At 40.0% G+C, this 126,443-nt stretch overlaps 4 protein-coding genes across 4 annotated transcripts; 3 read left to right on the forward strand and 1 right to left on the reverse strand.

The window, feature by feature from the left end:
- The first annotated feature begins 1,092 nt into the window (after positions 1–1,092).
- Positions 1,093–3,821, forward strand: LOC124267243. Its single transcript, XM_046702157.1, has 4 exons — positions 1,093–1,297; positions 1,624–1,762; positions 2,147–2,316; positions 3,559–3,821. The coding sequence occupies exons 1-4, from the start codon at positions 1,180–1,182 to the stop codon at positions 3,768–3,770; spliced, it is 639 nt and encodes a 212-aa protein (XP_046558113.1). The 5' UTR covers positions 1,093–1,179; the 3' UTR covers positions 3,771–3,821.
- A 4,460-nt stretch (positions 3,822–8,281) lies between these two features.
- On the forward strand, positions 8,282–11,817 carry LOC124267105. Its single transcript, XM_046701959.1, has 4 exons — positions 8,282–8,377; positions 10,414–10,540; positions 10,832–10,998; positions 11,567–11,817. Exons 3-4 carry the CDS (start codon positions 10,908–10,910, stop codon positions 11,776–11,778), a joined length of 303 nt encoding a protein of 100 aa, XP_046557915.1. The 5' UTR covers positions 8,282–8,377; positions 10,414–10,540; positions 10,832–10,907; the 3' UTR covers positions 11,779–11,817.
- A 3,411-nt stretch (positions 11,818–15,228) lies between these two features.
- LOC124267217 (beta-1,4-galactosyltransferase 4-like) lies at positions 15,229–80,223 on the reverse strand. Its single transcript, XM_046702134.1, has 7 exons — positions 80,050–80,223; positions 29,500–29,942; positions 27,619–27,860; positions 27,201–27,388; positions 26,427–26,597; positions 19,799–19,891; positions 15,229–16,146 (listed from the first exon to the last, which is right to left on the reverse strand). The coding sequence occupies exons 2-7, from the start codon at positions 29,753–29,755 to the stop codon at positions 15,972–15,974; spliced, it is 1,125 nt and encodes a 374-aa protein (XP_046558090.1). The 5' UTR covers positions 29,756–29,942; positions 80,050–80,223; the 3' UTR covers positions 15,229–15,971.
- On the forward strand, positions 73,258–76,830 carry LOC124267218. Its single transcript, XM_046702135.1, is given in 6 exon segments — positions 73,258–73,366; positions 73,844–73,861; positions 73,864–74,576; positions 75,090–75,229; positions 75,457–75,638; positions 76,787–76,830. Coding segments are annotated over 6 exon segments (1,206 nt in total).
- Positions 80,224–126,443: the final 46,220 nt, after the last annotated feature.

The raw sequence follows: 126,443 nt of genomic DNA on the forward strand, positions 1-126,443 counted from the left end.
CAGAAATCAGATTAAAGCTGATCACCTGCTGTCGTACACGAAGAGGCTAACATGATCCCACCTTGTAGTTTTGCCATTCTTTTGTTAAGTATTCATTTGGGGTATGTTGAACGTTGTATAAGTGATCATGATGTGTTTTATCGCATTTTCGTTCATTCTAGTAGGTAATCATGCTCATTTGACTGAGGTATTGTTTGTGGGTTACTGGAGAGGGTTAGTAGATAGAACGTAAAGGAGTGGATAGGTGAAGAGTGGGTGTCACAAGATGGAAGATTTGCTGTGAGGAAGGGGTTAGGAGTTTGGCTGGGGTTTCTTGATGGAGAGGATGGAAGGGGCATAGAATACGATTAACTTAGTTGAACAAGCTGCTGAACTTTGCTGTCACTCTGATGAGTTGTCTTGCCCAGCTAACTGAGAGTGTTAGTTTAATTCCTGTTTTTTTAAAACTATTTCCATTGTTGTAGATGTCTTATTTTGATAAACCAAGTGAGTAAGTGAGTGAGTGATTTAAAATTTAAAGTCCCATCGGCAGTATTTCAGTCATATGGTGACTATGAAAGTTGTAAATGTGTATATGTAACCATGAAATATAAACAAACTTATATGCTTACTTGTCTGCGAAGGACAGTAAAATAACTATAGGCTATAGCAGATTTATACTTAAAACTAGCATATAACCATAAAACACTGTTTCTCAGTTTAACGGTACAATATTAAAATGGGTTATAGATTGCCAACAACTGAAGGTAGATCACCATAATAGGGACCATGGGGACTTAGAGTACATATGCTTCCTGCATTGACTCTTGCTGGATTTACACCATCCCTTCAGTTGTCAGAAGATAAAGCAAGAGTGGATATGGTGCAGGCAACCAGAGGAACTAAAAATCGGAGCAATATTGGATTCTATCTTGATCATTAGATTTTGCCACGAGTAAGGGGCGCAACTGTCCATAGCGAATACTGAAACCTTTATCTCCAATCAATCACTCACTTTAGAAGTCTTTAGTAGAACAGACATCTCTTGTACATCTGTTTCACCTAGTAGATGTGTGTCTGCCTGGGCGCCCAAGCTCTTAAATCCCGGGGGAGTTCCTTGACTATTACACCAACGCCGCAGCTCTCAGCTACTTCGTGAACATCAAGCAATGTACCAAAGACATCTACAGCAACATTACAATGTATTCGTATGGGGACGTCATCACCAATGGCTACGTGATCAGTTACCCCACGGGGAAGTTCATCCTGACGTACAGCTCAGACAGAGAGGTAGATGGGAGGCACCTGAACCTATCTGGTTAGTTCTAACATACACCATAGACAAGAACCCTAAAACAATCTGAACACGCGTACACACGTCTCAGTCCTCATAACAACTAATGAGTGAGTGAGTTTAGTTTTACGCCTCCTTTGGGTAGCAATGTGCCAGCAATATCACGGCGGAGAGCACCAGAACTGTGCTTTACACATTGTACCCATTTGGCGAATCGAATGCGAGTCTTCGGTGTGACTAGCAAACGCTTTAACCCCTAGGCTACCCCATCGCCCCAAACAACTACTAACTTAACGTGGACTGTGTGGTAATATGTATGTGAAATCGAATTTACATTTGGTTCTTTTCAGGTCCTGCTATCAGATCAACAGGCATTGCTCTTGGAGACTCAAGAGATGTGATTGTTGATATGAACGACCTCAACCCCGCTACCGGAAGTGTAATGGACCAATCAGAAGTTATCTGCAAAAACGACGGAAACGCCCAAGGGTGCTTATAAGTAACTATAGAGTAACTGTTCTGCGGATGGTACATGGATAGACATAACTATTACATACCTACATGTACCCGCGTAGATCCGGATCTTCAACAACCCATGATTATAGTAAGAGGCGACTAACGGGATTAGGTGGTAAGGCTGACTTTATTCATCGTATCCAGATTGCGTAACTAGATGTTCATGCTGTTGCTCACGGGAGTGTCTGGTCCAGGCACGAATATTTACAGACAACCGCCAAATAGCTGGAATATTGCTGAGTAGCGCGTTAAAAACAACAACAAAAAAGACATACATATATGTGTATGGACATTTGTTTCAACTAAAGCTGAATTTGGTAAAAACAGAATGCATAACTCTTCCTACCTATTCTTCAGTGGTTTCCAGTTGTTTGCTCAGACGCCCAAAGGAACTCTACTGACGACCTTGAACGATGTCCAAATGTCGCTTATGACTGGGGAGATTGTATATTACGTCTTTGATATCTACCATTGCTTACCTGTCGAACCGTTAGATGCTAAACAGTACTACGCTGGAAGAATCGTTGGTACGCAGAATAATTTAACCACATTTACATAAACACATGCAGACGTGTTTCCAAATACTTAACGGACTATTATGCATAAAAATACATTTTAATGGGTGGAAATTATTAACATAAATAACCAATGCTGTATGACCCTTCGTACATCATTATATTGTCGATATAGTTATCTTGCCCAGCTAATTGAGGAAGTGATAACAGAATATTCAGAATAGTTTCCGATGTCATCTATATATGTTTTCATTTAATTTGTGGACAGATACGTCTACTTCATAACCTATTACCGTGAACAGATATGACCAGTTACCCGTGCAGATCTGGGTTAGAATTAGTCTTCGGCAAACAATGCTTGTCATAAGATGCGATCAGGTGGTTAGGCTGGATGACTTCAGTAGATCGATGCTCATGATGTCGATCACTGGATTGTCTGGTCTCGATTATTTACAGACCGCCGCCATGTAGCTAGAATATTGCGGAATGCGGCGTTACGCAACAGCCGATACTGCACACTCAGAGTGAGTGAGTGAGTTAAAATTTTACGTCACATCGGCAATGTTTCGGCCATATAGTGACGAGAAACATTTGGTTTACCTATCAGAAATATCTGTCGCAAAGGACAGTAAAACATAAGCAAGATTGCACACTCAGAACGTATATAGATACTGGCTCCTGCAGGAATCCCTACAGTCGAGCGGGTAGCTGCTTCAGCCATTAAGGGAAGATATAATCACCTTATGTCCAGACGTAGTAATTAAACAATTACCGGATAAATCTGTGATTAAAACAGACGAGTACCGTGTTGAAATAGGCCTTTGCCTTGCTGAATATCACAATGTGGATGCTTTAAATAACAGTGCGACAAGACATCCTTCTTTGGAAGTATTTCAGAGAACTTCACGCGATATCATGGCTCCATATTGCAAAAATACCGCAATCATATCCTGTCGTGTGTGCCATGGTTATCCGAAACTGTGTCGCTTTCCTTCCGCAATAATCCTGTGTTAATTCAGTCATAGTATTTCCGCAGCATTTCAACACTAATTCCGCAACAACTGTGATTCTGCAGAAGTAAAGTGATAATTCCGGAATCATGTCTACCGTACTGAAACGGGGGCCGTAGTCTTGATAATACTGTTGGATTTGTATGGACCTTTACAGAAGTTAAGTAATGATATATTAGGTAGTTTTGAACAGTAGGTTATGGCATTTAATGATATTTAAGTTATTCAGTCGTTATATTTTCAGATTTCCGAATCAACAAGAAAGGTGCTATGGTGTTTTCTGATCGTCTCCTTGGTCTCGGTTTTATTACAGTCTTCAATGTTGAGCTGACGTCCGAATCTGACATCACGATTGACATGTACATGTACTCCAGGCAAACATCGGAGTCAACCCATTTGGCCAACAAAACGTGCACATATGGCGATACCTTCAAAATCTACAAACACTCTTTATAAATATAGTGTTGACACAAAGCCAATGGATTAATAAAATTACTCGTTTCCCTATTAGTTTATTCCAACTTTTTTGTTACTTTGACTGTACTTGTGTTTCGATTATTGTCATTCGTTATTTTGAGAATTTGATTCAATTGCAAGAAGTACGTTTTGTTCCTTCCTTTAGGGCGAGTAAGTGAGTTTAGTTTTACTCCAATTTTACCAATATTCCACCAGAAATGCGCTTCACACATTGCATCCATTGGGGAATCGAACCCAGGTCTTCGGCGTGACTAGCGAACGCTTTAACCACTAGATTACCCCCACCGCTCCACCTCCTTAGATTAGGGTAATGTCCTGTGTACAAACCTCGGGGTTATTACACGCCCAATGTACCTATGTACCGTACGTATAATTGTATGAAACAACAACATGCCTTCATTTGAACATGCCTTCTTTTGGACGTGGATCGCACTCCCTTTTTGGAACTGGCAACTATGTTAAAACAGCAATAACTCCAGACCATAGGATTTGCCTTCATTGTGTCAGTTGCTTATAACGAGAACATTCGACTGTATTACATATATTGACAGTGTATTGGTTTTCAATATTCACCAACCACAATGCAATGCTATGAAATGTCACCGTATGGTCAAAGTTACCCTGTACACAAACAATGATCCATATTAACCTTTGGACATATCAAATCGTCTTCTCATGACGAGTCACGAGTCACAGCAGGTTGTATAGAGTTCTCGATATAAACAACTCACTGCTCGAGAGGTCAAAGATACGACTGGTGTATACAGAAGCGGCTCATTATATCGGGTTGTCTGACACAAAGGACATTAAGGAAAAGTGTTGACATGAAAACCTTCCTGTTGGTGATCACCATTGGGCTGATGTATGTACAGAGTTGAGCATTAGACAATGTTGTATAATAGAAATATGTTTACTGAATTAGGAGCCATTGTTATTGACCAGGGCCTAGATTTTCGAAGCTCTCTTAGCGCTAAGATAGCTGTAAGTTAATGTTAATGTATGGCACTTACAACCTTTCTTAGCGCTAAGAGAGCTTCGAAAATCAAGGCCAAGTGTTGTATTCGCACTGATTCTGCATCTGGGCACCATACCTGTGCCCGTAGGTTTCACAAAGTGGTGAACGACTGAGTCATGCTATCATGCTTTCGTCCCACATAGAGCTGATACACCGTTACATAACTGTAATATTGTTCTAAGCGGCATTCAAACTTCAGTCCGTTTGATTTCATTTGAGACCGATGAATTGCTCACTAACACAAAATCTAATAAATACAACAAAACCAAATTGTGCACAGTCAAATGAAATCGACAGACCAACTCTGATATTTTGTCTCATAATTTTGGTCACAGGAATAATAAAAGTTGTTCAACAAACGATCATTATTTTGTTGTCACTTTTCGCTATTTCTTACGAGGGGGGGACCACTTCCTGGTTGAACAGCCAGGTAATCAACAAGTATGTGTAGTGAAATTTCAATTTCACATGTGGTACTCGCACCTTTAGCTGTTCTACCAGCAAGTGGTCCCCCTTCGTAAGAAGAGTTGGGCTGTCGATGTCATGTTACTGTGCAATATTTGGTTTTGTTGTATTTATTAGATTTTGTGTTAGTGAGCTGTTCATCGGTCTCAAATGAAATCAATTCATTTAACCACACTTGTTAAAACTTTGAAAAATTCTTTCTCTATATATTACTACACATTTCCCTATATGTTATTAACCTGAAGTCCAAGGGTACTTAGTTAGTGAGTGAGTGAGTTAAAATATAACGTCACAACGGCAATATTTCAGCCATATAGTGACGAGAACAAAGTTAGTATATATGATAAATACCTGTCACGAAGGACAGTACAACTTTAGCAACGTATCACAGAAGTCTAAAAAGTAAATCATTCAAAAAAAATGCAACTCGATATGACATATATTAACATTAAAACACGGTCTATGTACCACCAACAACCAAAGCTAGGCCACCTTGCCGGGCTTCATTGGAAGAAGGGTATTTAGTGTTATAACGCTTTCATTTATAAGAACCTTATTGTAAGGTTAGTGTCGGTTGCTGTAGGGAGGGCAGATTATGTTTACCTTTGTCCCGAACGCATTGTGTCATTCTTTTGAAATATTTCCCATCAATATTTGTTCCAACGGCTGGATAGTATTATCTTTAACATTAAATCGAAACTGTTTGTTCTCTGGCGTTATATATACTCCTCACAAAAAGTTAAGCAACAAGTATTTTTTTCCACATATTTTCTTCATGGGTATATGAAGTTATTACTTGGCATATAAGCCATGCAGGAGAACCCTTTACGATTGATGAACTTAAAGCATTTCCCATATTGTTTTTCTGATAACATTGTTAGCACCGCCTGAACGCAACCACCCTCAAAACTCACATGCAAAATGCATGGAAAAACATGTGCTATACACGTCGCACATGCGTTCTGATTGCGTTAAAACTGCCAGCAACGACAAATTGTTGACAGTAACATTTGAGAAATGGCTAGGCGTCACTTGACACCAATTGAAGTTGCTCAAATTGTTGGAATGGTGCAGGGGGGTCAGACCCAGAGTGCTGTTGCCAACCATTTCAATGTTCATCGAAGCGTCATCTCCAGAGCGATCACTCGTCACCAACATACCGGATTGATGACTGAGAGACCACGCTCAGGTCGTCCAAGGGTGACAACTCCCAGAGAGGACCGATACTTGGCCACCCTAGCCCGGCGGAACAGGTTCACCACAGCCAGATCTCTCCAGAATGACCTCCAGAGAGTTGCTGGGAACAGAATCTCCACACAGACAGTGAGGAACAGACTCCATGCTGAAGGTCTCAGGTCCCGAAGACCAGTGCAACGTATCCCACTGCCTGCACACCATCGTCAACAGAGACTGAATTGGGCTAACCAACGACGTAACTGGAGAGTCAATCGCTGGCGTAATGTTCTCTTCACAGATGAGTCAAAATTCTGTCTGGACTTCAATGATGGTAGGGCTCGTGTGTGGAGAAACCGTAACGAACGATACGCCAACTGTACGATTGCTGAACATGATCAGTATGGAGGTGGGAGTTTGATGATCTGGGCAGGAATCCAAGTTGGACGACGAACTGATCTTGTGGTCATCAGACGAGGTACCATGACAGGTGTGAGGTACCGAGACGAAATTGTCACACCTGTGATCATTCCGTGGGCTCAGCAAGCAGGTCCTAACTTCATCTTCATGGATGACAATGCCCGTCCACATCGAGCAAGAGTTGTCACTGATGTTCTTCAGACCAACAACATCACCCATATGGACTGGCCTGCAAGGTCTCCTGACCTGAATCCTATTGAACATGCTTGGGACATCCTCGGAAGGCGTGTGTACGGCCTCCACGTTCGTCCTCAGACTCTGGATCAGCTTGAACAGGCATTGCGGAGAGAATGGCAGAACATTCCACAACAGACTCTAGACAGACTCATCTGGTCAATGCCTAGACGTCTTGAAGCGTGTATTCAGGTCAATGGTGGCCATACACGTTATTAAACTTTGGATCAGTGCTCAAAACTGACAGTAAAAGTGTTTTCAGACATTTTCATACCCTGATGCAACACATTTTGCACGGCTTTTTTCAGTGACACTGTTTTTGATGATTTGCAAGTCAGTTATTGTTCAATGAATTTTGATTTCTTTGTTGGAAAAGTGTGTGGATATGCTTTATCTTTGTTATGTTTGATTCAGTTGTAATGATCATGAGTAAAGGCATATGTACTGACCAAAAATACACTTGTTGCTTAATTTTTTGTGAGGAGTATATGTACCACATTTCGTATTACACACATGTAATAAAGTTAGATCGTCGTAAATCATACGTAACAACATGAAATAGTTCGGGATAACGAGATTTCAGTTTATGATTTTTGAAAGAAGGAAACTTTCTCAACTAGCATTGCCTTAGCAGTAGATATATTTCACGCAGTTGATACAGACACACGAGCCCTATAGAACGCTGCGGTGTCGTTGTGCTAGCGACAGCGTTGGCGTGAACCTCCATGTATTTACTCACTCGGGGCGGTGGTGTAGCATCACTCGTCACGCAGTTCGACCCGGGTTTGAATTGTAATTATGTGTTAGGCTAAATCTGGTGATCTCGGCAAGATACTGCTGAAATATTGCTATGTGCTCAATTCCCAAATTACCCACATTGCTCCATGACTTTTGGAGAAAATTTAGGATCGGTGTGAATAGTTTCACATCGATCTTCTATGGATGAATCGCTGATTTTATGGCTATTTGAACGATATATGCTAATGAAAGATACAAACGGTTGATACGCTTTTTTCTTTTTTTAACAAGATTAGCCGGGTGCTCCTGCAAACCATCACAGCTATCATTTGGAGATGCTGTCAAGTTTCTCAAAGTCGGGGGTCAGATATCCTACGACTTGAATATCAGCAAATGCAGCAACAATCTTCCCAAGGATATCCCATCCTTCTCGTGGGGGGGGACAGGGTAGACGACGTCATCATCTTGGATGAGGGGACCGACTTCTCGGTAGAATTCTCTATCACCAGGAAGGTCAACGGCATAAGGTATAACCTGACAGGTAGGTCATTCAACAAATGTCGGACTTGTCCCGTTGAACCATGTCATCCTGCATGTGGGATTTAATCCAGAATTCAATCACACGTGATAAAGTCCAGTTTAGTCTGAAGTGAGTGAGTGAGTTAGTTTTACGCCGCACTCAGCAATATTCCAGCTTTATGGCGGCGGTCTGTAAATAATCGAGTCTGGACCAGACAATCCAGTGTTCAACAGCATGAGCATCGATCTACGCAATTGGGAATCGATGACATGTGTCAACCAATCCTGACCATCCAATCCCGTTAGTCGCATCTTCCGACAAGCATGGGTTACTGAATATTCTAACCCGGATCTTCACGGGTCTTAAGGCTAAAGCATACAGATATATATATATATATGTAGGGCCAATGCACTGGGGTACACCGGCAGGCCCAGAGACAATACACTAATTATTGTCAACTACAAGAGATCATACGGATCTGGTCATACAGGCATATACATGTACATGTGTCTTACATGCTGATATTCTCTCCGCAATATTCTGTAAATAACCAAGTCTAGATCAATGCATACATATTCGGGTGGGTTGAATGCAAGCCAAATGAAATACTGTACATACACGTGTATGAGCCAATAACTGTTTTGTAGGTTGAATACAAAACCCACACACCCAACATATGTCTATCAAATCATATAAGAGCCATTCTCACAAGATATTGTTGAAATGTATAACGATTTGCAGTTTACTCGGGGTCGACAGTAAATGACGATTTAGACACAACGCTGGTTTACTCAGAAATTGTCAGTATCAAAAGAACACATCGAAACATGTCCCGATTTGTAGTGAGTGAGTGAGTTTAGTTTTACGCCGCTTTTAGCAATATACCAGCAATGTCATTGCGGGGGACACCAGAAATGGGCTTCACACATTGTATCCATGTGGGGAATCGAACCCGGGTCTTCAGCTTGACGAGCGAACGCTTGAACCACTAGGCTACTCCACCGTCCCTTTGTCAGATGAAAGGGAAAGTAAACTTAACATAGCATATTTTAATACCTCAAATACAACCACGACACACGACACCACTATTAACTATAAATCATATAGTATGATTTGGAATTACAGACCAGGCCCTGATTTCTCAAAACAAACTTAAGTCTGAGTTTAGACTTAAGTTAGAGTTTTTCCTCAAAATTGAGAAAATGCATTTCCCAGAATGAACTGAAATTGATATTAAACTCAAACATAATAGACAATTTGAGTTTGGTGGATAGATTACCTAAGTTGTTTGTGGATTTTTAATTTAAAAATGCAGTTGAATAAAAACTCAGTTTGAAATTTGAGTAAAAACTTAAGTTTGTTTCGAGAAATCGGGGCTTGAAAAGTGTCGCAGATTGAGATAAACCACTCAGCTCAATATTATCCAAAACTTGCGTCAGCTTCATAAAACGATTTAACTTCATTTTATTTACCATTTCACTTCCGATCTTTTCTATTTTAACACGTTACCATTTATACGTTGACTTATATTGTATACATTTTACAGATTAACATGACTCTTTTATCAGTGTCATTAATGTTTTGAATGGCATGTAGAAGTCATTAACATAACCAGTGACAATGTATTGATGTCGACTTCTGTATTAAAAGGAACACAACGTTTCGGAGTGTCTCCCTTCTTTTTCATCGTGTAATAAAGTAGAAGTCATCCAGAAACTTCCCTCACTTACCAATATAATTGCTCGCTACATTAGCTGTGTTTGTGTTCGGTTGTTCACCGACACACACTGTTATGGTTGACCTCTCCAGCGCGCAACCATCTCGTCAGAAAACAATGCCGCTATATAGAAAGGAAAGTGTTGGTGTTCAGAATAGACAGACGCTGGAATACTTCGAGTTTAAGAATGTTTTACCGGGACAGAAAACATAGGATTTTTTTAGAGAGTGGCACGGCACACAGGTGCCAGTTAAGACAGGGTACAGCAATACAGAAATATGACCATCTTTCTTTTTTGTAAAATGAAATGACAGTTTTTCTCTTTTCCACCTGTGATCAGATCGCCCTGTACGGTTCACTCAGGTATCCATCAGTAACGACCAGGTTTTTGTGGAGATCACGGACGTCAATGAAGATGTTCCCGACTTTCTTTCAACAGGCTCTATTCAGTGTGCAAATAAAGATGGGTGAGGCCTTTATTTTGAAAAGTATCACATGCTTGCTTGAGTCCCTTGAACATTCTGGAGATTCCCAGCAAGCGATGTCACAGAGAGCCCCAAAACACTCGGTATCAAATGATTTCATTACATTGTACTTGGATAGGTAGGCCATCGGAGAGGCCTGATCTCCATCATTGCCTCTCTCTCTCTCTCACTCTCTCATTCTGAGAGGATTTAATCACGTGTCCATTAATTTTTTTTAAATCTACACCATGGTTTGCAGTTACCTGCTCATTGTGTAACAAATACTGTTTCCAGCGGTGTTGTTGTCAACAAGTTGTCCACACCAGGGGGAGAGGTGACCACCCAGGAGGACCTCATCAACCACCTCCGCATGGGCTACGACTTGACCTACGTGCTTCAGTGGGATAAGTGCTCCCCGGGTAACACTACGACCAACAAGTGGTGGTCAGGGAGAATATCGGGTGAGGGAAGGGGATGTAAGCAGCAAGTATATGAATGCCAGGTTGGTTGGTTGGTTGTTGAACGCTGCATTCACCAATATTCTAGCTCTGTGGCGCCGCCCTGTAAATAATCGAGTCGGGACCAGACATTCCAGTGATCAACAGCATGAGGATCGATCTGCACAATTGGGATACGATGACATGTGTCAACCAAGTCGGCGAGCCTACTCGATCCTCTTATGGCAAGCATTTGGTTGCTGAGGTCCAATTCTAACCCGGATTTTCACGAGTGACAGGTAAATGAGAGCATCAAGATTGAATACAGGAAACGTGCGTACATGAGTGAACGAGGGAATTAAGGCGTTGTGAGTGAGTGAATGAGGGATAAGTGAGAACCAAGGAGTGTCTGAAGATTGAGTGAGTGGTACATGAGTGTGAGGGGAAACTGAGGAGAAAGTGGAGAAAGGAGACCGAGGAGAACGTGAACAATTGTGAATAAGGTGGTGGGTTTTGAAGAGTAAGAGATCATATTATGGATGACCATCAGTAATATGTGTTTTTCCTGGAACGTGTACATATTTCTTTCCAGGTTATCGGTTTGGCCACAACGGTGGCGTCAGCTTCACCCAAATTGTAGACAGTGCCCAAAAGGAATTCTTCATTGAAGTCAGTGTCATGAAGTCCAGTGTCAAGGTCCAGATGTTCAACATTGAAAGGTTACAAAGACAGCAGGGGTCGACGGAAACAAGGATGTGTGCATTAGGCCAGAGCTATCGTGTCTTTACACACCAAGACGCATAGTGCCCTTCAAACGATCAATAAATCCTGCCTGTATTTAGTTCTTGCTTCAGTTGTGTTATATATGATACACTTAATGAATGTGATGGTGGCTGATCTTCAGGGACCGAGCAGTAAATATTCCAACTGTGGAGGTGTTTTGGTTGCACATCTAGCACATGTTTGGGGAGCATTTGAGTCAATTCAATTTCCAGTATTTTAATTCTCTTTTCCCCAAACTAATGTCGAACAATGATGAAGTACAGCATGTGAAGCCCGCCCTTTGAATACATCACTACACACGATATAAAGCCAGATTCATTCACTCACTCAAGGAGGAAAACGCTTGGTGGTGATTAGGATTTTTGGTAGTAACTATTCATGCTGCCGATCGCGACCATTTCTGGAACAGATAAACCATAAGTAGATATGACAGTTATGAGAAAAGGCCTAACACATTACTGAATGAGTGAGTTTAATTTTACGCCGCTTTTAGCAATATTCCAGCAATATCACGGCGGGGAATACCAAAAATGGACTCCACACATTGTACAAATGTGGGGAATCGAACACGCCGATCTCCTTAACCTTTAGGCTACATCACCGCCCCAATTAGTGAATGACCACACGCTTAATTCAGCATACTCATTTATTTTGCCCATTCCTTCCAATATTTGGGGCGGTAGGGTAGCCTAATGGTTAAAGCGTTTGCTCGTCACGCCGAAGGCCCGGGTTCGAATCCCCACATGGGTACAATGTGTGAAGCCCATTTCTGGTGTCCCACGTCGTGATGTTGCTGGAATATTGCTAAAAGCGGCGTAAAACCAACACTCAGTCAGTCAGTCAGTCAAAGCATATACAGTGAAGCGCTCATAAAATTATGGACATGTCAGGTGTATATTTATATCTGTAATACATTGTTCAGAGGTTTCCATTTGGAATTAAATTCCGTGATATTGCTGGAATATTGCTAAAAGCGGCGTAACGCCATACTCAATCACTCCTTCCATTATTTAAGGGATGTATTACGTTTTTGTGCACTTGTGAGTGAGTGAGTTAAGATTTTAAATCACATCGGCAGTATTTCAGCCATATAGTGACTAAATCAAGTTATAAATATATAAAACAATTTAAAGTAAATTATAAAATTCTGTCAACGAAGGACAGTAAAACAACTAGATTTGCACTTATCAAAGGATAACAGTCACACAGAACGGGTTAATGCGAATTAATACGAAATTTGTGACCGTTATGAAACGCATCAGAGATGTTTTTCTTTGGTCTGCATAAAATGCATTTGAATCAGGATGTCGGTGCTGAATCATTTTTAATCGATTCAGCCGGACAATGTTTTCACACTGTGGCATACACTATTCTTCCCTGTATATTTGTATTGCCATGTGTCGCGTGATAAATGTGCGTATTCGCGACCGGCACCATCTGAACAAACTCAAACACGTAGGTGATAGTGAAATTCAAGGTTCCTGCTTTCAAAATGAATGGCCATGCGGAACCACATTTCTTTACGGATTTTAGGAATATCGGAAGCAGCTAGGTCTTTTGTCAAAGGGAACTACAAGAGCAAACACAAATGTGTTATGAAAATAGATTTATTATATTATCAGAAAATTGCCCAAAATACGTGCAGGTCATGTGCCAATTGTCAAGGGCACAGTCAAGCTGTTCCCGTACAATGTTTTATTTTGTGATTCTCCTTATAAACGTACACAGAAGTAGTCTCATCCCTCTTCGACTTCCTGCAGTTATGGAAAAATAACATTCAGTTTTGATTTTGAAGTTGCATCGATTACTGAAGACTTTATGCAGATAGTTTGATACAGATTATGGCGCGGCGTTTAATCCGCAGCCACTATATATTTTTAAAGATTTCAAGTAACGAACTTACAAGGCACTGGTTTGAAGGTTCTCCACGATACAGCTAAATTGGCCCCGTAAATGTTGAAACATGTTTCATGGAAATCACTATGAAACTGTTTAATAATACACTAGATCGGTACATGTTTGTAAACGAACGAACTTTCATTGAGACGAAATAACACAATCTGCACTCAGTCTGGTAGTTTCCATAAATTCACATGGACACCATGCATAACAATTATCATGTAAGGGAGAAATTGTTAGGATCTGTTGATCAGAATGAACATATTCGTTATGTTTGATGCATAATATATCAATATTTGTCATATTGACCTCTTGTTGCGCTAATTGTATCTCTTTCAAACAGCCAGTGAATTTCCAGTTCAGAATCAACTGCAGCAAGAACATAGCATCATCACAATGGTTTATTTTGGATGTATTGACTTTCTTATAGTCAAGGTTGTCCAGGCCCCGGTTTCTCGAAACAAACTTGATCTCAGTTTTGACTTAAGTTAGAGTTTTTGCGTAAATTTGAGAAAACGCAGGAAAATGCATTTCAGAGAATGAACTTGAAATCGATATTAAATTCAAACATAGTAGACAATTTGAGTTTGGTGGATAGATTACTTAACTTGTTTGGGTTTTTTATTTTTTTAAATATAGTTGAGTTAAAAATTCAGGTGTTTCAAATTGTCAGTTTGGAATTGGAGTAAAAACTTAAGTCTGTTTCGAGAAATCGGCGCCTGACCTCGGATTTAGCATCATTTCTTAAAATTACAAATCTATTGTCCTCTCTCTCAGTCCCTGCTGTTTCATTTCGATGTGTTGCCGAGTTGCAAATGAGACTAAAGATGAGCTAAGCGAAATTAAATGACATACTTTGCTCAAGTTAAAGTGAATTTGGTTTTACGCCACTTTGACCAACATTCCAGTTCTATGAAGGCGTGTCAGCTTCATGTAGTAGGACTGTCTAAGTAATGCAGGTCTCAGACTTCCATGGTCATCGCGCTATTAAAACAATAAGCATAACCACGGGCAGCGTGGGATTTGAATCCACGATGTTTCTGGCGTGTAAAGGGGACGTGACTCTGTACAGCGAATTGCTATGCTTTATACCAGTGGTGCACCCGAACCCCGTTGAGGAATGAAAAGCTCAAATATGTTTTATAATATACAGATTCAGAAGCAACGCCCACCAGTTATTAATTGTAATGTAACCTTTACTAACCATTATTGGCCATTATTAACTATATAGCATACTGCTTTGCCTAAATTTAATTCCAAATGGAAACCTCTGAACAATGTATTACAGATATAATTATACACCTGACATGTCCATAATTTTATGAGCGCTTCACTGTATATGCTTTGACTGACTGACTGACTGAGTTTTGGTTTTACGCCGCTTTTAGCAATATTCCAGCAACATCACGACGTGGGACACCAGAAATGGGCTTCACACATTGTACCCATGTGGGGATTCGAACCCGGGTCTTCGGCGTGACGAGCCAACGCTTTAACCATTAGGCTACCCCACCGCCCCTGTATATGCTTTGAAAAACAATGATATGATATATGTATCTACACCTGCTGAAGTGAAATGAATAAAAAGAATGTGAAAACAAACAAACAATCTATATAGCATACTAAATCGTATCGATTCATCGTTTCGTCATAACGAAGCGACGTCATAACGAAGTTCTCTTTATTCACAAGTTTCAGAATTCCTCTTACCAGTGAGCACCTGGACCCTGCTGGACTACGGAAGCGCGTGTAAAATATTGATTAGATATCCGATTATTTTTTGGTGTTGGTGCAAGAACCACGCGATGGTTTATATGGTATTACAACTATCTCCGAAGTAAGGTTGTACACATTGTTCCGTATCTTATATGGGAGTATTAAACTTTATTTGGCGCACTTTATCGGGTTTCATTTAGAGACTCGTGAAGGACTGAATTTCGACCGTAAAGAGTTGATCTAATGCAAATAATTAGTGGCATTTTACTCATGTCATCAGCACCTGAATGCTTACCTCTATGCACATAAACCGTAGACACTTTCTGTGCGAAACACGAAACGAGATCCAATTTGTTCTGAATTTCATCAAATTACTTTGGATTAATTCGTTAAAGGACATTGTTAACCAACTGCCAAACCAAAGTGATCTTAACAGGTTAGCTGATCGGAATGAGGTGACATGAACTAAGAATAGAGTTAGGCGCAATAAACCCTAACCCGAACACAATAAACACGAACAAGCGAGACGAAAACAGTAACCCTAACTGCGTCCAGTACACAGCATTATTGTTCAGTAAAATATACAAATTTTGAAGCATTCATAATTCGATGCCAAAATGCTTCACCCGAGTAAGTACTTCCGTTTGATTGACAGAAACATATATTCGGGTGTATAGAGGACGTTTTTCCACAGATATTAACCGATATAGCCGTTCCATACTGTTGAGACCGTCCTTGTCAAATCGTTCACGGCTTGTTCTATAGAGAGCCATTCTGAAAATAAAACGTATGAAACATTATTACCTGACACAAAATATAATCCAGTACATTTACATTCATTAGTTGTGTTTTACTAAGTACTGTTTATATAAATTCTTTTTGTAAGAAAGGATATTTGAAAATGATGGGCATATTTACACATCTTCCATTTTCAGGAAATGATCCATATGAGAGTGTTTTAATCAACATACAAATATAATCCAAACCCCGACATCCGCCACCCCCAGAATATCACCCTCCATTTAAAAGTTTATTGATGGCTTTAATTTCCACTATAGACGAACAAATAGTCTTTAGTCCTACTCGGTCTTTACATTGAAAATTCAAGGTCATAGTGATCTGTTGCAATTAAATCTGGAATTCACCATGAAGGATACAATAACATCCAAGCTTTCTTTCTGGTTACGTGTTGTTATTTATAACACAACTTATAAATGTGTGTAAACGTCAGTGCTTATATTCAATTGAGTGTTTTAACATACCTACATTTTTATTCCACGAGTTCCACAGATAAAGAAACCGGGACACACAGAGATTTGGTCATTCCAAAGGGAACTGCATGTATTCCCAAAAGGAGGATATTTCCATGAGAGCGAATTTGTAAGCTGTGCCTCACCATAAGAATAGCAACCAAGGATGTGAGAAGCAAATACAGATACAAGTGAAGACATCTGTACTTGAATGTGTGTACACATATTGAAAATGTAACTGCATATTTTAAATGTAATTTGTTAGCAAAGAAACCTACTGCTTGTCTGTATTGTTCACTGTCAACAATTTCCTAATACTGTGAGTGAGTCAGTTTAGTTTTACGCGGCACTCAGCAACATTCCAGCTATCATTACGGCGGTCTGTAAGTAATTGAGTCTGGACCAGACAATCCAGTCATCAACAGCATGAAGATCGATCTACGCAATTGGGATACGGCGGAATGTGTCAACAAAGTCAGCGAGCCTGACCACCCGATCCCGTTAGTCGCCTCGTACGACAAGCATGGGTTACTGAAGACCAAATCTAACCCGGATCTTCACGGGTCCCGGGTCTATATGGAACGAAAGTGGGTTCCAGTAGCTGAACGCAAATGAAATGTAAATAAATACAAACATGTTTTCTCATTTTGTTTGTATGAATATAAGCTAATTATCTTAGCAAAATGCCCACATTGGTCCTAAACACCATTTCATAAAGGCTTGACAATGCGCCTTGATACAAAGGACTGTTTACTTTGAATGAGATTGGGTAGAAAGCGGAAAGGTTCTTTGTCTTTCAGTAACCATGACAAGTCTCGAATGACGTTATATGCTGTAATGAAGCAGGCGTCTCCCAGTCGGGGGTTACTTGGGCTCTATTTCTTAATGGCAATATGACGCATTTTCTAAATGTTCAGTTATTTATTTAGCATTGTATCAGTAAGAGCAAGAATAAGCACTCATGCACAGGACGATGGAGTCGACTATGGACTATCATTTTTACTTTGATTTCATCGATCGAATTCGCCCGAGTGTGTTAGTATATGATGAAAGTCCCTTCTATGCCTTTTGGATCCTTTGACCTAACTAGGAAAATCGCTATTAGAGTTTGCCTAGCGAAATTTAAAATTGCCCCTTCATTGTTAACATGTAATTTCATGACAGGGATGACTATATACAGTGAAGAAACAGACTATGGCCAATACGAATCTATTCACAGGACCAGTACAAGATAAATGAAAACTATGTGTATGTATCTTTACCAGGACAATTAGAAACAGATACAGAAAAGAATTAACAATTACATCTGCAGAAATGAACAAGTTGAAAATTGACACAAAACAAATTCCGTCATTGTGTTGTAAAACTCACGTCGTTGAACTTCTCATGTTGGATGATTCATGTAATATTGAGATCGACCCGATTAAACCACCAGTCATAAATCCTCCCCCCAAAAGCGATAATTGCTCCCCCAAGAGAGAAATTAAAGACCTCTTTAGCTGATATGGGTAGTCCAGATGTCATCATGAAAGTGGACAAGCCCACAGACTGGGTCAGTTCATTGGTGAAAATTGAAAAATCAATTGATCCTAAACATCTAAATAAGGTCATAGAACGTGAACACTTACACCTACTAACTATATCGCGGAAATTACAATCAGGATATCGGGACGAAAACGTACTCTAAGATTGAGGCAAACTCGGAAAGTGAAGCTGGACGAACTGCTCGCACTATTGTTTACACGGTTTTGCAGATTCTGTTTCCTCAGAATGCCGTTTGGGATCAAATCCGGTCAAGAGGTATTGCAGAAACAAATTTATCAGATATTTTAGGATCTTAAGTTTGAGAATGACACAGATGACATGTCGATATGGGACATCACACCGGAAGGGCATGACCAAAGGCTCTAAGAACAGTATTTCTGCAATGTAAGGAAATCAACCTTACACAAAAGCAAGTGCAAGATTCCAGTACAAGAAATTATCAACCTGGGCCATAAAAAAATAAGCAATCAGCAAAATGCTGCCACAAGGAAAACAATGAGTGGAACAACTGTTTGGATTTGTCAGCTTCATTGCAAAAGATATTCGTAATCTGTACTGAGGTAAGAGAACCAATGACACCACCGTTGAAGAAAGAATATGAATTCCTCTGGTCTTTGGACCTGAAATCGCAATTTCTCGCGGAGGACCTGTTCCATTGTTGAAGTTGCATGACATCACCAAACCGTTGGTAGTACCATGTGATGCATTCATGTTTGGCCTGGGAGCTGTCCTTCATCAACCAATGTATTGCACATGCATCAAAGTTCAAGGACTGAAGCACAATAGCGATGTGCACAGATAGCTAAAAAGCACTACGGGCAGGTGTGTTCAGCTTAGAACAATTTCACCAGTACACCTGTGGTAGAGATATCAATGTAACATCAGACCACAAACCATCGGGATCCATACTGAAGAAGCCTCTGACCAAGACCACCTAGATTACTGAGGATCTTACTCAGGTTAGAGAAGTATATATATTGGTTCAACTTGATGCACAGACCAGGAAAGGAGATGGTACTGGGTGGCACACTCTCAAGGCCGCACATGCAGTGATGGTGAAAACCAAGAAGATTACATTACGTACTATGCACATACTCTCACTTGAAACCTGTCGGTTACAGATGCAAAATTAGCAAAGATGAGGATATGAACTTTCTGAAGTCAATCATTCGATATGGATAGCCTGATAACAAACCATCTGTTCTCAGTAGAGTTTTGACTCGTACACAATTTTAATGACCTTCCAGTATCTGTGCAGTGCATTAGTTAAGCACGTTGATTGGAGGGGACTTTTTTTTAAGTTCTACATGGTTTTGGACGTCACGGTTATTTGAGGGGCTCTTTCTTGGTCTAACGGTCTGAAACCAACCCTGCAAAATATGCAAAAATATTCGCGACTTGTCCTACACATGAACAGGACTGTCACAATTTGTTGCCTAACACGTTTTTGTCCCACGTACATGACCTGGACAGTTTGTTTTGTCGAAGTGTATTCAATGTAGCATATCGCCTTAAATATCTTTTTCAATGAATAGAACATTGCGTATACCAATGTCATTTTTCTTGCTTTGAAGAGTATATCAATATCATATCTATTGTTGTGCAAAGTGGACAGCGCCAACTCTACTTACTCTTGGCTTGTGTGATGGGGATCTTTCTTATGCGTCAAAGTAGTGTAACGAGGATATTTGCTGTGTTCATACGGCATTTTCTTCTTCGACAATCTGTAAATGATTATATATACATACAAAATAAGTATTCATACCATAGTGTGTTCGATATTGCAACTGATTTATTTCTTCTCAAGCACTGTTTTGTACATGGGTATGATTTAATAACGTATTCCTTTATGCAACAGCTCTACCTTCAACCGTTGCATACAAAGTCAATGATATAACTGCAAGACCTTTATAATATACGATTATATCTCATTACATATGTTTATTAAATTCTTAGATTCACAAATGCCATGAACAATTCAATCTGATGTTGACAAAGACCAAATAGAGGTATCCTTTACGAGCTGGATTCAACAAATTTGCTTGCCCGACAGAAAACAACACTGGACTCAGACGTCGGGAAATGGGTTATTTCCACCCCTGAATAGGCATGCTCCAGGCTTGCCAGTCTACTGTGGCTGTTGCACGTGCCATGAGATGCAGTATACGGACAAATCACAACCTGAAGACACGTGAACATCAAACGGGTACGACAGGTCAGGACGGCCATGTGTGACGTCATATGCCGAGGACAATCAAATTTGGCTAAGTCATTTGCGTAATCATTTTACGACCAGAAAGTTATTCAGAATCACGCTGTATAGGGGTCGCGCAACTGCCCAGACAATACGAAACAGCTTGCGCGCTGCTTATCTTCGAATTTGTGCCAAGAGTACACAGGTAAACCGTAATGAACGTCTACGCTCTTCACAATTGCACACGAAATGTCCGTACTTCACCGTAATACCAAATCCTGACCTAGTGTACACTCATCGCGTCAATAAACCACCAGATGTATCCACCCGCAACACATTTGTTTTCTACAGTACAACCAGAATTATTGAGAATTTAAAGATTGTATTATTTTTTTCACTCATTACTCACGTATTAAATGTGATTATTAGCAGAACATAACTTCAGATTCAAAGACAGGTGAACAGTTAGTATTTTGTCAAGTCACCATGGGCAGCAATGCATGCCTTAATGCGGCGGGGCATACTACTGATCAAAGAAGTTAGAAAGTCGTGGTCCACACTGTCCCAATATCGGACCACCTCTTCTTTCATTTCAGCAATATTTGTCAGATTTTTCTTATTGACACTTTCCTTCATAAGTCCCCAAACATTTTCTATTGGATTAAGGTCAGGGCTATAGCTTGGCCAATCTAATAATGTCATATTTTGGGTCCGAAACCAGGCCTGTGAATGCTTTGAACGATGTTTTGGGTCGTTGTCCGGCTGGAAAATCCAAAAATGTCCATAGAACACATGAGCAGATGGAAGTAAATGTCCTTCGAGAATATCTGTGTACCGCTCACTGTTCATATTCCCTTCAAATACACAGAGGGGCGTTGCCCCTAACACAGATATGCCACCCCACACGTTAAATTTCGGACTGTACTTTGGGCGTTGATACAAAGGTTTCTCAGCTTGTTTGGTCCAGAATTTCAGTGTATTAGGAAACAGCCACACAGAACTTTCATCTGAGAAAATCACATTGTCCCAGTTAAAATTTCTATGCTGTAAGCACCAGTTCAACCTTCGCTCCTTTTGTTCAGGTTTCATGATCGGTGATGGAATTCCTCGACTTTTCTGCCAACCCATTGCATGCAGCTCAGTTCTAATTGTCTCCTTACAGACAGCCACAGTTCCTCTATCAATCATATCCAGCCTTAAGTTTTCTAAACTCCTTCGTTTGTTTTTAGAAAGAAGAATACTAAGCCGCCTCCTGTCACTGACAGTCAATTTTCTGGGCCTACCTGCGCCTCCCTGGTGCTCAATGCCATATCCATTTGCAATATTTTTCAAAACACGATAAACAGTAGACAAAGGGATGCCTGTTCTACTTGAAATCACCTTAGCTGATCTGACGTCCTTGTTATAATACTCTAAAATCAACTTCCTCTTCTCTAAATCATCCATACTGAGGATCACTGAAAATGTCGTCTGCTAGCAAGTAAACAAAGGGGTATAACTCTTCACAAACTAATGAAAACGGATTAACGGAGTTGTCTCTCTTGAATGAAACCAATGAAAACGGATAGTCGGAGTTCTAGTAGTATATACAATGATGGTATGGGAAACCCCAAGGACTCAATTTACAAAACTGAGCCCTTGGGGAGGCAACCATCATTGTATACACTACTATTGAGTTGCATGCAAAATTCGACGAAAATCGGTCGAATAGTTTCTGAAATATTGACTTTTAAGTGAGCATGGGGTCGGTCGGGAAAAATCAAGGGCTTTTATAAGAATCTCATTTTCGCTTGGGCTACCCATTTTTTCAGCAACCACAAACCCCATATTCGACCCGATACCAAGACAGGTATGCAAAAAACTGGCACCACACAGACTGTTTCCATAGCCGACAGCAAATAGTCTAGTCTTACCCCAATTGTATAGTTTTCTAGACAGACCCTCCGACAGCTCGCCTAGTATTTTTGCAGATGCACAGTCGCGGGTTTGGGGTTGCAAAAGACGAATGGAGTCGTAGACTTATCTAGGCCCGTTTCCGTATTCCAACTGCCGGAAAGTAAGGTGCACGCCCGGATGAAAAAAAACCCCGCATGGTTCGTATACCCTACTACAATACTTTTTTCCGAATAGGCTGCATTCCAAACATTGACTTCTCAATAGTATGGAAAGTCGTTCTTTCCTGTTTAGTTTATGTAACTAGACATACTGATAGTACACTTATGGGATAGGATTGGGTTTCCATATAGACATATAGGAAGTATATATAGGAAAAATTTCAACATGCCTCCGAAAAAAGAACTGTCGCAAGACCAAGTCCAAGAAACACGTGCACTTCCAGGTGTGCTGTCGGCAGCCGAGACCAAAAAGCATTTCGTGAAATGACTAAACATTCACGAAATGACTAAGAAGTTTTTCCATTTCCCAGGCAGAAAGAATGGTGAAGAGAATCCGAGTTGAACTGAAGGCAGGACAGGTGGGTGACAATGTTGTTGTGCCCATCCCACTGGTGGACCGTGGAAGGGGAGATCCAACAGACAGAGTAGTAGACAGAGATGACAATGACATGTATTCGAAGACTGCAATCCTCAAGGGAAAATATTCCCGTTGCCAGTTCGATCTCTGTACCCAGAAGCTGCTGACAGAGACAGATGTGGACACAGAGTAACATGTTTCTCTGAGAGAATCTGTGACCCAGTCATCTATGTGTGATGGACAGGCGTTTGTGACGTCTGGCTGCTGTGGACAAAGCAAGTGTCAAAACAAACAAGTGTAAATGCTTCAAAGCCAAGCTGAAGTGCAATAGTCGCTGCAACAACAGTTTTAACTGTTCAACGAAGAAGTGGTTTGAAATTGTGATCCAAGTGATGTTCAAGTTATGGTCCCATTAGTTATATGTGACATAACATCTAATTTCGTGAATTATATGTCAATATAGCTTGTTATCAAAACTTTCTTGTCTGTTATTAGTCACTTGTATCTTCACAACATCATTTCATTCATTTCGTGAAATGACTAAACCTCTAAATCTGGAAATTTTAGTTATTTTGCAAAATGACTGATTTCACAATAAGTGGAGCTGACTGTAACATATATACTGAGAGTACACCATGTTCCAGTAAAAATATCAAATCTATATCATGTCCTTGGTATCTTTACAGATTAAAATATTTTATGCAGCAAAGAGAATTCGGGTGATCATAGCACAGTCAGACTGGTTAAGTTCGTCGTCATTTCGGGGTCATTTCCCCATTTACACGCAGCCCAGATAGTGAATGGGACTTCTCACAGGAAGAACTGCCTACGAGCGTGTCATGAGGGCTGTGCTACGGATGGAGAACCTGGCATTCTCCTGATCAGCAGCAAGAGATCAGGAGGTACCAAACAATGGCTAGTCGGACAACAATATGCTTGGCATGCAAGCGAGACATTTCAAAGGCGAGATACGCATATTTGCCATGTTTTTCCTGAATCTTGTCAATCACATTGCTGTCAAAAGGGACAGAAAAATCTGTGATATAAATAATTCTATGGCTTGTATAAAAAGGACTTGGATGTGTCCGAAGCTGTATATGGGGATATTCCCAAGAATTTTATCATTGTCATTTTCCATGACACACCCTACATAATCTGGTTTGTACTGTGGATGGACTTCAGAGTTAAAGCTACAAGCATGGCGAAGACGGTAATAAAAGGACCGAGCAACGTCATCATGTTGCATAAGATTCTGTGTCTGTGCCAATGCTTGGCATCCACTTAGAAGATGCTGGACGGTCTCATTAAATTCATTACACAATCAACATTTCATATTTACATTTTGAGGTAACATCACACGTTGACGGTTATGAGTGGGACGTGACTGGTCCTGAGCAACAAATAGAAAGTCTTCTGTTTCACTTTTCGGGTAAGCCAACTTCATCCACGCTGTTGCTCAGTCTTTTCTACGACGTACACTCGGTGCAGCGGTCGTTCAGCGAGTCTTCCCTTCAAACACTGAGCCTGTCCTTCACTTGGTTGACACTCATTTCTGTACCGTCCAGCAGTACAGAACCGTCAACAAAATCAATATTGACGTTGAAATTTTGTCCAACAGCCTTGGCTCTTATTAGATAGCTGTGGGATGCTTTGTTTTCATCAAGAGTTTTGATATGCTTCACAAGGATCATTAGACAAATAAATGTGTGCAAAAGTGCACAATAAAATTATGTAATGTATAAATGCGAAGAGTCTCCACGTTTATCGAACCACACCCTCCCTATTAGAGTTAATAAACATAAACGATATAGGGAAGAGAGAGGTTGGTAGGCTTTATTGTCTGACATTTTTCATCTTGTGGGGGTGTCAGTACTCTTGATTCGCCCAATCAACAATTCCAAAAGAATATGTGAGGACACATTCTCTTACCACAGAGGTTCGTAGGAAGATATGACAAGTAAGAGAATGTGGGAAGAGAATGGTGAGGACAGGGACAACATGAGTATTTGTGGCTTTGACTTTGTTACGAGCACTGAGCTCCGAACTGCATCTGTATTCAGCCTGAAGTGAGTGAGTTGAGATTTTAAGTCACACCAGTCTGAATATGATATTTTTTTAATTGTGATTTATTAATAATGTGTGTTTTCTAGTACAAGGCACAACGCGTTATTACCCCGGATTACCCATGCCGTCTGTTGGGCGCTAGAAGGTTAATAGTCAGACTTATCTTCTCTGGTACCAATTTTCTGCTGGGTGAACAGAGCAAGTTTGAACAAACTCACTTGCCTGAGGGGAGACCACATGTAACACATGTGCTTCGTTATGGGAACTGAAGTCCTGAAACTCTCAGGAGTCAAGCTGCCAAACACGGTCACCCATCCAAGTACTCTCCGTGCCCAACGTTGTTTAACATCAACTGATTTCAGATTTCAGATGAAGAGTATTGTATTTGTCGAATCCGAGGGACATATTGTCAATGTGATAAAAGCTTTACTGAAATAAATATTAGGTTCAGTTTTAACTGAAACCTGACAGATGGAGAAAATGATTGTCAAGCTGATAGCTGTCTATAAGTCAAATAGACATAATGACCTTTGTCTCTGCTTATAAGGCACTGTCTATCATAGCAAGAAATAAATTAAAATGGTATTTTATCGTGTATATTGATGTAGTTGTTTTCCAATTTCTCATTGTCATTGACCACGTTTGCTATCGCGACAAAAGATGTTCATACAAAAACATTTCTGACGATGTACGAAATAGCAAATACAGCAAAGTGTGCGATGTACACAGCATTTGGATTAGTGTCGGCAAATGACATAACCAGTTCTAATCGTACCCAGTGTGAACGTTTCGGAAGGTAGTAAAAAACCTGAACGATTCTTTTCAAGGAGTGACCACCTCCGTGGCGTAGTGGTTAGAGCGTCCGCCCGGAGAGCGGAAGGTCGCGGGTTCGATCCCCGGCCGCGTCATACCAAAAGACGTTAAAATATGGTACGTGTTGGTCCCTGCCTGGCGCTCGGCATTAATGGGTACAACAAGGACTGGTCGGCTCGGAGTCAGTATAATGTGTCTGAGTGGGGTATTCATGCTTCACTGCGGCATGGTATCTCAGTGGGCTAGCACTATAAAACCAGCTTCAGTCTGGACTAGTACAAGCAGCCGCACATACGCATACACACGCATGCACGTCGTCATATGAGCGAAATATTCTCAAGCACGACGTAAACCCAATTTCACCCCACCTCACCTTTTTAAGGAGTACTGCAGTGTTCACAGCGATTCATATACTGGACAACAACAGTTAGGGATATATGTAAATTTTGAAATTATGAATAATGATCTATTTATTCATTGACACTCTGATAAAATATCAATCATTAAAATACCAATATCCCTAGCTTATTTTGTCCAGTATATTAATGGTGAAACAACTGTGATTTGTCAGTCAACCTAAACTTGGTGACACAGATAGGAAAACTACTGAACAGGTCCCTTACTGACATGTTTAAAAATAGTATATTCCTGAATTGCACTTGTCGCATGGTGTTTAAAAACAGATACAGATACATATTATTGGTGAAAAGTCCTACCTGTTAAACAAGTCATCATCTTCACCTCCCCACATGAAGAACAAGTTAGAGTAGCCGTTGATGGTCGAGAAATATGTCTTGTTGAAAGTGACCACACCACCAAAGTGATTTCCGTACAATGTCCTGGAATTATATATGTGAGTAATGCTTAAAGCACTCCATGCGAGTAATCTAGTCACATGGCAGTATATCAGCTTGTAGTTGGGGTGAGTGACCTGACTTGGAATACTCAGTTCAGGTTCAGACAGTTAAACCGTGGCCTTATACATAAGATTACCCAACCACCGAAACACGTTAGATACAAGAACATTTTGCTTTTTCAATATTTGAAAGTTTCATTCTGGCTAGGCTCAAAATGTATCTGTCCTATCAATATAATGTATGAAAGATGAAATGCATCAAACACCAACGCATAAACATACCAATCAATCACGAAAGTACACTGTCACCATTACAATATTCGCTCATCTTAATTATCATTTCTGGCTTATCCTTGCAACCAAACGTTGCCTGCTGTATAATGGGCATATGTTCTCTATACTTAATAAAATCTGTCCGTCTGTAATGCTGTAATGTTTTCTCCGTGTAAAAACCTTGTAACAAATGTTATGTGTGATACCAACAACACTGGATGATAGTTATGACAACGAATGGTCGACCCCCCTGATCCTGTCTTGAAAGTGACAAGATGAACAGTGATCCTACAAAATTTTCCTGATTCAATTTAATTGGGCACTATATTTTTTGCAGAAAGGATGGCAAAGAGTTGACTACCTGTAATTCTTAAAGGCAAGTTTTTGAGAGTGATGCAAAGCCTTCTCCCCACAGAAGTAGGTATTCCGCTCACTCTCAGGCACCAAGTCGACATCATGGAAGGTGAAACAGTCAAAATGACACAGAGCCTTGGCTTCAAGGTAACCAATGTTTTTAATCATTCCTCTGTTAAAAGGAGTACCATTTTCCTGAAAATATAACACATATTTTTCGTTGCTTGTCAGTAGAGTACCTCATAACAACAACAAAAAGATCAGAATCATTCAGCTCTATTCCCCCGCCACATATTTCATTTCTAAATATCTTAAAACGGAAAATTGAGTAGTGGGATTCATTATGAAGTCGAACATTGTTTGTGGTATATGACAGTGGGTTAGCGAGCACATGTCGTTAGCTGTGAGGTTTGCAGTCAACTCACCTGCTCCACCACAAAAATGGCATACTCCGCTTGTTGCTTCTGAAGCACTCTGTGGAGGTTGTTGAGGAGGATCTTCAGGTTCACCTCTCTGTCTCTATATGGAATTATTATGGCAAGTCGCTGTGGGAAAGCACATCCGGCGGGCTGGTGGTATCCCCCAGGGGAAAGTGTTGCGGGTGCATTCAAGGTTCTCTCAAGATCAAGCCATGGAAGTGATTCGTTTATTATTCGTCGTGTCTCTCCTGAAGTATGAAAAGTATTGTAACATTCTTTGATCAGAGGTAGCCATGGCTCGTATCTTAACCCAAAATATTAGTGACCCAAATACATGAAGACTATCACACATCAGACAGATCTCGTACATTTGGAAATATAGATGTTTCAGAAATGATTATTGATCTAATATATATTTTAATTCATATAATGATATAGGCAATCTCACCCGAGTGTCCTTTGATATCAAATATATCACCACGAGTTGATAAAGTAACAAATATCCGAGGTTTGCCGGGGATAGTTTTACTTTTATCAACGAGTGTTGATATATTTGATATCAGAAGACACGAGGGTGAGATTCTATTTATCATAAGAAAAAACTCTTCATAGTTTTCAATGAAAAAATGTACATCTCTGAACACAGTACTGCCATTAGACTGCAATGCAGCGATGTCATAGCATTGTGACGTCATCGTACACGTGTTACACCTGCTATCAACCTGATAAATATAATCCTACACATGTTACACCTGCTATCAACCTGATAAATATAATCCTACACGGGTTACATCTGCCATCAACCTGATAAATATAATCCTACACATGTTACATCTGCTATCAACCTGATAAATATAATCCTACACATGTTACACCTGCTACCAACCTGATAAATATAATCCTACACGTGTTACACCTGCTACCAACCTGATAAATATAATCCTACACGTGTTACACCTGCTATCAACCTGATAAATATAATCCTACACGTGTTACACCTGCTACCAACCTGATAAATATAATCCTACACGTGTTACACCTGCTATCAACCTGATAAATATAATCCTACACATGTTACTACACCTACACGTGTTACACCTGCTACCAACCTGATAAATATAATCCTACATGTGTTACATCTGCTATCAACCTGATAAATATAATCCTACACGTGTTACATCTGCTATCAACCTGACAAAGAGGAATGCGATAATCCCGAAAATGTGGTTCCAGAAATGTCATCTACCTGAATCTTCTGTATATGTGTCAAGACAAATGTCGGCACATATTGGTAACACAGAAGCCCTTATGATCAGTACATATTACATTGTCTTTTGTAAGAAACGCCCGCGTTTCTGTGGTACCATCCTTTCTATTAAATGGAATAAGTGAATCCTGTTTGAAATGGATGATATAGCACAGTCAGCTAATTCAAGTATAAATAAACGATTTTTGTCCTGGTAAAGGAACAATTCAAAGATTCAATCAAAGATTCAATGCATGATGAAAAATAAAATTCCTTAGGATTGGGTGTGAAAAGATCTGACATACAAAATTCTGACATCTATAATACCACCGTTTTGTTATATGAATCCTAGTTCACAAGGATACCAAACTCTAGTGGTGAGGCAGAGCTTACGAGTATGACGCTATCATTTCATTCAGCTCATTTTCTGGGTAAAATGTGACGATAACAGCTTGTTACAAAGGATGGCAGAGGTGGGGTTATGATAATAAACAGTCATCGGGGTTACAAATGAGCTGACTCTTATGCCAGCTCTAACAGGGTTCACCACAATTCTCTTGGTATAATGGTGAATAATCATTCCAAGTTTGCACCTTTGAAAAGAAATTGAAATTAAAGTAAGAAACAAAAAGACAACTCACTAAGGTTGTTCTGCTGACATGGAAGAAGACTTTGAGAATGAACAGGGAAAACGCATGACTGCTCAGTTTCTCGTCTCAGGTCTCCCTCCGAAATACTTCTTTCCTTTCCAAAACGGTTGAAACATGCTTGTTCGTCGCCCCTTGTCTTGTGGCTGACAAAGTTGTGATTCTTTAAATGCTGGTAGTGGTATACAGCAAAAACCAGAAGGTTCATAAAACATACAACCAAAAGACCTTTGAATTGTCTCTTCATCATTGTCAACAATCTTCTCAATTTCAAGCCGCCCAACTTGTTGAAAGGTGTTCTCAAACAGCCTATACAGATGATATTTGACGTACGATTATTTATCGAGTTTCCGCATATCTACTCACAGCTACTGGTATTTTCTTGACACACATATGGTCGTCAGGATGGTGTTTCTCTGTTTGTAGTCGTCCTTTGTCTGTAACCAAACGTGTAAGTGCAAGAAGATGTTTAGTGCACAGGACCAATTACAGTAAATAGCATTTGTTTGAAACGTCTATGGGCCGGTGGTATGTATCTTTGCAAAAAACAGGTCTCAAAAGCTGCAGCCATGGCAAATGTGTGGCAGTTCAATCGAACAGAAGCAAACATTGAACTAAAACAGTAGGTTGTGAACGAACGAGGTCTGAGATCTTGCAAAGGTCTATTTCTGATCAGAACTGCCAAAGGGGTGGGGGTGGGGAGGTAATAAAAGCCAGTGTGGAGAGATGATATCAAAATCAATATTAGCAATATCAATATCTGAGTTCATGTGCAGGAACAATCTTGGGTTTCGTATAAAACAGTTCAGCTCAAAGTGGCTAAAACATTGGGAGTCATTAGTAGGATTCGAAGCATTGGAACTTAATTTAGTGATGTATTGAAGAGACAATATAATGTGGCGTTGTTTTATAGATGATTCATTTGCCTCCACAAAGAATTTATCAACAGGAGAAGTCCGAAAAGCATTAAGGCATAACATGAGTCCTTGGTGGTGTATTGTGTCCAGATTACTCTTGCAGGCTCCTGCAGAGGCAGTGGAACCATAGTCCAATTTAGAACGTATCAGCGACCTATACAAGTGGAGAAGTGTTGTTTAAAAAATATCCCAAAAGTTTGGCTTTGTTACAAATCTCAACTCGATTGCCATCTATAAACGGTCCTTTTGATGTTTAAATTTTCGACAAACATAGGAGAAAGTGTCCTGTTGTCTAAATATGATCAAAAATATTGGTGTCTGTGAGTGTGTGTGCGTGCGTGTGTGCGTGTGTGTGTGTGTGTGCGTGCGCACAACAAACACACTCACTCATAAGCATGTTGTCCCATGCCATTCCCCCTTTTGACTTGGACAGCATTTACGGGTGAATGTCGTTTCTGGTCAATGACTTGTCATTGAATGAGTGAATAAGTGAGCGAGTTTACATGTATCGGCAATATCTCAGCCATATCATGACTAACAATTTAAAAAATAGAGATGAATACATTTTGAAAATCTGTCGAGGATGGACAGTAAAACTACCAAAGTATCACAGATTGTAGGTATTAACTAATGAATAAGTGGGACAAATCTTTCCCATCCACTAGAGTTCAACAAGAGTATGAAAAAAGCAACGGAAATGGAAAATTGACAAGTATATCCAAAAAGACATTAAAACATTAAAAATGTGGCTATGTAGCCATTTGGCGTTACCGACACATTATCTTCTAAACTCATGTTCTTTATCTTCATAGCGAAATATATCCCATGTTAAAAAATTTATTAGGCGTGATATAACATCAACATTTATATGAAAACTGGGAAATATGGTTAATAGCGCCATTTCAAAATCTGCGTGAGTTGGAAGCAGCTTTTCACACAGAATGGCGATAGTTTCCTCTGCCACAGTACGCGGACTGATGGGGGCTATCCGACGTAGAGTACAGGCAGTTATCCAAGCACCAGCTGCAGGAGGGAACACTAAATGTTGATTGTCAGGGGTGGAAATAACCCATTGCCCGACGCCCAAGTCCAGTGTATTTTTCTGTCGGGCAAGCAAATTTGTATATCACACTGTACCGGTGTCCAGTTGATATTCCAATGTTAATTATGTTGTTTATTTTAAAAAATCAACAAGAAAACGGCCGGTATAGTGGAAAAATGATCAGGGCAAGTGATTTTACATGTGCCACTGTACCGGAGTACACTAGCAATTTTAAAGTTATTTCCACCCCTGATTGTGCATCAGTCCTAGGTTACAAATATACGTTTTTGTCTCATCACATACACGCCATGTAACCAAAAGGTGTTTGCATAGAATCAGTATGGGTAAAAGTTACTTGTAGAAATCATCATACCTTGATGATGAGAGTAATCGTTACTGGGATCTTATTGATATGTCAATTGGAAACGCATCTGATTTAGACATAGATATGGTAATTACGGGGGATTTTAATATTGATTATCTTAGTAATAAAAAACAGTGTCGCTTAAATGTTGTTTGGTTTAAACCAAAAGATATGTATTAGGTAAGATATGTATTAGGTAAGTATCGTCATTCAACATTCAACTACACAGACCAGAAGAGAAATAGAAGAAAACACTTACATCTCCTACACACAGTATTTCGCAATCAAAACAACTCACCACTTCCTAATTAACATTCACAACAACTCAGTGAAACCTGTTAATCCACATTCACAACAACTCAGTGAAACCTGTTAATCCACATTCACAACAACTCAGTGAAACCTGTTAATCCACTCACAACAATGAAAACAGTCGGGAAATTATGATGAGTAGACACATTTTGTCTGATCCGCCGACAATGTTTACCTGTACAAACACTTATGGTATATAAATCTCAAGAAGGTAAGAAGAAATCATTCAGCATCAACCATGGCTCTAGTTGTACAAAATCACCGTCTATGAACCAGTCTGGGCTACGAATCCACCGGGTCTACGAACTGGTTCAGTCTACGAAATCACCGTTGTGAGACTCCCAGTTATGAGACAGTGGAGAAGGAGAAGAAAACACACCATACTCCCCTGTCTGATAGAATGGATTCACCCTAGCTAATTCCTGATTTGCTATGTAACTGAATCTTGTGGAGGCTACTTAATGAAACTTTATAAGATAAATTGATTAACATACTCATGTAAATGTCTTTAATAATTAAACACTTTGTGTAGGTAACTTCGTGATCAAAGAGAAATTAATTTACCTACTCAGATTTACTCCGTCTCCGAAACTACAAGCTATAGTTTAAGAAATAACTCTGAAATACAAGAAATTTCCAGTCGAACTGCCTCTCATGCCAAACCCTTTCTACCTGACACAATAAATTTATAGAATGCCCTGCCAAATTCCAAAGAGTCATGCAGTCTCAAAGAAGTTTAAAACCTAATTACAAAAACCGAAAAAAGATTTATATTGATCTTAATTATGGCTCTTGTTTTTGTCAAATCGTTCACTGCCGCCTCAGGCTCGGATCTAGCGACCCAATCGCCAATAAGTATAACAGATATTTAATAGACAGTGCACGTTGCTCTTGTGGATATCAACTACCCGTTATAACCTGGATAATATTTTGAACGGAAACAAAGAATTTACTCCTTGTGTAAACCAGAATATATTTGAATCCGTCCACGGTTATATCATCAAGACACAGCGCTTCAAATTTTCTCAGGGAAATGCTTAAATTAACTCAACAACTTTCTCGTGATTGATTTATATTCCTAAAATAGCTTGTTAGACACACACAACTGTAAGTCTCTAATTATGACTACTTAGAGAATAGTTGCATTTGATGTAATCTGTATATATTTATATGTATTTAAAAATATACTTATGCAATAGTCAATATCGATGACGTCACATCCTCCATTTCGTTTTATATTTTATGTTGCATGGGAGCATGTGTTAACATGAGCAGTAATACTTCACCAATCCCAATTCATTTTCATAAATAATAATAAAATATGTTCAAACTAAAATTACTTTCAAACTTCATAGTAGTCAATAAATATGTGTTATTCTTCTGAATCAATAAAATATTTATTGAACTATTTCTTCTGTGTAAATGTAATCTTTGAAAATCTATTTCATTAGTCAACTCATCAATGGACTATGCCTCCTGTGGGTACTGGGCTGGGCTGGGCTGATCCCACTTTCATTGTAGGTATTTGGAAACACCACCTATGTGCACTGAACCATTAATTAATGTGTCTCACAACTGGGAGTTCTCACAAATGGGAGGACACCGAACAAGGTTACCATCAGGAAGAATATATTCTTCTGACAAGCTGTTTAGATCTATAGTCTGTTTGCTGTGAAAACGTATCGATGAATTTCACTCTAAACAAAACGTTGTTTAAATGGATAAAAGTTGTTTAACAAACGACCATAGTTTCAAATCGCTATTATGGGCCTACCTTTAGAATACAGCACCAAAAAAGTTATAAATACGTCTAGCTCTGCGAGTGCGTATAAGCTCCGCTCACTGGTGGTTCATCTCTTCAAGCTACTTCAAGCTACTGTAAACGTAGTATATTTCGCGCAGGTTTTATTTTCGCGCTTTTCGCGCAAAACATTTTAGCGCGAAAATTTATACACCGCGAATAAACCATAACACATGAAGACAGAAATCTACGGGAATCTTAAAATGACGACTGATAGTAGCATAAACAATCATACTTAACTGTCGCTGTAATGGATTTCCCAAAACATAATTAAATAATTGGTCACATGACAGATGGTTTGATACAAAACAGATTACCATGAAACGACTCGGAAAGAAATAATACAGCAGTATTTTATTTATTCATTTAGATACAAACGTATCATCATGAAGCGAATAGTCACTTAACACTCAATCATCTCATTCACAACAACCCGGCTTGTTTGAAATCACAAAAAGCTTCATATACAGTATAAGTTAATTCGTCAGATCGTCAGAATTCGGAACATAAGACTGATGTGTTTTTCATCTCTTCCGGGAGTAAACGGGTTACTGTGTACTAGTATATCGCACAGATAGGGATTTCCTGTGAGTATGCAATAAACGCCGCCTGACAGATTAGCCACTCTGTTTGTTTTCATTGCTATTAGTGGCGGCCAAAGAGACAGCTGGCAGTTCCGGCAATTACTGATTGCGCGAATAATTGACCGCGCGAAGTAGTCTAAACTGTCAATTCCGCGAAAATTGCACCACGCGAAAATAAGTACGTTTACATGTCATTGAATAAGCCCAACGATGTTGAGAGTTTCCAGTAGTTGTATACCTGCGGATGAGCAATTTTGTGCAAGCACCAGTTTGAAATATTTTTCTTGTTTCACTATTAATACGCTCATTTATTTGTATTACGGGGTGCTGAGGTGTTATGTTTTGTGTATTATTGTATTTTGTATGCGTTACATCGGTCTATATTATATATATTCGATTATTCGCAATTTTGGTCGCATGCAACGTAAAACACAACTTTGCAGATTCTGATACCTTTCGGTATGGACTTACCGAAACAATCGTCAAAAATGCAAATTCAACTTATAAAGTTGAAAAATAATGCGATGAAAAAAACCGCGCGAAATCGGAGTTCAAACGTTTCACTAATTTTTCCCCGACTTTTCTGGGGAAAACGGGTTTCAACAGCTGGGCTGCGCTCATAGCACGTGCGCAGTGAAATAGTTCCGCGCAACTTGGAAACGGGTTGTCCGGTGAATACTCGCACCCTCCGGCACAGCGATGACTTAACATAACAGGGATGGCCTAAAAGTCGGGCCGGGCCGGGCCAAGGGGTAACCTCCCATTACCCCTACATGCCACTACCCCTACAGCTTATAACAACATAGTTTATGGTCTGTTGCATAACTAATCTCCTGCCTGTTACCTATTCCATACAGTGGACTGGTCCACTTAAGATGCACAACATGACACAAGACAGATTTTAAAAGTGACTTTAATACATGTGTTATCACAAAGTACCACATCATTGAGATCAATTGTCAAGTTTTTCAGTCTATTTACATTCAGTGTTTTAATCATCTCATCTCATATCACATCAGGATAAGAGAAAAACCAAATTATTACATTATCAAAAGTGTGACCTTAATACATCACACATTGAGATCAATAATTGTCAAGTTTTTCAGTCTATTTACATTCAGTGTTTTCATATCATCATATAAGGATGAACAAAAGATCACATTATCACAAGTGTTTCATATCAACATATCAGGATGAGAGAAAGACCACATTATTACATTATCACAAGTGTTCAAGTGTCAGTGTTACAGTCTATCCAAGCTTGAGCAGGTAGCCGACGGCGTCAAGAAACTGAAGAGGGGATTTCTGTCCACGCTGAAGCTGTTCCTTGAGTCTGCACAGACGGTTGTCGATCTCTGTACACTCTCGTTTTCTGTTTGTTGGCGCAGCACCAAAGTCAATCTGAGCAATCCTCACTCTCTCGGCGTGTTCGACTCTCCTGATGACTTCTACAAATCTGTAGATGTTCGGGTGCCTATGTGGAATTTCTCGATTCAGACGGTTGTGGAATCCTTCCAGGTTGTTGTTTGTCCTCGGCCCAGCTGTCAAGTTGTGGTTCCACAGGTGAAGAAAAAATCTGGCAGTGTCGTCGACCCATGTTGTCACGATGTAGTCGTTGAAGTCGCCAGCTCTTGGGACGTCAGGAGTGTCATCCATGGCTTCAATCCAAGTGTCTTGGACCTCGGCTTGAGGAAGTAGAGGTAGTCCAGCTGCTCTCCTGATCCACTTGGTGACTTCGGGGTTTTCCTTGTAGGCAACAGCTAGTCCAAGATCCTGAACCTTCCTCCAGATGGCTTGACAGAAATGGAAGAAACAGCCCTTCACGTCTATTATTGGCTAATAAACCAATTAACGAAAACCATGCCTACAATTAACCAATGCAACATACACTCATGATAATAATGATCAATCGGAAGCCACAAACGCGTACCATAATTACTTTATCACGAGTAAATCGGCTAAAACCCAGGAAGAGAAGCCTGTGAACTGGCTGACCGAGGTTACGTCTAAAAGTGGAATCGTTAAACGAGACGGGATTTAATACGTATAAATACTTCAGGCAATTCCGATACACATTTCCGTCGGCCCGAAAATGTTTTAACATCTATATCCAATCACATTCCACCCAATAAATTACTAAATTCATCGTATTTAAAGCATGCCCACATTTCAATGATACGATCTCTTCCCCACACTCTCGGCCACAAGCAGTCAAAACCAACTTAAACGTAACGCACATATCTTGAATTGTGTTTAAATACATAGACTGGTATTATATCTACCTGAATATCGCTTTGTAATGTTATAAAATGCAACATGTAAAGAAAACTGCTCCGTTAAAGTGAAGCCCTTGTCACTCCCCAAACACAACATAGCCTCAATCAAAAGTGTTTAGTCGCTGTTCAGCCCGACTTGGCCCGTGCTGTAAAAAACAACCTAAACCTTACACATGTATCCTGATTTCTGTCTATATCTCTAGAATAGAGTTATATCTACCTAAGTACGTCTTTATAGAGTCTCAAAGCGTTGTATTTGAAGCAAACACGTTGCTTAAAGGGAAGCCCTATTTTCTATACATTCTCAACAACCACACAGTATCACAGTCATGCTTTCGGTCCGGCTTGGCCCGGGCTCTCAAACGCACCTTATACCTCACAGATGTATCTTGAAATGTGTTTAAATCAACAGATTGGTATTATATCTACCTGAATATCACTTTGTAATGTTATCAAATGCAACATGTAAAGATAACTGGTTCGTTAAAGTGAAGCCCTTTTCTCTCTACATTCACAATATAGTCTCAATCAAAAGTGTTTAGTCTCTGTTCAGCCCGGTTTCCCCCATGATGTCAAAAACAACTTAAACCTCACACATGTATCCTGATGTTAGTTTAAATCCATAGAATAGTGTTATATCTACCTACATATCACTTCACAGAGTCTCAAAGCGTAGTATTTGAAGCAAACACCTTGCTGAAAGTGAAGCTATGTTTTCTACATATTCTCAACAAAGACACTGTATCACAAGCGTTCGGTCAGTCTTGGCTCGGGCTTTCAAAAACAACCTTAACTCAACACATATGTCCTGATTTCTGTTTAATTCCATGGATTAGTATTATATCAACCTAAATATTACTGTGTGATGTTACAAAATGATACATGTAAAGGAGGTTATAAGGAAGTATAGCGTAGTGGGGCATGTAGGTGAATGCAGGTAAGCTGCATAATTAGTATAAGGGGATTTTATAAAGAAAGAAAAATGGGTTACGTTGGTGGGGGTGGGGTTGGGGGTAAGGGAGCGAAGAAGGCTGTGGGTAAGGGGCCGTGGCTGCTTGGTGAAGATTGCAGGTAAGCTGGCGGAGGTGGGTGGCCTTGACCTTGTGTTAGAGAGGTTGGACTGCTGTGTTTACAAATTTAGTGGAGTATGATTGATTGGGGTTGGGCGCCGACCTCGTAGCGGATTTAGAGCACTATGGATGAATGAAATTGACTCCCAGGTCTAAATGTATAGGCATGTGCTGGTGATAGAATGATAGTATGGATAAGTGAAATTTTGACGCCTGATCTAAATATGTAAGCTAGAAGTTAGTGGTAATGAGAGGGTTTGTTTGGGAGGTTCTAAATTGTGTAGGAAAGTGGCTATGGCATGGAAGATATTGGGCTGCTACTGAACCGGTTCGGCCAGTTTTACATGGATGCATTTGGAGAAAGCTAGGCGAGACACTGTGGATTTAATGAAAACATACTTCTCCCACTGCTCTCTCTAATACTTCTATTGTCTGTATGCGTGTTCAGGAAAACAGGATTATCTGAAACGCTTGAAATTTACAACATCCGGAAAAGGCATCTCCGAGTAACCTTTGGCAAAGCTCTCACAGTGAAAACAATGTTCTCCCGAGCCTGAGCTGGGCAACACAGTGTCATTGCCGTGGATGTGTTTTCATACTTTCGTATGTTTAAATTATATAACGACAAATGTCTCATTTTTAGCATTTCTAATTTAGTCAGTGATTACATGCCCCTCTGTGATAAACGTTATGAAGAAACGGTGGAGTAATAATCAATAGGGTGTCCTCCCATTACGCAGACAGCCAGTTCGCAGACACCTTAAAACAACATTTACGGTTCAATGAACAGATGAGCAACTACCTGTTACCTACACATCATAATGGAATAGTCCAAATAAAAACACACAAAAAAAATCTAATATTTATTTGATAACAAGAATACAATACTTTTCAAATAACAATGCATAATAGTAGCACAGTAGCTTTAAGTAGATATATCTTTGACATAGCAATACTTTTCTGTATTTATAGATCTAATTAAAGCTTAGTTATAGCAAGTCCAGTAAAGTTCATGTCTTGTTAGCCAAGTTTTATGAGGTTTGCCACCGCATCTAGGAACTGAAGGAGTTTTCTCGCCGCGACTCAGTTTGTCTTTGAGCCTCAGGATCCTGTTGTCGATCTCTCTGTAGACACGCTTGCGACTTGGAGGAGCAGCCCCAAAGTCGAATTGTCTCAGCTTGGCTCTGTCAGCCATCTCGATCCTCCGAATTACTTCCACAAAACGAAATATGTTGGGGTGGCGGTGTGGAAGAGATCTGTTCATCCGACTGTGGAAACCTTCCAAGTTGTTGTTGGTCCTTGGTCCTACAGTGTTGTGATGGTTCTCTAGCTCGCTTGCGCAGTTCACTGACAAATCTTTGCTTGGGGCAGTCATCTGGTGCATGGTTGTGCTCTGTCTGTGTTCGAAGGAAGTCTCCGACAGTTGAACACCTCCCCGTGCAGGTCTTGACGATGCATCTCCAGTGGGTGCAGGTCTGTCTGACCTTATTTCTGGTGTAAACATAACCATCCAGAACAATTTGAGGGCCCCCTCTCTGTGACATCAGATACTCCACTCTCCGAACTCCAGCCATACTGATATAAAACATATATACTTTTCACCATTTTATATATGTGTTGAGTCAAAATTAAAATTAGTCTATTGATAAAATTAATTAATTAATCCTTGTTTTTAAAAAACAGATGTAAAACTCTCTTAAGATCTTTCCTCATACAAAGATCAATTGATACTAAAAACAAAGTGAGGAGAGAAGACAGATTATCATTAATCGGCGACCATGTTTTGTGTAAACACAGTGACAAACCTCTATTCGATAGTAATTGATAGTAAAAACAACTTCGAGAAGAAAAAAACAGATTATCATTTACTCACAACAAAGTTTTATTTACACTCAACCAAACCAAGCTTCTCAATAACGAACCTCAGCCTCCTCCACTCACTAGACTGTGGACTGTTCCATTATACCCATAGGTGTTACCCTAATTAACCTTCTTGCTCAGTGTCTGCCAACTGGGTGTCTGCCAACTGGGTGTCTGTCAAATGGGAGATAACCATCAATAACACTGAAGGCCCCTGAACGGTAATTAAGGGCAACAATGGAGTAAGTTAATTGATTCACAACACCTAGCTGATGGCAATTAGACAAGTGGCAATTAAGCAAGCTGGATACAGGTATAATTAACAGGTGTATTAATTTCATTAGCACGCACAGAGACAGATTGAACACCGGGCTTCACTTTAAGCAACGTGTTAGATTCAAATACATGTACAAAGCTTTGAGCCTCAATAAAGAGGTATTTAGGTAGATATAATGCCAATCTATGGATTTAAACACATTTCAAGATGTATCTGTGAGGTTTAAGGTGCGTTGAGCGCCCGGGCCAAGCCGGACCGAAAGCTTGTGATACTGTGTCTTTGTTGAGAATGTATAGAAAATAGGGCTTCACTTTAAGCAAGGTGTTTGCTTCAAACACAACGCTATGGAATTAAACACAAATCAAGACACATGTGTGGGGTTTAAGGTGTTTTTGAGAGTCCAGGCTACCGGACCGAACGCTTGTGATACAGTGTCTTTGTTGAGAATATGTAGATAAGACAGCTTCACTTTGAGCACGGTGTCTGCTTCAAATACTACGCTTTGAGACTCTGTGAAGTGATATGTAGGTAGAAATAATTATATAAACTATGTGTTAAAACACAAATCAGGATACATGTGTGAGGTTTAAGTTGTTTTTGAGAGCCCGGGCCAAGTCGGGCTGAACAGAGACTAAACACTTTTGATTGAGATTATATTGTGAATGGAGAGAGAAAAGGGCTTCACTTTAACGGAGCAGTTATCTTTACATGTATCATTTTGTAACATCACACAGTGATATTTAGGTAGATATACTACTAATCTATGGATTTAACTACAAATGAGGATACATGTGTGGGGTTTAACTTGTTGTTGAGAGCCCGGGCCAACCGGACCGAACGCTGTGATACAGTGTCTTTGTTGAGAATATGTAGAAAATAGAGCTTCAATTTCAGCAACGTTTTTGCTTCTTATACTACGCTTTGAGACACTGTGAAGTGATATGTAGGTAGATATAATACAAATCTATGGATATAAACACATTTCAAAATACATGTGTGAGGATTAAGGTGTTTTGACAGCACGGGCCAAGTGGGGCTGAACAGCGACTAAACACTTTTGATTGAGGCTATGTTATGAATGGAGAGAGAAATGTGCTTCACTTTGACGGAGCAGTTTTCTTTACATGTGGCATTTTGCAACATCACACAGTAATATTTAGGTAGATATAATACTAATCTATTGAATTAAATACAAATCAGGACATATGTGTGAGGATTAAGGTGATTTTGAGAGCCCGGGCCAAGTCGGGCTGAACGGAGACTAAACACTTTTGATTGAGGCTATGTTGAGAATGGAGCGAGAAAAGGGATTCACTTTAACGAACCAGGTGTCTTTACATGTGGCATTTGATAACATTACAAAGTGATATTTAGGTAGATATAATACCAATCTATGGATTTAAACACATTTCAAGATACATCTGTGAGATATAAGGTGCGTTTGAGAGCCCGGGCCAAGCCGGACCGAAAGCTTGTTATACTGTGTCTTTCATGAGAATGTATAGAAAAGAGAGCTTCACTTTGAGCAAGGTGTTTGCTTTAAATACTACGCTTTGAGACTCCGTGAAGTGATATGTAGGTAGATATAATACAAATCTATGGATATAAACACATTTCAAAATACATGTGTGAGGATTAAGGTGTTTTTGACAGCACGGGCCAAGTCGGGCTGAACAGCGACTAAACACTTTTGATTGAGGCTATGTTGAGAATGGAGAGAGAAAAGGGCTTCACTTTGGCGGAGCAGTTATCTTTACATGTGGCATTTTGTAACATCACACATTGATATTTAGGTAGATATTATACTAATCTATGGAATTAAACAGAAATCAGGACATATGTGTTGGGTTAAGGTTGTTTTTGAACGCCGAGCCAAGGCTGACCGAACGCTTGTGATACAGTGTCTTTGTTGAGAATATGTAGAAAAGAGAGCTTCACTTTGAGCAACGTGTTTGCTTCAAATACTACGCTTTGAGACTCTGTGAAGTGATATGTAGGTAGATTTAATACAAATCTATGGATATAAACACATTTCAAAATACATGTGTGAGGATTAAGGTGTTTTTGACGGCACGGGCCAAGTCGGGCTGAACAGCGACTAAACACTTTTGATTGAGGCTATGTTATGAATGGAGAGAGAAAAGGGCTTCACTTTGACGCAGCAGTTTTCTTTACATGTGGCATTTTGCAACATCACTCAGTAATATTTAGGTAGATATAATACTAATCTATTGAATTAAATACAAATCAGGACATATGTGTGGGGTAAAGGTTGTGTTTTAGAGCCCGAGCCAAGGCTGACCGAACGCTTGTGATACAGTGTCTTTGTTGAGAATGTATAGAAAATGGGGCTTCCCTTTAAGCAACGTGTTTGCTTCAGATACAACGCTTTGAGACTCTATAAAGACGTACTTAGGTAGATATAACTCTATTCTAGAGATATAGACTGAAATCAGGATACATATGTAAGGTTTAGGTTGTTTTTTACAGCACGGGCCAAGTCGGGCTGAACAGCGACTAAACACTTTTGATTGAGGCTATGTTGAGAATGGAGAGAGAAAGGGCTTCACTTTGACGGAGCAGTTATCTTTACATGTGGCATTTTGTAACATCACACATTGATATTTAGGTAGATATAATACTAATCTATGGAATTAAACAGAAATCAGGACATATGTGTTGGGTTAAGGTTGCTTTTGAACGCCCGAGCCAAGGCTGACCGAACGCTTGTGATACAGTGTCTTTGTTGAGAATATGTAGAAAAGAGAGCTTCACTTTGAGCAACGTGTTTGCTTCAAATACAACGCTTTGAGACTCTGTGAAGTGATATGTAGGTAGATATAACACTAGTCTATGGATATAAACACATTTCAAAGTACATGTGTGAGGTTTAAGTTGTTTTTGAGAGCCCGGGTCAAGTCGGGCTGAACAGAGACTAAACACTTTTGATTGAGGCTATGTTGAGAATGGAGAGAGAAAAGGGCTTCACTTTGACGGAGCAGTTTTCTTTACATGTGGCATTTTGCACCATCACACATTGATATTTAGGTAGATATAATTCCAATTTATGGATTTAAACACATTTCAAGATACATGTGTGAGGTATAAGGTGCGTTTGAGAGCCCGGGCCAAGCCGGACCGAAAGCTTGTGATACTGTGTCGTTGTTGAGAATGTATAGAAAATAGGGATTCACTTTGAGCAACGTTTTTGCTTCAGATACAACGCTTTGAGACTCTATAAAGTGATATGTAGGTACATATATTACTAATCTATGGGTATAAACACATTTCAAGATACATGTGTGAGGTTTAGGTTGTTTTTGACAGCACGGGCAAAGTCGGGCCGAACAGAGACTAAACACTTTTGATTGCGGATTTTTGCCCTAAATCGTTGGGAATGGAGAGAAAGGGGCTTCACTTTTACTTTACTTTATGAAGTGGTATTTAGGTAGATATAATACAATTTTGTTTTTCATGTGTATTAGTAAATATAAGCATATGCATACGCGCTGGCTATCTGATTTGGACTGGTATTGTTTACAATGAAAACACATAAGAATTTTTGTGTTTGTGAATGCATACTTTATTTGATCCTTTATAACATATTACAAAATGTTGTGATTTCAAATATTTCTTTTAATATACATAATCATGTCATATTTGCCCACTGACAGTCTCCGATATCCACGTCTCTTTAACATAAACATCCTGTGCTCATTCAGCATGAGACAATAAAGGTTAATTATGGAATCCCAATATCTTAATTAGGAAAGAAAAGCAGTCAAAACACTGTCACTTCCTGCCCAGGACCCCAAGATGTCTCACGCTAAGAGAAGTAAGCAACCTTCCCTCATAGACATATCAAGGAAAAAACATAACAAGACGGTGTGTTTTCTACGGGAATCTCGGTATGTAGTCATTGTTGTTTTTGTGGGGTTTTTTTCACCATTAACTATACATTTTCAATCAAACTATGCATTTGTGAAGGCAGGAAGAGTATCGACCCAAATGTGCAGGTTTCGTTTTAATATTCTGCAATCCATTTTTAGTATTACCCGGTGGCCCGGCCCGGCCCGACTTTTCTTGGCCCGACTTTTAGGCCATCCCAACATAACATACGCGCTGGCTACCCGCATGGAACTCTGGGAAGGAGATTGGAATACTCGGTGAAGGCTTCGGTTTTTCTAATGTTTTGTTGATATCTCACAGGCGCGAGCTTTTTATATGTTATGACAGTAATTTAAATGTTTATATAATTTCATTTGTCTATTTCACCACACGTTCTTCTTACCGAGTCACTTTCTCAGTTCGATACTTAAAAGCAATGTCATTGTATAATCATGTGTCATGATGTTTAATTTGCATAACTACCGGAAGTTTCTGTCTTGTTCTCTGCCACGCATGCGTCCTCTCCTTTCCGTCCCGCCTGCCATGCTTGTACGACGTCAACTTTCATCTTTTAAGTTTTGGTATAATCAACTTTGGACTCATGTCATCGAAACGTAAGTGTCCCACTTGTAAAGAAGCTTTATCTGGACACGACGGGCCTTCCGGACGCTTATGCAAACAGAATGAAGACAACTTTTACCTCGTAGACGAACGTTCCTTTGCTGCAGCGGCAGGCGGGACGGGTGTGCGACCGAAGACACCGGCTTCCGTGAAACGAGAACTTCAGGATAGTCTCCCTTTGCCTCAGGACGGGCAGAAATCTGCACTGGTCTCGGACTTACCCCCTGGATGCCACAGGGACATATATGTCCTTCCCCTTCAACCCTCAATTTGAAGTCGAATAAAAATCAAAATATCCCACGCACACAAATACACTTCACAGTTTCGAATTCTGCGGGAAATTTCCTGTTTCTTGATACCATCCACTATTATTTTAGACAAAGCTCAAGTGCTGAAAATGACCTTTCAAAATAGGCTTCATCGAAAATGGCGACATTTTTGACACAGTATGAAATCGCGATTCACAGCGGTATTTGCTGTATGTTTTGAAATGTGAAAATCGGATAATTCCTGGGAGTACTGAATTTCAAAACTAACCTATTCATGATCACTGATATCAGTTTTACATGAAATGGCTAATTATAATTCTGAAACGTTGCCGATGAATCTAGAATCGGTTGGGATGTTTTCGAAAATGCACTTACACGAACGCCGTAGAGAGCTTTCCGCCATATTGGATAGTGTTATAGGGCCCGTAAGTAGGTCACGGCACTTCGCGAGAGATTACGTTGTTTAGTACTTCCGGTGACAAACAACGCTTTTCGGCAATGGCGATAACACTGTTACATGGGGCATGCCGTGGATAATCACACTCGACACTAGCTGTGTGAATCAGAAACCTATGCCATGTAACAGACTATGGCACTAAGGCAATGTTGCATGAATAGCACGTGAATATTTGCCAAACAGATGCAGAGTTGTCACAGCGTCGTCTTCAGGCTGGCCCAGTGATTAGTCGAGGTAAGTTTGTTACATGGATTTCTTTGTTTTCATTTAAAGGCTGGTATTGTTTAAGCATGGCACGCACAGTAAGGGTGGAGTTGACATGTGTGCAGATTGGTGAATCGTTTGATTGCATTTGATATTGTACAGTGGGATTTTATTGTCCCCCGGAGAGGGGACCTAATAAAATATGGCAGGCAGGTATCCGGTATAATCCATGTGTACCCAAAAAACTGTGTTAATAAATACAGTATCTTGCAGTTGGAATTATCCAGAAGATAACTTAATGTGCAATGGAAATCCAGGTTTAATTCTAAAAAAATAAATGTAGTGAATTAAATAATAATTTAATAGCGCGTAAACAATGATGATTATATCCACACTTTGTAGGTCTGAATAGGTGTCTCTCACAAATGTATTCTGTAATATGAGCTTGATTAATATATTATTACAACCCCATTTAGCATTTGGCTATGGTGCAGCATGTTCAGTTAAACATAACATCCACATGCTTAATTTATCAATAATATCTTGATGTCAACATTGTAAGGAACTGTTTACATTTTGTTAACTAATCATACTTGGTCTCACGTGTGTTATGTATTTTTTTTAGTTGAAACAGATGCACATCTTTAAGAGGAGAAAGAAGGAGGAAAAGATTTCTTTATCACCACAATTACCATTGACATCAAGAGCAACACAAACTGAAACAGATCTTCAGATTTCTGTTAACATCTGGTGGTCAAGCAATATGCATTGCAAATGAAGAAACAGCATGTCATTGAAGTGTTGTATATACAGTTATAAAACATATTAAAGCCCTACACATCATCCTTTGGACACTTGTTGGAACAGGAAATGCTTGTAACCAGCAAGGTGTTGTGGAAAGTCTTGTGACATCTTGGGACTCTCAGATAATTCAGTGAGAATTTAGATGAGTGACCATGAAAGAACATTTGTATTCCAGTTCATACTGTTACAGTATATTTTCAGGTTTGGCATCTGGGAAATGCAAAGAATGTTATGAGTACTTATGTCTTTGGAATAAAATTGCAGAATAGTTCTAAAACTTGTTTATTGTTTTTTAAGTGTAGATAAAGTAAACACAAATTGAATGGTTTGGAAGGTTTCTGCTTTTAGCCATGATATTGATTTGACAGTAAATATATAACGATGGATGTAGGAGATTAGATTTTCAGTGTATATAGCAAAGGTTTCCAAGTGAGAGAGTTGGGTGTTACACCACTTTTAGCAATATTTCAGCAACATCATGCTGGGGAGAGCAGCAATGGGCTTCACACTTTGCACACATGTGGGGAATCAAACCCGAGCCTTCAGTGTGACAAGTGGCAACAGTTTAACCACTAGGTTAACCTACTACTCCAGTTTCCATGAAAAAACATGCTTACCAATGAAAAGTTAAACTTAATCAATGGCATAGGCATGTGATTCTACATGACATGGAATTTTGTTGAAATATGAAATTCTTTGTTTTTATTTGCTGTAAGATTACACAACTGGTTCATAGCACAATAACCAGTACACATTATTCTTTTCCATTATTTTAAAACGTATTGGTCTAACTGTGTAGCTGAAAATATGGAATGCCAGTTACCAACCTTGGCCTCATTGGCAGAATATTTGGAATATATAAGTTACTAAAAATGGGTGAAAAACACTATATTACATGACAAGTAATCATACTCATGCTAATATCAGCCAGTGTCTGCAGAATCTACAGTCATGACATAGTATATATGCCCATTTAGTTTCCCCATGTATTAATCAGTATATTTTACAATACAGGAAATGTCTTTGAGTGATTACTCCATATTTTGAGTGTATTTGGTCTTGCATTTTTGCCAGTTGTGACTTGAAGGTGCTGTGTGCTGCTTCATATTTTGCTTACAGCATAGCAGAACCTCACCCCTGCATAACCAAGAACTAAGTAACACTCATGTACTTTAGATCATAGTACATAGTTCACACACTCCAAGACATCTAGTACAAAGCGTAATAAATATTGTCCAACAACCAGTTGTTATATATCACCTCTAAAATAATGTTTACATAATTTGATAAATAATTGTTTCATGATGAATATTCATATGGCTGAGGGTTTTCACATTTTGTTTTGAATATCTGACAGTAGTAAACGAAATAATTGTAACCATGCCATCAAGGTTATTTTGTCGTGCTGTTGATTGATTTGTGACACTATGATTTCTTGTGTGAATAAAAACGTCACCATAAATGGGAAAGTTCATATATTTATAAAAAAAATTATAATGTTACAAGAACTGCTATTTATTCCAGGCATTGGGAAAGACAGGGGCCATTTTACACATTAGAATAAAAATGCCCCATTAAAATTTTGAAGTTTACTATTGATACAAGGGCAGTGGCCCATTCTAAATTCAGAAAATGGCTAATAATCCTGAAATTGTCGAAGGTCTCCATCCCAATCCCTGTATTCAATATATCATTATCAGTATATTTACAGCATGGCAAAGAAACAATTTGACACATGCAGATCCCTGTCATCTATCCAAAGTAAAATTTACAATGTATTTTCTTTCACATTTGCAAAACAACAAACAATTTATTTCTTGTATCTTTGAGTCATTCTGTCACCTGAACTGGCATACAGTCATCCCTTGGATTTGGAAGAGAGTAAAAGTATTAAGCCTATCAATTAGTTTACATAGTGTTTATATTAGTACCTCAAGTATTTATACACATGAATTTTACATTGCATAAAGCCAATTGTCTCTATTGAATATTTTGTAACTATTCCAAATTAAAAACTATTTGTTATATATCAATATTGATATCTGTTAGGAACTATTTGATCTCAAATAGTTGCTAACAAATATAAATATATTGAATATGTAAAAAATAGTTTTTAATTTGGAATAATTACAAAATATTGCAGCAGCATAACAAATGTATTTAGAAAATAAATAACAAATTAAACAAACAAAAATATTCTTATTTGGAATTACTTACTTTAATTGAAAAGGGAAATGACAGAGTCAATGTGGCCAAATATGAATAGAACATCAACTTGATAAAGTTGGTAACACATGGCTGTTTTATGAATAGCAACATATTAATTAATAGTTTTATTAATTCAATATAAATACAGATTACTCAAATGCATTTTACGTTAACCATGTCATTGATTCCCGAAATATGTTTTGTGACCAACACTGTCCGCGATACTGAAAAGAAACACGTTTAGCGATAGAACTGCACTGGTTGTCAAAAATATATTATAGCTAATGAAAGGTACTCATATGGTTTCGAATTGACTCATGGTTGTCGGTTGTCAGTAAAGAACCGATAATCCTTGAAGGAATAATAATTTTTCGATCTTATCGTCCCCAAATGATCCAATTATTATGACTGTCACCAGCTGTGACAGCCAATCATGGTAGTACACTTGGTCCGGTCTAGTAAGGTCATATTAGGCGGTCGCGCAATTTGGCACCACAACTGGTTCTTGCGTATTCGCTTGTCACCGGAAATCTAGTAGCGGAAGTAGTGCCTCGCGAGACTTACGGGCCCTATTGTAAATCGTGCTACAGTGACAAAGCGCCACCGAGTACCACGGCTATGATGGTGTGACACTTGCGGGATATCGAGTAATACCGCAAAATGCGTAACACGAGTTACAACAGACCTTCTTGGTTCAGTTACATAGTCAGCACACCCGGATGTAGGTCGACCCTCGCGGAAGCCGCCGAGGGTTTCCGGAGATAGCCGATGTAACGACATCGACATTCACTACACTCTCCCTAGTTTTATAAAGACCCTCAATATATTTATTTTAATAGGAAGGGTGCCACACCACTTCTTAAACCAAGCTTAAACTAAATTTTACAATAACACCAATAACTAAGCACACTCACCCTATCACTACACTGTTTACAAAATCACGTTTCGCGAAGGCCGGTATTGAGACGCCTATTACATCATATACGTAATAGGAATTTATAAATAGATACAATGCAATGATTTGATAATTCATAAGAAATTGTCAAAGTTTCCGTGCAGCGTGACGCCATGTAAGAAATAGGTCATCGGCAGTGATGTCATACGTCAACACTGTTGTACATATTAGGCAATATCTTTGAGGTGAAGGTCGGTTGAACAAGAGTAAACACAATCGCCCAATCCTTCCGATTACACTGTCAGTATTATAATGTATATTTTGCGGATAGTTCAGATACTTTTTCATGAAACTGACCTCAGTATGTACATTTAGCCTTGTCAAATATCATATCATACTTACGGTGTTTTATTCTTTGAATGGTTTTGATTGTTTGAATAATATTTACATAAGAAGTTGACACATTTAGTGCAGTTACACAAGTGCTAGAAGATGAAACGTAGCCATAACTGCAATATTACTTTAGTTCCTATGATGTACAATATTCAATGCATTTGAACTAATATTGCAGTTTCACATGAACAGGTTAATGAATGGCGATTTGATTAAACCTTATAAGTAAAACTGATAATGAAAATGATTTATGTATGTTATGAAATGTATATGCACACACATTTAAAGGAAATGTCTTGTTCATTGCACATTTTTGTGTCGTTTTATAGAGAAAACAATGATGTAAATTGATTGGCCAGGTGCGCGTTTGTCGGAAACGTTTTATGATTCACTATCATTGTTTTTGATAATATAATCAATTCATATTCGATTTAAAAATATTGTGATGACAGGATATATCAAGCTCTAACTATATTTATACGAAAATTGTTTAAAAATGTATAAAGCATGTCATGTCTTAATTTGGACAAATCTTACATCCATATTCTAATATATAGTACGTACTAGTTCCATATATATAAAGCTATCTTTTTTGCATCTTCCATTGCATACGTATGAAGAGAAATAGCTGCATAATCATAAATAAAGTAAATTCCTATCCTAAACAAAATATTCAGGTGTTGTGAAATGTTATTTTTCATTTACGTTAAATTGATGCCAAACAGGTGCGCGTGTTGCTCATGATAAGATACACAGTCAAACTGTCTAATTGTTGATATATTCAGGACACTATTTAAAATGGAAAAAACAGTCATTTTATGTTTTGTCTAAAGAGTGTTAATTCTGAAAATGAAGCCGAGACCTTTCATACAATTAATGGAAAATAGGTGAGATATATACTAATCAGAATACCAATGTCGTCACTTTCCGACGTCGCAAAATGCATAAAACAAGCAATGACGTCAACTAAAATGTTGTATTATTTTCAGCAATTTCAATACATTTGAAGATATGGCTAGTATTCTGGTAATAACGATGCAAAATTAGTCAAAATACATCTACCCAAACAGGAGAATATGGGAATCTAAGAACTAACTTATATATCGGATAGCGCCATCCAAATCGCTATTACGTGCTTTCAAATGTAGTACGTTGTCATCTTTTCTTATAAATTGTGAAACTACCAAAGCGTATCCGCTCACATTGGGAACCTTGAATTGGAATAGTTTGGTTCACCGTGAACAAAAAATAACGAAAATATAGCGTCCGTATCCACAACAAATACTCTCCATGTGATTAGAGTTACATTGACCTCGTGTTAAGAATAACGGAGTTATGCCGCCTTATTATTATACGTGTATGACCTCTCTGTCGTCGTTTGACGTCGTAGAAGAAAATCCATTTTTGACATTTATTGCGAGTCATTTTTAATGTTGAGCGTAAAATGTTATGCATAAGCACATAAATCCAATTCATATACACTTATGTCGTTCAGATATCAGGCTGTATTTTCTTCGCTCACACTTTCCGTAAAGATGCCAAAATAAAAAAAATCGTAGCACAGTGCTTTTATGGGTGCGCGATAAAAAGCGGAGAAATTTATTGTTTTTTAACGCATAACAAAAATTGGACAATATTTACCAAGGTCTATTTTTCAAACGGCCGTGGTAGTTGCACTTATATTTATACCAACGGATAGGAAATTCAATATTCTACATTTCTATGTAATTTTATAGCCGTACGCAGATCCAGGACCACGCGAGCCTAATTCTCGCACAACGTTCACTTTTCAAAGCGTATGAAAATGTGCGCCTGAAAAAAAACTCGGCAGCCAGTTAAGCGAAACGATCCAGGCTTTAGAACGTCAAAACAGGGAGTTAGTGTCACAAATCTCAGCAGTGCGGCTGACGGGGGAAATGGTCTAGAAGCCAGACCCCCAAAATGGTGAAAATGTGGTGCAGTTCTGGCGACCAAACGGGATGTGTTTTTTCACAATCAGGAATGATTTAGCTTTGATTTAAAGCCGGTTGTCATCAGCTACCGTGCGTGACTACCGTGCAGGGGCCCTTTTTGAGGTGCAATATGTCATGTCAGTTATGGCAATATTTTAACCGATAACTGGATGGTTTAATTTAATAACTCTGGTTTGGTTTGACCGATTTTCATCAAAATAGTAGTTTTGGAATGCACTGATCATGATTGAAAATTGTGGACAATAATATTACATGTATGTTCATCGCAAAAATATTTTGGTAAGGTCAAAGGTCAGTTTTAATAGAAAGGGCATGTGATGAGAAAATATGAGTTGAACTTTACAAATCAAACGTAATTGTTTCCAAAATTATGTTTTTCTAATTCAGCTATATCATTTGAAGATCATATATACCATTGGTTTGCACTGTATGCATGAAAAAAACATTACAAGGAAACAAAAGTTGGTACTTTGTATTGAGATCAGCAAAATATTATATAATGTCTGTTCAACAGTAACAGCTCCATGCTTTACATAGTCAACGATACCATGTACATGTATGTCGATGATACTGTTGGACTATCTCCATGCTTTAAATTGACATGTTAGCCAATGACAACAATGTCAAGATCACGGGAACATGTTTCAAGTCCACATACACATGCTGAAGTACACAACAGGTTCAACCTCTTTGACACCTTCCTGTACATAGACTTTTACATGCACAGTTATGAAGCTGAAGAAGGTCCACGGAAACCATTTAGTCTTAACCTATTTGCAACTTTATCAATTTTACAAATTTAAGGTAATTTTACCAAAATTATGTTTTTATAATTCAGCTATATCATTTGAAGATCATACATATCTTTGGTTGGCCCTGCTTGCATGAAACACAATAATTCAACTGGTGTCAGAAGGAGATATGTTTTGATAAGTGTCAATATTGTTTATATATGTGTCACTTCACGCTCCAGCTGCAATGACATGCCTTGAAACCCTTAAAGTTGATGGATAATAATACATACATGTATGACATCTTAATGAAAGGTTTACAAGTGACATTATGGTGTTCCATTGTTTCTGTTTACAATGTGAAATATTACGACTTTGGTTTTCTTTCTATATTTTACACCGGCAAAAGATATGACACACTGATCAGAAAGGCGTAATGGTATCTTACCACCAAATATACACACCCGTCATATACCTCTGAAATACACAGTATTCCCAATACATTCCTTTTGATTGTAATATAGGTGATGTAATTTCCGACTCTTTTCTAAGTTTACTTGGGTTCGAAATATAAATATTTCCTTAGGTGGGAAAACATTTGTAAATTTGCAAGTTTTCAAATGTTTGCATGGCTGAAAACCTTGTGCATCATTCCGGATATCAAGGGTATGTATTTGAACACATTGTATATGCTCATGTTACCAGTACTAAAACAAAATGGTCACAGAAAATCTGGGTTCACATTGTGTTATTCACATTGAGGTTTGATAGTTGGTAAGGCTATGCAATATGTTGTTACTCTCTCCTGGTTTATTGGGTGGTCACTGACAAAACATTACAGTTTGCAACATGTTTCGCATCCATGCATTATACAGCGCAGTTCTTGATTCATGATTCATGCATTCAATCAAAAACAAAACATCTGTAAAAATACTTGTGATCGGAACCTGCTTAAAAGTTCTTTTAGGTAAGTTTATTTTCAAATGTGTTGATTTAGTATTTCAAGCAACGCTGCAGGTTATCTGGAGGTCTGGACGTATCAACGCATTAACGCCTTGAACAGATACCACCCATCTTTCCTCTATTTCCACTACCCCATGGATAATTGAAGAAAATAATCATCCTGATTAAGAGATCGCACAAGCAATCGTACATACAATGTACTTGGATTAACCTTTCCATATTCCATAAAATATCAAGCAAATATTCATTATCATAAATACACAACGTTTCTGGGCTACTAAGAAGCAGCCTAGAAACGTTGTGTTGTAAATAATAAAGAAGTTGTAAATCCATTCCATACGTTGTTATGTTATCTTCCAACTTCTAAATGCCCATCAAGCATCTACATGTTGATCAGTTTACAGTGTAAACATTATGAAAATTTACCCATGAATAAATATAGTGATTAGGATGTAGTTGTGTGGCATTTCACCAATAAGCACACACACACACACACACACACACACACACACACACACACACACTGACGTAACCAGGAAAAACTGGGAGCTTATGGTACAAACAAAAAGTAAGTCTCTTCATTCGCTACTCACTGTGTTAGTGAGAAAATAATCAATTGATCCTGCTTAGGTGGATTTCATCTTGAATAGCCCCAGCCCATGCAAATGCAACAAAGATAATAATAAACAAACGCACGCACAAAACCCAACGCCATAAAAAGGCTACACAGCATGCAAGTTTAATATTGGATCTAACAACAGTTGTTTAATGTGGGAGAAATTCAGAAACATAGATATGGTCCATAATTACAGGATCCTGGCACGTTATACCAAGTGGAAGCCTCTGAAATAGGAAATTTTGATAGCAATATATAACTCCGTATATACTGAATTAGCCCCAGTGAGTTATGAGATTCAGAACTAGACTGGCTTCATTTTGGACAATTGCATTACAGAAGGGGCTGGGCCGAAAGTTTGGAGTATGAGACAGGCTACTGGCATGTGTAAGGTCCCAGCGATACAGAGCGAATGTGGTTCTTACAAGGAGGGAAACGCATTTAAAAACCTTAATCCTAGTAATATTAGTATTCGTATTTCGGAAACTAAATATATAGATCTGGGCAAGCAGGAGATGTCCTTCATTTGAAACACACTCTGCTGATCACAGCTGGTGGCTTCGTTATATCTTTTGGAACAATGCAGTTGACTACAGCTGACTTGGTAATGTTCATCTAGGTGAGGTCTGTCAATATGTTAGAGCTGACGTCGTACTGTCGACGTGCATCAGCTGATGAAGATAGTGATTCACGTGAGCCAATTCCATGATGCGATAACTAATGTCAGTTCATTCACTCCCTGCTTGAAGGACAACGTAGTCATGCGACATATGGAAATCGGGAAAGGAACGACAGGTGGCCTTTTAGTATCCATCTAGACGAGGTCACTCAATACTGTCAATATGTATAGAAGATTCAAGGTTTTCCGCGCAAAATATAATTCTAAAGCGTCTGTCAACGTATATACCAATTTCTGTGCGTGTACGGAATAGCTGATATTAATTAAATGCATCTTGACAATTGGCTCTCTGAGGTACGACTTATGCAGAGACCAGAAAAGATATTGGCGACACACATTCTGTTGTCAGTAATAACATTTGGAATGATCTACAATAGATATCATGAGACTGACTATGCATTTGTTCATTAACCATTCTGGCAGGTTCACAAATATGTTAATTGGGTCCAAATTGATCTTCAGCAACCCATGTTGTAAGAGCGAACTAATGTGATCGGGTGATCGTCCTCACTTACTTGTTTTATGCTTGCCATCGTATCCCACTTGTGAAGATCGATGCTCATAGTGTCATGACCATGCTATGTGTAACTGTTTTGTGTATATCATTACATATTACTAAAACCGAGGTATGCATATTTTTATGAACGTTGCAGTAGAAGCAAGATGTTTATATGAATATTGTCTAGGAATTTAGTTTTGAGTTATCCACAAAACTAGGCACTTAACTAAAGCAGTACGTTTCTTTCGTAATAGATCTTCATCAAATATTCCTCTGTTCCTCTGTGATAAGGTTGCAAATAAGTTAAGACTAAATCGTTTCCGTGGAACTTCTTCAACATATCTGGGCATGTAAATGCCAATGTACAGGAAGGTGTAGCTGCAAGAGGTTGAACCTGTTGCGTGCTTCCGCATGTGGATGTGGACATGAAACATGTTCCCGTGATCTTGACAATGTTGACATTGACTAACATGTCAACTGGGAATACACTATGACTATTAAGAACAATAAATACGAATTGATATGAAGGTAATGTTGCTTGTGTTATGATGACATGACTGTGTGTATATTTGGTGGTAAGATACCATAACGCCTTTCTGATCAGTGTGTCATATCTTTTACAATGTATCAATGATTGCCGGTGTAAAATAAAGAAAGAAAACCAAAGTCGTAATATTTCACATTGTAAACAGAAACAATGGAACACCATAATGTCAATTGTAAACCTTCCATTAGGATGTCATATTATTATCCATCAGCTTTAAGGGTTTCACGGCATGTCAGCGCAATACTGACACTTATCAAAACATATCTCCTTCTGACATCAGCTGAATTGTTGTTTCTGCTAGAATGTCAATAAACGCACATTTGTATGATAGTTCAACAGTATCTTCGACATATTTAGTATTGTTGATACTTTGTAAAGCATGGAGCTGAAATTATCTTATGTTTTGCTGATCTCAATACAAAGTACCAACCTTTATTTCCTTGTAATGGTTTTTCATGCATACAGTGCAAACCAAAGGTATATATGATCTTCAAATGATATAGCTGAATCAGAAACACATAATCTTGGAAAAATTACCTTTAATTTGTAAAGTTCAACTCACATTTTCTCATCAAATGCCCTTTCTATTAAAACTGACCTTTGACCTTACCAAAATATTTTTGCGATGAACATATATGTAATATTATAGTCCACAATTTTACATTATGGTCTGAGCATTCCAAAACTACTATTTTGATGAAAATCGGTCAAACCAAACCAGAGTTATTAAATTAAACCATCCAGTTATCGGTTAAAATATTGCCATAACTGACATGACATGTTGCACCTTAAAAGGGCCCCTGCACGGTAGTCACGCACGGTAGCTGATGACAACCGGCTTTAAATCAAAGCTAAATCATTCCTGATTGTGAAAAATCACATTCCATTCGGTCGCCAGAACTGCACCACATTTTCACCATTTGGGGGTCTGGCTTCTAGACCAAAAAGCAGTCAACCGTTCCCTTATCATCGTTGAGGAAGGACAAGACTGCCGTCAGCAGAGCTCGTCAACTACATGTATTAGATTTAGACAGAACTACTGATTCGTCCTCCGACGACACCAGCTCAGAGCCAAACTCAACAGCCAAACAACCAGGTACGTCTGGATATTCTATACTGAAACGAATAAAAGGGAAGAAGCCTAAATCAGGTTTCACTAATCCAATATGTTGAACTTTCATGCTACAAAGACAGTAGAGCTAACCACCTCATACAGTGCATGTTTTATGTTGAGAAATTCCTGTGGGCAAATGTTTTGCGTTTCCATCAAGATGTACTGCATGAGATTGAAAGTGGTCGTGCCACTTGGAGTGATAGTTTTGAACATATAAAGGCCAGGAGACTTTTGGACCCCTTACCTGCCCTCTACTGTGGCCCTTTCCAGAGGGGAGCATGCAGCAAAAAAGACAGGGAGCACAAGAATGCTCTTGGGCATCTGGAACAACACATTTACAGCCAATGCCTCACACGTCGCCGGGTTTCTGCGAATCATCCAGCTAAAGACTGCAAGCAGGTTAACACACCTTATAACAGGAATGCTCAGGCCAATCAGTTCAGAAGAAACTCTGATCATCAATCATCAAGTAATGCTCAGATGGCATGACCTTTCAAGGACACCCCAATGTTTGCTCATAATTACTTCATTCAGTTACATGCTAAAATTTTCAACTCATGACTTCCAAATTGCAAAGGCAAGCGGCTCCCTGTGGCCTCCAGTATTAATATAAACTTTCTCCGAAGAGAGCTTTTTAATTACAGGGATACCGAAGTTTTAGATTGTATGACTTTTGGATGGCCAGTGGGCTACACGAACTTGTCTCCTCCTTTACCAAAGGCTAGTCATCAGAATCATAGGTCAGCTATTAATTTCAAGGCACATATAGAAGATTTTATTGTGAAGGAACTTAACTACGGAGCCATTATGGGCCCTTTTGCCTCACAACCTCTATGTTGTGAAATGATGTTGTCCCCTCTTATGTCAGTCCCTAAGAAAGACTCTCTGGAGAGAAGAACAGTCATGGACTTGTCTTTTCCTGGCAACTCTTCTGTCAATGATGGTATTCCTCAAGACAGTTTCCTAGGGGACCCTTTCAAACTACATTATCCATCCACTGATCATCTGATTCGCCTGATCAACAAGCAGGGTAGAGGCTGCTTGCTATACAAGGTTGATATCAAACGGTGTTATCGTTGGATACCAGTAGACCCAGGAGATTATCACCTGCTAGGTTTCACATGGAACGGAAGTTATATTTCGACACAAAGGTGCCCTTTGGAATCCGGACAGGCGCTACGGCAGCTCAGAGAACTACAAATGCCCTCATGTACATATTTGAACAAAGAGGTTATGAAGGAGTCAACTACATTGATGACATAGCAAGCACAGATACCACAAAAGCTGAGGAGGGTTTTACAGTCTTGCAAAATCTCATCATTGACATGGGGATGCTGCCAGCAGTGGAAAAATGCTCCTTCCCAAGCACTCAGTTGGTATTTTTGGGCAAGAAATTCGACACTATGGCTATGACAGTAGCTATTCCTCCTCAAAAATTAGAGGAAATCAAACAAGTGCTTCATAAAATGTTGTACAAGAAAACATGTACCAGACGGCATTACAGTCTCTGATTGGCAAGCTGGCTTACATATCAGACATAATCAGATCATCCAGGCTATTTATCGGTCGTCTCCTGGCTTTATTGCGTAGTGTGAAGAGTAACTTCCACCACATCAACATATCTCACGAGGCCAAGAAGGACATGCGATGGTTCTTAATATTCATGGAGGACTTCAATGGAGTATCAATAATTCCAGACCATTCATGGAGTGAGTGTGACCACGTCATTGCCACGGATGCCACTTTGGGTGGTATAGGTGGTATCATGAACATCGACGACCAAGTGCATTTCTTTCATGCCCGTTTCCCTGACAGACTGTTAGGCCAACATATATGTGTTTGCGAAATGTGGGCAGTGTACATAGCCATTAAGTGCTGGTCTGATCAACTGCAGCGGAAACGCTTATTGATACATTGTGACAATTCTGCTTCAGTGGATCTGCTAAGCTCAGGAAAATGCAAAGATACAGTTATGCTTGCGATAGCTCGTAACATATGGTTTACTTGTGCCAACCAGAACATACAAATCAAGGCAATACACCTCCCTGGAAAAGAAAACCGTGGCCCTGATTGTTTATCTCGATGGACTGATGATATCTCTTTCCAAACGTCATTTTTTGACATGTTCAAGGATTGTGCTTTAGTAGAATCTGGAATTACAGACGCTCATTTTTCACTTGATCACTCTTTCTGACTTCAGGTTCACAGTGGAAAACACTAGGTACAGCAGTGAAGGCAGCTCAGCATGCTGCTTTCAGACCAGGTACACACAAGAACCTGCACTGCCAGTTGAGAACCTATCTTCTTTTCTGTGGCGAAGTAAACTGTAAGGATTTTCCAACCACTGCTGAAGTTTTGAGTCGTTATGCATGCTTTCTAGCAGAGAATTTCAAGAGTGTTCAGTCAGTCAAAACTACATTTCCGGAGTCAGGACCTGGTCTACCATCCTTGGCATAGACACTACAGATTTTTATGCGCCTAGTGTCAAACTCACACTAACCGGTCTGGAGAAAACGAGTACACACTTGGTCAATCAGCGCTTACCTTTATGGCCTTGGCACTTGGAAGCCATGTTCCATCATATTGATCCCCACAACAATGAAGACTTATCCTTATTATGGGCGATGATTTTACTTGGATATTTTGCTATGCACAGAAAATCACAGTTCATTAGCTCCACTGGAAACTCGTTTGACCATTCCAAGCAGTTTACAAGAGATGACATTTCTTTGGGTGTGTCAGGATTAACAATTCAGATTAAATGGACTAAATCTCTACAGTCCCGCAGATCAGTGAATTATGTGCCTATAAAAAGAATGCCTCATTCATTATGTTGCCCTGTGCGTGCCTATTGTCGTATGGTGAACGCCATACCAGCCAGACCCTCTGATCCAGCATTCGTTCAGTGCTACAAGGGACAGCTACGTTCTTGGTCTCGACAGCAATTAGACCAAACGTTTAGCTTCCTTTTGCACAAATGTGGCCTTGACTCTCAGTCATACTCGTTCCACAGCTTAAGAAGGGGTGGCGCTTCGCTGGCTGCAGCTACAGGCTCAAGTGACAGTGACATTTGTGCAATCGGCCTTTGGTCATCGTCGTCTTATAAGGACTATATCAAACTCTCGCCACTCATTCTGTCCAGAGTTTCTGGCAGAATGGCACAAACATTTAAATAACTTGGTCAGAGTACAGAACTTTCCCATGTAGTCAGTCATACTTGTATTCTTAATCAGGCTGTCATAACTTGTCACAACTATGTTCACACATTACCAGTTTTTCTATTTCCTTTGTTTTCTCAAAGGCTAAATGTCAAAAATATTTCCTTCATTTATTAGTATATATTGATGACTGTTCATCGGTAAATGATTTCATTGTAATGTTGGTTCTGCAGCTGTTTGAACCTATATTTTCAATACATGTCAATCATATTTGTATCCTTAATCAGGTTGTCATAACTTGTCACAACTATGTTCACACATTACCAGTTTTTCTATTTCCTTGATTTTCCCAAAGGCTAAATGTCAAAGCCATTTCCTTCATTTATTAGTATATATTTATGACTGCTTTCCGAAACTGTTTTTATTATAATGTTGAATCTGCATAGCTGTTTGAACCTCTATTTTCAACATGGCTTCCTTTTGGTTTAGATGTGATGTTATGTTACATATTTACTTTAAGACTGTCTGGAGAAATTGACATATTGACAGGATGGTGCTTGCCTACTTCAAGTGGGTTACCTTTTTGGATCTCTCTGTGCAGATTGCCTTTGTCAACAATCTAGTTTCCCCCTCAATGTTACTAGTAATTCATGCCTTCAGTTATATGGTTAATATTACAATTGTGAACTGATGTTTGGTAGACATTCTACTGTTCAGCTCTTGGATGCTCTCTCTCTTGTTTGGCGGGCTTTGCCTTGGTGTCTGTGGTGTTTATAGTATTTTAGGTCAGTCTTTGGCTGTGTGATATTTTTCACCTCAGCGACTTGTTTACCTATATTATTAAACTCCACCTTAACCGCCAAACAAGTGTTTGTTTATTTCCTTCATAGTGTGGATGGAGGTCTAGCAAATTGTATAATCATGTGTCATGATGTTTAATTTGCATAACTACCGGAAGTTTCTGTCATTTTCTCTGCCACGCATGCGTCCTCTCCTTTCCGTCCCGCCTGCCATGCTTGTACGGCGTCAATCATAACTTTCATCTTTTAAGTTTTGGTATAATCACCCTCCCTCCCTGCCCTCTTTCATATTTTCTTTCGTTTTCTTACTCAGCCTCATGACACATTGTTCTGCCTAAACACCTTCAATATTTTATCTGATCTTTTTGCTTATAACTTACAGCTCTGTTGATAGTGTTATTACTTTGAGACATGCCATGATTATGGTGTCTGTGGTGTTTATAGTATTTTAGGTCAGTCTTGGGCTGTGTGATATTTTTCACCTCAGCGACTTGTTTACCTATATTATTAAACTCCACCTTAACCGCCAAACAAGTGTTTGTTTATTTCCTTCATAGTGTGGATGGAGGTCTAGCAAATTATTTAGTGTTGACAGAATTCCTAACTGTGATATAGATATGTCGTTGTCACAGACAAAACTCAATGTCTTGTTTTATTGACACCTGTGTGTGTGTCTGCCTGCCTGTCTGCTAATGACAATATTCAATACACAGCTGCTACCACTGACCACATGCAATTTGAACTTAGCACCAATCAGGCTATACACCATAAACAAAATGCATTGATTTATGGCCCGAGTTCGGTCTCTGTCACATTATGTAATTACACAGACAGGCAGGTGTGATACTTGAACACATGACATGTTATGATGTCTGTTGATTGCAAATTGTTATACACAAAAATGAGCATGTATTTACAAAACCCAACATCTCTCTATATACACACACAATAAGCCGTGAGGGCATCTGCAAATGAACCAGCCGGTACACTTGAGTGCACACCCACCCGCTCTGACTGGGTTCGTTATCCCGGCTGCTTCGTTTCTTGGGAAGTAAACCGAAGTACACAATATTGCACTTTTGATTTGCGATTGTACGCTTATAATTTTGTTTATATGTTTCAGTGTTGATTCGAGGGGGCGGGATTGCGGCATTTCCGCACATTTTTTCATTATGCCGCAAAAACTGTAAACGATTGCGTACATGTGTCCGCAGGAAGTTAATAAAAGCCGCAATTTGAAACTACACCTGCGTACCTGAATACTTTCCTGTTTATTTATAGAATACAACCATTAACTCGATCGGGATGCACTCGGTCTAATGTTTCCAAATTTACTTCCTGGTTGCGAGCTGTGATCGTTTTCATAGCGATCATCTGATTGGTTACTTCAATGACACTCAAGCAATGACAGTTGTCGATGCATTGTCTAGTGCTCAATCCAATGTGAACTGACATGCATAGTATATTTTTTTTTTCATTCAGTAATTTGCACCATTACATAGAAACGTTTTTTATTAGTATTTTAGTTTTCGAAGTGGTAAAATGCATTACACTGGACACGTCAGTCATGTTTGTGCATTCGGTCAATGCATTCTATTGATTAGGATTATTTCAAGGGGTTAGAGTTAGGGCTGAGGGTTTAGGGTTAGGGACCTAATCCAATATAGTAGGTACATATCCGGTGTAATACGTGAGTACCATTTGTTGTTTTTCATTTTGAATTTTAATACTGCCGGTTCGGTCAATGCATTCTATTTATTAGGATTATTTCAAGGGGTTAGGGTTAGGGCTGAGGGTTTAGGGTTAGGGACCTAATCCAATATAGTTGGTCCGCTGTAATATCCCAACACGAGCTGAATTCGACGTTCTGGTGATTTCGACGATTGCATTGCTCGCGCTATATCGGGTGAGTATGTGTGCGATCGGAGGGCACAAACAGTTTCACTGGTAGGGCGGGTGCCCAGTCGCTGTCGTGAGAAGTTTTATTGACAATGGAAATCGGAAAGTAAAGTTATATAAAAAGCAAACAAACATCAATATTATTTACCCGAGATCGTTAATACCACTTTAGATGCAAAATCAGTTGCCTTTATAACAAAAAATAGCAAGCGAAAATTCAGTAAGGTCAGTCTTCTGCTGGTGACAGGCAATATATAAATAGGAAGCCACGTGATCACAACACTCCCTCGCAGTGCGGAGCAAAAGTATGGCTCATCGTCAAAAACCCATACAAAATACCCGCATGTTACGAGCGGCCACTTTTTCGCCGATTCGATGTCATCTACGCTACGCTGCGCTCGGGGCAACACACCACTCGTCCGTGGCGGTTGACGTCACGCTCCAGATGACGTCACGATCTCTATAAATATGAGCGCTAACCATGCACCTTACTCAATGTCTAAACCATAACCTGTAACCCTACCACTCCTAGAGGCCCGTCCATGTTAGAACGTTGCTCAACACTCGGAAAATAAGTTTCCCAATGTGGGGAAGGAGGGTGGGAATTATGATATTACTCGTAAGTATTTCATAAAAACAGGAATTACTAGGGAATTCCCCCTTTTTATTACAATACTTACTCCTAATATCATGAGACTTTGTCATAGCGGACGGCGGGAACCGAGCCTCGTCCTGACAAGTCGCCGATATTAGGAGAGGTATTGTAAAGCGAAGGAAAATCCCTGCGGTCATGCCGACCTAGGTCAGGTCAACTCGACCTTGACATTGCCACCCACGCGGGGGCGGGTCAGCCCGACCTGCAGCTGGTAGGAGTTGCCTCCCCTAGAACATAGGGAACTTCAGTGCACAATAATAGAGAAAGAACATTCACTCACCTTTGGCTTGTAAATCTTCAATATGGTCGGTCTGGCCGTTACCATGACTTCCACCCCGTGAAGTGTATACAGAAGTTTTTTCTCCAATCCCTGTTAAGGGAAAATGACATATGGCACTAAGGAGCACAATGTTATTGGTACCCATAAAAGCAGCCCATATAACATTACTATAAACACACTAACTCTGCAACCACAGCGCAATATACTCAGTATTGCGGGAAGACAAATATTCCAAACTCACAGAAATATTGACATTGTCATTAACAGAGCGATAGATTCTGTGCTACTGCGAGGGGAAGACGTTTACACCCGTTTCGCTGTGTAGCAACGTTTCTGATATAAAATCTTGCAAAAGTGGAAGGTTGTCTCCAGTAAGCCGCCCTCATAATAGCATCTAAAGAGACTGAGGAGGCGAATGCTAGTGAGGCCGAGAAAGCCCTTAATTCGTGTGATTTCACACTACTAGAGGTCAGCAGGTCGGATTTACCTGCCTGATCATAGGCTACCCTGACAGTGCCCGTAATCCACTTAGAGAAAAGGCTACCGTAATTTCTCTACCTTCCGTTGTGTAGGAAATAAACAACCTTCTCTGTGTAGTCCGTAGGGGTTTAACCCTGTGGATATACCACTTAAGGGCGCGTACAGGACAAAGTAAGCGATTCGAATCCTCTTTCTGCAAGGTATTGGAGAGAGAAGGGATTGTAATCGGAGCTAAACACTCGTGTGGTTTCTGAGTCTTAGCCCTGAACTCTGGAAGAGTTTGTAAGCTTACTAAGTCATCCTGCCAACGTAAACTTTGGAAATCAACAGCGTGTAACTCACTTCAGCGACACGTTGTAGCCAAAGCCGTGAGAAAGGCTGTTTTGTAAGAAACGAGCCGTAACTCTGCTGTCTCCATTGGCTCGAACGGGGCTTTCTTCAAAGCTTCGAGGACTAAGAATACATCCCATTCGGGAGTCAACTGTCTCGACACCGCAGACGCAGACATTGACGTCATTAGATCTCTCAGGACTGCATCCCCCGAGAAGTCGGGACCCCGCTTTGGCGTATTGTGGTACAAATCGCAGAGCGGTAAGACTTAATAGTGCGAGCTTTAAGGTGTGAATTCACCTGTAGGTGATTTAGAAACTTGGCTAAATCTTTCACCATTGGACGTAAGGTATCCACCTGTTGCGACTTCGTCCAACCCACCCAGCACTGCCAGTGTGACTGATATAGTCTCTCAGTTGATGAGCGCCTGGACTGAGCGATGCGTTCGGCAACTGCTTTAGAAAAACCCGCATCTGGAGGGAGTCTTTGACAATTTCCAGGCGTGTAGGTCTAACACTGCCGGGTTCTCGTGGCATATCCTCGACTGAGGTTGCACTAACAGATCGAACCGGCGTGGAAGCGCTATCGGTGGGGCCACTAGGAGCTCGAGCAGCGTGGGAAACCACGGTTGAGCCGGCCATCTCGGAGCTATGAGAGTGAGATCTGAACTTTCCTTTCACGCTTTCCTTATCACCCGATCCAGTATCGGGGTGGAGGAAAGGCATAGGCGACCAGACCCGTCCAATCTAACGTGAGAGCATCGTGTGCCCACGCTAGGGGGTCCGGAACCGGGGACACAAACAGGGGGAGTCTGTGATTCAACCGTGTGGCAAACAGATCCACATGGGGAGTCTCCCAAGCAGAGAATATCCCTTTCACCACCGAATGGTGTAGTGTCCATTCTGTCTGAACCACCATGCCCCTTCTGCTCAGGGCGTCGGCCAGTACATTTATCTTCCCCTGAATGCATTGAGATATTAAGTGACCCTTCAGCTCTCTCAGTTTGTTGAGAACTATGAGTGTTCTCTGACAGAGATCGGGAGAGTGTGTCCCCCTCATTGTTTATGTACGCAGCAACCGTTGTGTTGTCGGTACGAAGGAGAGTCACTTTGTTCGCCAAGTGGGGCTTGAACACCTCCACTGCCCGAATGACCGCTTCCATCTCCAGGACATTGATGTGGAGATTGCAAAGGTGCGGTTCCCACTGACCGTCAGCCTGTAGGGTGCCCAGATGCGCCCCCCAGCCCGTCTTGCAGGCGTCTGTGAACAGCGACTGTGACGGTGTCGGTGGGTGTAACGGCATGGTCTGAGACAGGAAGTCTCGCGCTAACCAATGACTTATGGACGAGTTGAACCACGTCCCGAGGGGAACGGGTGTGTCCCAGCTCAGATGGTCCCACTTGGAGGCTAGCATCAGCTGTAGCTCTCTTTTTGACAGTTTCGCCCAGGGTAGAATTTTTTAAATGATTCCATCTGAACTAGGAGAGAGTGAATCTCTCTCAGCATGGCGAAAGTCTTGCACAACTTGTGTGCTAGCGTGACAAAGGCGTTCAGACGGTGATCGGCGGGAGACACAGTGGCTTCCGCTAGGTCGAATGTCACCCCGAGAAAAGTAAATCTCTGAGAAGGGGCTAGTTCCGATTTCTCGAGATTTATTACAAACCCTAGTTTCACAAATAGTTCCTGAATCTGCTGACTCTGTGAAGCACAGAGGAGATTCGACCTGGCAGGACTCAGGGAATCGTCCAGGTAAGCATGAAACCGGAGACCCAGGCAATGGAGCCTTGCTACCACTGCTTTCATGACTCGGGTGAATACGTAGGGGGCTGAGGCTAGACCGAACGGAAGAGCATGGAACTCATACACGCGATCCTCGAACACAAACCGGAGGTATTTTCTCGACATTTTGTGAATAGGAATGTGAAGATAGGCGTCGTTTAAGTCTATTGAAATAGCCCAGTCGCCTTGATTTAGAGAGGTTCTTATGGAAGTGAGAGTTTTCATTTTGAACGCCTCTACTAGCGTGTACTTGTTCAGGTGAGACAGGTCTAATACTGGCCTCCAGTCTCCGTTTCTTTTGTGGACTAGGAACAGTTGGGAGTAAAATCCCAGCCCGGGATTCTGGAGGGGAACGATCGCCCCTTTTTCGAGAAACTCCCTTATCATTTGACGCAATGACGACAATTGATTTTTGTCCCGGGGGAGGGCAGACAGGGGAGTGTGGCATGTTAGTGGCGGGTACGGTATGCCGTGAAACTGAATGCAGTATCCGACCCTTAGTACGGAATGTACCCAAGGGTTGAGCATCTCCTCTTCCCATGCTGGTAGGAAGTGTGACAACCTGCCAGCTATAGGGAATTCTGCCCCTGATACGGAGGCATGACTGGGTACCGGGTCCCGAGTAGACACCGGTATCGGAGGCTCCCTGTGGAGCTCCGACGACCTGTCTCTTTGGGGGAAGGAGTCAGGAACGACCTGTGGCCTTCCATGCCGGCCCCGGACTCTTAGGCATGCCGAACTTGAGTTGCCGGCTCTCAATGGGGACCGCCTAAACCGCCCTTGGGTTGCTCTGTTGGAGGACTGCTTGTCTCCCCCTTTAGCAGGAGACCTGCGGTCGGCGTGTTGCGTGACAGATGTGACAACCAGTCAGAGCCGATGTCATCCACAGTTTGGGGAGGAGGTACAATCAACTTCCCCACGGAATGAGACGGAGGCTGACAGGTGTACAGAAGAGATGTGAAATCACCCCAAAAGAGTGGCGGCACATCTCCTCCCAGCTCCTCAGGTTTTCCGAAGCTATCAGCAAGTTTGCTGGGTTTGCAGCGGGAAAACGTGAGAGGAAATCAGGGGGCACGGGGGGAGCTGCCAGGGAGAACGGCTCCGACCTGTCCGGCCAAAGCAAGAGTATGTGCCCGGACCGTAAGTACGAGGGGATGTACGGGTGGGCACTTTACCCATCTTCATGGATCTACCGTCCTCCGGCAGGTCTGAATTTCCCGATCCTCGGATCAGGTCATTTAGCTCCGTCCATATCTCATCTAAGTCCCTAGAGAAGGGTAGGGAGAGGGAGGATGTAGGCGCACGCCTTCCCCTACTCACCTGAACGGGAGTCAGGAAAGGCATGGCCTCCTGCCGTGGGGGGTCCAAGTTCCTGAAGGATTTGCCGTCTGATCGCACTGACCGGAGGAAATCCTTCAGGGAGAGGATGGATTCGGTGAAGGAATAATCCCCCACTGCGCTTCCCTCCCCCACCTCCGAGGGGTGGATGGACCCCTAGGGACAGTCAGGTTAGGCCCAGTGGGTCCTTCCCGACTGCCCTGGACGGTAGAGGAGGGTCCCGCCCTAGGGTGAGACTCCCCCTCGTACAGGATGCTCGAGTCCACAGACGAGGAGTCATCCGGGTCTGAGTCCACGTCCATGGGACGCTGCCCGTCCCCTTGGGGCAAACCTAGCGGGACTGTCGGTGCCTGCACGGTCGTCGCACGTGTGTCTCGCCCTGAGGGCCCCTACACCCGCCACCACGTCGAAGAAAGACCGGTGGGCCGTCGCCGACGACGAAGAGCTCCCGTTGGAGAGACGGTGTTCGGAAAGTCGCTTGGAACAAAGCTCCCGTTTCTGCGAAGCCTTTCGAACGCGCCTCTCCAACTGGGTCCACTGCTCCAGTGTCCAATCCTTGCACACAGCACAAGGTGACGACCGAGAGCAGTGGCGGCATGCCAAACATAAGGGGTGCGGATCATCTGCCTTCAGATTGATCCCGCACCCCCGAGCTTCCATACCAAAACACTTTAAAAAAGTACGTGACATGATTCTTTGACTACAAGAGCAAACTGGGCTGCTAGGGTACTATACCAGGGGTGTGCTCCGTAGCAGCCAAAATTGAAAAGAGGAAGTTGCATGGTTAGCGCTCGTATTTATAGAAATCGTGACGTCATCTGGAGCGTGACGTCACCCGCCACGGACGAGTGGTGTGTTGCCCCGAGCGCAGCGTAGCGTAGCGCTAGAACCATATGGCTGGAAAAATCTTTACGTTTGTTTCCCGGTTTCGGGGTAACAAATTTTGTGTATTTTGTAAGTTTGGCTAGTATAGGCAAATTGAAAAGAACTCCTGATATTAGGAGTAAGTATTGTAATAAAAATATCCTTTATCACTCCATGTTAGTAAAATAAAAACTTTTAATGATATTACAGATAAAAATTACGTTTTTGTCTTACATAGTCGAAAACCCCTGACACCGGGATACGTGAGTACCATTTGTTGTTTTTCCTTTTTGCATGTCAACAACCCTTTCAGTTTGAGGCATATCGGCTCATTCCACGCCACACGTTATCTTGCAGATTATGCCAAGTTGACGAGTGTGCCAAAGTTCGTGGATAAAAATCACGAGACACCAAGTCTACCCGTAACCTTTGTAATTGTCCGTGACCTATTCGATTCTTTCCGTTCATTTCCGTGACGTCACTGGAATGACTCGATATTTCAGGGGCGGATACAGGATTTTCGTTTGGTTGTGTGTGTGTGTGTGTGTGTGTGTGTGTGTGTGTGTGTGTGTGTGTGTGTGTGTGTGTGTGTGTGTGTGTGTGTGTGTGTGTGTGTGTGTGTGTGTGTGTGTGTGTGTGTGTGTGTGTGTGTGTGTGTGTGTGTGTGTGTGTGTGTGTGTGTGTGTGTGTGTGTGTGTGTGTGTGTGTGTGTGTGCCCCAATCCTCGGAACCCTGGGCATATATTATAGACTATACCTATTCCATGACACATGATCGGAGGCAGCGGAAATATATACAATACCCTCGGTTCTGAGGATGGTGCACTTAACTTATGTGTCTTACATCTCGTTTATATGTACTGAAATGGTCACTTTGGATTGAGGAACGTTTGTACAGAAGCGTTCAAGCAGTCAGCGGGTACCATGTGGGCCATGCGTGATATCGTTACATGGAGAACATTTATCTACTCAGAAAGGAACTGATTAATCTTAAATACTCCAGTTTTATTTTCAAAGTTGTATACAAAACACGTTTGGTTATAACTGGATTTAAAGAAATGACCTTAGAATTATGGGTTCAAATCCTAACTTGAAGGTTACTTGTTGAGCTTAGACCATATATGATCCTAAGGTTTTCAAACAAAGCATGAATGAACAGTAGTCAGTGAATGTGACTTGTCTACATAACCTGTGGACAATCTTTCAATCTACTGATATAGGATGCACCGATGAAACAGACGCCGTCTGTGTTTCTGAATGTACATCTGAGCAACATTTTTAAGATCAACATCACATGTTTGCATTTTCAACAGTGTGAGTCCAGCTAATCTTTCTTGACCCATAGTAGGTCGCAGGTGTGACTTGACCTGCCTTAAAGAGGAAAATGTTCTCTCTGCCTCTACACTCGTGCCTAGCAGTGTTGCAGCAACTCTCAATAGCTGTCTGATGTTCGGGTAGACATCAATATCAGCTGAAACAAAGCAGCCCATGATAGTCTCAGGGCGCACCGTGTGCTTTTCCCAGTACGCTTTCCACTCTCTTAGCTCTGATGATAGAGCAACTGGCATAGGCAGATCATCCTCCCAGAACATCAGTTTGAATTTCAAGCTCTCCATATCTACCCCGTCTACTATGACAGGAAGAAGAGACAGGAGATCAGCCCCATATCTTTTTCAGGTTTAAACCGCTGGTGCAGTTCAGTGTTCAAATGATCAATAAAAGGGATGATGATGGTCCTTTTATAGTACACTTCAGGGGTGTCTGATGGGGTGTTGTCTCGGTGTGTCATTCTCTTTGTCACCCTGGGAGTCTGTATCTCAGAACCAACAACTTCAGCAATGTCACTTGCTTCTTTCATCCAAGTTGTTGCTAAGTCATCAACTGACTTTCTCATGTCTTGGGCCATTGCCTTTCTCTCATCAATCATTCTGTATGCACAGAAAATATCCAAACCTCTCTTCTGAAGATTTTCGATGCCAATGGTCTAACAGTTTCCAATGCATTTTTTGAAACAACAAAAGCAATAATATGTGTGGGGTCTTTGAGAACTTTGGCAAGTCCATTGGCTTTTGTTCTTATCTCTCTATCAAAGTTCCAGTGTTCACCTTTATAAACATCCTCATACTTGGATGGGTCTGTGATAGCCTCAAGGGCCGTGCATACATAAGGATACAGTTCTGAGAAAACCTCAAAACAGGTATGCCGTTCAATCCACCGTGTTTTACAAAAGCCTAATAAACGGGTGCTTTTTATTCGCGTGTCTCATCCAAATATAATACACGCTCAAGTAATCTCTAGCGCTTGGGTGATTTATCAAAGAATATGAACACTTGGTTTGTACTGTCCATCATGTTCCTAACAGCAGGAAGTCTACATGATGCAGCAATGCTTAGGTTCAACACATGGCTGGCACAATGTGTGTACAATGCCTTTGGACATATTTCTTTGATTTGACCCTGTACACCAACAGCCTCTGATGACATACATGCAGCCCCATCATAACTTTGACCACGACAGCGTAATATATCTATTCCGTTGTCTTTCAGGGATTTCAGAATAGCATTAGAAATGTGTTCACCGGTGGTACGTTCAAGCTGAACATAGTCAAAGAAAGACTCTTCGATCTGCATGTCTCTTATATCAACATATCTCAAACACAAAGCTAACAGTTCTACATTGGCATACTCCTCGGTGACTTCATCAGCTATGATTGAGAACACAGCATGACCAGTCTCAATTTGTGCTACAACGTCTTTTCGGATGTATTCAGCCAAAGTGCCGATGAGTTAGTTTTGGACGGTTTTACTTGTATACTTTGCATTTTTCATGCCAAACTCTAAATGGGTATTCAGTTTTGAGTCATGATTTGCAATGACAGATAAACTTGAATGGGAATTGCCCTTGTTTGGTCCTTTTGACGTACTGTCATCACGGTGTCCACAAGGAGATATCCCTTGTCTCCCACAACACACAATTGCCTCTGTAATACATTCTAAAATGTGACAGTTGTCGTCATACAGTTCCTGTTTTAAGCGGGATATTTTGTAAGGAAGTAATTATTCCGGGGCTTTTTGTAGTTCTAAAACGTCAGTTACAGTCTCCACAGCTTGCTGTGATATGAACTGTTGTGATGAGTCTCTAAAAAGCCTTCTTTTCCAAGTGCTTTGGAAAGATTTGTCATTGGTATTTTGATAAATGTGTTAACTGCTTTGTGCTTATCACCCTTCTGATACTGTGGAAATAAAATGCACATTTTGCACAAACCTCCTCTCAGGGAAGGACTGTAGACTAGCCACTTGTATCTGTCAAGCCACGATATCTGAAACACAAGGGTTGTGGATCTGTTTTGTCCAGGTCTTTTCTTTACCTGTGTAATGACTTCATAGTCGGGACCTGGAGTAAAATGTTCCTTCAGGTACTTCAGTTTCTCAGTATCACTCATCGATGATAATTTTACTTTCCCTGATACAATGTCACTGACATCATATATGTCTATCCCGGTAGATGCTTTAAACTTTTTAGATTCCGGCTCTGTGTTAGGGGTGTCCATGTCGCCGAGACATGTTTGAACATCAGGCTTGTCATCAAAGATGCTGGCTGATTCATCAGCTAACCTGTCGGATATTGGAATTTCAGAATCTTCACTGGGACTCTCTTTCCAGGGATGATCTGAATCAGAACTGTCAATTTGTTCGGTGAGATTACAGGCATTTGTCATATGTGTCCACATAATGTGCATGTCTAATGCTTCATCAAATGTCCCCGACACTGGAGTTAATGTCTGGTGCATGACACTCCTATTGACCGCCACATTTTCCCTTTGGGGATAGATGGAAATCAATCTCCTTTGAAAACAATTGCAGGCAGCATACAGATGCAATAAAGAGCTGTATATACCAGAATTAACGCTTTTCAAAACCTCATTTTGGTAAGTGACGGCTCAATTTGATCTTGAAATAATATCATCTGATGCTGAGGTATAAATTACATATTCTGCTAGGTTTGTCGTCTTCTGAACAGACGATCCAGACATAAGTTTCCGTTTGTGATCCGAAATATAAAACTTGTCACGTGTTACCAGTTCATATACAACCCTAGTTCTACATTCAATGTGCTGATTTTCATCACCAAAAACCTGCTGTGACAAGGATCTAAAAAACAGTTCCCGTCACCTACACACGACACTGGTCTAAAATTGGTTTGTGCATCATCTGGATATAACTCACATGAAATTCTGTCAGTAATGAAGTTGGAGCGACTCATAGGTTTCAATGGTAAACTGTACTGTTTCAGCACACTTTGAGTTCTGAAAGACATTTGGAATTTCAATGCTGGCCATACTTTCTTAGCAGCGCTTGAAAACGCACGTAATACTGCGCTATAATGTCTATTCCGTTCATCCATTATGATGACAGCATTGCCATTCTAACATACTTTCGGTTTCAGCTCGTTACAGCGCTTGTGACATCACTGAATTATCTGACATGTATGTTACCAGTTGCAAGGAGTTGCGTTTTGCATTGCATCATTGCTATATTTATACACAGTCTACACGACAGTGAAAAGTTTTGCGACCCTTTTTTAACCATAATGGCATTCATTTGAGGGACACAGTAGTTATGATATTGAAGACCAATAACACTTTTAAATTCAATAAACATCATAATGGAATTCATTTTGGTTCTTTCAATTCATATACTTCGTAACCTGTGTTTGACAAAATCGTTGCCACTAGTCGAAACTTTCAGAGCAGGCAAAACATGTAGTACATTTGGAACACTCTTGGGCACAAGAAATTGCGACATCATGGTTTTTTCCCTCTTCTTCAGTTCTCCCTGCAGCCAAAGAATCTGTGTGAGTGTTGATGCAGGATGGCAGAAGCGGGGCAGTGGAAAAAGCTATGACAGCCTGTCTGGTAATTCATTCTAATTCTAGTTGCTTGTTCATACTTATGCATAATACAAGATTTTAGGTATATCTCTCTGTGTAATGATGTAAATGTATCAATATTTTTTTCTTGAAAGTGATAAGTGGTACCTTCTCTGGCATCATTTCAGATGAAAAAGGTTTTGAGATCTGGGTTTTGTGTTTATGTGTTTTCAATTAGTTAGATTTCAATAGTACAAATGTTCACAGCATGATTAAAGTAACCATTCTCACATTATTTTGTATGTTTGTGATTTATTAAACTCTCAGTTATATTAGTTCTATTTCCTTGTTTTACTTTATCCTTCATACCAGTATGTTGACTGCTACAAGACATGTAACAGTGTTATTGATGGGTTTGTTTTGGTCAGATAATATCAAGACACTAGAGCTAAACTTGTTAAAATAAATATATCATATTCAAGCAGAAAATTGAAATAAATAAACAGACATTCATATGTTTCAGGACACTGCTCAATGATCGGGAACAAACTGGCAAAGTTCTTGGCTATTCGATCCGCTCAAAGAGTTGCCGAATCTGTCATCAAGCAAATAAAGCTAACGGGACTCCTGAAGAGCATGGCTGCAGAAAGAAATGGGACGGTTCCAGTAAAGGTATGGAACCTGACGTGGTATCTGAGATGGTAGTTAAAGCTAAGGAAGAGGATGTACATGTGACCTCAATAAATGTAGACAAGGACATTGTTAAACAGTCTGACAAAAATCATGTGAGGAAAGGCTTAGGTAATAAACTGTATCAGCTGCAGAAAAACCACAAGACACTGAGCACCAAAGTAATCAGGTATCTACAAAAATGTTTCAACTACATGATCAGCCAAAACAAAGGAAACCAAGATGGAATAAGCAGAGGATTAACTGCACTATCATGTCACCCATTTGGTGATCACAGTAAGTGTGATGACACTTGGTGCAGATTTATGAAGTTGTCAAGTTCAAGCTTCAGGTCTCTTCCTTATGGTAAAGCTCTGTCAGATTTGACTTTACAAGCGGACCTAAAAGCTTTGTTTGACAACTATGCTATACACAGTCTTGGAAGCACACAATCCAATGAAAGTTTTAACAAGAATGTGTCTAGCAAGGCACCAAAATCTAGACATTATTCTGGCTCCTCAAGTCTTCACTTCAGGGTCGCTGCTTCCGTTGCACAAACGAATGTGGGCCACAGCTACATTATAGCTGTAAGAAATATGTATTCTGTTCTATGGTTCCATTTCAGTTGATTTGAAATCATATAGAAGTTGAATTAGAAATGTATTCTGTTCTACAGTTCCAGTTCAGTTTTGTTAAAATCATTTAGAAGTTGAATTTGAAATGTGTCTTGTTCTATAGTTCCAGTTCAGTTTATTTGAAGTCCTTAAGAAGGGGAATGTGGCTAAAGATTAAAGATAAAGTAAAGCTGATTTAAGTTTGAATTGAAAAGTTATGGCCCATGATTGTTGACAATATACTATTAATTCTTTAATGGTTACAGGGATGATGAGTTCCCTCTTAAATTACTTTGTTCTGTTTTATGCTATTTTATCCTGGTCTCAGATATGCAAAAATATATATAAAAAATCATTCTTATTCTTTAGTGGCTTAAAAGAATTCTTATGTTAATCAATGGTGTAATGTGTAACACTCTAAGTGCCTTAAAGTTATAAAGAAAATTTCATGACCATTTATTCATAATTGATAATCCACCTCTACAGGTTAACAGGACTCTTGGACTGTCACCTGGGACCTATGCCAGACAGCATTTCACACTGAAAGATCTTCAGCATCGCAAACGAAAGGCTATTGCATCAACAATTAAATCTAAACAGCGTAGATTACATCTCAAGATTATGAGGTATGTCAGCTTTTAACTTTGACCTCTAGTAGAAAATTATATATATCATATTCTACCATGATAGAGAAGGATACAAGAACTTGGTCAGTCTTGAAATACATTGTTAATGATGTAATGCTCTGAGGCCCTATATTCCGTAATGAAGAACGAAGTAGTCTACAGATATGTAACCATCATACTCATTGGACTATTGACCAACATAATAGTTTTTCATAAATCTGTTTCAGAAGTCAGAAGCGAACAGTTCAAGAAGTCAGAGAAGGTACGACATACTCTGCCATGGTTGACATGTCTGAGGACACCGATGACCTTGTTAGTATTCCTCCACCACTTCCTGTACCTGTCCAGGAGCCTCTTCAGCTTAACAACACCACAGAGATATTCTTTGATCTTGAAACTACTGGCTTAGGTATGTAAAAATAAAAGTGAAATGGAAATAGAGATTATCACACCAATCAGGTTTGGGATGGTAAATACCTAGCATTAGGAATAAATACTATTTACTATCCCAAAATATACTTGTGCGATAACAACTTTATCGTACCATGTCGTTCTTCTTTTCTATTACCACTAAATGACCTGCAACTTTATGTAGCTGATAGAAAATTCCCTGAAATGTGCACATTAATGCATTTCAGAGAAACACAGGTGAATGATAGATTATAGAAGCAGGAACCCATTTGGAGATATTACGAATGTTTTTAAATTTTAATAGATGCTATGTTTTACCATGTTTAATAATTTTGATACACTTTGCTTGGCGTTTCAAATATTCAATAGAGTGACTTCATAATGATTTTGAAAAGAAGTTGAGGCATTTGATCTTTCTATTTGCATCGATACCTGCATATGACCCCAACGGATATCAAAAATATCTGTTGACTTTTATCCTGACGAGGACACTATGCATTGTAAGATATATTTGAATATTAAGATCTTGAATTTACTACCCTGCAAAAGTTAAGACTCACAATGCATTTATACATGAATGTTTAAAATCGTGCGCTATAAATATATATATTTGATCTAAATATCTAATATAAGTGTTCTGGCATTATTTGTGTAATCAATAATACAATGATAATACAGGTGTGTGTGTGTGTGTGTGTGTGTGTGTGTGTGTGTGTGTGTGTGTGTGTGTGTGTGTGTGTGTGTGTGTGTGTGTGTGTGTGTGTGTGTGTGTGTGTGTGTGTGTGTGTGTGTGTGTGTGTGTGTGTGTGTGTGTGTGTGTGTGTGTGTGTGTGTGTGTGTGTGTGTGTGTGTGCAACAAACACTCTCACTCATAAGCATGTTGTCCCATGCCATTCCCCCTTTTGACTTGGACAGCATTTCCGGGTGAATGTCGTTTCTGGTCAATGACTTGTCATTGAATGAGTGAGTGAGTGAGCGAGTTAGTATGTATCGGCAATATTTCAGCCATATCATGACGAACAATTTAAAAATAGAGATGAATACATTTTGAAAATCTGTCGAGGATGGACAGTAAAACTACCAAAGTATCACAGATGGTAGGTATTAACTAATGAATAAGTGGGACAAATCTTTCCCATCCACTAGAGTTCAACAAGAGTATGAAAAAAGCAACGGAAATGGAAAATTGACAAGTATATCCAAAAAGACATTAAAACATTAAAAATGTGGCTATGTAGCCATTTGGCGTTACCGACACATTATCTTTTAAACTCATGTTCTATATCTACATAGCGAAATATATCCCATGTTAAAAAATTTATTAGGCGTGATATAACATCAACATTTTTAAGAAAACTGGGAAATATGGTTAATAGCGCCATTTCAAAATCTGCGTGAGTTGGAAGCAGCTTTTCACAAAGAATGGCGACAGTTTCCTCTGCCACAGTACGCCGACTGATGGGGGCTATCAGACGTAGGGTACAGGCAGTTATCCAAGCACCAGCTGCAGGAGGGAACACTAAATGTTGATTGTGCATCAGTCCTAGGTTACAAATATACGTTTTTGTCTCATCACATACACGCCATGTTGCCTGGTCGTCTCTCAAGCACCATTCGTGTAACAGGTATCATTTTCAGCCTAAACAGATGCTTATTGTAGTGCCTTATCCATTATTAAAACGTTGAAGGAAACTATCCTTTTTGTGGTTTTTGTAGTCATGACGTGATCTTACAGAACAAAACATGCAGCTTTACCAACGTACTGTGCGTGCACACCAGCCGAAACATACAGCTTACCTCTGGTGCTTAACGTGTTTCTAGATGTATAGCATGCCGTAGCACATATATAAACACAAAAAACCACACGAGTGGTTCTTCGACATGTTCCCTCTAATGTGAACAAGGTTAACATCAGGAAGAATATATTCTTCTGACAAGCTGTTTATAGTCCTAAGCCTGACAACTGCAGGTGGAATTTTGCGAAATCCTTTGAAAGAAAGTGGCCACAGTGCGGAGAGTTTCTGGAATTTTGGGTATCCAGAATCAAATTGTGACGTGTTAACTTCATGAAAGTACACGATCTGTTTTTGGTGAATTTATGAAATCCTAGACATTTTATAGATTGCCTAAGTGAATCATTTTTCTCACGCACGCGCGCACGTACATAAGTGCGACAAATTGCATGTTGTCTGTCTCGAAGAACTGGATGAAGATAAAATGATAATTTTGTTGAATGCCACAACAAACATAAAAATATGACATTTGAAAGCGACTAAAGTTATAGCAATGATATCAGACCTTGTTCGAGAAATGTATCCATCAATATCCACACAAAGAAACGATATGTGCATAACCTTTCAGAATTAGAATACTTTTCTAGTTCGCTGACTCGTCATGCTGTATATTGCATCACATCCCTTGTATCTCATTGTCTATTGCATCACATCTGATCTATCATATTGTATAATGCACCACAACCAACATATCATGTTGTATATTGCAAACACCTCAGACATACTATGTCGTATATAGCGCCACATCCAACATACCATGTTGTACATGACTGACTGACTGAGTGAGTTTGGTTTTACGCCGCTTTGAGCAATATTCCAGCAACATCACGGTCGGGGACACCAGAAATGGGCTTCACACATTGTGCCCATGTGGGGATTCGAACCCGGGTCTTCGGCGTGACGAGCCAACGCTTTAACCATTAGGCTACCCCACCGCCCCTGTTGTACATAGACCCACACCCAACATATCATGTTGTATATAGAGCAACATCCGACATACCATGTTGTATACAGAGTCACGTCCGTCTCTTGTTGTACATAGTGTCTTATCTGACATATATTGTATATAGGTCTTATTGTTCGAGGAATGTATCCTTCAATATCCACACAAAGGAACGATATGTGCATCTGCAGTTGACAAAGAAACCTTTCAGAATTAGAATACTTTTTTAGTTCGTTGACTCGTCACTGTACCCTTTACACTTGAGGAAAATAGGATAATATCATCTGCACATAATATCAATTACAATTGTGTACCATGGGTACAATTCTTCCTAATTTGGATGGCTTATTCAATTATGAAGATTGTCTAACTCCCAAATGGAGTCGATTCTGTGGATATGTTAATCTTAAGTTTAAGTTCTTATTTCTTTTTCGCAACTGCTGTATTCTATATGAGTCTAGTAAAACTGTTTGATGTTATGAGCGACTATGGTGGTACAGTGGCATACATTCAGGTAGCTGCACGCAACACCATGGCCGCCATGTTATTCTGTTCACACAACAAACATTTGGGTACATGATACCAACACTGTTCAGTATCGTAAATTCATTTACTGTTAACCTCTTTTAATATAATGGTTGGGTTCCAATGTTAAGTGATGGAACTACTATCACAGTTTTCTTTTCACTGTTCAGATTCTGAAGTGGGGCGGTGGGGTAGCCTAATGGTTAAAGCGTTGGCTCGTCACGCCGAAGACCCGGGTTCGAATCCCCACATGGGTACATTGTGTGAAGCTCATTTCTGGTGTCCCCCACCGTGATATTGCTGGAATATTGCTAAAAGCAGCGTAAAACCAAACTCACTAACTCACTCCGATTCTGAAGTTAACATGACTATGACACCATGCTTCTTACGACAGCTACTTGAAACAGGCAATGCCCTCAATGGTTCAACCATTCATAAGGTTGTATGAAACAATCACCGCGGACAGGAGACTAAATATAAACTGTCGATACCTAACTACCGAAAGGAGCAACCATTTGAAACCTCCCTGGTGGTACACTGACACGAGCTTGCTGTACATTATCACGATATTGTTTTGTACCATTTGCCAGGATGTCAGTGTGTTAAACACTGAGGTGTTTTGACGCATGTCTCGCAGTTTCAAAAGACGAACGCAGCTTTCATTCATTTTCACAGACTGTTCGTCATGGTGTAACCATGTGTTTCGTCACATACGTGTTCACGAAGGAATAAGAAAAGATTTTTGACCATCTTGTTGTAACAATGCTATCAGCTCCAGGGCGATCGCTGTTGGCCTGAGATAGACAGTACACAGCAATGAATACAGAGTGCCACAGCAAATACACAACAAGTTAGCTATTCCCAGTTGTCCCTCAGTGGATCATATCTGAATAAAATAATGAACACTTTATGCCCTATATCAGCTTACCAACTGGCGGCATTTACAGTCTGATTTACTCAACATCAAAGTCAAATCTTGTAAGAAGGCCAATGTTCAATATACAGAGAAAGTGCCTATGTGCATAAAACTGTGTAATGTGTACACGTATCATCTATTTTCTGTGCGTCTCCAGGCGACATTAGGTGAATTTCGCTAACGTTATCAATAATCACATATGCAAGTCATATAATATTATCAAATCATTTACCTCAAACTTCCAATCCTGGTTTGTATGTGCGCATACTCTCTATCCGTTGTAAACATTCGAATTGTTCAGCAGCATCTGTGAGAACTGGGTGCTGAAGCTTTGAATCAACGACGTTCCCTAAACACACCTGCACATCTTAGAGACAACCCTCTAAAAGCCTTATGCATACTGACGCTTGGGACTATTTCTCAGCCTTTTCATCACAGGGTAATGCTTGTGTTGTGATGCTGAACCGCTATGAATAGGACCGCCATAATAGCCAGCAAAATACAATCAGATGGTGATGCTCTACATCACATAGGTTTGAAACTCTGCATGGTTGGTTGGCCATGGCATTATGACATGGCCGTGCTGAGAAGCTATAGTTGAATACATTCAGTGACTGGAAAATATATCTCCTTCTCCATCCTGACGAGGACACTATGCATTGTAAGATATATTTGAATATTAAGATCTTGAATTTACTACCCTGCAAAAGTTAAGACTCACAATGCATTTATACATGAATGTTTAAAATTGTGCGCTATAAATATATATATTTGATCTAAATATCTAATATAAGTGTTCTGGCATTATTTGTGTAATCAATAATACAATGGTAATACAGGGGTGTGTGTGTGTGTGTGTGTGTGTGTGTGTGTGTGCGTGCGTGCGTGCGTGCGTGCGTGCGTGCGTGTGTGTGTGCGCGCGCGCAACAACAAACACACTCACTCATAAGCATGTTGTCCCATGCCATTCCCCCTTTTGACTTGGACAGCATTTCCGGGTGAATGTCGTTTCTGGTCAATGACTTGTCATTGAATGAGTGAGTGAGTGAGCGAGTTAGTATGTATCGGCAATATTTCAGCCATATCATGACGGACAATTTAAAAATAGAGATGAATACATTTTGAAAATATGTCGAGTATGGACAGTAAAACTACCAAAGTATCACAGATGGTAGGTATTAACTAATGTATAAGTGGGACAAATCTTTCCCATCCACTAGAGTTCAACAAGAGTATGAAAAAAGCAACGGAAATGGAAAATTGACAAGTATATCCAAAAAGACATTAAAACATTAAAAATGTGGCTATGTAGCCATTTGGCGTTACCGACACATTATCTTTTAAACTCATGTTCTATATCTACATAGCGAAATATATCCCATGTTAAAAAATTTATTAGGCGTGATATAATATCAACATTTTTAAGAAAACTGGGAAATATGGTTAATAGTGCCATTTCAAAATCTGCGTGAGTTGGAAGCAGCTTTTCACAAAGAATGGCGACAGTTTCCTCTGCCACAGTACGCCGACTGATGGGGGCTATCCGACGTAGGGTACAGGCAGTTATCCAAGCACCAGGTGCAGGAGGGAACACTAAATGTTGATTGTACATCAGTCCTAGGTTACAAATATACGTTTTTGTCTCATCACATACACGCCATGTTGCCTGGTCGTCTCTCAAGCACCATTCGTGTAACAGGTATCATTTTCAGCCTAAACAGATGCTTATTGTAGTGCCTTATCCATTATTAAAACGTTGAAGGAAACTATCCTTTTTGTGGTTTTTGTAATCATGACGTGATCTTACAGAACAAAACATGCAGCTTTACCAACGTACTGTGCGTGCACACCAGCCGAAACATACAGCTTACCGTGGGTGCTTAACGTGTTTCTAGATGTATAGCGTGCCGTAGCACATATATAAACACAAAAACCACACGAGTGATTCTTCGACATGTTCCCTCTAATGTGAACAAGGTTAACATCAGGAAGAATATATTCTTCTGACAAGCTGTTTATAGTCCTAAGCCTGACTACTGCAGGTGGAATTTTGCGAAATCCTTTGAAAGAAAGTGGCCACAGTGCGGAGAGTTTCTGGAATTTTGGGTATCCAGAATCAAATTGTGACGTGTTAACTTCATGAAAGTACACGATCTGTTTTTGGTGAATTTATGAAATCCTAGACATTTTATAGATTGCCTAAGTGAATCATATTTCGCACGCACGCACGCACGCACGCACGCACGCACGCCCTAAGTGCGACAAATTGCATGTTGTCTGTCTCGAAGAACTTGATGACGATAAAATGATGTGGAACGATTTTGTTGAATGCCACAACAAACATAAAAATATGAAATTTGAAAGCGACTAAAGTTATAGCAATGATATCAGACCTTGTTCGAGAAATGTATCCATCAATATCCACACAAAGAAACGATATGTGCATCTGCAGTTGACAAAGAAACCTTTCAGAATTAGAATACTTTTCTAGTTCGTTGACTCGTCATGCTGTATATTGCATCACATCCCTTGTATCTCATTGTCTATTGCATCACATCTGATCTATCATATTGTATAATGCACCACAACCAACATATCATGTTGTATATTGCATACACCTCAGACATACTATGTCGTATATAGCGCCACATCCAACATACCATGTTGTACATGACTGACTGACTGACTGACTGAGTGAGTTTGGTTTTACGCCGCTTTTAGCAATATTCCAGCAACATCACGGCGTGGGACACCAGAAATGGGCTTCACACATTGTGCCAATGTGGGGATTCGAACCCGGGTCTTCGGCGTGACGAGCCAACGCTTTAACCATTAGGCTACCCCACCGCCCCTGTTGTACATAGACCCACACCCAACATATCATGTTGTATATAGAGCAACATCCGACATACCATGTTGTATATAGAGTCACGTCCGTCACTTGTTGTACATAGTGTCTTATCTGACATATATTGTATATAGGTCTTATTGTTCGAGGAATGTATCCTTCAATATCCACACAAAGGAACGATATGTGCATCTGCAGTTGACAAAGAAACCTTTCAGAATTAGAATACTTTTTTAGTTCGTTGACTCGTCGCTGTACCCTTTACACTTGAGGAAAATAGGATAATATCATCTGCACATAATATCAATTACAATTGTGTACCATGGGTACAATTCTTCCTAATTTGGATGGCTTATTCAATTATGAAGATTGTCTAACTCCCAAATGGAGTCGATTCTGTGGATATGTTAATCTTAAGTTTAAGTTCTTATTTCTTTTTCGCAACTGCTGTATTCTATATGAGTCTAGTAAAACTGTTTGATGTTATGAGTGACTATGGTGGTACAGTGGCATACATTCAGGTAGCTGCACGCAACACCATGGCCGCCATGTTATTCTGTTCACACAACAAACATTTGGGTACATGATACCAACACTGTTCAGTATCGTAAATTCATTTACTGTTAACCTCTTTTAATATAATGGTTGGGTTCCAATGTTAAGTGATGGAACTACTATCACAGTTTTCTTTTCACTGTTCAGATTCTGAAGTGGGGCGGTGGGGTAGCCTAATGGTTAAAGCGTTGGCTCGTCACGCCGAAGACCCGGGTTCGAATCCCCACATGGGTACATTGTGTGAAGCTCATTTCTGGTGTCCCCCACCGTGATATTGCTGGAATATTGCTAAAAGAGGCGTAAAACCAAACTCACTAACTCACTCCGATTCTGAAGTTAACATGACTATGACACCATGCTTCTTACGACAGCTACTTGAAACAGGCAATGCCCTCAATGGTTCAACCATTCATAAGGTTGTATGAAACAATCACCGCGGACAGGAGACTAAATATAAACTGTCGATACCTAACTACCGAAAGGAGCAACCATTTGAAACCTCCCTGGTGGTACACTGACACGAGCTTGCCGTACATTATCACGATATTGTTTTGTACCATTTGCCAGGATGTCAGTGTGTTAAACACTGAGGTGTTTTGACGCATGTCTCGCAGTTTCAAAAGACGAACGCAGCTTTCATTCATTTTCACAGACTGTTCGTCATGGTGTAACCATGTGTTTCGTCACATACGTGTTCACGAAGGAATAAGAAAAGATTTTTGACCATCTTGTTGTAACAATGCTATCAGCTCCAGGGCGATCGCTGTTGGCCTGAGATAGACAGTACACAGCAATGAATACAGAGTGCCACAGCAAATACACAACAAGTTAGCTATTCCCAGTTGTCCCTCAGTGGATCATATCTGAATAAAATAATGAACACTTTATGCCCTATATCAGCTTACCAACTGGCGGCATTTACAGTCTGATTTACTCAACATCAAAGTCAAATCTTGTAAGAAGGCCAATGTCCAATATACAGAGAAAGTGCCTATGTGCATAAAACTGTGTAATATGTACACGTATCATCTATTTTCTGTGCGTCTCGAGGCGACATTAGGTGAATTTCGCTAACGTTATCAATAATCACATATGCAAGTCATATAATATTATCAAATCATTTACCTCAAACTTCCAATCCTGGTTTGTATGTGCGCATACTCTCTATCCGTTGTAAACATTCGAATTGTTCAGCAGCATCTGTGAGAACTGGGTGCTGAAGCTTTGAATCAACGACGTTCCCTAAACACACCTGCACATCTTAGAGACAACCCTCTAAAAGCCTTATGCATACTGATAACTTGTTTGAGTGGCATTTTAGAAGTTGAGACGTACAATATATAACAAGTTTTATGGATAACAACTTCTTTATTTTCGTGAGTGCGACGTTTCGATACAGATTCTTGTACCGTTGTCAAGCAAGAGTGATACATGAAGTGTAGGAGCTGCATATATATACTGTATATAACAATGAAACAACATAATAGACAAAGGAAACAACATAATTGCCATGATTGGCTAAGCAGTAAGCTGATGAAGCCAGTAAGTACATAAAGGATAGTGAGTGGAAGCCAGAGATGTAGTTACAATGAGATGTTTATACAATGGATGCGATGTTTATACAATAGACTGGGCTTGGTGGAGGAGTGGATCATAAGCAGATGGAATGAAGTATCCTTGGTCACGGTTGATGGTAGGCTTGTGGCGTTTGATGTGAATGGCTTCTGTGAGCTTGCGTTTAGTGAAGTCCGTTTGGTTGTTGGCGAGAATGGTGATGTCGGACCACTCTATTTGATGATTGGGGTTGGCTTTGATGTGGTCAGAGATAGCTGATTTGGTGTCGGAATTAGCAACAGAGGTGCGATGTTCTTTGACTCGGGTGTTGATGGGTCGGGATGTTTCACCTATGTAGCATTGTCCACAATCACAGTCTATTTTGTAAATAACACATTTCGGGTTGTTGTTGTTGACGGTGGGTTGTTTTCTTCCGTTGGCATGGAGGAGGTTGTTGAGGCTGGAGGACGCTGAGAAGGTAGTGTCTATTCCCGCCTGTTGTTTCAGGAGTCGGCTGATTTGGTGTGATGGTTTACCAATGTAGGGAATGGATATCTTGATGGGGGCTGATTCTGGTTTAGACCTTTGGCAGGAGGTGAAAGCGTTGCTTCGATGGTTCTGTTGACTATTTCAGGTGGGTAGTGGTTGCGTTCCACAAAGACTTTCCTCAGGTGTTCAATTTCTTCCTGTAGGTTTGTTGAGCAGATGTTTTGGCTCTTCTGGTCAATGTAGAGATGACGCCGGTCTTGACTTTAGGTGGGTGGTTGGAGTTGTAGTGGATGTATTGATCCGTATGAGTTGGTTTTCTGTACACGGAGGTCTGGAGTTGGTTGCAGGAGGTGCGGGACACAAGGACATCAAGGAAAGGTAGTTGGTTGTTCTGCTCTGTTTCAATGGTGAATTTGATGCGGGATGTTGGCTGTTGAGATGGGCGAGGAGCTGCTTTGGATCTTGCTGAGGTTGGAGGACGACGAAGGTGTCATCCACTTTGCGGTACCAGCAGGACGGTTTGAAGGGTGCAGTTTCTAGGGCCTTCTCTTCCAGGTCGGCCATGTAAATTTCTGTTAGGATGGGGATAGTGGGGAGCCCATGGGAAGTCCGTGGATTTGCTCATAGATGGCATCGCCCCAGGTGAAGTAGGTGGAGTTGATGCAGGCGGAGGTGAGGCTGATGATAGAGTCGGTAGAGAGGCTGGTGTTGAGGGGTTGTTGGAGGTTGTCAATTCTGTGACGTAGTGCTTGAAGGGCTTCATCCCGTGGTACATTGGTGAATAGGTCCACAACGTCGTAGCTGATGATTGGACCTGGGTTGGTGATGTCACGGATCTTGGAGCAGAAGTCAGTTGAATCATTGATGAAGGAGTTGGCAGATTTACCTAATGGGGAGAGTACTTGGGTAAGGTGCTGGGCAGTACTGTAGAATACAGTGTCGCGGGAACAGACTAGTAGACGAGTTTTAACGGGGTTCTTGTGGATTTTGACTGTTGCTCTGGCATAAGGTGGCTGGGGTGAGATACTGTGAGTTTACGATACAGGTCTGTTGAGAGTTCATATTTATCATGCAGCGTTTTTAGCGTGGCCTTATGCTGACGGTTGAGCTTTGTAGTCGGATCCCTCTTCATCATTTGGTAGGTTGAGGTGTCATCTAGGAGGTTATCCACCATAGAGTGGAAGTGGTCCTTGTCTAAGACAACAGTGGCTCTGCCCTTGTCGGCTGGGGCGATGACAATATCAGGATGTTGTTTAAGTTGTCTGATGGCTTGTTTCTCAGCTGGTGTGATGTTTGGTTTCTGAGGCTGGGCTTTGTGGAGAATACTGGTGATCTGGTGTCGGAGGAAGTCAACCTTTCCACCGGGTGCAAGTTGTTGGAGACCCTTTTCAATGTTGGCGATAAACATGTCCGAGTTGATTTTGGGTGGTGCAGGGGCAACCACCCACCTAAATTCAAGACCGGCGTCATCTCTACATTGACCAGAAGAGCCAAAAACATCTGCTCAACAAACCTACAGGAAGAAATTGAACACCTGAGGAAAGTCTTTGTGGAACGCAACCACTACCCACCTGAAATAGTCAACAGAACCATCGAAGCAACGCTTTCACCTCCTGCCAAAAGGTCTAAACCAGAATCAGCCCCCATCAAGATATCCATTCCCTACATTGGTAAACCATCACACCAAATCAGCCGACTCCTGAAACAACAGGCAGGAATAGACACTACCTTCTCAGCGTCCTCCAGCCTCAACAACCTCCTCCATGCCAACGGAAGAAAACAACCCACCGTCAACAACAACAACCCGAAATGTGTTATTTACAAAATAGACTGTGATTGTGGACAATGCTACATAGGTGAAACATCCCGACCCATCAACACCCGAGTCAAAGAACATCGCACCTCTGTTGCTAATTCCGACACCAAATCAGCTATCTCTGACCACATCAAAGCCAACCCCAATCATCAAATAGAGTGGTCCGACATCACCATTCTCGCCAACAACCAAACGGACTTCACTAAACGCAAGCTCACAGAAGCCATTCACATCAAACGCCACAAGCCTACCATCAACCGTGACCAAGGATACTTCATTCCATCTGCTTATGATCCACTCCTCCACCAAGCCCAGTCTATTGTATAAACATCGCATCCATTGTATAAACATCTCATTGTAACTACATCTCTGGCTTCCACTCACTATCCTTTATGTACTTACTGGCTTCATCAGCTTACTGCTTAGCCAATCATGGCAATTATGTTGTTTCCTTCGTCTATTATGTTGTTTCATTGTTATATACAGTATATATATGCAGCTCCTACACTTCATGTATCACTCTTGCTTGACAACGGTACAAGAATCTGTATCGAAACGTCGCACTCACGAAAATAAAGAAGTTGTTATCCATAAAACTTGTTATATATTATAGTTGTATACATTCAGTGACTGGAAAATATATCTCCTTCTCCATCCTGACGAGGACACTATGCATTGTAAGATATATTTGAATATTAAGATCTTGAATTTACTACCCTGCAAAAGTTAAGACTCACAATGCATTTATACATGAATGTTTAAAATTGTGCGCTATAAATATATATATTTGATCTAAATATCTAATATAAGTGTTCTGGCATTATTTGTGTAATCAATAATACAATGGTAATACAGGTGTGTGTGTGTGTGTGTGTGTGTGTGTGTGTGTGTGTGCGTGCGTGCGTGCGTGCGCGCGTGTGTGTGTGTGTGTGTGTGTGTGTGTGTGTGTGTGTGTGTGTGTGTGTGTGTGTGTGTGTGTGTGTGTGTGTGTGTGTGTGTGTGTGTGTGTGTGTGTGTGTGTGCAAACACACTCACTCATAAGCATAAAGTTGTCCCATGCCATTCCCCTTTGACTTGGACAGCATTTCCGGGTGAATGTCGTTTCTGGTCAATGACTTGTCATTGAATGAGTGAGTGAGTGAGCGAGTTAGTATGTATCGGCAATATTTCAGCCATATCATGACGGACAATTTAAAAATAGAGATGAATACATTTTGAAAATATGTCGAGTATGGACAGTAAAACTACCAAAGTATCACAGATGGTAGGTATTAACTAATGTATAAGTGGGACAAATCTTTCCCATCCACTAGAGTTCAACAAGAGTATGAAAAAAGCAACGGAAATGGAAAATTGACAAGTATATCCAAAAAGACATTAAAACATTAAAAATGTGGCTATGTAGCCATTTGGCGTTACCGACACATTATCTTTTAAACTCATGTTCTATATCTACATAGCGAAATATATCCCATGTTAAAAAAATTTATTAGGCGTGATATAATATCAACATTTTTAAGAAAACTGGGAAATATGGTTAATAGTGCCATTTCAAAATCTGCGTGAGTTGGAAGCAGCTTTTCACAAAGAATGGCGACAGTTTCCTCTGCCACAGTACGCCGACTGATGGGGGCTATCCGACGTAGGGTACAGGCAGTTATCCAAGCACCAGGTGCAGGAGGGAACACTAAATGTTGATTGTACATCAGTCCTAGGTTACAAATATACGTTTTTGTCTCATCACATACACGCCATGTTGCCTGGTCGTCTCTCAAGCACCATTCGTGTAACAGGTATCATTTTCAGCCTAAACAGATGCTTATTGTAGTGCCTTATCCATTATTAAAACGTTGAAGGAAACTATCCTTTTTGTGGTTTTTTGTAATCATGACGTGATCTTACAGAACAAAACATGCAGCTTTACCAACGTACTGTGCGTGCACACCAGCCGAAACATACAGCTTACCGTGGGTGCTTAACGTGTTTCTAGATGTATGGCGTGCCGTAGCACATATATAAACACAAAAACCACACGAGTGGTTCTTCGACATGTTCCCTCTAATGTGAACAAGGTTAACATCAGGAAGAATATATTCTTCTGACAAGCTGTTTATAGTCCTAAGCCTGACTACTGCAGGTGGAATTTTGCGAAATCCTTTGAAAGAAAGTGGCCACAGTGCGGAGAGTTTCTGGAATTTTGGGTATCCAGAATCAAATTGTGACGTGTTAACTTCATGAAAGTACACGATCTGTTTTTGGTGAATTTATGAAATCCTAGACATTTTATAGATTGCCTAAGTGAATCATATTTCTCACGCACGCACGCACGCACGCACGCACGCACGCACTCACATACACGCCCTAAGTGCGACAAATTGCATGTTGTCTGTCTCGAAGAACTTGATGACGATAAAATGATGTGGAACGATTTTGTTGAATGCCACAACAAACATAAAAATATGAAATTTGAAAGCGACTAAAGTTATAGCAATGATATCAGACCTTGTTCGAGAAATGTATCCATCAATATCCACACAAAGAAACGATATGTGCATCTGCAGTTGACAAAGAAACCTTTCAGAATTAGAATACTTTTCTAGTTCGTTGACTCGTCATGCTGTATATTGCATCACATCCCTTGTATCTCATTGTCTATTGCATCACATCTGATCTATCATATTGTATAATGCACCACAACCAACATATCATGTTGTATATTGCATACACCTCAGACATACTATGTCGTATATAGCGCCACATCCAACATACCATGTTGTACATGACTGACTGACTGACTGACTGAGTGAGTTTGGTTTTACGCCGCTTTTAGCAATATTCCAGCAACATCACGGCGTGGGACACCAGAAATGGGCTTCACACATTGTGCCCATGTGGGGATTCGAACCCGGGTCTTCGGCGTGACGAGCCAACGCTTTAACCATTAGGCTACCCCACCGCCCCTGTTGTACATAGACCCACACCCAACATATCATGTTGTATATAGAGCAACATCCGACATACCATGTTGTATATAGAGTCACGTCCGTCACTTGTTGTACATAGTGTCTTATCTGACATATATTGTATATAGGTCTTATTGTTCGAGGAATGTATCCATCAATATCCACACAAAGGAACGATATGTGCATCTGCAGTTGACAAAGAAACCTTTCAGAATTAGAATACTTTTCTAGTTCGTTGACTCGTTAATGTACCCTTTACACTTGAGGAAAATAGGATAATATCATCTGCACATAATATCAATTACAATTGTGTACCATGGGTACAATTCTTCCTAATTTGGATGGCTTATTCAATTATGAAGATTGTCTAACTCCCAAATGGAGTCGATTCTGTGGATATGTTAATCTTAAGTTTAAGTTCTTATTTCTTTTTCGCAACTGCTGTATTCTATATGAGTCTAGTAAAACTGTTTGATGTTATGAGTGACTATGGTGGTACAGTGGCATACATTCAGGTAGCTGCACGCAACACCATGGCCGCCATGTTATTCTGTTCACATAACAAACATTTGGGTACATGATACCAACACTGTTCACTATCGTAAATTCATTTACTGTTAACCTCTTTTAATATAATGGTTGGGTTCCAATGTTAAGTGATGGAACTACTATCACAGTTTTCTTTTCACTGTTCAGATTCTGAAGTGGGGCGGTGGGGTAGCCTAATGGTTAAAGCGTTGGCTCGTCACGCCGAAGACCCGGGTTCGAATCCCCACATGGGTACATTGTGTGAAGCTCATTTCTGGTGTCCCCCACCGTGATATTGCTGGAATATTGCTAAAAGCAGCGTAAAACCAAACTCACTAACTCACTCCGATTCTGAAGTTAACATGACTATGACACCATGCTTCTTACGACAGCTACTTGAAACAGGCAATGCCCTCAATGGTTCAACCATTCATAAGGTTGTATGAAACAATCACCGCGGACAGGAGACTAAATATAAACTGTCGATACCTAACTACCGAAAGGAGCAACCATTTGAAACCTCCCTGGTGGTACACTGACACGAGCTTGCTGTACATTATCACGATATTGTTTTGTACCATTTGCCAGGATGTCAGTGTGTTAAACACTGAGGTGTTTTGACGCATGTCTCGCAGTTTCAAAAGACGAACGCAGCTTTCATTCATTTTCACAGACTGTTCGTCATGGTGTAACCATGTGTTTCGTCACATACGTGTTCACAAAGGAATAAGAAAAGATTTTTGACCATCTTGTCGTAACAATGCTATCAGCTCCAGGGTGATCGCTGATGGCCTGAGATAGACAGTACACAGCAATGAATACAAATACACAACAAGTTAGCTATTCCCAGTTGTCCCTCAGTGGATCATATCTGAATAAAATAATGAACACTTTATGCCCTATATCAGCTTACCAACTGGCGGCATTTACAGTCTGATTTACTCAACATCAAAGTCTAATCTTGTAAGAAGGCCAATGTCCAATATACAGAGAAAGTGCCTATGTGCATAAAACTGTGTAATATGTACACGTATCATCTATTTTCTGTGCGTCTCCAGGCGACATTAGGTGAATTTCGCTAACGTTATCAATAATCACATGTGCAAGTCATATAATATTATCAAATCATTTACCTCAAACTTCCAATCCTGGTTTGTATGTGCGCATACTCTCTATCCGTTGTAAACATTCGAATTGTTCAGCAGCATCTGTGAGAACTGGGTGCTGAAGCTTTGAATCAACGACGTTCCCTAAACACACCTGCACATCTTATAGACAACCCTCTAAAAGCCTTATGCATACTGACGCTTGGGACTATTTCTCAGCCTTTTCATCACAGGGTAATGCTTGTGTTGTGATGCTGAACCGCTATGAATAGGACCGCCATAATAGCCAGCAAAATACAATCAGATAGTGATGCTCTACATTACATAGGTTGAAACTCTGCATTGTTGGTTGGCCATGGCATTATGACATGGCCGCGCTGAGAAGTTATAGTTGAATACATTCAGTGACTGGAAAATATATCTCCTTCCCGTCTTCTCTCTTCTCCTCCTCAAGTCGACCTTACCTTGACCACATTAAAACAGTCTGAAACCAATGTATTACAATACACACAGGAATCTAATCAATTAAGAAACAATTATAATACATACAAATCTTTATTTACAGATGGGTCCAAGGGTGGTGGCTCAGTTGCTTGTGCCACTGTCCTTGGATCCAGAACAATATCTTCTAGATTACCGGACAACAGTTCTATTTTCACAGCAGAAGCAAATGCAATACTAACAGCTGTTGATTATATCAATAGACACCCTACATATAAACAATAAACTTGTATAACCTTTTCAGACTCCCTTTCTTGCCTTCAGGTTATTCAAAATCTGTCTTCTTAACATCCACTTTTAATTGAAATCATTGAACTATATAATGATCTTGCAACTGGTCAATACGTACGACATCGTCTTTGTTGGTTACCCAGTCATGTCGGAATCAATGGTAACACAATGGCTTATGCTGAAAGCAGCGCACAACAAATCTGTGACGCCACTTCTTATCCCATACTCAGATTATAAAGCTGTGATTAGATCTTACATACGTGCTCTGATGCAGAAGAAGTGAGTTGAGTTTTACGCCGCACTCAGCAATATTCCAGCCATATGGCGGCGGTCTGTAAATAATCGAGTCTAAACCAGACAATCCAGGGATCAACATCATGAGCATCGATCTACGCAAATGGGATACGATGACATGTGTCAACCAAGTCAGCGAGAATGACCACCCGATCCCGTTACTCGCCTCTTACGACAAGCATGGGTTGCTGAAGGCCAATTGTGACCAGGGCCTTCACTGGTAATAATATTTATAATTAACACCGTAAATGAGCATGTGTCAAGACGTACATCTCACTGGTGAAAATCTGATGTCAAGTGCAAGGTGAATGAGTGAGCCTGACCATCCGATCCCGTTAGTCGCCTCTTACGACAAGCATGGGTTACTAAAGATCAGTTCTAGCCCGGACCTTAACAGGTCTGCAGAAGAAGTGGGACACCCCAAGTAACCCTATATTGGTTATACCTACATGAGTTGTCAGTCCTGGTTTGAGGAAGCCATTATACGACGTTGCCGTATTGGCCACACAAGATATACACATGAATATTTATTGAAAGGCGAGGATCCTCCGTTTTGTATCCCTTGTGATGAAAGAATCACGGTCAAGCATGTCCTGCTTGACTGTGTTGATTTTTCCATCACAAGGGATAAATATTTCAGTGTAAAAACGGTTAAAGATCACTTAAATAATGTTAAGAGTCATTTAATTATTGAGTTTATTTAAGAAATAGACTTAATTGATAAATTCTGATTGATTTGTTTTGTAGTTTGATATATTTTTTATAATTGGTAGTTTGAATCAGCAACTGAGATTGTTAGTGGCTATACCTTCGAAGGGGATTGAAGTAGTGTATGTTGTAGACAGGGGGGTATATCAGAAAGTGACGTCATTGAACACCTGGCTGACCTCATTTCACAGGGGGCAATGACCGCGCACCCCGTGGGAAAACGGATCCGGCGTGACATCATAGCATCACACCATGACATCACGCCATTATTTTGGACCAATGAGCATAGAGCAACTATCGAACTCACTCCGGTGTGACTCAGACTGATTGGGGGGGTCAATGACCGCGTGCCCCGTGGGAAACGGATGACACATCATAGCATCACACCATGACATCACGCCATTAATTTGGACCAATCAGCGTACAGCAACTATCGATCTCACTGGACCACTGACCACAAACTAGTTTCATCCGGTTTCAATTCTTCCTATATAAACCCCCTCTGACAGTCAGTTGAGGTTATCATTTTGTCCTCTTACAAAATGTTTATATTTTCCATACTCAATAACCTTTTCTGTCGCCTGTGGAGAAAATCTGTTATCTCAAATGTCAAAGCGTGCTCCGTTGAGGCATGGTGAATTACACTGACAGCCTCCACACTTCCCTCGTCTCACTCAGCCAAGGTGCAATATGATTCCTCCTCAAGTTGTACTCAAAAATCGTTGGTCTAACATATTAACCTGTCTCACGGTTCCTGAACCATATTGTTTTGCCTACAGCCTAGCCCTCCCTGCAGTGCTAAGGCTCTAAATGAAGTCTAGATTTCCCTCAGGTCTTCAGGGACTCCTTTTCCATTTAAATAAGTTACTATCAAAATTATATATTCAGAGACTAAACATTAGTCTAGTCTAACATGTGCACACATATGTGTAAAAGAAGTTATACGGGTTCAGTTCAAGGGTTTTATAACCCACTTGTTCAATGCAATCAGCGTTCATTGCCACATGAAAATGGTGTGAGTTTGTCTTGACCATCACCAAAACAACCCAACTAAATAGAATTTCAAATGTATTTCAAACTTACCGGTATTCACATTCCATATTTGAATATCCAATCCATATTGTCATTGTATCCTGCCTAGACTAATGCTTATAGTCTCTGAATATATATAATTTTGATAGTAACAAACAAGCCCATTTAAATTGAAAAGGAGCCCCAGGAGAGACTTGCTTTATTTAGGGCTTTGGCACTGCAGAGAGGCTTGACAGTAGGGAAAATAATGTGGTTCAGGGACTATATCCTGCCTTGTAATGCCAACATTAGACTAACAACTAGTCTCTGAAATGAACATATTTTACTGAAAATAGTTCATAGTAAAAAAAATAATAATAATAATGAAAAGGAGCCCTGGTCGAAGCTGAGGAAATCTAGACTTGCCACATTTTCTAGACTTGCGTGGGCTTTCTTGGATATATTTGCTTCAGGGTCTGTACGACAGACTATGCCAACATATGTTTGTGATTGTTTCAAATTCCATACTATCCCAGTGTATCCAATAGGGGGAATTCAAGGACAGTGCCAGCAGAGACGCGATCTGGAGACCCACATTTGCGTTGTATGGGACTATACTGTGGCGAGGGGCAGGGGGAGGGATGAGGGGCGAGGGGGACTGCTGTGGCAGGGGGAGGGCGTGTCAAGTTTCTGTCGACAGTTAGCCTGGCGACATTTCTTGCGAGTATAAAAAACATCCATAAATAAAACGCTATATGCTCGTTAGATGAACACTAGCTAGGGCGTGTCAGCTTTGACCGTAGAAATGTGCGTTCTCGTCATGGGGATTGTACGTGCGCTTCCCAACCTATTTAGGAATGCAACTTTCATGGAATTCATCTAAAATTCCATCAGGAATGGGGTGTAATTGTATAGTGTTAGCATGAAAGAGTAATCATAAATGACAACGCATAGGTGTATATTATTATTATATGGGTATTTATATAGCGCTATAGTCCATCCCGCATGCATGCTCAAAGCGCTGGTAAATGTTTCCTTGGATGTCAATCTCAGTCATATTACCATTCTCAACTCCCCGGGGATCATCTTGCTGCCACTGGGCGCACCAAGTTAATGTGGCTCCTAACGAGGTATACATGACAAAAAAACAAGATAAACTGATTGTTTCAGTGTCAATCCATCGTACACTGAATTCAAGTAAAGGCATAGTCAGGGATCGAGATCATCTTTTGGAGGACATGACGAAGCTTGACAGCATGCTTGAACTCAAAGACCAAGGTGTTACGTACGTGAAACGTTTTACGAGTCGTCAGAATTCAGAAGTGGTTCCAACAAACACTTATTTGTTCTAATTTGTCTCTCCAACGGCACCAAAATCAATCAAAGCCGGGTATTGCAATCTTCAAGTTGAATTGTATATTCCAAATCCATTGAGGTGTTTTAAATGCCAGAAAGTTGGTCATGGGATAAATTCTTGCTCAAACCCTATAACTTGTGCTCATTGTGGAGAGCAATCTCATGTCACAGAAGGCTGTACAAACAACTTTAAAAAATGTGTCAATTGTTCAGGTAAGCATTCCTCCTCATGAAAAGATTGCCCGGTATGGAAGAGGGAAATGGAAGTCAATAAAATAAAACATTCTCAAAACATCAGCTATGCTGAAACTAAGAAACTTGTTCCATCTGTACAAATGACTCTTATGCTTCTGTTATTAAAAGACCACTCACGACCACAGTCTCAGTTGAATGTCTGACAGAGCTGACATGGATAAAATCTACTTCTCCTGAACCCATCCCAAATCAAGAATTGTTGACACGAGAAGAATCTGCTACACAGACTGCAGACGTGTTACAAGCTACAGTGACGTCATCTCAGACTCAATCTATGCCTTCTTCACAGAAGGATTCCGCATGTCCAAAGACTCAACTAGATAAAAGCAAGTCCTCCCATACAAACGTTCATTCAAAATCCAAATCAGATTCGTGTCACTCAAAAACTGTACATGGAACTCAAGTTACACAAACTGTGAAAGGAAACCAAAAATTAAATAGAATCAACCAAGGCGATAGACTCGCTAAAGGTTCAAAAGATGAGATCCAGCTTTTTAACAAGTTTGGGTCCCTCGAAGATATGGATACATCCGAACTTATCCATCATCGGTCAGGGAGTTCATCGCCTTCTAAATCAAGGCGTGGTAGATCACCAATAAATGCACTAAATCTTGAATCATTCACAAACTATAGTACAGTGGAATTGTAGAGGGTTAAGGACTAATTTGAATGAATTGCAGCTTTTAGTCCAAGATTTTGCACCACTAGCATTCTGTCTGCAGGAAACGTATCTGAAACAGACAGATACTTTTAATTTACGTCAGTACGATGCATATAATTATTTTTCACAGAGCCGGTGGAGGATCTTCAATCCTTGTTAAACAGGACGTTATTCATAGCCCCTGTAACGCTTACAACTAATCTCCAAGCTGGTGCAGTGAGATTTACTCTTCACGTTGCCTTTACATTATGTTCTCTGTATATTCCGCCTTCTTCAACACTCCACCAGTCTGATCTTCAATCTCTCTATGATCAACTTCCGAAGCCGTGCATTGTAATGGGTGATTTGAATGGCCATAACCACTCTGGGGTGGTACAAATACTAACACTAAAGGTAAAGTACTGGAAGATTTTATATCAAATAATGACCTGTGTATATACAATGATGACTCAAGCACGTATCTACATCCTGCAACCGGCACCTACTCTTCTCTGGATTTGTCTCTTGCAGACTCTAATCTACTTCATGAATTTGATTGGTGAGTCCTCAATGACCTTTGTGGAAGTGACCACTTTCCAACTATCCTCTCAGAAAATTCTCCATCTGATGTTCCTTCTTACACAAGATGGAATTTTTATAAGGCAGACTGGTCCTTGTTTCAAACTTTATGCACATTCAAACTAAGACCCGAATGTTTCAGTGATATAGCTGATCAAATTCAGGCGTTTTCTGACGTTTTAAATGCGATAGCTGCAGAGTGTATACCAAAATCCTCTACAACTCCACATGTACGGAACCCGTGGTTTAATGCAGACTGTAAACAGGCTAGAAAAGAGAGGAAAAGGGCAGAGAAATATCACCCGACTGTCCATAACTTAAATAAATTTAAAATCCTAAATGCAAAGGGGCGTCGTACCTTTAAACAAAACAAACGGAAATCTTGGAGAAATTATGTCTCCAAAATTAATTCACGCACGCCCATGTCCAAGGTATTTAATATGGTTCAGAGAATAAAAGGCAAAGGTTCAAAATCGGCTGTTCACCATCTTAAGCATGGTGATAATTTAATTACTGACAAATCTAAAATTGCAAATAAAATTGGCGAAACTCTTGCCAAAAATTCATCATCAGCAAATTATGTCCCTGAGTTTCAGAAATATCAGAAACAACAGGAAAAGACAAAACTTAATTTCGAATCAAATACTAGTAACGGTGAAGATTTTAATGAAGTGTTTTCATTACATGAGCTACATACTGCTCTTGAGCAAGCTCATGACACTGCAGCGGGTGATGACAATATACATTACCAGCTACTGAAACACTGACCGATATCTCTAACTAGCTGTGTCACCATCTTGGAAGCATGGTGATAATTTAAACTTGGTATCTTGACAAATCTAAAAATATTCAATGTGGTTTCAGGAAACTCTTGCCAAAAATTCATCATCGGTACAAATTATGTCCCTGAGTTTATAGTAAATATCAACAACAATTAGGAAAAGACAAAACTTAATTTCGAATCAAATACTAGTAACGGTGAAGATTTTAGATGAAGTGTTTTCATTACATGAGCTACATACTGCTCTTGAGCAAGCTCATGACACTGCAGCGGGTGATGACAATATATTACCAGCTACTGAAACACTTACCTGAACCATGTCTTATCACACTTTTAGATATATTTGACCAAATATGGATGTCTGGAGAATTTCCTCCTTCATGGCGTAATGCGTAATTACAGACCGATATCTCTAACTAGCTGTGTCTGTAAAACCATGGAACGTATGGTGAACTCTTGAACGTCAATTGCAGTTGTGTTTAAATAAAATAAATAAATGGTGTCTTGAAGTCCAAGTCCAAAACTAATTGTCTACACTTTTGTAGAAAATATGAGCCGCATAAAGACCCAGAACTATCTTTAAATGGCACTCAAATCAAAATTGTCAAGGAGGCCAAGTTCTTGGGTCTAAATTTCAACTCCCATTTAACTTTTTTGCCGCATATTAAATCCCTTAAAGCAAAATGCCTGAAGGCCCTTGATTTGTTGAAAGTTGTATCCAACTCAAAATGGGGAAGGGTTCAAGCTACCCTCCTCCACCTATATCGATCGTTGGTACGCCCGAAACTTGATTATGGCTCCATCGTATATGGTGGTGCCTGCAAAAGCAACCTAAAACTACTTGATTCTGTCCACCATCAAGGCCTAAGACTTTGTCTTGGGTCCTTTAGAACCTCTCCTATTGATAGTCTCTATGGTGAGGCTGATGAGCCAGCCCTTAACCAACGTCGTATCAAACTATCATTACAGTACATAACAAAACTCTATTCACTGCAAACAGACTATAGATCTCATCGAAGCGCAAGAGCCAAGTATAGATGTGGAGTGGCACCTATAAGAATATTATAAGAATGTTACTTACGCTTCAACTGCATATGTATCCTCAAACGTGGAGTATAGCCTGAGTTTATTTCCACCGTGACGTGAAGGTCCCTGGGATTGTGTTAACGTTCATCCACTGTGTGATGAAGTCTTGCATGAGTGTAGTCTTGGCGTTCTTAATATAACGTTGGTGCTGTAATGGCGATCTAAGTAGTGGTTCATTTGCATATCGATCAATGAATTTTTGTCTTACTTTGTGCGTCCAGTTTTTCTTTCTTCTTATTGCCCAGTCGTGCGACCATCTCTCTATCCCGTGGGTAGTACGTGTCTGATCCACGTTTTTCATCCGCATGTAGAACCGTGTAACAGTACACCACTGTCTACAACGGAGGGGTCCAACCCATATCACCTGCTATGGCACTGTTAGGTTCAAACTTCCTCAGTCCGAGGAAAAACCGCTTTGCTCTATTTACATCTGCATCTACACAGGAGTATTTGTTGGTTCCCCAGATACTTGCTCCATAGTCAAGGACAGACCACACCATCGTGTCAAAGAGAATTGTAAAAGGCACCATATTGCATGCCTCCCAGAAGTTTATATTTAGAAATGAGCAGTAACCAAAGGACATTTTTTTCCATAGTGGCACTATGAGTCTCTGTTGATTCTCAGACCTGAGAGAACGTGGTGGAATGTACATACATACAACGTCACACAGGTATAATGGGGCCAGATTGTGAATGCACTGATATGCCAGGGTGAGGATTTTAAAGTCCACTCTCGCCGCTACTGGGAGCCAGTGTAACGCCTAAGCACCGGTGTTATGTGCATTCTTGAGGGAGATCTGGTGACTATCCTCGCCGCTCGATTTTGCACTTTTTATCCCCCGCAACGCGTTTTGCGGGGGTATCCCCCGCAACGCGAACTTTTACTATTTCTTCACCAAACTTGGTTCATAGGATCTGGTGGTGTAGTAGTTTTGGAAAATGGATTTCCATGGCAACAAGTTTGACTTAGCCTGAAATTGGTGGTTGTGCTCTTTTCCGGAGCAGAACTCTAAAACCGTTTACTATTTCTTCACCAAACTTGGCACATAGATTGGTCTGGTGGTGTACTGGTGCCTTTTGGTAGTTTTGGAATTCTGAATAAAATATTTTTGGCGTTTCCATGGAAACAAGTTTAAAAAGAGAATGAAATTGTTGGTTGTGCTCTTTTCCGGAGCAGAACTCTAAAACCGTTTACTATTTCTTCACCAAACTTGGCACATAGATTGGTCTGGTGGTGTACTGGTGCCTTTTGGTAGTTTTGGAATTCTGAATAAAATATTTTTGGTGTTTCCATGGCAACAAGTTTGACTTAGCCCGAAATTGGTGGTAGTGCTCTTTTCCGGAGCAGAACTCTAAAACCGTTTACTATTTCTTCACCAAACTTGGCACATAGATTGGTCTGGTGGTGTACTGGTTCCTTCTTGGTAGTTTTGGAATTCTGAATAAAATAATTTTTGGCATTTCCATGGCAACAAGTTTGACTAAAACAGAAATTAGTGCTAGAGGACTTTTCCGGAGCTGAACTCTAAAACCGTTCAATGTTTCTTCACCAAACTTGGCACATAGATAGATCTGGTGGTATACTGGTGCCTTTTGGTAGTTTTGGATTTCTGAATAAAATATTTTTGGCATTTCCATGGCAACAAGTTTGAGGTGAGGTGAGGTGAAATTGGATTTAACGTCTCGCTTGAGAATATTTCGCTCATATGACGGCGTGCATGCGTGTGTGTGTGTATGTGCGGCTGCTTGTACTAGCCCAGACTTAAGCTGGTTTTATAGTGCTAGCCAACTTAGATACCATGCCGCAGTGAAGCATCGATACCCCACTCAGACACATACTGACTCCGATCCAACCAGTCCTTGTTGTACCCATTAATGCCGAGCGCCAGGCAGGGACCAACAAGTACCATATTTTAACGTCTTTTGGTATGACGCGGTCGGGGATCGAACCTGTGACCTTCCGCTCTCCGGGCGGACGCTCTAACCACTACACCACGGAGGTGGTCGCAACAAGTTTGATTATAGACTGAAATTGGTGATAGTGCTCCTTTCTGGAGCAGAACTTAAAAACCAAAAACCTTTAAATACTCTCCTTCCACTTTTCTATATACACACCTAAATATTTGACATAATCATAACTCGTAGACATAATCATCAGTATTTTGCCATCGCGGGGGGATATTGATGACTTTGTCTTCTTGTTGAAGCTTACTGAGGAGTGTTGCCGGTATGTTTGCAAGCAGACTATTGCAGTAGTCAATCCGTGTCAGAATCAGGTATCGAGCGAGCGTTGCAGCTGAATCCTCAGTTATGAGATGACGGATTTTTCCCCAAGTCTCTCAGTTGAAAAGTAACAACTTTTACATATGTTGTTCACTTGCTGTTCGATTGATAATCTAGCATCAATTAGGACGCCTAGAATCTTCACAACAGGGGACATATCGATGCTTGTCTGGTTATATGTGTAGTTTGTCTTGACACAACTTGGAAAGCTTGGTCTTAGGCCAAATAACAGCAGCTTCTGTCTTCTCCTCATTTAGCTGAAGCATATTCAGAGTCATCCATTCTTTAACATCAGAGATGGAATGTTCCATCTTTGCCCATGCCTTGTGCTGTTCCTCCTGCTCTATTGCAAACGAGTCATTCATCTGGGTGTCGTCAGCGTACAAGTGACTGTTCATTTTCTCTTCTACATGGAGCTGACCCAACTGCTTCGTGTAGAGGGTGAACAAGATGGGCCCCAGGACAGACCCCTGGGGTACGCCACAGGATAGGGGAACTCTTTGTGAGTGGACGGTCTTCACAACAACTGACTGGCTCCTGTCTGACAGATATGAGGCAAACCATGCCAGAGCTGTGTCATGCACTCCAAAATCAGTCTTTAGCCTGGATAACAACTTCTGGTGGTCAATCGTGTCACAGGCTGACGATAAATCCAGCAACACTAGGAGAGATACTTTTCCAGAATCTGCTGCCATGCACAGATCATTTACCACTCGGACAAGAGTTGTCTCGGTGCTATGCCTCTGTCTGTATGCTGATTGGAATTCATATAACAACTGTTCCTGTTCTAAATGCTCTAAAAGACGGATCTTCGCAGGGCGTTGGCGTCAAGAGACGGCTTCTTAAGAAGTGGTTTTATCAGAGCAGTTTTGAACTGAGATGGAACTATTCCTGTTTGGAGGCTAGAGTTGATAATCCGAGTGAATATTGGACAGAGTACTTCCATAAACTCCAGAAGAAACTTTGTATGAGCAGGATCTAACTCACATTCTGTTGGTTTACAGTCAAACACAAGTTTGAGAATCTCTTGCTCAGAGAAAGGTTTGAATGTTTGTAGCACAGTTCCACCATACTCTGGAAACACATTCAGAGATGGAGCAGCAGCAGTAGCAGTTTTGCCCAAAAGGTTGCTGCGAATGTTATCTATCTTCGCAGTGATACAAGAGCAAAATTCCTCTGCCAACTCCTTGTGATCCTGTGTATCTGGCAACATAACTTCTTTTGACTTGCCCATCAAGGAGTTCATAAAATTAAAAAGAGCTTTATGTTTCCTTGAGAATTCATTGACTTTGTTGTTACAAAACTCAATCTTCGCTTCTTCAATGAGTAAGTTTGTTTTACGTCTTTCAGTAACATAAATCTGTCGATCAACTTCCAATCTAGATTTACGCCACTTGCTCTCGGCTTTCCGCCTACTTGCCTTCGCTTCAGAAATTGCTTCTGAAAACCATGGTGATTGTTGTTTAACCCTGACACGCTTGGTAGACTGCGGTGCATGTTTATGAAGTAGCTCCGCGAGTGTTGTGCTCAGAGTCTCTGCTAATGCATCAGGATCATCTGACTGATGTGAAACAATGTCAGAGTTCAACAAGAATGGCACAGTAGCGTAGCGTTGTCGTCAGCTCCCTTCTCAAAGGGAGGATGTATTGATACGTAAATGTAAAGCCATGAATAATGTAAATGTACCGTAAAACACTTTTTGGTTTGTTTCTTTTTCATCAGAGCTCTTTCAAAACATCACACCTCCCTAATTAGTCCAACACATGTGGTAATTAAGCTGATTGGATTAAGAGGGGCCAGTGTGGGAACACTTAAGTGTTCAGGGGCCACTCTGGGAAGGGTCGTTAACAAGGCGTGAAAACTCAGGGGCCACTGTCGGAAGGGCCACTCCGGGAAAAAATCGAACTGAACACTGTACAGGTGTGTTCCCAGAGTGGTCTCTCTCTCTATTATGTAATAACCAAATTCAGGGTCAACTCGTTAAGACAGACAGACAGACAGACAGACAGACAGACAGAGAAGTTTATTTCTCAACCAACCAACGGTGGTACATGAGAATATATAAATACATAGGTAAACAAATATATACATGGCAAGTGGTTGGACATGATCATTTGAATATTACTTAGTAAGCGATTTATACAATACATTCAGAAATGACTTTAAGTTCTTTCGATGTTTAGTAGTTTTATTACATAATAATTTCTTTAACATTGAATGTTTTTGGAGATCACACATATATGTCGCGAGATAGGTATTTCGCTGTTGGAGAAGGGTTTCACATCTAAAGAGATAGTGAAACTCATCCCCAACAACGTTAGCGTTACACAGCTTACATATTCTTTCCTCTTTTTGAATAGAATGCCATCGGCCGGTTTCAATTGGTAGGTTATTGTTGCAAGTTCTTAGTTTTAATATGGGAAAATATATATCCCTGGATAAGTATAAGTAGGTTTCAAAACATAGTTTATCTTTAAAACATTTATAAAATTGACCTTTAGAACTGGTTTCTATGGAGCTACGCCAATGTTGTAAAAACTGATCTTTTAGAGTAGTTTCAACTTTTAGGACCAGCCATGACGTGGTGACATTGTGGGGGTTTGAGAAAACCTCTGATAAACCGCAGGTATTAAGTATTCATGTAACAAAAGATATCCATCGGAGTTGACAACCAAAGTTATTAACAGAGATAAAATTATACATCAGTGAGGAGAGTTTACAGTATTGGTTATTTGTTGCTACTTTATGCCAAAAAGAAATAACTCGTTTGTATAATTTGATGTAGAGCGGTTCTCGGCCAAACTCGCCATACACCATAAAGTTTGGAGTGGAGCTTCGAAGGCCAACAGCAACTTTAACAAATCTGAGATGTACTTTTTCTATAATGTTCAGGTTTTCAAATCCCCATACTTCACATCCATGAAGGAGAATCGGACTTATCATAGTATCAAATGCTTTTAGGGTACAATCAATAGGTAGGTTTAAATTTCGGGCTTTTTTCAAAAGGGCAAACATAGCTTTAGTTGCCTTCTCTACTAGCGCTTTAATACCTGTCAAGAACCTACCATTTCTATGGAACCTTACGCCAAGATAGGTATATGTATCTACTATTTCAATTTTACTGCCCCCCAGCGAAAATGAAAATTTTGAATTGACTGTTTTCGAGGGCCCACCTCCGAATATGACAATCTTAATTTTAGATAGATTAACTTTAAGTTTCCATTTGAAACAGTATTCATGAAAGTTATTTAATGCATGATTTCTAAAGTTCCTTAGGTGATTCACTGAAAATGAGAGCGTCGTCGGCATATAATAAGACAATCAAATGTAACCAAAGGTAAATGTCATCCTCGTTTGCATTTTCAAAGTTCACGCCTGTACATCCATTTCTTAATAAGGAAGATTCAAGATCATTTATAAAAATAGAAAATAGTAGTGGTGATAAGTTTTCACCTTGCCTAACACCTTTTCTACATTGAAAGAAGGGAGACATTTCATAGCCAGTGATAACAGATGATTTTATATTATGATACATATTTCTAACAAGCGTTAAGAATTTGCCATTGATACCATATCGTAGCATTTTATACCACAGCCCTGCGCGCCAAACGGTGTCAAAGGCTTTAGTGAAATCTATAAATACACAATAAAGTTTACGCTTAGATAATTTTAATATTTCTAAAACTATATTCATAATAAACACATTATCGGCAGTCGAAAACCCTTTTCTAAATCCTGCTTGTGCAGGTGTAAGGATATGATTGATCTCTGCAAATAATGTTAGTCTTTCATTTAAAATACTTGTAAACAATTTTCCAAAGCAACTTAGGAGCGTTATGGGTCTATACGAATTTGGGATATTCCTATCGCCGATTTTCTTATAAATAGGTCGAATAATACCACTGAGCCAGGATTCCGGAATGTATCCCTTACTCAGCACCAGATTAAAAAGCGAAGTTAGAATAGGGGTAAGAATATTTGCTGCATCTTTAAAATAACCATTTTCAATAAGATCTATGCCTGAAGCCTTATTTCTTTTCAAACATTTAATTGCAAATTTTACTTCGTTCTCAGTTGTATCTTTATTAAGAACTTCATTATTATACATATTTTCTTCCATCGTATCATCAGTTGGGATATCATCATAATCTTCATCATTATTATTAGTGTCATTTAAGTTTTGGAAAAAGTAGAAGGTGTGAACGTGTGGGGCTGTGTGGAACAACTTATTAGTTGTCAAAACAAAGAGTTAATCTGCTACTGTGAGTAGAAGGTGACTGTGTATTTATGCTAGAAGTAGACTTCTGGATGCATGTTAGTCATATCAGCCATGGCTCTAAAGGGAGAGATTGTACCTGGTAGGCTGAATGGATTCAAAGTGAGGATGTATTGATATTTCTATTTCTATGTGAAATTTAAGGCTAAATATCTAAAGAGCCAGTGCTAATTTGTAATGCAATGGACCTGAATGATGTAAATATATGTAACACTTTTGGTTTGTTGTGGGTTTTTTCATCATGGTATTCAGAGCTCTTTCAAAGCACCACACCTCTGGAATATGTCCAAAACTGTTGGTAATTAAGCTGATCGGATTAGAGAGGCCAGTGCGGGAACACTAAGTGTTCAGGGGCCGCTATGGGGTGAGTTAACAAGGCGTGAAAATTCAGGGAAAGGCCACTCAGGGCATAAATCACTTATACCCCTCTCCGAATATTCTGTAAGCAAACCTGAATATATAGCTGCATGCATATGATTCTCGCAGCTGCATTATCTTATTCTTTCAAGCATTTTGTTTTCTACTGAACTGATGCTATGCACAAGTGAAGATAACATAAGAATTGCCGTTAACATTTTCAAAACGAAGCAAGAGTTTACAGCAGTTTTCAAATTGAGCTGGCTAACAAATTCATTATAACGAACTGCATTTCTAGTTTTCCAATATTTATTAGAACTATAAGCATAACGGTTGTAAACTGCATCACATTCATTGTTGATGGATACATGTAAATAACAATTTTCCAAAAACACAAAGTCTTAAACCGTAGAATGTTAGTCCATTGGTTTAAAGCACAGAAGATCACTGGACAGGAGGTGAAATATAGCACTTTGTTGCCTAGGGGTGGATGATGATGATGAATTCAAGACTTGACACTTTAGGGGCCGGGTTTTCACTGTGTCACATGGGGTCACTTTACGAGAGCTGAACACTTTGTAAGAAGCGTCCGTATTTGCGACTGCTAGTCCCGAGTCGTTAAGAGCGGCCATCACGATCGTATGCTTCCGCCTTTCTTCTTTCTTTCTTTCAGTTTCCAAAGTTAAAATCAATCTTCGCTCTATCCTCTCTCGCCGTCTGGGACTACAGGCAGCACCATAGTTTGTAGTCCTCATTGCTGCAAGATGCGAACGAAGCCTGTCAAGGGCACTGGTGGTATCATGATGACATACTTGGTTTTCGCTGACGAGGGAAAAGGTACAAGAATCTTCGCAAAGATTAGCTCTATTAATGAAGGAATGTGTAAGAATATTGTTCTTTGGGGTTGCTGTTGCATAAGCCATCTTGATGCTTATCCTCTGTACCTTGGAAGGATGAAAAACGATGAGGTAGATTGCTCCAGATAGTGATAAAATAGCCTTTAGTAGTAGATGTTATGCCAACTTATATACCTAGTACAATCTAAACACGCTTCGAATGAATATCCTGCAGTCGCCTTATTAAACTATTTTACAATTTTTATGAGTAATGAATAATAATTATTAAGGTTCTTTTTATATATTCACCACGTCGGTCATTTCACTGACATGTCAATTAAAGTATCCCACCCACCAGCTGCACAGTTGACCAATGAGACAAGGCGCTCACCTGTCACTTTAGATTTTGACCAATGAGATGTAAGCCCTGAAATATTCTCCTTCACGATATCGGGCAATATACGTGTCATCAATTAAAAATCAGTCGATTACCACTGTTGATTCAAGAAGATTAACACTGATTACGGTAATAAAGATGACAAAATATTGCTCAAGGACATTTATAATTAAGAAATGTAACATCTAATAACTGTCACTGTGGCAAATTGAAACGACTGATAGCCTACGAATGCCGTTAATAGATTCCAGAAAGGTTTTTATAAACTAAAAAACAACAACTGAAAGTATTATTGTGCCTAGTTTGTATGGGTTTTTTTATTTTCCTTTGCATGTATTTGGTCGACGTTCCAATATAAGTGTCTGAACCTAAAATTACCTATTGGTTATTCACATGTTTTCGTATGTATATATCTAACTATCTGGCCTAACATGTAAAATATTATCTGTCATTGATGTGTCTATTATTTCGACCAACACCAATATATCCATGTAAAACTGAATGTAGAATAATATAAATGCTAATCCAATCCATAGTTTTCCATTAATCCATATACAGCTATGTATGGGGTTGGGGGATGATACTCCGGTAATCTCTGCAACTGAAGCGAAGCTCCATACGCGCTGCGTAAAATATAAACATTTTATTTAAATACACGTAATCAACGGATCAAAACAAATTTTCATTTGGCAACACTACGAGCCGCTTCAAGAAGCTTCGTGATCCGGGTTAGAATTGATCTTCTGTAACCCATGCTTGTCGCAAGAGACGACTAACGGGATCTGATGTCATTGTATACCAAATGCGTAGATCGATGTTCATGCTGTTGATCACTGGATTGTCTGGTCCAGACTCTATTATTTACAGACAGCCGCCAAATAACTGGAATATATCTGAGCGCTGCGTTAGAAGAGGAAGACGAAGAAAACATTTTATTTAAGTGTCACACACTTCATAAAAGTGTCCGGCCATCACTGACATATGAAACACTAAATACATATAGGACATGTTGTACATAAAAGTAATATAATAAATGCAGAATATGATAACAGGTAAATGATGCATAAAATACAATACTACCCAGTTAGATGATGATATTAAGTGGCTCATTTGTGGACATTCCTATAAGAAAATATGGTAAAATCGTTGCGGCTATGGATTGTATATTTCATTCGTCGGATAATACGTAAATAGCTTTATCAGCTGAGGATAAGGTATTGAAGTATATATATATATCACGAAAGAGCCCATATCTGATTTCATTATAAAAACTACATTCAACAAGAAAATGAACCTTGACCTCGACGGAGTTACTGTTACAAAATTTGCATGTGCGACTTTCTAATGAAGTTATAGGTCGTGTAAAACGTCCAACTTCAACCCCCAGTAGCAATGATCAGCATCGTAACTTGCTGAGGATACTTCGATGTGAACGATTAAGAATATACATAATATTCAACAGAAAGGGTGTGCCTGAATAAGCGATAGGTACGTAGTTTGTTGCCATTGAGGAGGTTACGATCATTCAACAAGCCAGCTAGCCTGTCGTTGTGGTCCTTCAGTATAAGCCAGTCTTTAACACATAAATATTCAGAATCTGTAACATCACAGATGTCAGTAAATGTGAACTGTGAACTTAGTAGAAAGTCTTTAATTCGGTTATGTCATGATTTACGCAATTTGCGCGATCACTGGTGGATTTTACATGCGATTCTGTCAGAGTCCACACCTGATAGTTTACGCCAGAGTTTAACTGAGTCAATCTTATGATGTGGGTTTCAAGATTGTTTTGTTAAGGACAAAGCTTTGAAGCAAAATATGGAATAATAAACATGTAGTTATAGGTCTGCAGTTGTAACTGAAGATAAGTAAAACTTGCCATTTCCTAACCTATCTAACAATCTTAATATGTTTTAGGAATATTCTTAAAGTACTGATCCCTTAGACTGCAGCACCAGTCCGAAGTTTCTGATATTCCATGACTATCACGACCATTAACTTCCTCATTGATAATGATATGACACACCTATGATAACACCTTTACGATGAACAATAATGGAGTCTTAAGATTTCCTTCTTGCTGCTAATAGTAGATCACTTATCCACTTGTGAGCAGAATGAGAATACAATGGTACTAATTTTAAGAGCTTTTCAACTCTATTATTACACCTATTCCCTCAACCAAAAGAGGGATAACACTAGGGCTGGGACGGGCCCACATTTCCAACCCGGGTACCCCACCCCATAATACCCTACCCTGCCCGGATACCCGTTATGTTAATTCCTGACATCAAATTTGTAACAAATGGCAATATATTCTTCAGCTCGGAGGCTAAAATATCGAGTTTTACAATATCATAACCATGTATTACACTCTCTCAAAAAAGAAACGCAACCCCTATCTAAATATCTGACATCATTTCTAGAATAAAGATGGTGAATGTAAATTAGAATTTTCTTCAAAATACTGTTAATACGTTCCCATCTGATCAGTATAAGCTCCCAAACGGAACCATTGTCACACATGATGACCTTTGTATCCGTGTTATTTGAGAAAGTGCGAAATTGTCATGTACAAAATGCTAAAAGCCTGTTGCACGTGCAAATCGTTGAAAACACAGTTCATGTAGAGGGTTTTAAAAGCACGCGTAGTTTGTAATTTTTCTCTCATAATTTGCTCTGCAAATCAAGTTCGAAAATGCCCCGTTTGAGTACAGCAAATCGAAATATTGCCATTGGTCGCATTGAGGCCGGGGAAAGCTTTGGAACAGTTGCCCGTCATCTAAACGTACACAAAACAACAATCTCACGACTTTGGAATCGTTACACACAGTTCCATGCAATTGAAGATCGTCCCAGGAGCGGTAGACCTAGGATCACCACACCGGCTCAGGATCGCTTTATTCGACTCAGCCACCTACGTAATCGGCATGCCACACCCACCATCACTGCAACACAGGTGCCAGGTTTGAGGAGAGTATCGGCCCAAACCATCAGGAACCGTTTACATGAGGCAAATTTACGTGCAAGAAGACCAGTTGTGGGGCCCGTCTTGAAACGCCAACATCGACGCCAACGTCTCAGGTGGTGTACTAACGTAAGGAGATGGACCCTAAGAAACTGGAGAAGAGTCTGGTTTAGTGACGAGATTCGTTTTCTTCTTCAACGACGTGACGGTAGACAACGTGTCTATAGACGAGCAAATGAACGTTTTGCACCGAACTGCGTTCGACAGGTCGACAGATTTGGAGGAGAAGCATCATGGTATGGGGAGCCATGTCTTACAACCAACGGTCAGACTTGGTCATCATTCGTGGCAATTTGACGGCACAACGGTACATTGATGACGTCTTACAGCCACATCTTCTGCCGATAATCGACCAACAGAGGGAGTTGTTTCAACATGACAATGCCCGCCCTCATACAGCTCGTGCAACAGTGGCATTCCTACAGAATTCAAACGTCAACGTGATGCCGTGGCCCTCCAGATCGCCAGACATCAATCCTATCGAACATCTGTGGGACCAGCTGGATCGTCGTGTTCGTGCACGTACACCACAACCGCACACGTTGGTTGAACTGGCCGCAGCACTCCAGGAAGAGTGGAGAGCAATCCCCCAGGAAAACATCCGCCGTCTGATTCGTTCTGTTCCGAGGAGGTGCACTGCTGTGATTAGAGCTCGTGGCTCTACAACCAGATACTGAAGACAACGCCCCCTAGCGTAAATTGAGAGTTCGATACTGACCTGCATTAACTGTTACCTTATACCGTGCTGACCTAAGGTTCACCATGTCAAATTTCATGGCATTATCTTTTAAAATACAAATGTAATAACCAGTTAAAATGGATATAAACATTACAAAAAAACAGGGGTTGCGTTTCTTTTTTGAGAGAGTGTATATTCAAAATAGGAGACTGTAAATTATGTCTAAATCTTCAAAGACAATACAACCATTTAATCATGAAAGAATAATATATTACATTGTTTAATCTATATTAGTCACATGATCATAACGGGTCCAGGTATTGAGACCCAGGTCCAACACATTACTCACCCATTCCGGGTATCCAGGTTACCCGTCCGAGCTCGACATAACACCTTTCACCTTTCCGATATACCTTCCCTCCTTTCATCCTGCGTGGTTTAGTTTCATATCCGATATACCTTCCCTCCTTTCATTCTGTGTGGTTTAGTTTCATATCCTATATACCTTCCCTCCTTTTCATCCTGCGTGGTTTAGTTTCATATCCGATATACCTTCCCTCCTTTTCATCCTGCGTGGTTTAGTTTCATATCCGATATATCTTCCCTCTTTTCATCCTGCGTGGTTTAGTTTCATATCCGATATACCTTCCTTCCTTTCATTCTGTGTGGTTTAGTTTCATATCCTATATACCTTCCCTCTTTTCATCCTGCGTGGTTTAGTTTCATGTCCGATATACCTTCCCTCCTTTTCATCCTGCGTGGTTTAGTTTCATATCCGATATATCTTCCCTCTTTTCATCCTGCGTGGTTTAGTTTCATATCCGATATACCTTCCCTCTTTTCATCCTGTGTGGTTTAGTTTCATATCCGATATACCTTCCCTCTTTTCATCCTGCGTGGTTTAGTTTCATATCCGATATACCTTCCCTCCTTTCAAACTGTGTGGGACCGCCTCCATGGTGTAGTGGTTAGAGCGTCCGCCCGGAGAGCAGAAGGTCGTGGGTTCGATCCCTGACCGCGTCATACCAAAGGACGTTAAAATATGGTACTTGTTGGTCCCTGCCTGGCGCTCGGCAAAATATTGTTAATCCACTGGCCGCTTTAGTAAGCCGTATTTATCGGCGTAAGCTATCATCCCAATAACTTGACACATAAATAAACTATTTTGTCTGTCTGTCTTGTCTGTCATTAATGGGTACAACAAGGACTGGTCGGCTCGGAGTCAGTATAATGAGTTTGAGTGGGGTATCCATGGTTCATTGCGGCATGGTATCTCAGTGGGCTAGCACTGTAAACCCAGCTTAAGTCTGGGCTAGTACAAGCAACCGCACATACACATACACATTGAAATAATGCCAATGTGACTTTAAATTTTAACTCACTCACTCACTCATGGTGTATATTTATGTTTGTTCTTAAAGTCTACAACAGTCTCTCATAACCCTAAACGGGTGGCTCACTTTTATTCTGTATTACAGCCTATATATGTCCTGTATTTACAAGTGAGGTGAGACTTAAATAAATAATCTGTCTGTCTGTCTGTCACGCATGCACGTCGTCATATGAGCGAAATATTCTCAAGCACGACGTTAAACCCAATTTCACCTCACCTCATTCTGTGTGGTGTTAGTTATAAATCCGATATATCGATCCCGCCTTTCATTCTGTGTGGTGTCAGTTATGTAACTTATATACCCTTCCGTCTTTCATTCTGTGTGGTGTCAGTAATGTAACTTATATACCCTTCCGTCTTTCATTCTGTGTGGTGTCAGTTATGTAACTTATATACCCTCCCCGCCTTTCATTTCTGTGATGGAAGTTATATATGCGATATATACCCTTCCCGCCTTTCATTCTGTGTGGTGTCGGGTATGTAACTTATATACCCTTCCGTCTTTCATTCTGTGTGGTGTCAGTTATGTAACTTATATACCCTTCCGTCTTTCATTCTGTGTGGTGTCAGTTATGTAACTTATATACCTTCCCGCCTTTCATTCTGTGTGGTGTTAGTTTTATATCCGGGGCGGTGGGGTAGTCTAGTGGTTAAAGCGTTGGCTCGTCACGCCGAAGACCCGGGTTCGAATCCCCACATGGGTACAATGAGTGAAGCCCATTTCTGGTGTCCCCCGCCGTGATATTGCTGGAATATTGCTAAAAGCGGCGCAAAACCATACTCAGTCAGTCAGTCAGTAGTTTTATATCCGATATACCGATCCCGCCTTTAATTCTGTGTGGTGTTTACCAACAACACCATACAACTGTAATACTGATCAAACAAGTATATACTCATGATATAACCAGAATTGTAGAATCGACTCTGCTTTTAGAGACTGCTTGTGGATGTGGAAAGGGTTTGGTCGCTTCTATTTATATATCCGATATACACCCATTCCGCCTTTCATTCTCTGTAATGGAAGTTATATATCCGATATATACCCTCCCCGCCTTTCATTTCTGTGATGGAAGTTATATATGCGATATATACCCATTCCGCCTTTCATTCTCTGTGATGGAAGTTATATATCCGATATATACCCTTACCGCCTTTCATTCTCTGTGATGGAAGTACGTTACATATCCGATATATACCCTTAATCCCGCCTTTCATTCTCTGTATGGTCGTATGGTGACAATCACTGGATTGTCTGGTCCAGACTCGACTGTTTACCAAAAACATCGTATAACTGTAATACTGTTGAAACAAATACATACGCACGATATAATCGGATTTGTACAATTGACTCTGCAGTTAGAAGAGATTACATATGGATGTGTCAAGGGTTTGGTCGCTCCTATTTATGTATCAAATATACACCTTCACGCCTTTCATTCTCTGTGATGGAAGTTATCCAATAAACACCCTATGCGCCTTTCAGTCTGAATGATATTATATAACATAACCGATATACACCCCCCAGTATATATATTCTTCTCAACACTTTTATCTGATGTAATTTGTTTGGCTTCAACTTTGACCCGTACACAAAACAGCTGAACTATGCAACCAGTTTAAAGTAAAAAACACCAGAATTATTTCAGAAACACAAATTACTGTTTGAACTATTTTAATGCACGTAAACAATTATATGATATTATTAAGTGATGTATATTACATTATGTTTGCATTTTAAGATAACACAATATTTAAACATCGCACATTATAAGAGCCTTGCTTGTGTGGGACGATATAAACGAGTGAATAACTGACGAGTACAAAAATAATTAGAAACTCTTAAGGTGCTTCCAAATTATATTGAAGAATTAAATGTGAGTTGCGTATTTGCAAAAGAATATGGAAATATGTAAATGATCATTTTCAGTGCTTCCCCACAAAGAAAAAAAAACAACAACAAAAAACTAAATCATATTCCGCGCATAGATCGCTTTTAAGTTTTAGAGTTAACCGGGAGCAGTAACGCAGTAAATAGTGTTTTACGAAATTGTGGACTGTTTATCCCAGTTCTGGTTGTATCCCCGTTTTGGTCGCAGACCGTCAAACCCATTTCACTTCGTACAGACAGATTCGGAGTTGCAACCTCCGTCTATACATGTTATATACCAGGGTAGCCGAGGCTTACACAGTTTGCCGTTAGACAATAAATATAAAGCCTGGTCAGCCGGACTGAGATGTAAAAAGAATTCCCAAAACTCATACCTCAAATCAGAGCAGAAATTACAGACAGAGAGAAAATGGGTCTCATCCTCAATGTTATTACTGTTACAAAATTTACAAATTCTTTGTTCAAAAGGCCCTTTAGGACGGGAAACCCTACCCAACTCCATTTCCAGGGGAAGGGTGCCACGGCGTAGTTTACTAAATGTACTGAGGTGTGAACGCTCAAAAGAGTAGAAACATAGGTTTCAGTATTTAACGAATGTTTAAACAAGCGGTATGTCCGCAGCTTATTACCATTACACTGACCACTATCATTCCAAAGTTGATGAAACCAATCTTCACTACCCTTATGTAGTAAACAGTTCTTAGCAATAGCGAAATCGCTATGGGAAATGTCGCAAATATCTATCATAGGTAATTGCCAAGACTGTATCATACAATGAAAAGTATTATACCAGGATTTTCTGAACTGAAGAAACCATCTACTAACGATATTGGGAATTCTTGAAACGTTGGCTTAATGTAGCCGGCGCCAAAAACGTAGAATTTCAATATTTTGTTAAGTTTTAGGGGAGGATCAACCCATATCGCCACGTACCGCTAAGTTTGGAGTCTTACTACCTACAGTTAAGAAAAATCGACATACCCTATTTCGAACGGCTGAACTGTTGATACAGCCAAAATCATTCTCTCAATCTGTTAGTTGTGTGTTGTTCTCTTAAGTGGATTAGTCCCTTGTATGGAATAGGTGAGGTGAGGTGAGGTGAAATTGGCTTTAACGTCGTGCTTGAGAATATTTCGCTCATATGACGAATATGGAATGTTAACAAATGATGCTTCTTTGGCTGTAATATTACACACACACACACACACACACACACACACACACACACACACACACATGGACACCACATTTATTGAGTGCAAGTATTCACTTCTGAATACCAACCTAATCATTGAGTGCTAGTAACCACATCTAAATCCTAGCCTATGTACAAAGTCAACAATTGGTTCTAAAGTCATGTGTTATTTTGCTGCTTGTTAAAAAACAGTTCCTAAGTCAAGCCTATTTATGTATGTTAGCATCCACTTTTTAACAGTGATACAGTGCCAATACCACTCAACACGACAAGATAACATTTTGACTGTTTAAATTACAAATTCCACTGACATATTTATTGCTGTATGAACCAATTCTCTAGTGACACTGGGGCGACGGGACAGCCTAGTGGACACGAAATTGTGCAGAACTATGGATTGAGAAATAACCAAATTTTACATTGTCGTATTAGACTGGGATGAAGCAACTTGAACACTGTTTTATCTAATCTTTGAAGGACTGTTGTAATATGTATTAGTTTGGGAAGAGACATTAATATAGGGGAAACACTGTTTGTCAATCCCACTGTACACTACTAGTGGTACAAGAATAAATATTGTTTAAAGTACACACACACACTTTTTTTTATTTATTTTTTTATTCCATTTCAAGTCTCACATAAAATACATATGGCAAAGAGGACAACATCCAAATATATATGTATATAGCTTCAGTGATGTTTTGCGAGGTTCGGATGATTCAAGAAGGCCGACTTCGAAACTACCTGCGCAACTCTGCCACAGCTACACAGGAAGATATATTCGAGGCCTGGAGAGGTTACATGGATGGAGACCTATCGCTGGATCAACTTTTGACCAGATGCAGCCAAGTCCATGGACCCATCAGCTGCTGACTTTATATCTAAGAACTGTTCCCTTGTTGGTATCATGCTAGAACCATTGGAAGTCTATTGTCTGTGTCGTTATTCTATTTAATACCCATTATGTAACTTCAGATTACACTAAAATTGAAAACAAATACATGGTCAAGCACGTTAATGGTACAATATATGTTACATGTCAATATAAATGTTCAAATATATTTCACGTATTCACAATTGTACGGGGTCATTTCAAGCAATCTCTGGCTGTTTCACTTAGCAACAACGGGGCCGTTTTAGCCAATTTTGGGGCCGTTTTAGCCAAGCAAAATTGGGTCCGTTTTGCCATGGGGCCGTTTTAGCCTGATCCCATGCTAATTACCTGGCTCGCATCTCTCACCGACCCTCTCATCTAGCCATAGTGCAATGTTGTCTTAACAAGACCTTTTTGGGTAGACTCTGACTAAGTGAGAGTGAACCTGTCTAGTACCCCAAACCGCTGAAGCATATGACAAAATGGGCTGGACCCGATTTTCATATAAGGTGTTAAACACACCATAAAATATATACCCCCAATAAATTTAAATTTACAAATAATTACTCCCAGTGCACGTTTGCTATTTCCATAGCAGTTAAGTTAAGATGTAAGTTTTCTTGTAACCATACACCTAAATATTTGTAAGCAGGAACATAGTCTATAACATCATCAGCAATTGAAAATACACATTCAGATTGTTTAATGCTACAGGGGCGGTAGTGTATAACTTTAGTTTGATTAACATTACCCATTAAACGCCAAGTTAAACGCCATTCTGATACACAGTCGAGCATTGTAGCTAATTCTCGTCCGGGGCAAGAAGAGCAACATCGTCACCATAGAGTAAAAGGCTAAGCATCCTACCATCTAATTGAATGCCCCAATTCAAACTATTAATCTTATCAACTAAATCATGTATGTATACAGATAAATAAAGTGGGCGATAAAACACATCCTTGACGGACACCAGACTGGGCCTGAAAGGGATTCGTAATAATGCCATTGACACAAACTCGTGCATAAGCTCATAAGCTTCATACACGGACTGAACAACGTTTAAAAACCTTCCATTTATACCAAACTTTAATAATTTATACCATAAACAATGTCTATTAACTTTATCAAAAGCTTAAGCCCATTTCTGGTGTCCCCCGCCGTGATATTGCTGGAATATTGCTAAAAGCGGCGTAAAACTAAACTCAGTCAGTCAGTCAGTTTATCAAAAGCTTTCATTATCTCATTATAACAAACAAAGGTTGTTTCCTATTGTTGATAACGGAGAATAAACTGTATATATATGCTCTTGAATACTACGCCCTATGCAAAAAACATTTTGTTCATCAGCTAAAATGTTGTCACTCTCCAACCAATAACTAAGACGACTGTTTAAAATATCTGAATAATGGAGCCTAATGGATCACGTGGGTCATTGTCGGGTTTTTTAATTGTGGTCTAGAAGCCAGACCCTCGAAATGGTGAAAAATGTGGTGCAGTTCTGGCGACCGAATGGAATGTGATTTTTCACAATCAGGAATGATTTGGCTTTGATTTAAAGCCGGTTGTCATCAGCTACCGTGCCTGGACAATGATTAAGAAATACACTTCGCTCTACCACCATGTATAGTGTAATAAAAGCGTCCTCGTGCTTTAACTATAATAGTTCAGGGCAAAAGTGTGTTTTATTACACTATACATGGCGGTAGGGCGAAGTGTATTTCTTTTCTAAGATGCCAAATTTAATACTTTCTAAAGATAATTACGATTAATTTAAGGCAGAAAACAAACGACGGTGTCGGTGACCTAAATTAAGAATCCTCGCACAGGGCTAACCGGCGCGCTGTTCTATTGATGTGTCTGCCCCCTACGTTAAGACGAACGTTACCAGAAAAAAACAAATGATAACAGTTTGATGACGGTTTACGTTTGGATTAAATATCTTCTCTGAATTATTTTAATTACATCTGTCATTAACGTAAACCATATGGGGCAATATGAACGTTGCATTTCTACTACCAGCGTAAGTTTAGATCAGTACATCCAGAGGAAGTTGAGTAGTCAAGCGACATTCCACAATTGCATTGTGGGAATGTAAACATTACGAACGTTACCGTGTCGCTGAAAACTTGTGAGTCGAAATGACACATTTTAACCGTCGTAAAACATAAACGTAATGTTTCCACCAGTGATGTTAGCTGCGTGAAGCAACAGCAAACCAAGAAACTGAATGCAACGGAGTAGTTTACTGTAGGAGGCCGTACGAGGCGATGACAACTGACATGCATCGTGACGTCGCTTACATTGTGACGTAATGTAAAATGGTTCGATTACGAGGGGCACACTAGAATGGCGCAGTGACGGGATAACGTCATTCAATTGTTACGTCATCAAAAAACTATACCTTTATAGCTGATAATGTATTTTTTTTTCGATTGTTAATCCACTGGCCGCTTTAGTAAGCCGTATTTATCGGCGTAAGCTATCATCCCAATAACTTGACACATAAATAAACTATTTTGTCTGTCTGTCTTGTCTGTCATTAATGGGTACAACAAGTACTGGTCGGCTCGGAGTCAGTATAATGTGTCTGAGTGGGGTATTCATGCTTCACTGCGGCACGGTATCTCAGTGGAATAGCACTATAAAACCAGCTTCAGTCTGGGCTAGTACAATCAGCCGCACATACACATACATACGCATGCACGTCGTCATATGAGCGAAATATTCTCAAGCACGACGTTAAACCCAATTTCACCTCACCTCGAACACTACGTGTCGGCACCATTCTACGCAAGTGCATGACGTCAGTCTGATTCAGATCAGAGTTTTCTTCCGATACGATACCGCTCTGCATAACGGCCAGTGAACGTGCAAATCATCCCATCAGTGTCGGGGCCTTTACTAAAGGTTAAAGCATTCATACCAGCATATCTAATGTCTTTCCTTCAAAACCAAAGTAAATCAGAAAGGTTGTGCCATTCTATTATCCTCCCTATCGTCTCTAAGTGCCATGGCATTCCGTTCAAAATCGACCTCCACTCCAAGAAAAGCTCTGTTCTGTGGAATTATTCGTATTGATTGAAATACTTTTCTAAATAACGTTACCCCATCTCAGTCATTCACTCGCTGTAATTGCCGTGTCAGTTGGTTGAAGTGTTGAGAATAACGCATCAATAATTAAGTATATTAATATTCTGTCGAGATGTTCTGTCACCTGTATGTTGACTACTGTTTGTGCCATCTTAATATACAGGCAGACAGACAGACCGATATAGTTTATTATTGTGTCACAAGTTAAGTACACATTGTAAAAACATAAAATATCCTTAACAAACAGCCAATTTTTGGCTTATGAGACGCTTTACAAGATAAAACTGTACACAATAGACATAGAAACATTATATGTATGCAATAGTAACGGCAAATAGTGAAAATATTAAATAAATGATTGTAAGAATCATAAAAATAATTGCCTTCTAAAAATCTCTATATATATTAACCAGGCTAATTTAATGTGAAAAAGTGCTACACCGCTGCTTAAGTGTGCCGTTACGTTCGGTTAACTGTCAGCTCGGACCTCACGCTCCTCACAGTTTGATCTGTTGAAAGAAACCACACATCACTTACGAAGTTCATTATTTCTGAGAAGTCGGTCGAGCTTAACGCTGTCTGGCTGTTGGTAGACGTTGTTGTACAGCCGTCGATGTAATCACCCTTTATCCTATGGAGTTGTGTACATGTGTGTGTTAACGATAACAATGTCTCATGACGCGAGTCAAACTCTTTTATTGCTTCATCAATTCTTATCATTGCTGTCAAGTCAGGAATTCGTTGTATGATTGTTTATTTATTCCGTATACTTAGACATAATTTCCATGGAACACCGTGTATCCAATATATACGTATTTACATTAACAACAGCACCACCTGTACAATATATATTTTGAAATTATAATTTATTAGAATACTAAATATAATTATCAGTATTGTAACAGTGATATTATGATTGCTTAAACAAGTTTGAATGTTAAGCAATATCACGGCGGGGTACATTTGAAATGGGCTTCACACATTGTACCCATGTAGGGAATCGAACCCAGGTTTTCGTGTTTGTTATAAATAAGTATTTTTATGGAAGACAAAGGTTTTGACATACATGTACAAAGTATGTTGATGGCAGTGTATAATCTTCGAACAAACAAATGCTGTTTCATGGCAAATGTCTAAACAAGTCAAAACATGATCACACTGGTGAAATATTTTACTTGTGTTTCAAATGTTGTGTTTGCATTCGTCTTGAACGAGTATTCTGATTCAAGGACTTTCCTTAGTGACACAAGTACTCAGGCCATGCACATCTCTTCTTCCACAGACTTTCAAACAAATTTTATAACTTTCATATATAATAAAACAATTTAACGTAATAGTAATCTGTTCTTCCTCGTCGTTATTAAATATATAATTTATTGGGGACACCATTACACGCAGTTGATGTCCATGACGTCTTTCAAACTTCAAGGTATTAAATCAAACTAGTTTCACTTGTCTGCACTTGTCAGAAATGAAACATACAACTTAATGGATGACAACTTCTTGTTTATTGCATAGATCGACGTACTTGTCAAAAATGAAACATTCAACTTTATGGATGAAAACGTCTTGTTTATACAGCAACGTTTCGATGTAGCAACGTCGCTTAATGCAATAAACAAGAAGTTGTCATCCATAAAGTTGTATGTTTCATTTTTGACTCGCCAACTTCTATCAAACAATAGCAAGACATGCGCTTGTCAGAACAGAGACAGAACGACAGATTAACCCTTTGTGTAATTCAAACGACATCGGAGATTAATTTCACTTTTTGTTTATTTGACCTACCTTGTTTCTAGAAAGGAAACAATATATCAACAACTATTTCTGTCGAAACCCGAATATGCACAAAATGAACCGGCTTTTTCATTCTAATAAACTTGGAACAATTAGAGAAATTAGCGATATTTTGTAAAAGAATAGTGTCTCATTTAAAGCAACGCCTCAAATGAGGCAATAATCAAAAACGGTATGAGTGTAAGATTGTTTATTTAACTTGTTAAATGCATTTACAGACATGTTTATTCTTGCAACCAAGCGATATGTACATATCAAATTCACCATTTTGTGTGTCATACATGTATGTAACACATAGAAGTTGTACATAAAGATGTAAACGCGTACCTCTAATGCCGTGGCCGGGGTGTAAATAAGTTCAGTTCAGTCCAGTGGTGTGTGTGTGTGTGTGTGTTGGGGGGGAGGGGGGGGATGCCCTCAGCCCATTAATACATAATTGTTGTCAGCATTTCCAGAGTGTTTTGCTATGTTTTCAATAGACTGACCCAGATCTACTGTGTTTTACGGGAGATAACTCTCTAAAGAGTCTCGACATACTCAGGAGACCGCCTTAGGCTGTTGACAGGGTCGGACGTGCTTGTCAGACGCTCCGCTGTAAGGGCCTGTGTTGGGTCTAGAATTTCATATTCAGTTCTGCGTTTGGCTTATATTTTCTGTATTATCATTAAGGTAAGTGATTGAGGGTCAAATATTGGCTTATTTTGTCATATTTGAGTGTTTTGTTGGCTCGCGGTGACTTACCGCACCACGTGGCCTCGGTTTTCGCGCATTGTGTCTGCGTGAAATTTTTCATTTCGACTTGGTCATAGAACTATTTGGGTATGGAGAGCGACACTGATGAGGATGGGGATGATAATATTCACGCTACCTCATTTGAGGAAACCTCGACAGATGCTGAATTTGCAGAGAAATACGTGTCAATGATTTCCAAACGTTTGAAACGAAAACATGAGGATGACCGAGTTGTAAGTGATACGACTTCGTCATTACCTATCAAATTTGTTGTCATTCTTACTTCTGTTGACCCAAGATTACGTTTGACAAACTTGAGTTCAATTGCTTTGGCTCGGGATATCCATAAAAACATTGGCGATGTGGAGTATATGAAAAAACTGGAAAAGGGAGATTTAGTGATACACTGCAGGTCTGCTGAGCAACTTAACCTTGCACTGAATGTAGCGTGTGTCTGTGACGTTCGTGTCAAGAGTTCTGTCCCAAAGAGTCTTAGTGAATCTAAGGGAGTTATTTACAATGTTGACACAGATGTAAATGAGGATGAGATAGTTGAGCAATTGAAAAGTCAAAAGGTTAAAAGTGCCCAAAGACTTTTGCGTGGAAAAGAAAAGGAACTTACTACTTCCATTCTTCTTACTTACTCAACCCCACATTTGCCTGAACGTGTTAGGATGTATTATCAGTCCTTTCGAGTGCGTCTGTATATCCCACCAGCTATTAGATGCTACAATTGCCAGAAATTTGGCCATGTTTCAACCCGATGTAAAAGTAAAAAGCCTGTATGTCCCAGGTGCAGTGGTGAGCACAAAGTAGAAAATTGTTCGGAAACAGTATCGAAGTGTTGCAATTGTGGTGGTAGCCACAGTGCTGCCTACAAGGGATGTGAGAAATACAAGGAGGCAGTATCTGTGCAAAGGGTACGAGTAGAGAGTAGACTGTCTTATGCTGAAGCAACTCGTATAGTCAAGTCCACTCCAACTCCATCTTATGCAGCTGCTTTAACCGCCGCTCAGAAATCACGATCTGTGTCAGTACAAGCCTCACAATCAACAGTTGGAACCCGTCCTGTTCCTCTTGCAGCTACATCTGGCTCTAACCCTACCTGTATTTGTAAATGTCAGTCACGAGAGTCAAATTTAAGCCAGAGTGTATCATATCCATCTGTTACAGCTCAAGTCAGCTCTCCACAGGTAGCCAATCCATTTCTTAGTACTTCTCCTCAAACCTTTTTAACGTTCTTGTTTGAGGTGATTTCAGGATGCTTTAATGCAACAACCAAAGAAGAACAGATTAATCGTCTTGTGTCGGCGGCAAAAATACATCTTAACATCGATGTTCCTAGTGATCTGTTGATCTATTTTGGTCTACGTCAGGACAGACTAACCAGCAATCCGAATACTAAAAATCCTCGGAGAGGTGGTTGTGCTATATTTATTAAGACTGATTTGTCATATCAGGTTCAAGAATTACCAAATACAGTGTATGAGGCTAACGCAGTAAAACTTCATTATGAGGAAGATAAAGCCATTACTATTGTTAATATTTATAATACAGGTAAGCCAAACGTGGATGAATATCTGAAATTAATTGATCCCAATGGAGGCCCATATTTTATATGTGGGGACTTCAACAGCCATAATATGTTTTGGGGAAGCAACAAGACGGATTATAATGGTCGGATTGTTGAACAATTTTTAGATGAAGCAGATCTTGTCCTTTTAAACGATGGTAAAATGACCCGCATGGATCTTGGCAAATGGACTTTTTCTCCTTTAGATCTATCAATGATATCATCACACATAGCCAGTAAGTGTAACTGGGATGTATTTCAGGAAGATGCGTTAGGTAGTGACCACTTTCCTGTTTTTAATGAAATTCAGGTTCGACCATATCGTGATTCTTGTGATAAAGTCCCTCGGTGGAAATTCAAGAAGGCTAATTGGGCACTTTTTTCTAGTCTGTGTACTGAACATATCACATCCGATCTTATAAATGATGATGTTAATATGTCTAATGAAAATATCACAACACAATTAATAAGAATTGCAGAAGAGTCCATTGGAAAATCGTCTGTTAAGAAAGCGGCATTCCCGCCAAAGTCCTGGTGGAATGACAGCTGTGAAAAAGCCAATATCGCAAGGAAAAAAGCATATAATAAGGTTCGCCACTCTTCATTGCCATGTGATTTGGCTGATTTTCGTAAGAAACGAGCTACGTTCCAACGTAGTGTACGGAGTGCAAAACGGTTGAGCTGGAGGGAATATATTTCTAATATTAATAGATTTACATCATTAACTAGTATCTGGTCCAAGGTGAAAACGATCGGTGGAAATAATATTCGTTCACCTATACCGGTAATGGGAGAAGCAGGAGAACTCGTATCAAAAAGTCAGAAAGTAAAGGCTCTTGTTAAGCAATTTAAATCTGTTAGCAGTTCTGAAAATTATTGTCATGAATTCAGAGAATATAAACAAGTCTTTGAAACAAACTTTATGCCTGAAATGTCTTCTGCCATGTTGGAAAGTAGCTTGGAAATCAATACAGCTATCACTCATGATGAACTTAAGGCAGCCATATCAAGAACACATAATTCGGCACCAGGCGCGGATGAGTTGTGTTATGAAATGTTTAAGCATATGCCAGATTCTTCTCTAGCTGTTATTCGGGAACTGTTGAACTTAAGTTGGTGTTCTGGATCCTTGCCTAGGACATGGAGACATGCAATAATAGTTCCAGTGCCCAAACCAGGAAAAGATCCATCGCTTCCTGCATCATATAGACCGATTGCTCTCACTTCTAATTTATGTAAAATCATGGAGAGAATAGTTACTAATCGCCTGAACTATTATCTTGAACGAAATGAGCTTCTTACTCACATCCAGTCAGGATTCAGAAAGGGGCGTTCATGTATAGATCAGCATGTTCGTCTGAAAACTGAAGCATAGAAAGCTTTATGCAACCAGGAATACATGTTGTGTGTATTCCTTGATATCGAAAAGGCTTATGACATGATTTGGAGAAATGGTTTGCTTTTTAAATTGTGGAAACTTGGAATTAGAGGCAACATGTTCAAGTGGATATGGTCATTTTTGTCCGAAAGAACCATTCAAGTTCGCATATGTCAAGAACTGTCAGGCGTGCATGTGACTGAAAATGGTACCCCACAAGGAAGTGTAATAAGTCCAGTTTTATTTAATATTATGATCAATGACATTTTCGAGGACCTGCCTCTAAACATAAATGCAGCACAGTTTGCTGATGACGGATCGTTTTGGAGACGCTTTGGTAATTTTCAGTTTGTCATAGAATCTATACAAAACTGCTTAAGTAAAGTCAGTACATGGTGTTCAAAATGGGGGTTTAAGATTTCAAAATCAAAATCAGTGGCAATGATGATCACAAGACGTAAGATCCCTCATGATATCAGTTTAACTGTTGGACACCATAAACTGGAAATGGTGTCAGTGTTCAAATTTCTTGGTGTGTATTTTGATCAAAGATTAACATGGTCTCATCACATCACACATTTGTATAACACATGTAACAAGATCATCAATCTATTAAAGTGTATTTCAAAAACAAAGTGGGGCGCTGATAAGTCTACTATGTTATTGCTGTACAAGGCCCTTATCTTGTCCAGACTTGACTATGGTTGTCAGGTGTATATGTCGGCGGCTAAATGTCATCTTAATAAGCTTGATAGAATTCAGTCTAAAGCTTTGAGAATATGCACTGGTGCATATTGTACAACTCCAACCTCAGCTCTTCAAGTTGAGTGTTCAGAAATGCCCCTTCACCTTCTAAGACAACAGGTATCTTTGAAATATTTCTTGAAAATGAAAACCAAGAACAAACACCACGCAGTCACTGAGATTGTTAATGACTGTGTGGAATATGTCATGTGTGACTGGACTCATGGCAAATTACCCTTTGGCTTGAATATTCAGAGATTAGCTGATCAACATGGTATCTACAACTGTAACCCAGTTGATCCTTCTGCTCCGCCTGTCACACCTCCGTGGGTTCTGCTGAAGCCTGGATTGAATTCGGAACTCAATTTAATCGTGAATAAGAGAATGGACCAAAACATAATAAAAGTGATAACTCAAGACTTTCTGTCTGAAAATTATTCTAATTTCACACATATATACACTGATGCATCGAAAGAACCATCCAATAATCGTACTGCTGGGGCTTTTTGGATACCCAATTTATCGATCGCTAAGGTGTTCAGATTCCCTGATTATCTTTCTGTTTTTGCAGCTGAACTTTTGTCCATTTTGCAAGCATTGAGATGGGTAGATGAACATGACCATGAAGCAATTATCTTTACAGATTCTATGGCAGCAATCAAAGCTATAGAAGCTGGTGCAAATGGATCTAGAGATGACATTGTGCATGAGATATTAAAGTTGGATACATCGTTAAACATGAAGTATATTGCATGCGACATTGGGTCCCAGCACATGTTGGAATACATGGGAATGAGATTGCAGA

This window comes from Haliotis rubra, unplaced genomic scaffold, assembly GCF_003918875.1.
Source record: "Haliotis rubra isolate DU_JTF1 unplaced genomic scaffold, ASM391887v1 Scf13, whole genome shotgun sequence".
Taxonomy (NCBI): Eukaryota; Metazoa; Mollusca; class Gastropoda; order Lepetellida; family Haliotidae; genus Haliotis; species Haliotis rubra.

Excerpts from the sequence above, each read along its gene's own strand:
- LOC124267105 (XM_046701959.1), top strand. The coding sequence starts at position 10,908 with ATGGGCTACGACTTGACCTACGTGCTTCAGTGGGATAAGTGCTCCCCG. Across the intron at positions 10,999-11,566 it reads GTGGTCAGGGAGAATATCGG|GTTATCGGTTTGGCCACAAC; the intron begins GTGAGGGAAGGG and ends ATTTCTTTCCAG.
- LOC124267217 (XM_046702134.1), bottom strand. The coding sequence starts at position 29,755 with ATGATGAAGAGACAATTCAAAGGTCTTTTGGTTGTATGTTTTATGAAC. Across the intron at positions 27,389-27,618 it reads CCATTTTTGTGGTGGAGCAG|GAAAATGGTACTCCTTTTAA; the intron begins GTGAGTTGACTG and ends TTATATTTTCAG. Across the intron at positions 16,147-19,798 it reads CCCCATCACACAAGCCAAGA|AATGGCTCTCTATAGAACAA; the intron begins GTAAGTAGAGTT and ends TTTTATTTTCAG.
- LOC124267243 (XM_046702157.1), top strand. The coding sequence starts at position 1,180 with ATGTATTCGTATGGGGACGTCATCACCAATGGCTACGTGATCAGTTAC. Across the intron at positions 1,298-1,623 it reads GAGGCACCTGAACCTATCTG|GTCCTGCTATCAGATCAACA; the intron begins GTTAGTTCTAAC and ends GGTTCTTTTCAG. Across the intron at positions 2,317-3,558 it reads CTACGCTGGAAGAATCGTTG|ATTTCCGAATCAACAAGAAA; the intron begins GTACGCAGAATA and ends TTATATTTTCAG.